Here is a 144179-nt window from a genome sequence, read left to right on the forward strand (position 1 = left end):
AAACTTGGCAGGGGACATACATATACCTATGGCTGAATCATGTCGATATTTGGCAGAAACCAACAAAATTCTGTAAAGCAATTATCCTTCAATTAAAAAAAAAAAAAAGAGGTAACAAACTTCCAGTTAGGAGTCATGAAACGTGGATAAAACGTAAAGCATGGGGAATACAGTCAAATATTGTAACATCTTTGTATAGTAACAGATGGCACTAGACTTATCGGGGTGATCATTTCGTAGTGTACAGAAATACTGAATCATCCCTGGTGGCTCAGACAGTAAAGAATCCGCCTGCAATGTGGGAGACCTGGGTTTGATCCCTGGGTAGGGAAGATCTCCTGGAGGAGGGCATGGCAACCCACTCCAGGATTCTTGCCTGGAGGAGCCTGGTGGGCTACAGTCCATGGGGTCACAATCAGTTGGACACAACTAAGCGATTAAGCACAGCACACGCTGTACATCTGAAACTAATGTATTACTGTAGGTCAATGACACTTCAATTGTTTTTTTTTAAAGAACACTGAAATACATGTCTGAAAGTACTAGTTATTTCTATTTAGAAATCTAGAATTTAAAATTGATTTTTTAAAAAGAAACAAGTATGTGGAACTAAGCTGCTTTTGAAGCAAACAATGGTCAGTCAGCCTGATAATTTGTTAACAATAATATGTAATAATATGATTAATTTGAAAAATGAAGTAAATTACATTAACCAAGAATTATCTAATGTTATTAGAGAGGCTCTGGCCATTAATACAAATTGACAGAAGTAACAATTCTAGTTTGTAAAAAGACATTAGAATATTTTGCCTAGAATGTGCTAATAGTGTTGCTGAATTTATGTCTCAGGATGATATAAAATTCTCATTCTGGGACTTCCCTGGTGGTCCAGTGGTTAAGACTCTGAGCTTCCAATGCAGAAGACATGGGTTCAAGCCCTGATCAAGGAACTAAGATCCCACAGGCCACCCAACACAGCTGAAACATTAAAAAAAATTTTTTTTTTCTATCTTGAGACTCAGATAGGTTTAAGTAATAAGACTTCTGTTTCTTCATCTCCCAAATGAGGAAACTGGACTAAACTGTGTCTAAAGTCCCTTCCAGCTCTACTATTTTATGACTGAATCCATCTGAAATTCACCCTCCCTCTACAAGTGCCCATAATTCCCAATTTCTCATTTTTGTTAAACAGAGTGGCTCCCACACAGCACAGAACTCAAGAGCTCCAGAGTGCTGTGTGTTCCACTGAGGCTGTCCTGTCTGCCATACCCTGTAACCAACTTAACCTCCCTCTCAGGCAATGATGTCCAAACTCCTTTGTCTTAGTCTAAAACGCAAGAGCAAAAGGGCTTCCCCGGTGGCTTAGTGGTAAAGAATCAGCCTGCCAATACTGGAGACACGGGTTCGATCCTTGGGTTGGGAAGATCCCCTGGAGATCCACAACCCACTCCAGTATTTTTGCCTGGGAAATCCCAAGGACAGAGGAGCCTGGCAGGGTACAGTCCATAGGGTCCCAAAGAGTGGGACACAACATAATGACTAAACAACAACAATTATACATTCTATGCACTATAAAAACTGGCATCATACACACCTCCCAGTCTTTATGCTCCTTAACTCCCTGCCCCTCCTCTGATGCAGCTAACCCACCTCAATCCCAATCCTGGGCAAACCCAATTCTCCACCCAGCTCAGGCCTCAAATAAAAAGCTGAACTGGTTAAAGAAAAGTCACAACCATTTTGACTGGTCTCTATTGTAAATCTATGGCGACACACTTTGAACAGGGACTTGGTATCACAGCGATCCCCTTAACTAACTAGTTAATTGGCTTTCCTACTCAGAAAATTTACAGCTTCTCTTAAACCTCCCAGACTCCCCTCCTCCCTACCCTAACAACTTCACTTATTTCACCAAGAAAACAGAACAAATCACTCCAAATGCCTTGTCTTTTCCACCTTCATCCTGCCTGCATACCATATACTCTGTCCATTTTCCTGTTTCAAAAGCTGCATTAAAAGTCATCCTTCCTACCACAGTGATCCAAGAACTTTGCTCCACCCCTATTCCCATCAACACATCAAATGCTGTGACATCATCAGGACCACCCACCACCCATAACCCACAATAATCAGTCTTTTTAGACTACTAGTCCAATCAAAGTGCTCTTGTGAAATTTCAACTACTCAGTCACTAGATCAATTTTTAATCCTCATCTTACTCTTTTATAGTTGACTCCAACCTCTTTTCTTCCATTAGCATTACAGATGCCACACCATCCTGGCCTTTCAGTTCCCATCACTGCTCCTCTGACTAGAGTGCTCCCTTCCCAGCCATCTGTCCTCTTCTGCATCAAAACTCTTGATGTCCTCTGGTCTGTAGTTTTAAGTACCACCTATAAAACACAACTCCAGGATTATCTCCCGAGCCTGACTTCTGCTCTGAGCAACAGCAGGAGTATCCTACTGCCTACTACGGCACATATTCTGAACTGTATAAAATTATCAAATTTAGTACACTGTGTACAGAACTCCCACTTTGTTCCTTAGAAGCCAGTGCACCCTCCCCAGTCTTCCTCATTCCAGGAGATGGTGCTACTGTTCACACAGATGTTTGGGCAAAACAAGGTGATTCTTCCAGATTTTTTGTCCTGGGGTTAGTAAGACCCATTTGGCTCCAGCTTCAAATTATACTCCGAATCAGACCGCTTCTCACTTCCAACTCTACATCTCTAGTTCAAGCTACCACAGCTCAACTGAACTACTACAAGTTGCCTTAGGAGCTGGTTTCTCCACTTTCCTCCAACTCAGTTTGCCACTCAGCAGTTAGTCATCAAAAGCATTCCCCTACACAAAATCCTCTAATGGCTTCTCATTACAAACAGAACAAAGACAATAAAGTTCCATTTCATTTACTGCTGGCTAACCATTCTGCTCTCATCTCCCATCACTCTTCCTTATGTTCCAGCCACACTGACCTTCTAAGTATTGTAATGGGTCAAGTTCATTTCTCTTAAGGTCTATGCATTTGCAGTTACTGCTCTCTCAAAAACTCTTCCTTCAGATCTTCATTATTTTGGTCTCCAGGCAAAACATTAAGTCTTCAGAGAAGTGGGTCTTCCTCGAGCACTTCTCTTTCAAAATTACACACTCCCACCCTAGTCACCCTAACTTAATCTAACTCTAAATCTAGTTATATTCTCTTTACACTGATCGCCATCTGAAACTATATTTGCTTACTTAATGTACAGTCTTCTCCCTCAAGCTCCAAGAGGGCAGGCTTCATATATAGTGCCTAACATACAGAAGATGAAGATGCTCAATAAATATTTGAGTGAATGGCAGTATACTTTTCTTAATCACCAAAGCTTGAAATCACCAAAGAGATTTTTCTGATCTTATTTAATAATGGAACAGTAAACATTTAGGACGGGTTAGCTAAAATGCATTAACACATACCAGTGAAAATACAAAGACTTTTCAGATTATTCTCTAATATTGAAAAATCTACAAAAAAAATCCAAAAAAACAATTTATAGGATACAAACACTACATTAGAACTTGATATATAGAACTGACTCTAACTTCTGACTACAAACTACTGCATAGTCATATTACAGAATTACTATAATGAAATGAAACTAGCATCTTCCATTTGAAATAAATTTACGCTAGAGTCTGAGTGAACTCTGGGATTTGGTGATGGACAGGGAGGCCTGGTGTGCTGCGATTCATGGGGTCGCAAGAGTCGGACACGACTGAGCGACTGAACTGAACTGAACTGAAACCTTGGAATGGTAGCTATTGGTTATTAGGTCGATTTCATACTTAAGGAAAAAAGGACAGTCATTTAAAAATTATGAGGCCAAAATCATCACTGGCAATAAGCACTTAATATCCACGATGACAGGGGCCATAGTTGTCTCTTTGGCATTGTATCTCCGAAATGAATGAATCAACGTGTGAACAGTGATGTTTCAACATCATGAATTATACCACAACTACAATGTAAACGAGATCGGAGATGTCTCATTTTAGTCCACTAAACAAAACAGGAAAACTACCTGGCGATCAAAAAGCAAATCTGGCAGTTTGAAAATAAGGTTTTAAAACTCTAAAGGATTTCGGTTTTTTCTATAGTGAAGGCGACGCAGAGTAGAAATGCTCGGATTAATAACTCGAACTCCATAAACTATACTAAAGAGGTCCACAGGAGAAACTTAATGGCCACCGTACTTGACACTAGACGCCTCCATCAAATGAGACTGGGCGGCAGATGCTCGACAGACCCAAACCACCAAGTCGGGCAAAGATAACCCAACAAGTTGGCCCGAAAGTAAAGTTCTCGGGGTCCCGCTACAGGAAAGAGCGAGGGCCCTCTTCTGTGACTGGGGACCGACTCCAAGGAAAGGACGAACCTGAGTGCACCCGAAGAAAGCAAAAAAGGAAAAGCGACAGGGCTGCCATGCTCCTAACTCCACCCTCCTCGCGTTCAACCCCGAAGAGGCCCAGTCTCGCCAGCCACCGCCCCTCCTTCCTCCCTTTTCCAAGCCCACCGAGCGGCGCCAGGGAACGTCCCGCCACCCTCCTCTCCCCTCCCCCAAACCAGGAGCCGAAGCGGCAGGGGAAGGTTAAGCTTCCGTTCCTTCCCCGCCCAAATGGGAAGGGGTGGGAAGTGGGATGGCGAGAGAACCCAGTACGAGCCTCCCTCGTCCCCCACGCGGGCCCAGAGCTCCGTTCCCACCCCAGCCCGAGACTCACTCGTCAGCTCCGCAGCAACCGTAGGCACCGCACCCGGTCCCCGCGCACAGCTACAGCCCCTACACCACAGCCACCCCCCCCCACCCCCAGCTGCCTGCCGCCGTGGGTTCCGGGGCAGCAAGAGGAATCACTTCCGCTGGGTCACAGATGCCTTCTACGCGCGGGAGATTAGTACCTGGTGAGGCGGAGACGCGCCGAGGCCGTTGCTTGCAGGCGTCTACGGGAAGTGCGCAGTGTCCCCTCCCTTCTTCCACGGGCCAGCCTACGAGGACGGCGGTGCCGGGAAAAATCTCAGCCAATCCTATTTTGGGTCTTTTATTCCCAGCATGCAGCGCCGACCCTAATCTGATTTCCGAAGGGACCTCATCCTTGAAGCGGTGCTGGGAGTGGAGGAGGTCGGGGGTCCGAGGCAGCATTGCATCCTGGGATTTGTAGTTTCTCTGGCGGGTACTGACGTGTTAGGCGGAGTCAGCGTTGCAACCTGGAACTTGTAGGAACTTGTAAGACTCACGCCGAGTCTGGTAATTTTGGAGGTTGTCCCTACCGCTCCTTTGCGGGTAAGCCTAGAGGTAGCAGGCGTCCGCAGAAGAAGGGGCGGAAAGTAGGGGTGCGGTTTCTGTGCTAACAAGATCGTGCTCTTTATGAAGCAGCTTCTTTTTTTTGTGAAAAGTTGCAGAGCTTATTGAAGAGCATCTCGGCAGCTCGCGAAATCGCTGTTCTCATTTCCTCTCTTCCCGGTACTTTGTAGTGTTTACTGAAAGCAACCACGCCCCCCACTCCCACTCGGAGGCCTTCACCCCATCTCCTGTCTCCCTCCCAGCCAATCATTCACGGAAACTACGGCCACCGGTACTCAATTCTGACACCATCTTTGTCACTGCACGCCCCCTCTTCCCCTCCTTCCTCTGCTCTCTCTCCCGCTGTCTCCTCGGCGCACTATCTCCCCACTCCTCCCATCTGCCTATCCTTTTTACAGATCTTACTTCCACTTAAGATGAGGTTCTATCCTGAGAACTCATGGGAAGTTGAAAATATAAGTTGAAAATGCACTGGATAGACGTAACCTGTTCAACACAATTTAGCCTAGCTTACCTTAGAGTGCTCAGCCTGCAGTTGGGCAGAGATCATCAAATACAAAACTTGTTTTACAATGGAGTGTTGATTATCTCAGGTAGTTTATTGATTACTGTACTGAAAGTGAAAAACAGAATGATTGTAAGTGTATAGGTGGTTTACCCTCCTGATTGGGTAAGTGATTAGAAGCTTCAAAGCCGAGGAGAGAGTATTATACTCCATCTTTCATACTGTATGTAGCCCAGGAAAAGATTAAGATTCCAAATTGTGTATGTTTTCTTCTGAATCTTAACAGCTTTTGCACCATCATAAAGTCAAGAAATTATAAATTGAACTATCATAAGTCAGAGCCGCCTTTATGTGCTTTCCTGTGGTGAAATTTAGGCACCCTTCCAGGAAAAGTGAAACAGCTAAATAAAGTTCACCCTCTGTTTACCGGACTGAGGCATGAAAAGAATGTAGGGCCGAGACTCTCACCATTGCAAGTTGCTCAAATAGAACTGTTGTGTAACGATGTCCACAAAAGGAAAACACAGGCGACCCAGAGTTTTTTGACCTAATTAGTGACTTTTGCCTGAAAGACACGTTTAGTTCATTTGGCAGATTAAAAAGTGTTTCAACAGCAAAACCAGACAGACTGTTGGGGGTTAATTTTTCCAAGCCTTTGCAAAAATGATTAAGGTTTTTTGGTTATACTAGCTCAGAATAGAGTTTGGTAAGGAGGAGAGGCAATGGGGTGAGAAGAGGAGGCTGCGGGCTCATTTTCAACTGATCTTTTCCTCCTTTAGTTCAGGAGTGTTGTTTTCCCCTCTTAAAACTTCCCTTTCCTCATTGCCTTATCACCTTCTAAAAGGATCACTATGTTAGTTGCCTAGAGAACGATAGAATTTTTCAGGTGAGGATGCTGAGGCTAACTAATGCCAGATTTAGGGCTAAAATCTAGTCAAGGATTGTTTTTTAAAAATGCAAAATTTACTTTGGATATTATTTATTATGTAAATAATAATTTATTATTTACATATAGTAAACATATAATACATGGTTATAAAAATGTAGAAATTGAAGATACATTTGGTGTTTTAATATACTTTTACATAGATTATACTGTATTTATATGGTTCTTTATACTATTTATTTTCCTATTTAACAAACCTCAATAACCCACACTTTTGTAACCAAAATCTCCACAACATCATTTTTAATGTCTATAGAATTACACTAAATGTACCGTGAGTCACTTAAGTATTTCCTTAAATGTTGGACATTGACCTTATTTTCATTTTTAAGTCACTTTATGTAATAGTGTATTCAGGATCTGCAGAAATCTTTGACCATGTTTCTGTTTCTTTAGAATATGAACATTTTAAAAGTTCTTGATTATCTATTGACAAATTCTTTTCCTAAAAGACTCCTGGTTTAACTTCCAATGCACTATAAAGTATTTAGGGTTCTTATCAAATACTGGCTTTACCAAAAATTTTCTTTTCTTTTTTCCATCACACAATTCTGTCTTTAAGCTTAAGTTAAAGGAGGGGAAAGGGCATGGTGCATGGGAAGGAAAGACAGCTAAAAAACAAACAAAAATTACATATAATAATGGTGGCCATACACTCTACAAGGGATACCCATTTTCAATTTTTCCATGAGCCTCCATCTTAAAACCCTCTCAGATGGTATGGGGAAATCAAGGATTATTTTGTAAACAGCCTTAGTATCATTCTAAAATCCCACTCAAGTAGTATATATTTAAAAAAACATCTCTAAACTACTAGAATTGGGAAATCTTTAAACATGAATAATAGTTTCATATAATTCTACAGCACAAAATTTTCAGAATATGATCTCATTTCAGCTATTTAGAAACTCTGAGTAGACCAAATAGTATTTCCATCTGCCCACAGTTTCTGTAGGAAGAAACTAAGCTTAACAGAAGATAAAAATTCAGGTTCTCTCAATATACTGTTGGAGTAATCATACAAAGAGGCATTAGACTGAGATGGCTCTGATGTCTTGGTAGGTTAATGAGCACCCCCAGATTAAATCCTGTGAATACCTCAAGGGTAGGAACAACCAATCAAACATCCAATGAGATTTTTCTCAAATAATGCAACAGCATAAGCTATAACAATCAAATAATTTCCTTGCTTTGCATGTGCATCTTCTCTATGAAAACCTTGCCCCTAGCTCCTGTCAGTGGAGTGCTCATGACTGTTTCAAGTTTGGTGTTGTAAGACTGGAATAAAGTTTTGCTCAAATAAACTCTCAGGAATTTTAGTGTGCCTTAGTTTATCTTTTTGAAGCTATTAAAGCTATTAAAAAACACTATGTGAACAGCAAGTTTAAATATGTATCAGTACATGAACGGCTAGTTGATGTTGTTTGTAATATGCAGTACACTAAGGTAGGAGTATTTGGGGTTTGTTTTTTTTTTTTTTTGGTCTCAGGTGATCTGGAATCTTAGTTCCTCAACTGGGGATGGAACTGGCAGTCCTTGTATTGGAAGCACAGAGTGTTAACCACTGGACCCCCAGGAGAGTCAAGGGACGTTAAAAGGTAAGCAGAAGATAAATAAAGTGAAGTTACAATAGCCACGCCATGGAAACAACCTGTCAAGAATACTGGAGTGGGTTGCCATTTCCTTCTCCAGGGGATCTTCCCAACCCTGGGATGGAAAATGCATCTCTTGCATTGCAGGCGGATTTTTTTTTTACCACTGAGCCACCTGGGAAGTCCACAAAGGAATATTACTCATTCATAAAAAAAGAACAAAATAATGCCATTTGCAGCATCATGGATACAACTAGAGAGTATCCACTTAGTGAAGTGAGTCAGAAAGAGAAAGACAAATACCATACGATATCACTTTTATGTGCAATCTAAAATATGGCACCAATGAACATATCCATGAAACATACAAAACTACTACATTTAGAATTAATAAATAACAAAGTTGTACTGTATAGCACAGGGAACTATATCCAGTCTCCTGGGATAAATCAGAATGGAAAAGAATATGAAAAAAGAATGTATATATGTGTATAACAGAGTCACTTTGCTGTACAGTAAATTAGCACAACACTAAATTGGCTATACTTCAATAAATGAAACAAAAAAGAAAGTGAAATTGTCCATAAAGAGATAGTATTATTTTATCCTTTTAGATACCCAGAAAAAGGTAGACAGGATTTGGAGTTGTGAAGGTGGCGCTGTTTTAGACTATTAGTTTGTTCCTCTCTTATGCAAATAACATTTTGAGTAAAACACATGGTTTTACTCAAAGAAATAAAGAGCGTATTGACTAGTTGGATACTAGTCAGTATTGGATACTCAATACTCAGCTGAACCTGAGCCTCTGGCTATTCTCAGGCTAAATTAATCATTCTGCTTCTTGGGATTCTGTATCATTTCATAAATTGGTATATTTCAATTATAATAAAACATTATATTTTAACTTATTTTTGGGGGTTGCCTTCACTATGTGTTAGGGGAAGCACACTGGCTGAAACCGCCCACCCTGGCCAGGCACTATAGTAACCATTTGTGTGAGCTGTTTTATGACATGAGGTCCTGGTAAGGAACGTGGAACTAACAAGACACCACCAACCAGAAGAGTTGGGGAAAAGTCAGAAGGCGACACAACGTGTCTGACCACTTCCCAGAGTCCTTCTTCCTGGCATACATCTTCCTTGAGCAATGCCTGAGCCACCAGGAAGGACCTTGAGTCAGAATGATTGGCCAAAGACAACCTGCAAAGTTATCCTATCACCATAAAACCCAAGACTGTGAGCCACATGGCAGAGCAGTTCTGGGTTTCCTTACCCTACTGCTCTCCACCCAGATGCCCCTACCCAATCATCTTTTGCTTTCTCAGTTCATGCATGTCCTTGGGCAATTCATTTGAGTGTTAGACAAGAGCCCTCTCTCTGAACTTGGAAGGGATTCCACTTCGTGCAACATAAAGCACTGTGGATTCCCAGTTTTATTCAGTATCTTTATAGCCTCAGCTTCTGAGCTAGTCCTGGCAATAGGCAAGGCACTCAATACCTCTTTAACAAATAAGGAACTATCCGGTACACGGATGAGAATGATTTCAGAAAACAATTTGACAACTATCAACAGTCAGTGAACGAATTCCACTTATTTTCTACCAACTCATTGGTTGGATCAAATTACCATTCATTTTTGTTCAAATGTGTAATGTATTATTCCTCTGTGCCAATAGATTAGAAACATTTTCCATAAAGAAAATGTTTAAGGGAGCCTAGAAAATGACACCCAGGAGAATGAAACATTTAACTCGGGCTTCCAGGATTTGTCCTTTGAGCATGGCTCTCCCCTCTATCCTTCCACACTGTTACAAAGAGGCCAAGACTATCTAGCCTGTCTGGCATTTCCGTCCACGCCTGGAGAATCCCAAGGACAGAGAAACTTGGCAGGTTACAGTCCATGGGGTCGCAAAGAGTAGGACACGACTAAGCGACCAACAGACAACACACACACTCCCATCAGTTCTTCCACACTGTTATAAAGAGCCCCACGCTCCGACAAGGGGAAGCAGCGTGCAAGCTGGGCGTCTGCTGGTCCCCGTAGCAAGGGTCTGGTCCGGTGCAGAGCTCTACGCGCAGGGAACGCGCGAGGCTGGGCACGTTGCAGGCTTGCCGTATGTTCTGCGCACGCGCCGGCGGCCAAGCCTGCCAGCGGGCCTTCTGGGGGATGCGCCTGCGTGGCTCGTTCCGGCCCGGCACTGGGGTTTAGGGTGCCGCGGTGCCGCCGGAGTGCGGTCGCATTTCCTAGTTGGGTGCGGGATGCTGCTTCTGGCGTTGGGCTGCCCGTGGGCGGCCGGACTGCGGCTCGGCTGGAAGAGGACAGCGCCGTGGGCCTCCACCGCGCTCCGAGGCCCCAGAGCGGCCGTCTCGAGGGCGGCCTCCTGCAGAGGCTCCTCAGGGCGCGTCGGGGGCACGGGGCTGTCGGCTGCCGCGCCTGTTCTGCGTCGGGTGCGAGCCCAGGTCGGCGGTTAGAGGGCTTCGGACCCGTGTGAGGGCGGGGGAGGGGGTGGAAGTAGCAACGGGCTTGGGGAGCCCGGCTTCCCCGCAGCTTCTCCCTTACTGCCCGGCGGCTCCTGTACGGAAGGAGCCCAGTGCGAGGCTGGCGGGAGTAGTATGTTTGGGCCTCGGGACCAGGCCGGAGCATCCCGGGCTTCACAGCACCCGCGGATCTAAGTGTCCCTTGGAAAGTGATTATTTTCTGGGCGGTTCCAGTCACTTTACAGATGGTTGCAAATCCAGCGAGGACTCAGTTTATTGCCTTTTCTGTCCTTGAGCCCAAGCTTGTAAGAGCTAATCTTCAAGGAAGTTAGATGCGCCACGTGGATGGAAGTGAAAAAACTCGGAGAACATCTTTGAGTTTGTTCTATTTTTTATTAGGTGGCCCTATTTTTAGGAGTGACTTTGCTCCCTTGGTGGGGGGAGAGGGGGACGGGATAATGACGTTAATCCTTCTTATATTAATCTGAATAAATTGTCTCCTAATCCTGCCCTGTAAAATACTAGGATTAGCAAACATGCTGAAACTTGGAAAGCCAGCGCGGGAATTGAAATCTAATTAAACTTCAGCCTAAAGGAATTAGGCATGCCTTTTACGTCTTTGAGACGGTGTGTAGTGAAAGTCATTTTCAGAGGTTCTGGGAACTGTTCCTGTGAAATTTGATGTAGGAGTTCAAGTGGAAATTTTTCATTATAGGGAACAAGGACTAGATACAAAGAGTTTGGGGAAAGAATATATATATATATATATATATATATATATATATATATATATATATATATATAATAGCTGTGGTATAAATCGGAGAAGGCAATGGCACCCCACTCTAGTACTCTTGCCTGGAAAATCCCATGGGCGGAGGAGCCTGGTAGGCTGCAGTCCATGGGGTCGCTGAGAGTTGGACACGACTCATTGACTTCACTTTCGCTTTTCACTTTCATGCATTGGAGAAGGAAATGGCAGCCCACTCCAGTATTCTTGCCTGGAGAATCCCAGGGACGGGGGAGCCTGATGGGCTACCGTCTATGGAGTTGCACAGAGTCGGACACAACTGAAACGACTTAGCAGCAGCAGCAGCAGCAGCAGTGGTATACATATATTAAAAGTATTAAAAAACTACCTGGGCTTTATAAACACTGAATCTACAGTGTTTTGCTTAAATAAAGTGAGTTTTTTTTTTTTTAACAAACTAATGCATTTAAATCTTTGCAGTTGAGTGATAGTGACATGCAATAGAAGAAACTACTCCACTAACTTTTTACTTGTTTAAGGTCACACTTTATCTAACAAGCTTCTAGCTGGCATCCAAACCTAGGTCTTCAAACTCCCAATTCAGTGTCTACTTGTGAGTGGGATTAAGGAAAGCCTTTCTGTACTCAGTTTGAGTTCTTTAGCTCTGTAGATTATTTGGAAGAATTTCTTAAATCACCCTATATGAGACATTCTTTTTATTATATTTTTCAAAATAAACTTTAAAAAATTTAAAACTTGGTCTAAAATGCAATTTATTATGCACTCACATCATGGTCTCTCTTTCAATAGATCCCTGTTTGTTGGGAAAGAAGTGTTCGATGTTCACATACACAGCTTGACAAATCAGAAGATGGAAGGCTGATTTATACTGGGAATTTGGCCCGAACAGTATTTGGTGGGTAATCATAAATGAGGGTACTTCCTTTTTTCCCCCTTTTGATTATAAAAAAGGTTCTTAGCATATGATACTTAACTATTTTTATTGTTGTTTAGTTGCTAAGCCCTGTCTGACTCTTAAGACCCCATGGACTTTTGCCCACCTGGCTCCCCTGTCCATGGGATTTCACAGGCAAGAATACTGGAGTGGGTTGCCAGTGGTTCAGGGGATCTTGACTCAGAGATCAAGCCCATGTCTCTTGTATCTCCTGCATTGGCAGGTGGATTCTTTACCCCTGAGCCACCACCTCATAATTGCAAGACAGAAGGAAAGATTATAAGATTTAATAAAGGATTTGGAGGTTGAGACCTTTGCATTTTTAGGAAATTTAAAAATTATTTATTTATTTGGCTGCCTCAGGATCTTTGTTGTGTCATGTGGGATCTTTTCTTGCATTTGGTCTCAGTAATTGCAGCAGGCCCCCTACAATTGCATCTACAATCCCCTTAGTTGCCCCCTCCTGCATGTGGGATTGTAGTTCCCCACTGAGGATTGAACCTGAATCTCCTACATTGCAGGGCAGATTCTTAACCACTGGACCACCAGGAAAGTCCATTTAGGAGATTTTTTAAAGGTTTTTGAAGACTCATGACTTTGTGGTCTTGTGACTGATCACTAAAGATTCATCCTTTGGTCACCTCTCAGGATGTTTAGCAACAAAACGTATATATATATATAATGTTTGAATATTCAGAGAAGCAAATATGGATGAATACTTAAGAGTAGTTATTTTGGGTGAGTAGACATTTACACTATAGAGTAATTATGATTCAAAGATACATCAAGTCTACATTTTTTAGGTCTTAGAATTTTCAGCAAATGTATTTACTTAGTGATTTTTGCACGTGGTAGGTAGGGAGTTATGGAGTAGGAAAAGACAGTGTATTAAATAACTACAAATTTAAAGTTATTTTGTCTCTTTAGGTCATAATTCAGTATGTAATATGGAATAATTTAGAAAAGAAGAATGTAGGTAGTGGTTTGTTCAAGTTTCTGAGGTTGTATTTCATTTCAATAATCCTTATATAAAAAAGTATCGTGAAGTCACTCGGTCGTGTCTGACTCTTTGTGACCTCATGGACTGTAGCTCGCCAGGCTCCTCCATCCGTGGAATTTTCTAGGCAAGAGTACTGGAGTGGGTTGCCATTTACACCTGAAATATCTGGATTACCTTATAGCCCAGCTGGCCACAAGACTTCAGTGCCCCATTGGCATGTGCGTTTTTGATCGTGTTGATGTTACTTGGTTGTCTGAAATTTAATCTGGAAATCTATAAGTTCTCAAGTGTTTGTGACATTAAAATTGAGTATATTTAAAATACAACTTCAGCTAATTTAAAACGTTTTGGGAATAAGGATTGATTATAGTCACTGTTGAGAGGAGTTCTGAAGTTCTTGGAATAATCAGTTTTGGATGGTAGTACTTTCTTCAGAAGTCACAACATGAGTAGGTCTTTGAGCCTGTGTCACGTCTCTGGATTGAGCCTCGCATACTTGGATTGATGCCCTTAAGATGTGTCAGCTGTGACCCCCCATGATACCTTTCTTTATGAACACAGACACCATTCCTTCAAATGAAGGGAAGGTTTATCCATTTATTTCATGTCCCCACTTGACTCAGTTCTGAACTGAAGAGAATATAAATAGGAATTAATTTTAGTGTGCATGCTAAGTCGATTCAGTCGTGTCCGACTCTGCGACCCTCTGGACTGTAGCCTGCCAGGCTTCTCTGTCCATGGAATTCTCCAGGCAAGAATACTAGAGGGGGCTGCCATGCCCTCCAGGGTATCTTCCCGATCCAGGGATCGAACCCACATCTCTTACGTCTCCTACATTGTCAGGCAGGATCTTTATGGTTACGATATAATATTTGTGGAACAGCAAAATTTTGCATGGTATTCAAAGTTCTAGAATTGTAGCAGAATTTGATGTTTGAGTTCCTTCAATATTATAATAGAAAGTCATTCTATATGCTTATCAGGAATTAATAATTTTTCTGTGTAAAACTGAGTGAGAGGCATTAACGCAGAGGTACCATTCCTGGAGATTCTTTAAACTACCACATTGGATCCTAGTGTAAAGACATTTGAGGAGACTTTTAGTTGGCAGTTCTTGTTAATTCAGCAACAAAAATTACTGATGTCATTGTATTCTCATTTTAGGACGAGTAGAATTTGAACATAAAGAGGTGTGAAAGAGGGACATCCCAGGCATGGAAGTCGTATGAGCAAAGGCATCAGGATGGGAAAACCCAGAATATGTTTAGAAAATAGCAGTTACTTCAACCTGAGCAACTGGTGCTTGGCTTCCCTGTTGGCTCAGTAGGTAAAGAATTTGCCTGCAATGCAGGAGACGTGGGTTTGATCAGGAAGATCCCTTGGAGAAGGAAATGCCAACCCACTCCGGTATTCTTGCCTGGAGAATCCCATAGACAGAGAAGCCTGGTGGACTACAGTCCATGAGGTCGGAAGAGTTAGACACGACTTAGCTACTAAACCACAACCACCACCAGGCATAATAAAGTATATGTATGTAGTAGTTTCCTAGGGCTTTTACAATTCATTTTCACACACTTGGTGGCTTAAAACGGCAAAAATTTGTTCTCACAGTTTTGAAGGCTAGAAGTCTGAAATCACAGTGTTGGCATGTGCATGCTCTGAAGGCGCTAGGGAAGAATTCTTCTTTGTCTCTTGCAGCTTCTGATGGCTCACAGCCATCCTTTGTGTTCCTTGGCTTACAGATGCATAACTTCAGTCTCTGCCTGCTACTTCACAAGGCCTTCTGTGTGTCTCTGCTTGTCCTGTTCTATCCTTTTAAGGACACTCTTATTGGATGTAGGGCCCACTCTAATCCAGGATGATCTCATCTCAACTTTTAATTGTCTGCAAAGACCCTGTCTCCAAATAAGGTCACATTCTGAGGTTCTGGGTGGATGTGAATTTTGAGGGGACACCATTCATACTACTATAGTGTGAAAAGAATAATGGGGAAACAAGAGGGGAGTTTTCTGCAGCAGACAGCTTGGTCCCCATTAAATCCCATGTGTACCAATGTCATGACAACTACCTGTGAGAAGGAGAAATTATTTTTAAATTACTGGTACAAACAAGAAGCCTTCAACCAGCAGTGATGTGTGAGAGTGACAGCTGTGTTACAGCCTCATCAACATGTATGGTATCAGATTTTTTGGTTTTTGCCAGTTTTGCAGAAAAATAATATCTCACTGTGGTTTTAATCACATGTTTGTTATGTTTGAAGTTTAGCATCATTTCATCTATTGTAATCTTCCCTGGTGGCTCAGATGGGAAAGAATCTGCCTTCAATGCAGGAGACCTAGGTTCTCTCCCTGGGTTGGGAAGATCCCCTGGAGAAGGGCATGGCAACCCACTCCAGTATTCTTGCCTGGAGAATTCCATGGACAGAGGACCCTGGTGGGCTACAGTCCATGGGGTCGCAAAGAGTCAGACACGACTGACCGTCAACTAAAACACACACACACACACACATATACAATCTCTTTAAAGGCCATGTGCATTCATGTGCATTTTTTGTTTCATTGAACTGTCGGCTTATATTTCTTACTCATTTGTTTATTGGGTTGTTGATCTTTTTCTTCTCATATACTGGCAACCTTTTATATCTTGGGTATGTTAATCCTTTGTGATATAAGTTTGTAGTATTTTTCTCATTCATTTCTTTATTTTGTTTATGGTATTTATGTCTATGCACATTTAAAAAATGTGATCAGACTTATCAACTTGCCCCTTGATTGCCTCTGTATTTTAACTCGTAATTAGAAAAGTTTTTCTGTTTTCAGATGATAAGGCCTTCACAGGTATATAAGGCCTTCACAGGGCTTCTTATAGCTTTCTTATTTTACGCACCTAGATCTCTGGATTATTTGGAATTTTCCAGGTATATGATATGAGGGATTGTTTTGAATTTTATCTTTTTCTTTGTGGCTATCCAGTTGCCCCAGCACCACTAGTTTTAAATTATATCTTTACACTAAATTTCCCTATGCAGTGAGGTTTCTAGATTTTCTGCTTTTGTTCCATTGATCTGTTCATGTACTGAGCCTATACAACACTGTTTTAATGTTTTAGTATCTAACTCTCCCTCTCTTTTTTGCTTCCTTTGTTTTTCCAAATTAACTTTATAATCAGACCATCTAGGATTTCGGCTTGTCCATTTTCCAAACAGATGGTGTTCAATCATGTTAAAATTATACAGTCAAACTAAGAAAATTTACATTTTAAGTTATTTATTTACTGTGGTAAAGTAGACATAATGTAAAACTTACCATTTTGACCATTTTTAAATGTATAGTTCAGAAGTCAGTGATTTAAAAAAATCTAAGTAAAAATATGTCACTATTTTAACTTGAGTGTTTTTCCTTGATAAGGAAATTTTACCTCTCCCACACGTTTCTTAACCATCAGTGGGGATTTTTTGTTTTTAAATTCGCTGTTTTAATGTTGGGCACTTAGCCTGATAAAGTTAGGCCTGTATTTGAACATTTTGTTTTAGATCTGTGGAAGTACTTGTTAACAGAGCATTTTATTTGATTATCTGCCGACTGGATTAAGTTTCATAGTATTCATAAGGATTTTTAAGTAATATTTAATCTTGTATTGGGTGGTGCATTGTAATAGCCAATAGACTCAACCCTAGAGTCAGATTGCCTGAGTTTGAATCCCAACACCACTATGTGGTGAGGCTTCCCTAGTGGCTCAGACAATAAAGAATCTGCCTGCAATGCTGGGTCAGGAAGATCCCCTGGAAAAGGGAATGGCTACCTACTCCAGTGTTTTTCCCTGGAGAATTCCATAGACAGAGGAGCCTGGTGGGCTATAGTCAGTCCATGGGGTCTCAAAGAGTTGGACATGACTGAAGTGACTTTACATTTTCACACAGCTATTTGGTACCTATGTGACATTGCGCAAGTGCCTGATATTTTCTCATTTTTTAAATGGGAGTGATGATGATGATAATTATACGTCTATCTTAGAGGACTTTTTTGTAGATTTCATGAATAAAACATGCAGAGTGCTTAAAATAAAGCCTGGAATATAATAAGCACTGTATAGGTGCTTTGGTTTTGTTGTTTTGGTGATAATATGGTAGGAAGAAAGAAGAATTAATTGGATGGTATTAATCCTCTCCTGTTTTCTTTTTTTAGGTGTGAAGTGTTTTTCTTACTCTACAAGTCTGATCAGCCTTGCATTTCTACCATACATTTTTGCACAAAATAATGTTATATTTGGAAGTCTGCCTTTGCAAATCTTATTTTATGGCACCATAGGAAGCTTTACAGTTATCACTCCAGCACTGCTTCACTTTCTTACAAAAGGCTACGTCATTCGCTTGTACCATGAGGCCAGAACAGACACTTACAAAGCCGTTACTTACAGTGTGGTACTTTCGGAAACAAGTACAGTATTTCACCAGAATGATGTGAAGATTCCAAACAGCACGCATGTGTTTACTACATTTTATGCTAAAACAAAATCATTGTTAGTTAATCCAGCACTCTTTCCAAACCCTGAAGACTATAACCATTTAATGGGTTATGACAAACCATTCACTTTTGATCTGGAAGAAGCCAGCGAAAAGAAACAGCTTAAAGAAGAGAAATGAGTCTGCTTTTTGTCATGCTACATGGCATGTGAGATTTTAGTTCTGCTACCACGGATCGAACTGATGCCCCCTGCATTGGAAGGGTGAAGTCTTAACCGCTGGACTGCTGGGAAAGTCCTGAGTTTGTTATTTTTATGTTTGTGCTTAAATGTGATTTGTGTTCCAATGTATGATAATTGCCTTTATGTTTGATTTTGTTAGTGACTGATTGTTAAATAATTTAAATTGTATCAGACAGAACTTTTAATTCAGAGACTTGTGTTCCTTTATAATAAAAAAAGTTATGTTTAAAAAACAAAACATGTAACATTCTACCATTTTGTTTAAAAGGGTGTGAAAATACATATATATGCTGATGTATGCATGGTTAATTTTATATAATAAATGATTCTCATCTGGGGATTGGATATCAGAAGCATATAGGAGAGTTATTTTTCCTTTGTGTATGAACTTTTCTAAGGATATGGATACTACCTTTTCCCACAGTAGAAACTCTAAAAATTCACACATTATAGAAAGCAAGTGTTAATCTGCTTCCTTTGGCTCTGAATACAGGTTTTTGCCTATCTTCTCTGATGTGGCTGCCCATGTTAAAGACTGTGTACAGTAGAGTGTGGTTAGCTTGAAGGCAAATGGTAACCTGAGGAGTTTGTTTCCAGTGGCTCTGCTTGTCTCTCCACGTGCACTCTCCTTTGGTATACTCTATCACACATAGGGAAAATCCTATCTACTTTGGTACGATCCTACCCATACAGATGGATAGTACCTTTTATAAAATAGCAGTCTTCATGCTAACTTATCACTTATTGGCATTTTAATATTTTTACCTCTAATTGTAGAAAGTTGGTTCTTGTGAAGGATTTTCAGCCAGGAACAAATGGCCTCATATCGTTACTTAGATTGGTAGATGCTGATTATATGCCTAGAATGCACTGGGTACTGGGCAAGTTGCCAGAAGTCACAGTTAAGAACAAAACACCCAGTCTGTATAAAGCTGTGTAATAGCCATCATGTGCCACGATGGTTAATCTGATCTTTATGGCTTGCCTGTGTATGAGAGGAAGGTGAACACCGAGTCTACAGAGTTACCCAAGGTCTCCTATCACCTGCTACAATAGTAAATCTAATTTTTATGATTTCCTTCTGTGTGAGGGAAGTGCATGGAGAAGCAATAGGAGCATCACTAGTTCTTGGAAAGATGAAGTGTCAAGTTGCTAGAAGGTTACAGGAGATAGCTTACAGTAGAAAAGTGTTCTTCCTGAGATTAGAGCTTGCCCTCTGCTAGGATCAGCCAGCCTGTGGTCGTAGTAGAGGGCAGGCTGTATTCTCAGAGATGAACAGGCTACCGCCACCTCTGTCCTCTGCTTGGACTTCTCTGCCTGCCTGCTCTTCTGTCCTCTGTCACCTAGGTATACACGTGTTGCTGTCTTAACAATGTGGTTTATATCTTTCTATAAAAAGGTATTCCATAATCAAATACTCATTATCAAACGTTAGATACATAGAAGAAAACAGCACTGTTAACATTTTAAAGTTTTCTCTTGAGGGTCACTTTTTCCATAATTTGTTTTGAGTGTATCATACCTGTTTCTTTAAATGTCCTGTATACGTGCAGTCATTTTGTCTCCTGTGTAGTGGAATGAAAAAACCTATTTTTGTTAGAATAATTACTCAGAGGACAGCGTGGTTGCTTAAAAGACTGCATGAGAAAGATGTCTTCTCAAGGGCACGATCTGGAGTGAGACCAAGATTAGAAAAGGATCAGCATGCGTAGGATGCCATGATGATTCATCAGTGAAATAAGTCTGCAGAAGCAACTCAGTCCAAGATAAGGGGAAAATACATGCACGTCCCTCCATGCCACTTCACTACTCTCCCCGGCAGAGTAATCCTGGAAAGACTGAGACCCTGATGGATCTCCCACAGTCTATGGGAAGGATATTGAGTAAGGTTTATTTGAGTCTCAGAAGACAGGGTGATTCCTTTGGACATCTAGGTTACATCAGATAGCATACCCTTGACAGTAAAATGCAATCCTTCCCCTCAGTTTATTAATAATTACATCACACTGAAAGATAATAGCAAAAGTAACAAAATGGTCATTAGGTATGGATGACTCATTTGTTAAAATTCTATTAGGATTTTTTCGGAAAAAGAATGGTTATCTAGATTCAGCAATTACCAATTTTTGGTCAGTATTGTTTCCTCTAGACCTCCTGCCCTCTGCTTTTATTTGGGAACGAGTTGCAGACATCATAGTGTTTCTTCCTTAAATATTTAATTTTGTAATTCTGTAATTGAAAGTGTTGATCACTCAGTCGTGTCTGACTCTTTGTGACCCCGTGGGCTATAGCCCACCAGGCTCCTCTGTCCATGGGATTGCCCAGGCAGAATACTGGAGTGAGTTGCCATTTAATTTTCCAGGGGATCTTCCTGACCAGGGATTGAACCCAGGTCTCCTGCATTGTAGGCAGATTCTTTACTGTCTGAGCCACCAGGGAAGCCCCTTATCTACAAGATAAGGACTTAAATAGCAATGCCATTGTACCTAAGCTGTCCCTGATCCAAAGTTATCAAATATCCAGTCTACCAATTTCCAATTGTTTCATAATTTCCCCCCTCTGGATTAAGATCTAAGTAAAGTTCTCACCTTATGTACACCTACTTTTGAAATGTCTTTTATGACTCCTAATCCGTGGGCCCTGCCTATTTCTTTCACTTTGTTTTTAAGCTGTGCCATGTGGCTTGTGGGATCTTACTTCCTCAAAAAGGAGTCAAACCTGACTGCCAGCAGCGGAAGTGAGGAATCCTGACCACTGGACCAGCAGGGAATATCCTCTTTTTTCCTTCCCCTTGCACATCATCTGTTGAAGAAACTGAGTTTTTTGTCCTATACATGTTTTCACAGTCTAGATTTTTTGATTATATTCCCAAGGTGTAGTTAATATTTCTCTGTTTACTGTAAATTGGTAGTTGGACTTGAGGCTTCATCAGACTGAGGTTTGATTAGTTTGGACAAGACTGATTCATAGCTGATGTTTGTATTAATTATCTATTGCTGTATAACAAATTGCCCCTAAAATGTAACAGTTTAAAACAAACCTTTATAACTGCACAGTGTCTGTTGGTTGGGTATCTAGGAATGACTCAGCTGAGTGGGTATGGCTCAGGTTCTCTCATGGGGTTGCAGTGAAGATATGAGCTGATGCTCCTGTCATCTGAAGGAACTGCTTCCAAGGTGGCTTACATATGTGACTGACGCATTTTTTTGTTGTTTAGTTGCTCAGTCTTGTCTGACTCTTTTCGACCCCATGAAGGGCAGCACACCAGGTTTCCCTGTCCTTCACTATCTCCTGGAGTTTGCTCAAACTCATGTCCACTGAGTCAATAATGCCATCCAACCATCTCATCCTCTGTCGCCCCTTCTCCTCCTACCCTCAGTCTTTCCTAGCATTAGGGTCTTTTCCAGTGAGTCAGCTCTTTGCATCAGGTGGGCAAAGTATTGGAGCTTCAGCTTCAGCATCAGCCCTTCCAGTGACTTTTCAGGGTTGATTTCCTTTAGGATTGACTAGTTGGATTTCCTTGTCTCCAGCACTACAATTCGAAAGCACCAATTCTTTGCTACTCAGCCTTCTTTATGGTTCAATTCTCACATCTATACATGGTGCTGGCCTTTTGGGAAGAGGTCTTTGTTTCCTATTGCATGGATCTCTCTTTAGAGCTACTGTTTGCCCCAGAGCAATTGATCCAGAAGAACAAGGTAGAGGCTTTTGTGATTTGTTTTGGAAGCTGCACTTTATCATTGTGCAATATTTTCTTAGTTACTCAGTCACCCTTATTCATTGTTGGAGGGGACTACACAAGAATTTGCATACCAAGAAGTAAGGATAATTGGGGGCTGTCTTAGAGATTGGCTACCACCCTGTTTATCCATTGAGAGGTATACGATGTCTTCTTATCTATCTTTGTGATATTAGCAACCTCTGATGCTGTGTTTCTAAGTTCACTAATTCATTAGATATTGTAAAATGGCTCTATTCTATCATTCCTTTTTCATGTACTAGCTCTAATACTTCTAAAAGAGAAAAGAGCATGAGAAGGCAAGGGAAATGCGCCTCTCTGTACTATTTGGTTACCAATAGTTCAGTCTCCATAGAAAGGTCAGGATAAATGCTTGATTCTTTCCCTTTATCAGTTTTCAAAGTACAATTAGTTTCCTAGTATCATTGGCTGATTAGACTTTAAACAAGTATTATGAGCTCATGAATTTGAATATATTTGATGTATTTCAATCCACTGAAGTTACTGTCTTATTAATGATCATACAGTCTACAGGCAGTCTGAATGTTTAAGTCTGGAAGCTATGAATGTTACATTAAATGCCAAAAGGGATTTTATAGGTGGATCTTGTGTTGGGAAGATTATCCTGTATTGTCCAAATGGTTGCAGTAAAATCACACGGTCCTTATAAGAGGGAGACAGGAGATCAGAGGAGAAGGTGATGTGATGATGGAAGCAGAGATGATGCAGTGCTGAATTTTGAAGATGGAGGAATGAAAGGATTGCAGTTCACAAGCTGAAAAAGGCAAGTTAATGAATTGTTCTCCTGGAGAGTGCAGAAGAACTAGGTATGTTGACTCCTTGCTTTTAGTCCATTGAAACTGATTTGGGAGGGTAGCATTGAAACGTGTATATTATCATATGTGAAACAGAACGCTGGTCCAGGTTTGATGCATGAGACAGGGTACTCAGGGATGGTGCACTGGGATGACCCTGGGGGATGGGATGGGGACAGAGGTGGGAGGGGGGTTCTGGATGGGGAACACATGTGTGCCCATGGCTGATTCATGTTGATGTATGGCAAAACCCACTACAATATTGTAATTAGCCTCCAATTAAAATAAATAAATTAATTAAAAACTTATTTGGACTCCAACCTTCAGAGTTGTAAGAGATTTTTTTTTTTTCTGGCTGTTCCAGGCAGCTTTAGGATCTTAGTTCTCCAACTGGGGTTCAAACCTGGGCCCTCAGCAGTGAAAGTACAGAATCCTAACCACTGAACCACCATGGAATCTCCCATTTGTATTTTTTTGGGTGGGGGTTGCACTGGGTTCCTGTTGCTGCGAGGGTTTCCTTTAGTTGCAGGGACATGAGGTTGCTCTTGTTGCAGAGCACCAGCTCTGGAGCACATGGGCTGATAGCTGCGGCTCCCCGGCTCTAGAGCACAGGCTCAGCAGTTGTGGCACACCGGCTTAGTCACTCTGTGGTATGTGGGATCTTTCCAGATCAGGGATCAAACCCATGTCTTCTGCACTAGCAGGCAGATTCTTTACCAGTAATCCACCACAAAAGCCCCCGTTTGTATTGTTTTTAAGGCATTAAATTTGTGGCTATTTGTTACAACAGCAATAGGAAACCATTCTTTGATCAATGGGACTGTCATCAGATTGGTTATCTAATACAGTAAGATGTTCTAGGTATATGATCTTCTTATACCTTTTCTGCCTCAGACCTGAAACAGTGCTTTCTCTAGGTTCTTTATTCCTTTTAGTGGAACTAAGATCATACCTGGTGTGTCCAAAAAAAAATTGGTTAAGATGGTAATTTTTATGTGCTTTTTCCATAATATAAAAATGTATTTTAAAAGTGGGGGGAAGAAAGAGGACACACCCATGCAGGCTTCTAGTCATCTCAAAACACACTAAAAGGAACAAAGACTCTAGTGTTAACTGTATTTGCCTTGTTGTGCAATAGAGCTCTAGAACTTTTCATCTTGCCAACCTGAAAGAATACCAACTGAGCAACTCCCCATTTCACTAGCCCAACCCCTACCCCATGAATTTTTGCCTTTAAAAAAACAAACGGTAAAGTAGGACCATTCTTCAGTAAAAAAAAAAACCTTTTACAAATATGATTATTTTCCTCTAAACTTGTAAATTTGAAGGCTCTGACTTTATGCTATTTTTGGCTACTAAGCCACATGCCATTGTCTTTTAAAGGATTTCAGGTAGCAAAGCATCTAAAGGGTTAGCTGTTTTTCTAGAGCAGAGTGAGAGTTTTGGAATGAAATACATTCCACACCCAAAATGATGACTATTTCAAGGTATTCCCTGTACCTGTAGTTGGCTAAAGTGAGGGCATTCTCAAGCATGGTGGGACCCATGCCCATAATGCAGGACTCTGGCTAGTGTCCTGTGTCTGAGGTCTCATCCAGCCAGTCTCTACCCTTTGGCTCAACCTGCTGCCGAGCAAAAACACTGTGCATGAACACTGTTCAGTTCAGAGCTGAAGGTCTTGCTCTCTGGGCGGTAAGAATTGATGTATAAAGATCTTGCGAGAGGGAATTCCCTGGCTGTCTAGGACTTCATGCTTCCAAGCCAAGCAGCACAGTCATAAAGAAAGAAAGAATAGGAGGGTGTGCTTAGGGTTTAAAGGAAAAAAGAAAAAGAACTTGTGGGAGAGAATAGCAATACAGAGGGATAAAGAGGGCTGGGCTTTTGAGTTTCTAAAGAAGACGGGTTTTACTATTGACCAGGAAATACCTCGTTTTGTTTTTAAAGCTCTGTGCTCTCATTTGTATCACACGGTCAAAGAGTACATTCTAAATAATTTTCCTCTCCTCTTGCAGGAAGTACTCAAATATTACACACACACACACACACACACGTGCACACACACATTCAAAAGAGGAAACAGTTGGATAGGAACTCAGAAATCATGTGACTGATGACTAAGTTACATTTTTTTCCCTTTACTAAAAATAAAGGGGAAGAGTCTGAAGATTAGTTACAGATTCTCCTTACATTTTTAAAGTTTTGGAGAGACTGAATCATGTTTCCATTTGTGCTTTTTTCCGCCCTGTTTTCTTCCATATTTACTGAACCTAGGGAGAAACGTTGGGTCTGCAACTCCTCTGACGCCACCGTTTGGTACGACTACTGTGGTAAGTACAAAGGCAAAAACAGGTCAACCATTCCAAGGGTGTTTTCACAGGAACCTTCCTCTGCTGTCACCAGGACACAGGAAACGACCGTGTGTTCCAGCTCTTGGGGAGGCTGCTGGCAGCAAAAGGGATATCTGGTTCCTGCCCTCTGTGGATTTTCTCCATCCATCATAGACCTCATGAGTCTCTGAACTGTGTTTCTCTTGACTTCCAAGCACTTCTGTCCTTTCCTGTGGTCAGCTATCTTTACCTTGAACCCAGTTTCAGATTCTTCCCTGTTCTGGCAGAACATCTGCTTCTGAGATTTTTGTCTCAGCCCAAGACTGACTGCGGGCTTCCCTGGTGGCTCAGATGGTAAAGAATCTGCCTGCTATGCAGGATACTTGGGTTCCATCCCTGGGTTGGGAAGATCCCCTGGAGAAGGGAGTGGCTACCCACTCCAGTGTTCTTGCCTGGAGAATTCCATGGACGGAGGAGTCTGGCAGGCCATAGTCCATAAAATTGCAAAGAGTCAGACACGATTGAGTGACTAACATAAGATTGACTGGTTCTTCTTGAGAAAGTAGAACGTCCTAGGTGCTTCTTCGAATTGGTTCTGTCTCCAGGCTGTGATTTTTTTTCCTCCAGCACTGTGTCGGGTGTATAACAGGTGCTCTGTTCAAGTGTTTCAGGCTGCTGTGTTAAAGGCTCTTGGTATAAGCTCCCTAACTGGGTGTAAGGCTGATTCTGTCAGTTACTATCTGTGTGATCTTCAGCAAAGTCTCAGCCTCTCTGTGCTCCACTTTTTAATCTGTAAAGTGAAAGTGATTTTCAAACCCATTTTGCAAGGATTATTTTGAGGTAGAATTTTTAGCCCAGAGCCACATAGAAACAATAATATTAATTACTTAAAAAAAGAAATCAGCCACAGTCGAATGCTATTTACTGGTTGGATCACTGTTGTTTGTTTTGTTCTATCTTGTTTTGCTTCCCCCCCTTTCTCTACAAATATCTGCTGGACTGAAAGCACAGCTTTGGAGCTTGACTACTGTTTTGGTTTGGTGCTTTGCACCAAAGCACCATGGGTTGGTTGGCCTTTTCTATCAACTAGCAATATCAGGAAGTTTTAAAGGGATGCTCCTGAAAATACTGGTTAGTTGAAATTCTCATGGGAAAAAAGGATTTATGGTCTAATCATTTGGGGGAGATTTACAAATGTACTTTGAGTTCTGAGAAGTTCTACAATAAAGAAACCTATTTAATCTCCCAAATTCAGTTTTATTTTCTCTAATTTTTTGAGTGTGCCAAATACATTCTGGCAAATATTAATATAAAGTTACTCCTGGGGAATTAGAAGTAACCCCAGATGTGGGAACAAAGCCTAAGTGTGTGACCAGTCTCAGACTGATGGTTTTTTTCCTGTTTGTGATTGTACTGAATTCCTGCTCAACTTATCCCTGAAAATTCCCCATCCTGGGAGGTCAGTTCACACTCCTGTGTCCCAGGACCTCCTCAGTGCACTCAGTCCTCTTCTCTCTGCTTTGGTGCTGAGAGAACCAAAGAGAGAACGTTCTCTCTGCTCCACACACACTCATTATACCACCTTTTCTGTGCTGTGTTTCATACAGCCTTTATTTATGTAACACTTTATATTATCTATTTAGCTTTTTTAAAAAAATATTTTTTGATGTAGACCGTTTTTTAAAGCCTTTATTGAATTTATTACAATATTGCTTCTGTTTGTTATGTTTGGGTTTTTTGGCCTCAAGGCACATGGGATCTTAGCTTCCTGACCAGGGATTTAACCCACACTCCCTGCATTGGAAGGTGAAGTCTTAACCACTGGACAGCCAGGAAAGTCCCAATTTATTTAACTTTTAATCTTCTAGTAACACCAACTCAATTTGTCTTTTAATTTGATTTTTTTGAGAAAGGATCTTCTTTTCTTAAAAAAATTATTTTATTTATTTATTTGGCTGAGGCGGGTCTTAGCTGTGGCACTCAGGGTCTTTGATCTTTGTTGCAGCACGTAGGTTCTTTTCAGTTTCAGCATGTGGAATCTAGTTTCCTGATCAGGGATCAAACCCAGGTCCCCTGCATTGGCAGCTTGGTGTCTTAGCCACTGAACCACCAGGGAAGTCCCTTGAGGAGGGATCTTACCTGCTTCTCTACAACGCTGAGAAATTTCGTGGTCTTTTTCTGCTGCCCCATGGATGTAGGGATCACAGGGAGCAGGTTGGGGTACAGAGCTACAGCAAGACTCTCCTGGCTGCCGGGCCTCTCTGACCCCCCTCCCCCGACATCAACTTTTCCTTGCGTTCGAGAATCCATCCTGGCCAAGATGGAAGCACATCATGTGTTGGGAGCATTGATCCCTCCAGTGTTATTGTCAGGGTGTTGGTGACAATAACTCAGTCCTTTCTGTGAGAGTGATTCCCATTTGGCCGAACTACTGGGCATACATGGTATACCTGTTTGCCAGGGCTGCTGTAACTAAATAGCACAGACTGTGTGGCTTAAACAGCAGAAATCTATTTCTCACAGTTCTCGAGGCGGGAAATCCAAGTTCAAGGTTTAGTTTCATTCTGAGGACTCTCTCCTTGGCTTATAAATGACTGTCTTCTTACCATGTGTTCATATGACCTTTGGTCTGTGTGCACTCATTCCTGGGGACTCCCTGTATGTCTAAATCTCCTTCTAAGGTTACTGATGATATTGGATTAGAGCCTACTCTAATGGCTTCATTTTAATTTAATCACCTCTTAAAGGCACTGTCTCCAAAGACAGCTGAAGAAGGAAATGGCACCCCACTCCAGTAATCTTGCCTGGGAAATTTCATGGACAGAGAAGCCTGGTGGGCCACAATCCATGGAGTTGCAAAAGAGTCAGATTCAACTTAGCGATTAAACAACAACCCAAAAACAGTCACATTCTGAGGTTCTAAGGATTAAAATGTCAACATATGAACTTAGGGAGAGCACAGTTCAGCCCGTAACATACAGAAATGGCAATAATTGGCTGTTTTATTCTCCAACTCTGGAAAAGGCAGAAAACATGGCTGTGCGAGTCAGTCCACACAGTCCTGGACATGCACTGTCCTGTAGCCTAGAGTTGTCAGACTCAGTTGTAACATGTTTTTGGCTGTAGGTCATCCTGAAATTTAAGGAATTCATGGATTATCTAATTTAGCCAGTACTCCCTGAGCATCTGGCATGTGCTTATTCTAGACATTGAGGATAATGTAGAAGTGAACAACAAAAGTCCCAGACCTCCTGGAGTTTTGATCAGTGAAATATTCAGCATGTCAGATGGTGGTGACTGCTATGAGAAAAGAGTAAGGTGAGGGAGGGGATAGAGAGTGCAAAGATGGGAGTAGGGGTTGCATTTTAAATTAGGATGGCCAAAGAGGGCCTCACTGAGAAGGTGACATGTAGCCAGGACAGGAATAGTAAAGGGAGCGAGCCACAACCATATCCAGGGGAAGGGGTGGGGGGGGAAGAGCAAGCCCAGTGGCCTCGAGGTGGTGAAGAAGGAATAGCAAGGAGTCCAGCGTGGCTGCCATGGAGTGAGTGCTGGGGAAGTAGTAGGAGATGATATCATAGAAGGAAATGGGAAAGGAATGACAGCTTTGTAAGTCAGGAGATGACTTTACCTTTTACTGTGAGCAAAGCTTGGTCTGTCTCACGGATTGGTAATCTGTAAAATGGCAAAGGTGGAAGCAGACAACCTGTGGAGAGACTTGCAATAGTGCAAGTGAATGAGAGATTGGTGACTCAGGCCAGAGCGGGAGCAGTGGAGGTGATGAGGTGGGGTTGGTGCTGGAAGTCCCCTACATTCGAACCTTCAAACTGCAGACTTTCAGAGATGCGAACATGTGTTCCATCCACATCAGGCATGAGTGAAATTGCAGCTTGCCCTCCATCTCCTGTTGCTGACATTCCTTCAGCTCTAGTGTCTCCCACCTCCTCTCCCTCCTCAGTAACTCTTCTTGCCTGTTCACTCAGTGCCAGCTCCTATATGCCAGCTGTTGTACTGTACTACTGTACTTTTCAAGGTACTATACTATCAGATTAAAAATGTTTCATTTTTTGTTTGCTTTTTATGTATTATTTGTGTGAAAAGTATTACAAACCTACTACAGTACAGTATTATATCACCAATCATGTTAATTGGGTACCTAGGCTAACTTTGTTGGACCTAAGAGCAAATTGGACTTATGAATGCACTCTTGGAACAGAACTTGTTCATATGTAGGGGATTACTGTGTTCTGAAGATGGAGCCACTGGACTTGCTGACTGATTGGATGTGCGGTTGCTGCATGGTCCTCCCAGCTAAGTGTGTGTATCTTGGCATCTGGTCTTCCGCGTCTTCCCCCCAGCTCCCGACTCCAAGCAGGCCGGCCTCTTGACTGACCTTTATTTATATTTCTACTATTCTCTAACCTGAAATATTCTTCTCTATCTTTCTGTTCTTTGGAAAACTTTGAGGTCCATTAAAAGTCCTACCTACCTTACAGAGACTAGTCAAGTAAGTTGAATTTAATTGTTTATTAATGTCTTTAATAGGCATTATGTTTAGTTATTTTAGTTATTATGCTGAGGAATGCTGAGAGTGCATGTTAAGTTATAGCTGGTATGGGACTTCTCTGGTGATCCGCTGACTAAGACTCAGGGGGCCTGGGTTTCTTTGCTGGTCAGGGAAATAGATCCCACATGCCACAACTAAAGATCCCATATGCTGCTACTAAGACTTGGTGCAGGCAAATAAATATTTAAAAAAAAAAAACAAAACTCCTGACTTTTGTCTTACTTACTGGTGTTAGTGTAATAGAGGGCTTCCTCTGTTGGCTCATCAGTAAAGAATCCACCTGCATTGGAGTAGTCACAGAAGATTGTGGGTTTGGTCCCTGGGTTGGGAAGATCCCCTGGAGGAGGGCATGGCAACCCACTCCAGTATTGGGGTTTTTAAAGGCATGAGCCACCTGTCTCCTTGCATAGTCCTGCAGTAAACTTTTTTCTGCCCCAGACTCCGTTTTTATATTTAGTTCAGTTCATTCCAGTTGCTCAGTCGTGTCTGCCTATTTGCAGTCCCATGGACTGCAGCATACGAGGCCTCCCTGTCCATCATCAACTCCCAGAGTTTACTCAAACTCGTGTCCATTGAGTCGGTGATGCCATCCAAACATCTCATCCTCTGTTGTCCCCTTCTCCTCCTGCCTTCAATCTTTCCCAGCATCAGGGTCTTTTCAAATGAGTCAGCTCTTTGCATCAAGTGGCCAAAGTATTGGAGTTTCAGCTTCAACATCAGTCCTTCCAATGAACACTCAGGACTGTTTTTGTATTATTTGGCCTCATTGTGCATTGGGTGCATGGACTTGCATTTCAGTAACAGTAGGAAGGTTAACTATACATATCACCAGGATTCATCTATTATTCTACAGACTCAGCATTCCACTGGGAAGTCTAATAGCCATTTGGAGCTAGGACTTCATTTATACTCCTTTCCACATTTGTTTCTTCCAAAATCTTCCTCATGACATTATCCACCTAATTCCTTAGCCCCCAAAGCAGGGGTATCCCTAATTATCTCTTTCCCTTAACTTTCACATTGGATTTATCAATGATTCCATTTTCATTTTCCCCAGAACATATTTTAAAGCCAACTACTGTTTGTTATTTTTTTTGCTGTGCTGCTTGGCTTGTGGAATCTTAGTTCCTCAACCAGGGATTGAATCCTGGGCACAGTAGTAAAAATACTGAGTTCTAACCACTGGTACATGTATGTGTTCAGCCGCTGGCCTGTCAGGGAATTCCCCAACTACCTTTTTTATAAATTTAATTTTTACTTTATATCGGAATATAATTGATTTACAATGCTTTGCTAGGTACAGCAAAGTAGTTTGGTTATACATATACAAATATTGATTCCTTTTCAATTTCTTTTCCCATATAGGTTATCACAGAATATTAAGTAGAATCCCCTGTATACAGCAGGCCCTGTTGATTATGTGTTTTATTTATAGAGTGTGTATATGTTAATCCCAAACTCCTAATTTATCCATCCTTCCTATTTCCCGTTTGGTAATCATAAATTTGTTTTTGCAGTGTGTGAGTCTGTTTCTATTTTTTAAATAAGTTCATTTGTATCGTTTTTTTAAATATTCCATATATAAGGGATATGATATGATATTTGCCTTTCTCTGTCTGACTTACTTCACTTAGTATAATAAATCTCTTAAATCCATCCATGTTGCTGCAAATGGCATCGTCTCCTTCTTTCTTATGGCTGAGTAATAGTCCATTGTATTTATGTACCACATCTTCTTCATCCATTCCTCTGTCAGTGGTCATTTAGGTTGCTTCCATGTCGTGGCCACTGTAAATGATTAAAGCCAACCGTTTTTCACTGTCCACTGCTCACCACTTATGCCATCCTCATCTCTTTTCTCTGGCCTCTGCAACATGCTCTTAAACCGGCCTCTCTCCATTTTAATTCCTTCCCCCATACAATCAGTTCTCACCATGGAGACCAGAGAGATCTTTTGAAAATATAAATAAGTTACATAAGACTATTTTGATTGCTTAAAACCCCCAGTGGCTTTTCACTACAGTTAGAATGAAATCCCAACTTTATACCAAGGCCTCTAAGACCCTTCAAGATGGCCCTGCCTACCTGTCTGATTCCTATGATTCCCACCCCCTATTATTTTCCATTTACATTGACCTATATTATTATTACGATCATTATTTGTATTACCAACATAAGCATAAAACTTACAATTAAATACATTCACATTGCTTTGCAACTATCACCAATTTTCAGAATTTTCATCATTCTAAACAGAAACTCTGTACCCATTAAAAACTAACTCCCCGTTTCTTCCTCCGCTTAGTCCCTGATAACCTCTACTCTACTTTCTGTCTCTGTGAATTTGCCTATTATATGTATCTCATGAAACATTATTTGTATATATATGCATGTATGTTTATTTTTGTGGTTTGAACATATCAAAGTCATTGCCACCTCTGAATCTGCATTCCTGATCACAGCGTCCACAGAGTTGGTTGCTTCCTGTCACTCACTTAAAGGATACTGTAGTTGAGGTATCTCTACCCACTGCCACTCCCCCAACTTCTCTGTCCCTGCTCAGTCTTTCTCTCATGGCCCTGTTAGATTTCTTTACTAGAATGTGCATTTATCAATTGTTCATTGTTTCTGTAGTGCCTAGAGCAATATTTGGTGCTAAGAAGTGAATAAGCACACATTTATTATTTACAGTGAGCTATGTGCCAGAGGCAAAATGAATAGAGCCTTCCCTCAAGGCTTGCACTATTTTTACAAAGAAGAATGATGTGTGAGCAAATAACTGTAGTAAACATTTTGAATGACCATTCAAGGATGATCAAGTACTGTGAATGACAGTGTGTTTGTGGCTGTTGGGCTGGGAAGATGTGGAGGAAGTTAAGGAAGGTTTAACAGAATTGTTGATATTTGAGTACATATTGAAGGTATGTGAAGGAGTTTACAGACTGATGAGGACAAGGGCATGCCTGTCAGAAGGAACTGCATATTTATGTAATGGAAATCCTGTTAAAGGAGTAAAATGAAGTGCTGTGATAGTTCAACTCCAACCAATGCTTTCTCTCATGATCTCCAGTAGTACTTACTGCGGACACTCAAAGTGGCACTGATTTCATTTCCTGTGCTAACTGCAGTTGCCTGGAATGTTAAGAAGGGTTCTAAGGCAGAGCTCGGGAAAAGTGCTACAATGGAATAACAATGCTGATACATTTGCAGGGGAACCTGGAGGCTCTTATTCTATGCTGGACCTGGTCATTACTTTCTATATTTATTAAACCAAATGTAGAATTCTACCATAAACCTGGTGACTTTAAGTAATGAAACTATTTTACATTAGTTCCCACACCTTTGCAATAAAATGAATCACTTATGTGATTTTTTTTTGAGTCTTACATCTAATTTTTTAAAAATGTATGGTGGTCTTGTCGTTCTAGAAAAATCTTAGGCTTCCTGATGTAAAGATTAAGCTTACACTTCTATACTCCACCCTGCCTTGTTGTGGTGCTGGCTCAATATTGAGCACCTATAGAGGTATTCTGACCATTTGTCTCATTGGATTGACTTGATGGTTTCATCATAATCAGACCAGCTTCAGACATTAGGAACCTTAACTGAAAGTGGAGAATTGCCCTTATGACAATTGGTCCTGGTGATTCACTGCTTTTAACTTGTTCCCAGCTTTACTCCAGGGTCTTGATTGGCTTGCTCTGATGGTTTTCTACAAGCTTATCACTGAGAAAGAAGAGACACATTGCACTGTGCTTGGCAATGCATGTGAAAGTGCCCATGTTTCAATACCATGTCAACCTTTTCAATGGTAAGAAAGTGAATAAGTATACTAATTATGCAAACCTTCAAAAATCTAGGTGGAAAAGAAGACAATAAGGCACATAAGTCAATCAGTTAAGAGTTAACCACTATGAACAATTTATTATTTTGGTAAATATTCTTTTAGGTGTATAATAACATGTTAAAAACAGTAAAAATGGAATCATATTGGGTATATTGTTGGGTAACCAGCAGCTTTAAAACCTGATAGTATGCCACAAACATCTATATCATTAAATATCCTAAAAATTTATTTAAATGACTTTGAAAGTGAAAAGTGAAAGTGTTAGTTACTTAGTCTTGTCCGACTCTTTGTGACCCCATGGACTGTAGTCCACCAGGCTCTTCTGTCCGTGGAATTCTCCAGTCAAGAATACTGGAGGGGGTGGCCATTTCCTTCTCCAGGGGATCTTCCCAACCCAGGGATCAAACCCAGGTCTTCTGTATTGCAGGTGGATTTTTTACCATTTGAGTCACCAGAGGTTTAATGACTTTACATTAATTCAATAAATAGATGCACGGTATTTATTCAGTTGGGTTTCTCTGGTAGCTCAACAGTAAAGAACCCGGCTGCCAAAGCAGGAGATGTGGGTTTGATCCCTGGACTGGCAAGATCCCCTGGAGAAGGAAATGGTAATCCATCCAGTATTCTTGCCTGGGAAATCCCATGGACAGAAGAGCCTGGTGGGCTACAGTCCATGGGGTCGCAAAAGAATCGGACATGACTTAGTGACTGAGAATTAATATTTATTCACTCACCTCTGAGCATTTTTTAAAAACTTGAGATATAATTGATATATAACATTATAACAGTTTCACATATACAATGTGATTTGATATCTGTATATACTGTGACATGAACACCATGATAAATTTAGTTGGCATCCATCACTTCACATAGTTGGCCTTCCCAGGTGGTGCTAGTGGTAAAGAACCCATCTGCCAATTCAGGAGACATAAGAGACACATGGGTTGGGAAGATCCCCTGGAGGAGGGCATGGCAACCCACTCCAGTATTCTTGTCTGGAGAATCCCCTGGACAGAGGAGCCAGTGGGCTACAATTCATAGGATCGCAAAGAGTTGGATATGACCGAAGTGACTTAGCACGCACACCTCACATAGGTTACCAAATCTTTTTTCTTATGCTGAAAACTTTTAAGATCTACCCTTTTTTTGAAATTCCATGGCAGTCCAGTGTTCAGGACTCAGCACTTTCATTGTGGTGACCCAGGTTCATCCCCTGGTTGAGGCACCAAGAATCTGAAAGCCACAAGCATGTTCCTCCCACAAGCCCCCAAAAGATCTATTTTCTTAGTAACCTTTAAATATGCAAAATAGTATTATTAACTATAGTCACCATGCTGTACATTATATCCCCATTACTTACTTATTTTATTACTGAAGTTTGTACCTTTTGACCCCTTCCACTCATTTCTCCCACCTTCCATCCCCTGCTTCTGGCAACCACCAGTCTGTTTTCTGAGTTTGTTTTAGTGTGTTTTCTGTGTTTGTTTTTCAGATTCCACATAAAAGTGAAGTCATATAGTGTTTGTCTTTCTTTGTCTAATTTAGCATAATGCCCTCAAATTTCATCTATGTTGTGGCAGATTTGGGGTGTTTTTCTTTGGTCATAATTGTCCCAGGAATGAGCATCTTTCATCAAGTATTTGTCAACATCCATGATTTGGTGAAATGACTGTTAATATAGCTCATTCTGTGAGAATTTTATTGCAGGGAAAGTCAATTCATTGAATGAGAGATGTTAACATTAATTTTTAAGGGTTGCATTTAGGGGCAAATTAAATAAAACTGGTTTAGTCTCTTTCTCCTCCTCGGTGCTTTTATAAGCTCTTCTTGAAATTTCTTATTTAGGAAGATTTGTTTATTAACTCATTCATTCATTCATGTATTCAATCACTTAACATTTACTAGAACTCTACTTGATGTGTATTTTCTATTTTTAACCTGTGGAACATACAAAAAGGAGAGTAGAGAAAAGAAGAGCAATGTAGAAAAGAACAGGTTAAAAAGTATGAAAATGGAACAAGTAATTTTATGAAAATATATTTTGAGGAGTTCACCCATTTCCACACAATTTAAAGTAGTTCACTACCTTCAAACTACATCTTAACAATATAAGGGCAAATATAAGGGCTTCCCAGGTGGCTCAGAGGTTAAAGCGTCGACCCTGGGTCAGGAAGATCCCCTGGAGAAGGAAATGGCAACCCACTCCAGTACTCTTGCCTGGAGAATCCCGTGGAGGGAGGAGCCTGGTAGGCTACAGTCCATGGGGTCGCAAAGAGTCGGACACGACTGAGTGATTTCACTTTCACTATAAGGGCACTAAAACACTAATCTATTTACATTATAGGGAATTTTTTTTTTTGTATTTGTACAGAATTTTAAATTTTATTTTACTGTGGTAAGAACACTTTACCTGGGATCTACCCTCTTAAATTTTTGAGTGTACATTATTGTTGACTGTGGGCATGAAGTTGTATAGCAGATCTCTAGAGCTTAGTCACTTGCTTGACTGAAACTCTATGCCTGTGATTAGTTACTCCCCATTTCTCCTTCCCCTCAGACCCTGGCAACTACTAGCCACTCTCTGATTCTATGAATTTTACTGTTTTAGATACATGGAATTATGCAGTATTTGTCCTTATGTGACTGGCTTATTTCCTTTCGCATAATGTCCTCAAGGTTCGTTCATATTGTAGCATATTGCAAAATTTCCTTTTTTTAAAAAGAGTATCCCATTGTATGTATATACCACATTTTCTTTATGCATACATCTGTCGATGGACATTTAGGTTGTTACCATACCTTGGATATTGTGAATAGTGCTACAATGAATGTAGGAATGCTAATGTCTCTTCAAGATCCTGATTTCAGTTATTTTGGATAAGTACTCATTGGAAAAGACTCTGATGCTGGGAGGAATTGGGAGCAGGAGGAGATGGGGACAACAGAGGATGAGATGGCTGGATGGCATCACCGACTCGATGGACATGAGTTCGGGTAAACTCCGGGAGTTGGTGATGGACAGGGAGGTCTGGTGTGCTGCGATTCATGGGGTCGCAAAGAGTCAGACACGACTGAGTGACTGAACAGAGCTGAACTGACTCAGAAGTAGGTTTGCTGGATCACATGGTAGTAGTATTTTTAATTTTTTCTGAGGAATCTCCATATTGTTTTTTATAGCAGTTGTATCATTTTGCATTCCTACAAGCAATGTACAGACATTCCAGTTTCTCCATATCCTTTTCAACTCTTGACATCTTTCTTTTCTTTTATTGATAGTAGCCAATCTGACTACTATCAAAACAAGAAAAGAGGTGCGAGGTGACATCTCTTTCTGGTTTCATGATTTGCATTTTCCTGATGCTTAGTGACAAGCATTTTTTCATATACCTATTGGTCATTTGCATATTTTCTTTGAAGAAATGTACATTCAAGTCCTTAGCTCATTTTAAAATCAGATGTTAGTTTCAATACAATTGAATTTTTGGAATTCCTTATATATTTTGGAGATCCACATTTTATCAGATATATGGTTTGCAAGTATTTTCTCCCACTCCATAGGGTGCCTTTTTACTCTGTTTATTGTTTCCTTTTCTGTACAGAAGATTTTTGGTTTGATATAGTCCCACTTGTTTATTTATATTTTTGCAGCCTTTGTTTTGGTGTCATATCCATTAAATCATTGTAAAATCCAATGTCATGAAGTTTTTCCCATTTTCTTCTAGGGTTTTTATAGTTTTGAATCTTATGTTTAAGTCTTTAATCTCCTTTGAACTGGCTCTTGTTTGTGGTATAAGGTAAAAGTCCAGTTTCATTCTTTTGCATGTTTTCCCAGCACCATTTGTTGAAGAGACTTTCCTTTAAATATTGTGCATTTTTGGCATCCTTGTCAAAGATTTGTTTGCAGAATACATGTGGATTTATTTCTGGGTTCTCTGATAAGTTCCACTGGTCTATATGGCCATATTTTTTACACTCTCATACTATTTTGATTACTATAGCTTTGCTATATAGTTTGAAATCAGAAAATGTGATGCTTCCAGATTTGTTCCTCAAATTTATCATCCTTATGGTGCCATACATATGAATTTTAGAGTTGTTTTTTCTATTTCTGTAAAAAAATGTCATTGAGATTTTGATAGAAATGTATTGATTCTGTAGATTGCTTTGCATAAAATGGACATTCTAATAGCATTACTTCTTCTAAACAAGGAAGTGAAGTGAAAGTTGCTCAGCCATGACTGACTCTTTGCCACCCCAGGGACTGTAGCCTGTCAGCTCCTCTGCCATGGAATTCTCAAGGTCAAAATCCTGGAGTGGGTAGTCATTCCCTTCTCCAGGGGACCTTCCCAACCCAGGGACTGAACCCAGGTCTCTGCATTGCAGGCAGATTCTTTACCAGCTGAGCCACAAGGGAAGCTCAATGAACATAAGATTTTTTAAACATTTGTTTGTGCCTTGTTTAATTTCTTTCATCAGTGTTTTGTAGTTTTCAACACACAAGTCTTTTACCTTCTTAAGTAAGTTTAATCCTAGATATTTTATAATCTTGGTGATAGTATAAATGGGATTGTTTTCCTAATTTCCTTTTTGTATAGTTCATTATTAGTGTATAGAAATGCAACTGATATTTTGTATTTTGATATTGTATCCTGTAACTTTACTGAATTTTTTTTATTAGTTCTGACAATTTTTAATGGAGTCTTTAGGGTTTTCTGTATATAAAATTTGCCATCTGTAAACAGAAAATTTTACTTTTTCCTTTCTGGTGTGGATGCCTTTTATTTTTCTTATGTAATTCATCTGGCTAGGATTTGCAGTACTGTTGAGAGTGAATATCCCTGTCTTGTTCCTGATCTTAGAGGAAAACTCTTGATTTTTCATTGTTGGGTATGATATTAGCTATGAACTTTCCATATATAGCCTTCATTATGTTGAGGCCATTTCGTCTAATTAAAGTTTGTTGGGAGTTTTTATCACGAAAAGGTGTTGAATTTTGTTGTCTATTGAGATGGTCATGTGGTTTTTATTCTTCGATCTATTAATGTGGCATATCGTTTAATTGATTTTTGTATGTTGGACTATCCTTTGCATCCCAGGTAAAAATGCCTTTTAGTCATGGTGTGTGATCCTCTTAATGTGCTATTGAATTCAACTTGCTAGTATTTTGTGAGGATTTTTGCATGTAAATTCATCAGGGATATTGGTTTATAATTTTCTTTTCTTGTGGTGTCTTTGTCTGGCTTTACAATGCTAGCCTTATAAAATGAGTTTGGAAGTGTGCCCTCTCCTTCATTTTTAGGGGGACAGTTTGAGAATTGGTGTTAATTCTGACCTAAATGTTTGGTAGAATTCTCCTGTGGAGACATCTGGCCCTGGACTTTTCTTCAGGAAATTTGCAGTTGCTGATTCAGTCTCCTTCCTAGTTCTAAGACTATTCAGACTTTCTTTATTTAGTCCTCTGGGGATCTCCTTGGAAAACTTGGGGCTCTAAATGCATAAACCATCTATTCCCTTCTGAGTGAAGTTGAGGGGTAGGGTATCTCTTCCTCATTATGCTAAGCCAGGAGCAGTGTCTCTGGTGAGAGATGTCTTGAACCTCACTACTGACTTGGTGAGTCTGGTTTTACATTCTCTGGGATGCAGGAAACTGTTGGTTGGTTTCCGATTTCTCACAAAGGGAAATTGTCTATAAATTGTTGCTGTATTGTTGTGTTTGTAGGGGGAAGGAAGACTTTATCTGCCACCTGGCTGACTTCACTCTTCTGGGGAGGAAGATATTTTTAACTACTCTCAATTTTGCTCATTATAAAATTTTAATGGAAAAGGTAGTTTTGGGGGGGGGACACTGATATTCAGAATACTTATTATAAATGACTTAAATTATTTTAATTTTATTGACATTTTCTTTATTTCATTTAGATAACTTGAAATTTCCTATTTCAATACGTTCTGAGCCCTGTATAACATTGAAGGGAAGCCGTGGAATACTCTATCTCTACTACATTCCAAGTAAGTCCAAAATTTTGTTCTTGTAGATCAATTAAAAGGGCTCCATAAATATCAGTGATAAATGATGAAGTTCTAAATGTATGTGTATTAGTTTTCTATTGCTATGTAACAAATTATCATAATCGTAATGGCTTAAAACAATACATATTCTTTATCTCACAGTCTTTGTGTGTCGGTAGTCTGGCCATGGCTTAGCTGTGTCAGCTTTAGAAGGTCTCCCCCAAGGCTGCAGTCACGATGGCCAGGGTTTCTTCTGAAGGCTCAACTAGGAAAGAACCCACTTCTAAGCTCAGGTGGTTGTTGACAGTGTTCAGTTTCTGTCTGGCTGTTGGCCAGCTTTCAGTTCCTTGCTCTCTGGGCCTTTGCAACATAGCTTCTTGTGTCCTTGAAATTAACAAGGGGGACAGTTAGCTAACAAGATAGAAGTCACAGTCTTATACAGCCCAATGATGAAACGGCCACCCTATTATCTTTGCTATTTTCTATTTTTTAGAATCAAGTCACTAGGCTTGCTCACACTCATGCGGAGGGATTATATATAATGGCATGATAAAAATGGAAACAATTTGAAACTTCTAACCATCTACTACCTATATCCTTTGTCAGTTATTAGCTATTCAGCTGATAAGTAAAGTTGGGTTTTCATGAGTCAAAGATTTGTATATGAGCAATCCAGGACTTCTTTTTTCCCTAAACGTGAACTTAAAAAAAAAAATATGGTGATGATGATGATATGAAAAGAAGCAATGCTTTTTGCTTCGTTTTGTGTTATTTCTTCTTTTTCCTCTTTATGATTTTATTTGCTATCATCTTAGTAAAAGTTAATTGGATGATGGTGATAGCATTGGGCTGGATCAAAGGCTCCATGAAAATACACAAAACTTTCTTCCTGGGACTTCTCTGGTGGTCCAGAGGTTAAGAATATGCCTGCCAATGCAGGAGACACGGGTGTGATCTCTGGTTGGTCAGGCAAGATCCCACAAGCCACCGTGAAACTAAGTCTGTGCACCACAACTACTGACTCTGTGCTCTAGAGCTTGTGAACCCGTATGCCTCTAGGGCCCATACTCTGCCACAAGAGAAGCCACTGCAATGAGAAGCCCCTGCTTGCCACAACTAGAGGAAGACCACATGCAGCAGTGAAGACACAGCATAGCCAAAAAATCCCCCCAAACCAACTTTCATCCTTTCCTACCAGGCAGTTGTGGCCTGTAAAGATCCCAGGAAACTTCAGTTGTAATCATCGTCATTGTCATTATTGTTTTTCGTCATCACCATTATCATTTACATCCTAGCTTATATTTGGAGTTTATACTTTAAAAAAGTGCTTTTATGTAAATACGCTTAAGAAACATTTATTCCTGAGTTTAGTTCTCCAGCTTATAGGAAAAAGGGTAGTTGAGAATCCAGAAATGATAGACAATAAACTTATGTTTTAATTTTCCTGCATCTGATCATTTAACCTGTATCCTGACACTTTGTTTCTGCATTATTCATTTGAAAATACTGAGTAATTGTGTAGTTTATTTCAAATATTATGGTATGTACTGTAAATTCATTGATAAATAACACATTCTCTTGACCTTCAAGAATCTCTCAGTGCAATAGGAGAGACAGAGCTGTAGATAATATATTACCATAAATGAAATGATAGCAGTAAGGCTTAGTGGTAGCACAGAGGAAAGAATAATGAACCGTTTGCTCTACTTTCTTAGCCAAGGGTGAAAGCAATAATCTAAACTTATTTTTTTACTGAAGTGTAGTTGATTTACAATATTATAGTAATTTCAGGTGTACAACATAGTGTTTCAGTACTTTTATAGATTATAATTCATTTAAAGTTATTACAAAGTAATGGCTATATTTCCCTGTGCTGTATGGTATATCCTTGTTGCTTATTTTACACATAGTAGCATGTATCCCTTAATCCCCTAACATAATCTAAATTTTTGCCCAATGAAAGCCCTACAATTTCTTTCTCTTTTTCTCAGGTTTTGTTTTCTGGCCTTTGTGGTATTTGTGTGTGTTTGCAGAAGTGATTATTTACATAATGAATGACCTCATTTTCAAGTAAGCCCATTGCCCTTAGACACAGGAAACAGACCTTCCAGATCCAAGTAATAATAATACAACACAGTTTTACTTAGGGTTCTCTGAAACTCAGATACCAAGAAAGAATTAGACATACAAGGGATTTTTTGCAGGGTGTCGGGGTTGGGGAGGGAAATTCTTATGAACAGTAAAGGAAAGAGGAAGCCAGAGCAGGCAAGGAGAAGATTCAGATTGAGGTACTGGATTGGCCTAATAGTTTTGAAATGAAAGAGAAGAAAGGAGAATTTGGTAAGATGATCATCAGATTAAAATGAATCTCTGAGACACCCTCAGCAAGGTAAGTGGGGAGCCTTCTGTGTGTCACACGTGCCCCATGACAGGCAGGAGTGGACTGGTTCTAGTGTTACCGTCGTTACAGGAGCAGACTGTGAGCATCTGGTCTCTGAATGAAAGTGCGGTAGCTGGAGGCTCTCTGCCTGCTGCCCTCCTCCTCATAGATTCTTTGGAAGGGAGTTTTGAGCAGTACACCTCCAAGGCCACCACAAATACTTTAATCATTTAGTAGATATGACATTTATGTGACATTATATTAATTCAGTAATTAAAGTATTTTTGGTCATATTTTTTATAATGCTTTCCTTTTATGACCCGGGTTTCCCTAGAATATACTAGAACATCTGTGTGAAATTGTGGGCCGTATTAATAGAAATCAACCATATTTTTGTGGCCCTATCTCTGCTTAAATTCAGTAAGATCTATAACCGTAATCTTGAACCAAAAATAGGTTAGGAATGGAAATCATTTATTTTAAGATTTCATAGCCTTGCTAATAGAATTGTGTGCCACTATTAACTAATTGACAAATACAGCTGGATCATACACCTTCCTCAAAGTTATTTCCAGAAGTTCCCAAAGTTGTCATAGGTGAGCTCAAAAACAGTCCTCTTTACCGAAGCCCCAAGAGCCACCATGTCCCAGTCTCCCACTCCAATATCCATATTGATATCCCTGACCTGCTGAGGCACGCAAGTGATACTTCACTTCAACCATTGTTCACAATGACCACAGTGAACTCTAACATGACTACAGTGATGTCTAAGGGTAAGACGCTTCTCAAGATGTAAAGTACTGAGATGTCAAAGTAACTCTTTTTTGGAACGACTGAAGCCTAGAATCAGTGTGTTCCACACAGAAATGGAAGAAGGTTCTTTGTTCTGCATCATCATTGGATGCCGTGCTACCATGTGCCTTTTTCTCAAGACATCCCCCATGAAAACAGGTCTTCAACTTCCATACACATTCCTGCTTTGAGAGAGGTTCAGGTCCAAGTCCATTGAGTGGACCATGAGGGCCACTATTTGAAACAGACTGTATGATGTTCTCCTTCTCTACATTTAACCCTGAAAGTAGAGAAATGGAGACAAATAAGGAAGTTTGCTGGTACTGTAGGCTCAGAGTAATGAGGACCTGCATTAAGATAGTGGTCCTGGGTTGGGAAGATCCCCTGGAGAAGGAAATGGCAATCCACTCCAGCGCTCTTGCCTGGAAAATCCCATTGACAGAGGAGCCTGATAGGCTACAGTCCATGGGGTCGCAAAGAGTCGGACATGACTGAGCAATAATTAATTAATTAATTAATGGGGATGAAAGGAGGCCAGTAGAATTTGCCAGGGAGGCCAGGAGAATTTACCAGGATTAAGAATTCTAGTGCTGATTTGGTAATGAAGATGAGGAAATCAATTTGAGATCTATTGGGGGTGGTAATAAGTGACATTTGAGTAGAGATACTGAATGAGGACAGAGGACAGGTGCTCAAAAGAAAAGTTGAAACCAAACACAATGATTTAGAAGTTATTACCCTTTGTGGTATTTAAAGCTGGGGAGAGTGTGCAGTGTGAAATTAAGAAGCACTGAAGTTAGAACCCTAAGAAAAATGAGTCAATGGCAGCACCAACACCAAAGGAAGAACAGTGTTTTGAGAAAGGAGGTGACAGTTCTGTTAAGCATAGTCAAGTTCAAGGTAAAGATAGAATTTTTTTTTTTTTTTTACTACGACTGCAATGAGTCATGGCGACCTTATTAGGAAAATATTTTCCACAAAGGAGTGGTTACGATACTTGTTTTCATTATAAAAGAGATTGTACATCTTGTCCAGTTGGGCCAACTGAATAACTTAGAAGAGATGAGCCAAATGCATTTCTTCCTGGAATTTTCCATGTTCATTGTTAATAAGGAGATTCTTAAGGAAATAATAAAAAGTTGATCTATTTAAGTTGTAATCAATGGGTTCAATTTTATCCTCCAAGAAATCGTTCATCAAAACTACTAAAATGTGGGCATGAATTGATTATGATTATTGTTATTTCCTCTCCCTTCCCTTTCTTTTGAATCTCCTAGTGGAACTGTGACAACAATTGGAAATTTTGTATTTTCAGTTTGATCGTTTTCTCAAAAGTATAGATTCTTCTATTGTTTGGCATAGCACAGATAATTCTCACTGTGGAACATTCTATTTGATTACAATCAACTAGTGGGCCTCTCAGAACTACAGTTTTCTCATCTACAAAACAGGATAATGATATCTATATTACAAGTAGTTATGATGATTAAGTGAAATAATGTAGGAAAAGCACAAGGCATATTTTAAGTATACAGTCAATGTTGGTTATTAAACATTTATTAAAAAATACCTTATTTGAAGGGCTAATGAATTTTTTTCTCTTTAAGGAAGAGATATAAGGAGCTTATATTTCAATATCTATCTATCTACTAAGCACATGAATTTCCCATTGCGCAAAGAAGTTGTTTGCCGAGGATATGATGATGATTTTTCCTTTTGCAGAGCTCTGAAGGGAGGTAAGCATTCAATTCACATTACTATCAGAATAGAATATAATGTCTTATGAGAGTGCTGTGAAAATTAAAAACTTTAAAAATGTGAAGTTCCTTTTCTAATAATAATTCTTCATTTCCACCCAATGTTTTTCTAAACAACATTTTACAATTATGTTATTGGATTATTATTAAGATGACACTTATTTGGGTGTGTTTGAAGAGATATTGAAATTTTTACCTTGTTTAGCTAAACATTGTATGTTAACCCTTTGTTATGGCTCTTGTTTTCTAAACATTGCATTTATTATTTTTCATAAAAACACAGTAGCTTTTTCTATGCAGTTACATTGATTCCTTCAATGTCTTTTCTCCCTCTTTTTCACCTGGAGTTATTCACAGAATCATAAAATTTCAAAGTTTAGGGCCTTAAAGATCACTTATTGCAAACCTATGAATTTTTCCATAATAATTTTTAAGGTAGTATTTTAAACAGTTAAAAAATTCTATATATTATATTTTCACATTACTAAAAATTGGAAAGCATAAACAATTAGAAAAGTCTACCCCAGGTTAGGGAACTAAGATCCCACAACACAGCAGCATGCCCCCTTCCCCAAACAAAATGTTTTTAAGTGAATCAATCTCTTGCTACACAAATAAAGCTTTAAGATAGCTTAACCATCTCTCCTCATCTCTAACTTGTCTGCCACCCCCAACCCACATACAGATTGTGAAACTGGCATTGTTATGAGTCTGGGTTCAGAGTTGTAAAGACCTGAGCCAGTGTCCCAGCTTTTCCGATGACCAGCAAAGTGGCCTTGGGTGTTATTTAACTTCTCTCAACCTCACTTTCCTCCTCTGAGAAATGGGGACAAGGAAACCAATTTTATGTGGCTTTAAGGATAAAATTAGAGAATCTGTGTTTAAAAAAATTTTTAGTAGCGTGCTCAGTGTGAGAATTCAAGAATTATGGTGATTAAGTGTGCATTTTTGTTCCTGACTTTATAGTCCTGTCATTTTTATAAGGGAGGAAACCAATGTCTGCAGTGGTTCAGCAATGTGCCCTTGGTCTTTTGGAGATCTGGTAATGGAGTAGCCTCTAAGAACTGCTCTTCCACTGGACCATACTTTCTTCCTCTTTGAAAGAAATCCCTGGGAATTCTCTGGTGGTTCTGTGGTCAGCGCTCTGCACTTCTACTTCAGGTAGTGTGCATTTGATCCCTGGTCAAGGAACCAAGTTTCCACAAGCTGCCTGACATGGCCAAAACCCACCCCCCACCCACCCCCCAAAAAACACCAAAAAAGCAACACTGACAACAAAAAAGTGAAAGATATTCTCTTGGCAGATTACTGTTTAAAAAGTGTCCTTTTCTCTCATACAACAGTTTTACAATTACTTAATCTCTGGGATTATGTTGACATTTATACGAATTTTCAAAGTCTCACTTTTTTATGATTGAAGATGTATCAGACTCAACCCAGACTGCCTGCTTCTTCCCACTTCTCCTCCCTTCCTTCCACAAACATCTGCTGAACTTAATCTGAGCAAATCATGATTTCAGTTGTGGTGATTCAAAGTCCATCCGTAGGTTCTCTTTCTTCAGGTCACCTTGTTCTGGGAAAGATAGTCATGGTAACAAATGTTACAATGAAATGTCATAAATGCTAATAGATTATATGCTCTTCATTTTAGTTGCATGGTTATCAACTTACTGAGACAGGAGAACTCATGAGGCTTCAGAGACTATTTTATTAGAGTCTTAAATCTAAGAACCCAAGAGAGTAAGGAAAAAGGACATTCCCTGAGAAGAAACAGCATACGCAAACTTGTCTAGCCAGGAAAGAATATAGTTTATTTGGAGAGTAGCTTTTTCAAAAAAGTTTTTATTTAATTATTTGGCTGCACTGGGTCTTAGTTGTGGCATGTGGGATCAACTTCCCTGACCAGGGATCAAACCCAGGGCCCCTGAATTGGAGTCTTAGCCATTGGACCACCAGGGAAGTCCCTGGAGAGTAGCTTTTTTGTAGCTCGAGCAGAATGTATTTGTGGGAAATTGGAGATGAGCCTAGAAAAGGGGCCAGGGTAGTGTAAATCATGGGTTAAATACCAGCCTGAATCTTGTTGTTAGTGGGAAGGGGTGACCCAACAAGGTTTCCATTTTTGCAGATAACTAGTGTCCCTGTGGGACTGTTACCCACGATAAGAGGCTAGGCAGGAAATTCGGCAAATCTTCACTGAGGCCCCTGCAGCCAGGGGAAGTGAAAATAAGTAACAAATTCCTTTGCTTACTCTCTGAGGAGGGGCCAGCTGGTTCCTTATATGGACTGAGAGTAGGAAGATACCCTGGAGAAAGAAATGGTTACCCACTCCAGTATTCTTGCTTGGAGAATTCCATGGACAAGAGGAGCCTGGTTGGGGGGAGGGGGGGTGCTACAGTCCATTGGGTAGCAAAGAGATGGACATGACTGAGCACCTAACACACCGGGATAGGACAGAGAAGTTACTTAGGTAGTTTGCCTACTCCTTTGGTGGTGCTGAGTGCAGGGGACAAAAGTGCAATACCCTGTTTTTGCTCCCAACATCCTGTTTTTGCTCCTGGCTCTTCAGAAATGGCAGTTGGGTTTTTTGGCCTTTTTGTATCCTATTGTGCATAATTTGCCCCAACTGCGCATGCTTGGAATTATTTTTAGTCCCTTATAGTTTCTTTCTGTTTTGTTGCTAGAGGAGACATTTGTCCAGGTGTAGATACTATAGCAATGGTTCCCGGGTCCCAACCTGTCTCAGAAGGAGGTGGGTTTTGGCTGAGATAAGAAACTTGGATGGAAGGAAATGCAGCCGGGAGGCTGTGTCAGGGACCATGAGGGAGGCCCTGGGAGTAAAGAGAAGGAGACGAAAGAGAGTATTTTGGAAGACAGGAGTGGTGGGACTGCTGACTGATTTGATGTGGCAGGTAAACATCAAATAAACCAAGAACTACCCCAGGGTGTTGATTGGATGGATAGACGCGCCATGATTGGAAATGATGTGTATAAAAGGAAGGGACAGATTTTTAAAGAGAGAGATAGTGGGTTCTGGTTTGGCATGTTGGGCTCAAGGCAATTTGGGAACATTCAGATAAAGAAACTCACTTGGCAGCTAAGTACATGGGCCTAGAGATCAGGACATTCTGATTTAAGAAGCATTGATGCTATCAGCAGACCTTTGAAATTTCGCAAATCAAATACGTAAGGAACATACTCAATGACTTGTTGTTGTTACAAAGGTCATACATTTTTAGGATGTGATACTTAAAGAATATGGGCAAGTGAATAAACTGTGGAAAATTCTTGAAGAGATGGGAATACCAGACCACCTGACCTGCCTCTTGAGAAATCTGTATGCAGGTCAGGAAGCAACAGTCAGAACTGGACATGGAATGACAGACTGGTTCCAAATAGGAAAAGAAGTACATCAAGTCTGTATATTGTCACCCTGCTTATTTAACTTATATGCAGAGTACATCAAAAAGACACTGGGCTGGAGGAAGCACAGGCTGGAATCAAGATTGCTGGGAGAAATATCAATAACCTCAGATATGCAGATGATACCACCCTTATGGCAGAAAGCGAAGAGGAGCTAAAAAGCCTCTTGATGAAAGTGAAAGAGGAGAGTGAAAAGGTTGGCTTAAAGCTCAACATTCAGAAAACTAAGATCATGGCATCTGGTCCCATCACTTCATGGCAAATAGATGGGGAAAGAGTGGAAACAGTGGCTGACTTTATTTTTCTGGGCTCCAAAATCACTGCAAACAGTGATTGCAGCCATGAAATTAAAAGACGCTTACTCCTTGGAAGGAAAGTTATGACCAGCCTAGACAGCATATTGAAAAGCAGAGACATTACTTTGCCAACAAAGGTCCGTCTAGTCAAGGCTATGATTTTTCCAGTGGTCATGTATGGATGTGAGAGCTGGACTGTGAAGAAAGTTGAGCGCCGAAGAATTGATGCTTTTGAACTGTGGTGTTGGAGAAGACTCTTGAGAGTCCCTTGGACTGAGAGGAGTTCCAGCCAGTCCATCCTAAAGGAGATCAGTCCTGGGTGTTCATTGGAAGGACTGATGTTAAAGCTGAAACTCCAACACTTTGGCCACCTGATGCAAAGAGCTGACTCATTTGAAAATACCCTGATGCTGGGAAAGATTGAGGGCAGGAGAGAAGGGGATGACAGAGGATGAGATGGTTGGATGGCATCACTGACTCAATGGACGTGGGTTCGTGTGGACTCCGCGAGCTGGTGATGGCCAGGGAGGCTTGGTGTGCTGCGGTTCATGGGGTCGCGAAGAGTCAGACACGATTGAATGACTGAACTGAACTGAACTGGAGATAAAAATTACACATAATCTTTCCACTTCTTACACATAAATACACACACACACACATCTTTATTTCTTTAAAAAACACATTTTTAAATAAATAAATGAATATTTCAAAGGCATTTTAAATTTAATGTCTATTAGCCCTGTTTTCAGGATTTCGCTAGGGTTTCTATAACAAAGTACCAAGAATTGGATGGCTTAGAACAACAGATTATGGTCTAACAGCTCTGGAAGCTAGAAGTCACAGACCAAGGTGTTGGCAGGATTGTGCTTCCCCTGAAGCCTCTTGGTTAGGAAGTATCTGCTCCCGGCCTCCCTCCTAGCTGAGGGGGCCCGAGGAGATTCTTGCCTTGTAGATGACCATCTTTCTCCTATATCTCCTTGTGTGGGCTTCCTTCTATACATGTTGGTCTGCATGTCCAAATTACCCCTTTTTATAAGGACACTGCTGCTGCTGCTGCTAAGTCACTTCAGGCGTGTCCTACTCTGTGCGACCCCAGAGACGGCAGCCCACCAGGCTCCCCCGTCCCTGGGATTCTCCAGGCAAGAACACTGGAGTGGGTTGCCATTTCCTTCTCCAATGCATGAAAGTGAAAAGTGAAAGTGAAGTCGCTCAGTCGTATCTGACTTTTTGCGACCCCATGGACTGCAGCCTACCAGGATCCTCCAGCCATGGGATTTTCCAGGCAAGAGTAATGGAGTGGGCTGCCATTGCCTTCTCCGTATAAAGACACAGTTATATTCAATTAGGACCCACCTTAATTACCTCATCTTAACTTGACCATCGGCAAAAATCCTATTTCCAAATAAGTCTGTGTTTAAGGTACTGGGGGTTTAGACTTGAATATCTGTTGGGGGGACACTTTGCAACCCATAACACCATCTGAGGCTTGGGTCCTATGTGCTGCATAGGAAACCGGGACTGGACCACCAGAGAGCTAGGTGGGTACCTTTTGGGAAGAGCAGAGAAGAATCTAAGCTGAGGTTCTGTCTTCCTTTTCGCTGACCCTGCCTTGTTTCTGTCTTGGCTTCTTCAAGAGCCTTCACATTACCTCCTTATAAGAGGAGAATGGGAGATATGTCTTTCTTGGAAAGAAAAACAGTTGAAAAAGAGGGCTGCCCCACAGAAGAGGTTAGAGCTCCTTCTTCTCACCTGACCTGGTAGACATTCAGGCAAATTTCCCAAATAGAAATTTGGCAGTTACTTTTTTTTTTGGCTGCACCATGCAGCATGCAAATTCTTAGTTCCCTGACCAGGGATCAGACCCATGCCCCCTGCAGTGGAAGCACGGGGTCTTAACCATCAGAAAAGTCCCTTGGGAGCTACTCTTGATTTCTTCCTCAAACTGTAGTCCCATCCAGCACTCTCTCTTACAAAGTTGACAGTGTTCACTTCACAACCAGGGCCGTATACTCGGGAGGTCTTCACATTTGGGCTTTACTATTCTGGGATCGCAGTCTTGAGATTCTTAGCCATTTTGTCTTTGAGTGTGTGTTTTGTATACAAAGTGTGATGGGACAGTGGTATATGTGCCCACCTACCCCGGACAGGTTCTTGGTTTCCTGCTGTTCACTGCCCTGTTAGCACCCTGGTCCCTTCCTGGCATCCCCCATCTTGTCCCATCTGGTGGCACCTGTTACCCTCTACCCCTGGTGGAGGCCTGGAGCTGGGAGGGTCAGGGTCAGGCACGGTGTCCTGCAGTGTCTGGGATGAGGTATGCAGTGACCATCCCACCTGGACTGGCCTCACCATGGCACTGTTTAGTGGGTGACTAGATGAGGACCAGACGGTCTCCCCTACAGCAGGTAACTTATGGAGGTATTTTATGGAGGTTGCAAAGCCTTTGAGGGTCATGTGTGGGTCTGCAGACCTGTGGTAGAGAAAGATGCCTGATTTGGCTTCCCTGCCCTCCTCTGGAGGAGAAGGCAATGGCATCCCACTCCAGTACTCTTGCCTGGAAAATCCCATGGACAGAGGAGCCTGGTAGGCTGCAGTCCATGGGGTCGCAAAAAGTCAGATACGACTGAGCAACCTCACTTTCACTTTTCACTTTCATGCATTGGAAAAGGAAATGGCAACCCACTCCAGTGTTCTTGCCTGGAGAATCCCAGGGACGGGGGAGCCTGGTGGGTTGCCGTCTATGGGGTCGCACAGGGTCGGCATGACTGGACTGACTTAGCAGCAGCAGCAGCAGCCCTCCTCTGGAGTATGAGGCATCTGGCAGCAGCAGTGGGATCCTGTCAACTAGTTGTCAGGCCCACAGTTTGCACAGGTTTCCCCTACTCTCACGCCATCTCCCATCATTATGGAGCAGCCCCTGGGTGCCTGCGAACTTCTACACTCACCTTGTGACTGGTGCAGGGAACATATTGCCTCAGATTCTTCTATGCCTGGAGGATCTTCTCAACCTCCTTCTGAATTTTCTGAGTTTGGCTTGTAACAGTTTCTTCTGACCAGCTTCAGGCACTTTCTGGGGATGAGCCATGAAATACAAATTGTGAAACTTCAGTGATCCTGCCTTGGAGTTAAATGCTCTGATATTTGTGTTTACAATTGACATTATACAATACAAAGAGGAATGGTAAAATTCATGCTAATAATTTAAAATTTTGTTTTATTTTGAATAGATTAAATAGCAAATTAAAACTATGGCAGTAACTGTAGTTAGCACTGATGTGTGGTTTCTTTGTAAGTTGCAAAGAGAGTAGATCCTGAAAGCTCTTATCACAAGGGAAAAAAGACTATTTTTGGTTTTATGAGGTGATGAATTACTGTGGTAATTATTTAGTGCCATGTGTAAGTTAAGTTGTTATGCTCTACACCATACTTCTGTGCTGTGTCAATTACATCTCTTTCAGTAAAACTGAAAGAAAAAAAGATTAAAAAAAACTATCATGGCAAATTTAGAGGGAGAAAGACAGACTGTGAAAGAGGGGGAAAACTTTATATTTTAGTATCTTTAATGGATGTTTCCCCAGCTTTCTAAATAAGTGCCCCCTCCCATTTTCCTTCTTTTTTAAAAATATGTTTAGTTGGTTATTTGGCTGTGCTGGGTCTGTTGTGGCCTGTAGAATCTAGTTGCCTGATCAGGGATCAAATCAAACCTGGGCCCTCTACACTGGGAGTGGAGTCTTAGCCCCTAGACCATCAGGGAAGTCCCTGGGTCCCTATTTTCAGTTTGTGCTTAGCCTTGCAAATTATGTAACTGGCCTTAGAGCCAAGTATGCAGGGACCAGGTAGTACCAAGAGCTGGAAATTCAGAAGTGACCAAAGCACAGCCCCTGTCCTCATGGAGTTTGTAGAGCAGTGGAGGAAATAAGATGGTCACTAAGTCATGAAAGAAGATAAAGATGAAAATGAAATAAGGTTCACTTTATAGTACGTGCTCTCAAGGAAAGCAGCAGGATAACTAGGTAGAGCGTGATGAGGGAGGTTACCTGGGGTGGAGGTCATGAGGGGTCTTTACCTCCTGTCTCTTCACCGTTATCACTGCCTCCTGGGCTCTGACTGGTCTCCCTGACTTTCAGTGCCCCCTTAAATCCAGCTACTGCACAGTCATGTGACTTAACTCTCTATAAACAAAATCTGACTAATTCACACCCTTGGTTGTTTCCCCATCACCACCATTCTCTTCCCGTGGAGTCTGAGTCAGTTCGTGCTAACTTCTTCAGTTCTACTTCTTCGCACTCTTGCTGCTTCTTTGCTCTAATGACACTGAGCCCCTTTCAGGCACACCTGTAAACTATCAGAATATTGATTGTCACCTTCCTGCCTTTGCTCCTCTTTTTCCAACCACCTGGAACATACCCCCTAGTTATCTTCCCATCTTTTATGTGAGTTCAATTGTCATAATAACATTAACACCAATGAGAATATTAATAACATCATTGATAATATTAATAACATCATCATTATTATTCACAAGATGGGGGTTATAGAAAGGAGTAACATTTAATATTATAATAGATAATGTTTGAATGTTAATAATATTTAATGAGACATTGTTCTGAACACTTACATGTATTAACTTCTATAGCTCTTGGTCTACAAAGAATGTCACCTGCTGTATCAGTAAACAGAGGATATTGTGGCCATTAAGCCATCAGCCACTGCAGCTGCTCCCACCCCTTCCCTCTAAAGTAGACTGTGAGGGGATTGAGGATGGAGAAAACAAGACACTGGCCCTCAGATCTAGGGCATATCTGAGGTACTTATCAAAGGAAAGATTCGATGAGCATCTTCCCATACATAGAAAAGTGCTAAATTCATGAACCTGAGATGTTCTTTAATAGGAACATCTAGATTTTCTTTGATAGGAATCTTTTGATGTTCCAACTACCTCAGCTTTTTTTTTTTTTTGCAAGAATTCCTATGTATTCTGGCTCCTCCCTTATCTCTTTGGAGCAGTCCCTCTGAGCTATCTGAGAGGCTGTGTTCTGGGCTTAAGTCCTCAGTGTGTCTACCGTATAAAATATAGTTCTCAACTATAGGCTGTGCATTTTTTTCACTCGACACCCTCATAGTAATCTTATGAAATAGACATTATTATCCATTGTCATTTCGCTGAGGCACAGACAAGTTAAGTGACTTGCCCAAGGTCATATACTGAATAAGTAGAGGAGCTGGGATTAAAATTCAAGCAGGTCAGGCCCCAGAAGTATCACTCTTAATAAAAAACTATCCTGCCTTCATCCTTACTGCATCTTTTCATTGCACAGTGAATTTGTACTGGTTTATTTGCATGTCTGTGTTCCAGGAGACTTTCACTCTTTGAGGGGAAGGATGGTATTTACAAACCTTGTCTCCCTAGTCCCTGGTGCAGAGTAGGCTTTCAATAAATATTTGTTGAACTATTAAATTTGAATTTGATTAATCTTAAATGAAAGATCCTAAGATTGTTAAGATATGGTCACTTTACTGAATTCAAGAGCCAATTTTCTCAATGTATGAGCACTCCTAATAAGAATACTCCCAGAAGCAAATAAATAAACCCTTATTTGGGAAAAAGGAGGTATAGATGCAGACATTATTCAGTCATTTGCTATTAAGGATTGTCTTTAGCCAACTCAGAGAACAGTAATCATTATAGTTTGCATTTGGCTATTTTTATTACTTTAAAAAAGATTTTTGGGGCTTTCCTGATGGCTCAGTGGTAAAGAATCTGCCTGCCAATGCAGGAGATACAGGTTCAGTTGTTGGTCCCAGAAGATACCACATGCTTCAGAGCAACTAAACCTGTGCACCACAACTATTGAGCCTATGTTCTAGAACCCATGTGCCACAGCTAGTAAGCCTGTGTGTGTGAATTACCGAAGCCTGCATGCTCTAGGGCCCATGCTCTACAATAAGAGAAACCACTGAAATGAGAAGCCCATGCACCACAGCTGGAGAGTAGCCCTCGCTTACTGCGACTTGAGAAAAGCCTGTGCAGGAATGAAGACCCAGCACAGCCAAAGATAAAAACAAATAAATAAAAAATTTAAAAAGATTTTTGGTCACTATTGCTTTTGTTAGAGATTCAAAGCATTTTTCTTTCTATCCCTGCTCTTTAAGTTCACTCCTTTGTTGTTTCTGACTGGATCAGTGGTTTTCCCCGAATTTCTGTTTCCCACAGCTTCTGTGGGGCCAGGCCCATGACTATGCATTTCAACAGTGACTGCTTTCCTGGGCTTCTCAGCAGTGGGGTTGAAAGGAGCTTTGATATCCTGGCTGTCTCCCAAAACTCTCCTCCACCTTTAGGAAGATTTTTCTTTATCATTTCCTGCTGAGAAGCAGCAACAATAAACATGCACACATGTAACGTGGGATGAAGCATATTAGCACTAACTTGTTCATCATTCATTCATTCATTATTGAGACCAGTGGGCCTTACAAGTTTGTGTCCACTAGGGAATGAGTACAGGCTGATACTGAGAGGGGCTCAGGGTGGCAGAGGAAGCCACAGGGGAATCATAGACAGGGGATAAGATTCGTTATTTCTCTACAATTTTGCTTGGATTACTTTTGCCAGTAGTAAAATTATAAAAGGTACATATCATACTGTGTGTGTGTGCTAAGTAGCTTCAGTCATGTCCGACTCTTTGCAACCTTATGGACTGCAGCCCACCAGGCTGTTCTGTCCATGGGATTCTCCAGGCGAGAATATTGGAGTGGGTTGCCATGCTCTCCTCCAGGGGATCTTCCTGACCTAAGGATTGAACCTGTGTCTCTTACATCTCCTGCATGCATGTCATACTGCAAAAAACCAAAATTACCTAATATTGGCCAATAACTTTTTGTATTTTGGTTGCAGAGACTGTGAACACAACAATACAATTCTCCTTCAGGGGAATACGATTTTCTAAGGTATTGTTCAAGTTGTTTTGTACTTCTTTAATCTTTTGTTGTAACAGATGTGTTAAGAATTTGAAAAAAGCAATCCATAACTTCTAAAAATATTGATTCAAGATTAAGATGGTCAAGATTTTTTAACTTTTTTTGATTTTGTATATTTTGCTCTTTATTCTTTCTGTAGAATATGGAAAAATAGAAAACTTACACCAAAGGAAACCCTTTTATTAAAAACTAATTTTATTTGTTTAATTTTGGCTATGCTGGGTCTTTGTTGCTGTACAGGCTTTTCTCTAGCTGCAAAGAGCGGGGGCTACTGTCTAGTCATAGTGTGTAGGCTTCTCATTTTGGTGGCTTCTCTTGTTGTGGAATATGGGCCCTAAAGCAGGTTTCAGTAGTTGACACCTGTGGGCTTGGGAGTTGTGGCACACGGGTTTAATTGTTCCATGGCATGTGGGATCTTCCTGGACCAAGGATCAAACCCATGTCTCCTGCACTGGCAGGTGGATTCTTTACCACCGTGCCACAAGGAAAGCCTAAGAAAACTCCTTTTAAATTCCGACATATGTTGCTAAAAGTAATGCAAATGCTCATTGTTAATATGATGAAAATCTTTGGGTGGAAGCATTGTTGTGACCATTGTGTGTAACTCAGTAACTGCCTCCATGAGTAATAATGATGGGCAATTTTAGATATTTGCATTAGAAGTGCAATGAAACTTTGTACATTTCACTTTTGGTTAACTATTTTAAAATAAACATTAATGATACATATTTTGTTTCAAATTATCAATATTTCTAATGTTTGAAAATTTTGTAGGCTAGTCTAGAAAACTGAGAAAGTATTAAGTAGCTTTCTGCTAGTAAGACAAAATTCTTATAAAAGTCTTACAAGATAGAAGCATCTAACATTTTATATTACTTGTATTTCATTTCAGGGACAATACAACTGTATTACAGAAGCCATCGAGGGGAACACTGAAGAAAAGCTCTTTTGCTTGAACTTTACTATCATACATTACCCTGATTTCAATTAGAATAAATCAAGTATTTGCTTTTATTTTTCAAAAGTTTTATTCTTCACTTAAAATATTTTTTACACTATGTATTTGTTTTCTAGGTCTGCCATAGCAAATACCACAGACCAGGTGGCCTAAACAAGATTTATTTTGTTCTGGAGGCTGGAAATCTGAGATCCAATTGTCAGCCGATTGGGTTCCTTTTGAGGCCTCTCTCCTTGGCTTGTAGATGGCCTTTGTCTCCCTATGTCCTCACGTCATCTTCCCTCTGGGCATGTAACCCTAATCTCTTATAAGGACACCAGCCACTGGTTTAGGGCCTATCTGAGTGACATCATTTTACCTTAATTGTCTCCAAATCTAGTCACCTTCAGAGGTACTGGGGTTAGGGCTTCAGCATGTGAATGATGAGAATTCACAATTCAGCCTGTAGCACACAGGTAATAAATGTAATCTCTCCAGTTGCTCGTCTTCTCTCAATTTTCTGCATCTGCTTTGGAACAAAGCATTGTTTGGAACAGATGCATTGTTGTTGCCAGCATTGGTTGCCTGGACTCCTCTGCTGCCTCCTGACTAACCACCCTACACCTGGTCAGGTATCTCAGGTAAGTTATCCTTCACAGAGGCACTTTCAATAATACTTTCAAAATACAGCTCATGGTGCACCTGGAAGAAAACAAAAACAAGCCCCTCCTAAGGCTTTTGATCCCATTTGGGATAAAGCTGGAATCTTTTGGAGGGTCTGCTAGTCCCTACCCACCTTTTCCCTCCCCAGCCCCTTTCCCCACCACCCTTCCCTTGCTCTCTGTGTTCCAGAATGTGCCATACTCCCTCCTACTCCAGAGCCTTCACCCACACAGTTCCCTCTGCTTCCGTTACATGCATCTACTCTACCTGACCCTTATCCCTTATCAGTAATAGAGGTGGATCTTCATTGGCTCAAATGCTGCTTTCTCAGGGAATTCTCATCAGGTAGCGTGCAGCTCACCTATTACACTTTTGATACTGGGCAGGGGCAGTCCTGAGTAAAACTGCACAGAAACTGTGTCACATGGAGCCAGGCTTTCAGTCTCCTGTGGCTGTCTTGGTCCCCCAGATCCCTTTCCTCCACCCACCTTTATCTCATCCAGGCAGGGGCCGGCTTACTTTGTGATATGCTTTTGTTGACCTAGGTTACTTCCTTCCGGTTCTTAACACTCCTTTTGTTATCACAGGCAGGGTAGTCAGCTCAGTTTTGCTTACCACTCTTGACTAGCACCTAGCATAGTACTTATGCTTGAATTTGCTCTGAATCCATGTTTGTTGAATGGTTAAACAAACATTTTCTTCTTATAAAATATTCAAATATTACATTATCTATAGAACAGTATTCACGCAGTCATTTAACAAAAAGTTATTGAGCACCTGCTATATGTCAGGCTGGATGCTGGGGGTACAGCATTTAACAACCCAGATAAGAAATATTCCAGTTCTTATTGAGTTTATATTTTTGTGGGAAGAGACTGGCAACTAAGTTACTTTAGAAGCAAACATGGTGTGCTAAGCACCATGAACAACAATAAAGCAGGGAAGAGGGTAGGGATGGACGTGGGGAGGTGATATGGTTTTACTTTCAGATAGGGTGGTCAGGAAAGGCCCCACCAAGAAGATGATATTTGAAAGAGATGAGGGAGCAGCCCATGTGGCTTTCTAGAAGTAAAGTCTTTGTAGTTGAGAGAACAGCTGATTTCAAGGGCCCAGGGTTGGAGTGTGTTCTTCCTTGAGGAGGAACCAGGGAGCTGTTCAAATGAAGGGCGTGTGGGGAGATGCCGTCAGAGAGGTGTGTGTGTTGGGGGTGGTAGGCACATGCTGTGGAGTTTGATGGGCCATTCTTAGGACTTTGTTGCTCTGAATGAGATGGAAAGTTCCTGGAGGTTTCTTTGAGAGAGAATGACATTGGTTCACATTTTGAAAAGGCAGCTGTCTACTTAGATGTGGGAAAAAACAGGAAGCTTTTTGCGACCATCTAAGTAGGGAAGGAAGGAGGAGGAAGTTGAGAGGATTTTGAGTAATCTATGTGAAAGGTGATGGAGGAAGTGATGATAAATGACACTCCAAAAATACTTCCGCTGATGAGTTGGATGGTAGAGTATGAAACAAAGAGAGGAGTCAGGGATGATTCCAAATAGGATAGAGTTGCCATTACTTGCAATGGGGAAGCCAGGGAGGAGCATGTTTTAGGGGAGAAAAATTAAGAACTTTGTTTTGGACATGTTGAGATGTCTATTAATCCAAGTGGAGACTTCGGGAAGGCAGTGGATAAATGAATTTGAAGTTCAGGAGAGAGTTGGAGATGGAGATGGACATTTGGAAGTTGCCAACATGTAGAGAGAAGGGTTGACAGAGAAAATAAGAGGTCCGAGGATCGAGCCTTGGGGTTCTCCCTCATCGGGGTTGGGGGTGAGGTGTAGCAGAAGTCAGCAGAAGAGAGGGAGTGGCCATGGAAGTAAGAGAAAACCTGGAATGCTAGCCTGTTGGAAGTCAGGTGAAGAAGCTCTTTCAATGATTTTGATCTGCTCATCTATTAAATAAGATGAAGACTGAGTGCTGACTTTTGGATTTTGCAGAGTGGGGGTCTGTGATTTGATAATGTCACCAATAGAGAGTCCCCAAACATTGATTCCAATCTTGTGCCATTTAAATCTGGGGGTCATTATCAAGCTCTTTCTCTCTCTCTCCTTCTTCTTCTTCTTTTTTTTTTTTTTGCCTTTTCATACTGTTAAAACTCAGCATTCAAAAAACTAAGATCATGGCATCTGGTCCCATCACCTCATGGCAAATAGATGGGAAAACAATGGAAACAGTGACAGACATTGTTTAGGCTCCAAAATCACTGCAGATGGTGACTGCAGCCATGAAACTAAAAGACGCTTGCTCCTTGGAAGAAAAGCTATGACCAACCTAGACAGCATATTAAAAAGCAGAGACATTACTTTGCTGACAAAGGTCCATCTAGTCAAACCTATGGTTTTTCCAGTGGTCATGTATAGCTGTGAGAGTTGGACTATGAAGAAAGCTGAGCCCTGAAGAATTGATGCTTTTGAACTGTGGTGTTGGAGAAGACTCTTGAGACTCCCTTGGACTGCAAGGAAATCCAATGAGTTCATCCTAAAGGAAATCAGTCCTGAATATTCATTGGAAGGACTGATGCTGAGCTGAAGCTGAAGCTGCAATACTTGGGCTGCCTGATGCAAAGAAGTGACTCATTGGAAAAGACCCTGATGCTGGGAAAGATTGAAGGCAGGAGGAGAAGGGGATGACAGAGGATGAGATAGTTGGATGGCATTGGTTGGTCGGACTCATATCCGACTTGTTGGACATGAGTTTGAGTAAGCTCTGGGAGTTGGTGATGGACAGGGAAGCCTGGTGTGCTGCAGTCCATGGGGTCGCAAAGAGTTGGACATGACTGAGGGACTGAACTGAACTGATTATGCTCTCTGTGGTGCCCTGTGTAATCCCCAGTCACCAAGGTTTGAGGTAGGAGGGCAGGTCTCTACCTACCTCTGTTTCATCCCTTAAGGGGAGGGGCTTGGGGATGAGGGTCACAGCACAGCTTCCTCTAAAAACACTTCCACAAATCTTCCCCTTTAAGATCCTTCCTTGCCAGAAAGATTCCTTGACCTTTTTAATACTTGAGGTAAATTCTTTGCATCCTTGATGTAAATATTTTTTATGTACTTCATGTGTGATAGCTCTTTCTGTGACTCTTCAACTCTTGAGAGGATTCCAGAGCTGCGAAATGGGTTATCAGATATTCCCCACTCCCCGATGCTGCCTGGTGTACGTTGTAGTCCTGGCTCCATGGATCCTGATTTGCTAGATCAGCTAGTGTGGGGTGATCTCCAGGGAATTATTGGTCCATTTGGCCACTTGACTAAAGTTGGCTCAGTCAGACTACAGGGAAGAACTAAAATTCCTCGTCTGTCTCAGTGGATATAAACCAGGGGGATGTTGCCTCCATTTGTGCTGACAATCATCTGATGACCATAGGGGAACCTGACTTTGGATGAAGCCAATACTTTGGACAGAAGAATAGAGAATTAGAAAGGACCTGAAACTCTGCAGACACTTGAGTCGTTGGATTAACTAAGCCAGACCCAGCCTACCTCTGAATAGTCCTGCTGTTGGTTTAGTGAGTTGGAATCAGAACTCTATTACTTGCAGCTGAAACCATTCTAGTTGATTTATAGCTACATGGTCTGACTCATCCTGAAAGTCAGCCTAATTTCAGATTTTATCCCTCCCTTTGTTCCCTTCTGGCTTTCTCCATTGTTTTATTTTTTTAATTTTATTTTTAGAATTAATTTTTAAAAACTGAGGTGGCATTGACATAACATTATATATTTCATGTGTTCAACATTACAGTCTGCTCTTAACCAAAGATTTAGTTTCCATCTGTGTGAATATGGATAACCCCCTTTACCATTTCACCCTCCCCACCTCTCCCCTTCTGGTAACCACTACTCTGTTCTCTGTATCTACAGTTTGTTTTCGTTTTTCTTATGGCTTTAATCCTTCCATTGGTGACACTGTGTGGCAACTTACCTATTATGCATAGCGGGCACAATGCCTAGGCCTTCAAAAATGTTTTAAAATTTTAATTTCCCTTAAAATAAGAATTTTAAAAATGGGTATAATAACAATGAATATATAATAATGAATCTAGTCCAGGTTATATTCATCTTTATGCCAAGGCAGTTTTAAAATATACTTTTTAATACATGTATTTTTTATGCAGAATGGGGGCCCGTGAAAACAAAAGCACTAGGATCCAAGAAAGTCACAATGTGGCTCCAGTGTGTGGTTACTACATTCTCTGCTTTGGGGACTTTTGCTAACATTAGAAGGTTGCTAGGTGAATCAACTTCTTCAGTATTTAGTTAATGCCTCCTGTTTTCCAGGCACTGTGCTTGGCTTTAAAGATACACATGGAAACAAAACAGATAAGAATGGTTCTTCTCTTCACAGTTTTGGATCTAGTAGGAAAATCTTACAACAGAACAAGTGACTATTGTAAAATATGATGCGGGGGTCATTGCTGGAGGGGAAGTATAGGGTGATAGGGCAAGAAACAAGAGGAGAACTGAATCTCGTCGAGGGGATAGCAAAAGGTCTCCTGGAGGCAGTGACTTGGAGGCTGAGAGTTGGAACTTGTTTGAAATTAAAGTGCTATGTTCCAGGCATAGGAAAGAGAAGTGACAGGGTTTAGAAGTGAGGGAGATTCAGCATATTCAAGATGTTGAGAATGTTTACTGATATGACCAGCTAACAGTTCCTGATGCTTATCATGCCAGATGGTGGCCGCTTTTATAGACATTTTGCAAGTAAAAAAGCATTAATCCTCACAGCAATCTAAGAGATAGATATTAGTATTATCCCCATTTTACAAATGGGAAAGATAGAGAAGCAGCACAGAAATTAGTGTAACGTATGCAAGGTTGTATACCTAGTAAGTGGCAGAACTGGGGTTGGGTCCTGACAGTCTGGCTCCAGGTTTAGGTTTCTCATCTTCTTTTCAGGTGCAGCTGGGAGGTAAAAGGTAAAGAAGAGAATTGTTGGAGGTGAGGCAGGAGAAAGCACTTCACTGCTGGGCTGTCATACTCCTGACCCCCATCCCTGAGCAGAAGCCCTGCTCCTTCATGACCTCCATGTTTGTCTCACCATATCCATCACATCTTCTCTCCTGGGCCATTGCCATCACCCTCTTAATTGACATCTACTATTCTACTCTTGTCTCTCATTCCCCAAACCCTCTAATGGACTATCTAGTCATCCTTCGAATGAAACCCTTCCATATGGCCCAGAAGACCTGACATCATCTTGTCTCCAAGTCCACCCTTCCAACTTCATGGCCTACTTCTTTCAGCATCTTTCATTTAATTCTGGCCACATGATTTCTTTCCTTTTCCTCCAAAATGTTTAACACATTTAAAACTCAGATCTTTTCAATCATCCTCCCTTGAGCATGGAATGTCTACCAGAGAGTCACATAATTTATTCATTTAATTTTCTGCTCAAATTTAACTTCTTCAGAGATGCTTTCCCTGATCAGTCTATATAATATGGAACTCACTTTCTGCTACCTTCTCTAGATTACACAGCATATAATATCTATTTATTCACAGTTTATCTAATTTATTTACTAGTTTATCTGATTCTGCCACTAAAATATACTCACTGAGGGCAGGAATTTTGTTTTGGTTATTGTTCTATGCTCTGGGCTTATAGAACCTAATAACGCAGGAGCAATTCTATCTTGCGTCATTCTCTCCTAGGCTAAGACAGACACAGGTGTCAGATAGGAAGCAGCATCTTTCAAGCTCTATGAAAGTCACATACTAATAACTGTGCAGTTGACAACTAGGAGCCTGAGTTTCTGATACTGTTATGGAGTTGGATGTCATAGCAGCTCTAGACTGCCCACTCCTTTCTTCTGGTTTTGAAGACCTTAGTTGGGTTCCTCTTACATGTAGCCAGGCTTCCCTGGTGGCTCAGCTGGTGAAGAATCCGCCTGCAATGCAGGAAACCTGGATTGGGAAGATCCCCTGGAGAAGGGAATGGCCACTTCACTCCAGTATTCTGGCCTGGAGAATTCCATGGCCATGGAATAGTCCATGGGATCACAAAGCAGACACAACTTTCACTTTTACTTACATGTAGCCAAACCCAAACACAGTCTTAACATATGCAGCAACTGCTTATTATAAGGGCATAAGGAGAAGAATTCAAAGACCACTGAGTTGTCAAGCTTGTGTGATGAGGGAGAATCACAGTGCCCCAAACATAAATAGGACAGTCTAAGAGAGAAGCTAATTTTAATGGACTGGTAAGGGATAATATATATAAAATCCCTTACTAGTCCATTTCATATTTATTTTAAATATATATATATATATATATATATATATATATATAAAATCATTAGCTCTCTTTCAGTTTGAGTTATTGATGCTGGGGAGTCACCTTGATTTTACAGCTCATTTACAAACCTCTCTTGCAGCATGGATGATAACTTTGGAGAGAAATGTCCAGCTAATTGGATTGTAATGTCTTGGTAAGAACACCATGTTCTGGGAGCACAATTCTTTGTTTTACAGGTGAAATAACCTTTCAATTTCTTCAGTAAATCAGACTTCATCAATATTAGTTGGGATCCAAGTTTGGCTCCTGGGGCAAAGACCCTATGTAACAGTGACTTTAGTCAGATAGAAGCTTATTTCTCTCTCATCTAGGACCGATGTAGCACCCTGATGACCCAGGAACCATCCAGCTGGCACTGGATGGTCTGAATGGTCTAAACAGCTATTCACTATATCTGTGAACCAGATAGCACCTTTCCATTAGCAATGCCATTTAAAAGACAATTTTGTAAGGTCATCAGACATCACTTTTTTTGCTATTTCATTGCTCATAAAAAGTAAATGACTTAAAAAAAAAAGTAAATGACTTGTAAGAACATTGCTTACATATTTTTTTATTCTTTCTCTTGGAGTCATTTAGGATTTTCAGTATAATTGTTCTTTGAATTTCTTCATTGTGTTTTATACTATTCTAACTGGCTTAGCTGGGCTTCCCAGGTGGCTTAGTGGTAAGGAATCCACCTGCCAATGCAGGAGAGGCAGGTTTGATCCCTGGGTTGGGAAGATCCATGTGATAATGAAATGGCAACCTACTCAAATATTCTTGCCTGGGAAATCTCATGGACAGAGGAGCCTGGTAGGCTACAGTCCACGGGGTCACAAAAGAGTCGGACACAACTTAGCTGCTAAACAACAACAAGCTGGCTTAGTTGGTTTCAGATTTCAATTTGTCCCATATGTCCCATGATTAATAAAAGTTTATGAGGCTGAACTTTTCCCTGCCCTTTATTTTCCCTACTATTTTATGAGCTCGTATTTCTCCTATTAATCTTCTCCCTTGCCCCCTTCAACTGATTGGTTTCATTTTCCAATGAATTGCTCAACTGAGTTTTATAAGAATTGTTCCTGGGGATTTCCACGTTGCCTATGAAAGAGTAAATTTCTTTTGTAAAGTTATAACGTAATCTGCAGCTATTACATTGTGCTAGCTTTCTGATGTTATTTTAAAAGATCCTCTTGGTTCTTCTTAATTTTCATCTCTTCTCCAGTGCATAAATGTAATGGTTTTTAGAAACTTCTTGATCTACAAACATAATTCAAGGAAATACTGAAAATGACAATTCTTTTATTTTGATTAATTTATGACAGCATCGTAACTTTTATGGTGTTGTCTTAAAAAATAATCACAACCTAAAATTTGAGAGATATGTTTTATTTGGTGGGAATTTTTAGGACTTTAAGTGTGGGGGACTTAAAATCCTAAAAGCATCTCAAGTAACCCTGAGTGAAATGCTCAGAGGAGGTGAGGGGAGGAGCCAGGTTATATGGAAGTTTTGCAACAAAGGGCAAGTAGTCTGAACATTGAAAGATTATTGTTAATTAAAGAAAACCATATATTCCAGGGATTCCCTGATGGCTCAGATGGTAAAGAATCTGCCTGCAATGCGGGAGATCAGGGTTCAATCCCTGGGTCGGGAAGATCCCCTGAAGAAGGAAATGGCAACCCACTCCAGTATTCTTGCCTGGAAAATCCCATGGACAGGCAAGCCTGCTAAGCCACAGTCCATGAGGTCGCAAAGAGTTGGACACGATTGAGCGACTTCGCTTTCATTTCATTTCATATATCCCAGTTTAAAAAATATAGCGCTTTTCTAAGTATGGCAAGAGGCAAGCTTCTGGGCTTACCAAAATCATTTCTCTCATACGCATTTCAGCTGTCCTGGGGCTAGTATCCTGTGCTCCCCTTGGAACTCTCTTGAGTTCTCTGTTGGGGGTGGCTGCAATCTGATGGCTGTTAGACTGCAGATATTTTTCTCCTTCCTGAGTGCTCTTAGGCTCATATTGGAGGGCTGAAATCGCTGATGACTCTGACATTCTTATTTACTGATATGGCAGGAAATATTTCATTTCTCAATGGAAAGTCTCACCGTTTGTGGAAGTAACCTTTCCCTCACTGTTGATTTCCTTTAGGATTAAGAAAAGACCATGATCATAATGGTTAATTTGTATGGCCCTGGGCACCAGAGGTTAGGAGATTTACATGGATTGCTCTGCCTCATTTCAAATAAGCCAGAAGGCCCAGGTTAACAAAAGCCAGGAGAGGCTTAGATGGTGGTTACCTTACGCAAGGTTGATCTCTTGAGGTAGGTCAGAAGATTCAGGTCAGTCTCACAAGTCCTCCTGCAGAGCTGCATTAATATAAACCTCTCCTGATATTACTTTAAGATGAGCCTAGTTAGAAGGTTTTAGATGACCTATTTGCTTTATTTAATTTAAATTGTTCTTCATAAGGAATTGTCAAATTTCAAAAAACAACAGGTGGAATGTTCTGTGAAATGATTCTATAATTGAAAGATAGTAATTCTTTTTACAGTTAGAATTTCTCTTTAGAGTAAAAAAAACAAAAAAAAGTAAGCCTCTTTATTGCAAAATATTGTGTATCATTGTAATAGTTTCACAGTTCATAAATGCAAAAAGCAAGTGAAATTTCTCTTTTCATTTCTTTCTCTTCACTGCTTCCCCAAAACTATTTTTACAGTTTAGTGGGTAACATTTTAGACTTTAGTTTTATATGTATATTACTGTATGCAAACTATTTTTATATTGTTGTTCAGTTGCTAAGTCATGTCCTACTCTTTGTGACCCTATGGACTGCAGCATGCCGGGATTCCCTGTCCTTCAGTTTTCCCATGGAGTTTGCTCAAATTCATGTCCATTGCATCAGTGATGCTATCTAACCATCTCATCCTCTGTCATCCTTGTCTCCTCCTGCCCTCAATCTTTCTCAGCATCAGGGTCTTTTCCAGTGAGTCAGCTCTTCGCATCAGGTGGCCAAAATTTTGGAGCTTCAACTTCAGCATCAGTCCTTCCAATGAATATTCAGGCTTATATACATATATATATATATGTGTGTGTGTGTGTGTGTGTGTGTACAAACATTCAGGCTTCCTTTGTGGCTCAGCTGGTAAAGAATCCGCCTGCAATGCAGGATATCTGGGTTCAATCCTTGGGTTGGGATCTCCAGATCCCCTGGAGAAGGGAAAGGCTACGCACTCCAGTATTCTGACTTATAGAATTCCATGGACTGTGTAGTCAGTCAGTCCATGGGGTCACAAAGAGTCGGACATGACTGAGCAACTTTCACTATATAAACATGCACATTTTAAAATATGAGATTACTTACATATGTTTTTCAATTTGAATCTGGAAATATTTCCAAGTCAGTATATATAGAGAGCTACCTCATTATTTTTAATGGTTGCATAAGTTTCTGTTGTTTGGATGTATCATAATCTAGTTACCCATTTCCCTAGAGAGTCAATAGTATAGGACATAGCATAGATGTACATAGCAGGAGCAGCAGAACATAGTGGTAAACCCTATACAAATTATAATCTCATTTAATTCTCATAGAATCCCAAGAGGTAGATTGTCTTCATTTTATAGGTGAGTAAACTGTGTTTAGTGAAGTTAAGTAACTTGCCTAGGGTTGCACAGTAAATGGAAGATCTAGGATTTAATCTCTGTATTGTAAATCTCCCAAATCTGTGTTGTGTTGCCTATCATTTTGGTAGGTTTATGAATATTTTAGATTTTTTTGTTTTGTATTTTTCTGCACATAGTTTTCTGTAATAAGGATGTATTGTTACCATACGTACATTTATATAGCCAGTGGAAATTTACTGTATCATGCAGGTGATGTCAGCGAGGCAGCAGTGAGTAACAGAATAAAACAAGTTCTTAATTCCCAGCTCAGAAATTGGACCTGGGCAGCCTGGATGAGAACCAGATATCCTAACCACCAGACCAGCAAGGCCTAGAGGCTAGAAGTTATTTTTCCCTGGATCTCTGCCCCCAGTGAAAAGTGCATTTATCACAGAAGTAGAAACTGTAAATGCAGGTGCAAAGTTTATTGTTAGAGATGTAGCACAACAACAAGTGGAAAAGCATACAAAGAAATGGTTTGTTTAGCTAAGATAAAAGCAAGGCAGAGATGCACACCCAGAGAGAAAGAGTGTGGGCATCTCCCCGAGTGAGGAGGAGTACAGCGAAGAAGCGGCTAAGTCACTCAGGCGAGGTCAGTTCTTCTGGGTCTTTGGCTTCCTTCAGGCCAATTATCTGGTTTCTTTTGCCACATCTGACCTACCCTGGGACCCTCCCCTGGTTGCACATGTACTTTTCAGCCAGGATGGATCTCAAAGTAAAGGCTTCTGGAAGGAGCAAGGCTCATTATGTCCTGGTGTTATCCCTTGACTTTTTGACCCACAAGGAGCCTTTCTGCGCATGTGTAGTGTCTCCCTTGTCCCAAAAGGGGAGGAGATCTCTTAATCCTTTACTCAAACAGCATTTTGCCCCTCTTTGTCCTTGCCATGACTATTACATTAAGGTGTTTACAAGAGACAAACACTGGCTATTTACCTGGTTTTTGTTGTTACTTCCATTTCAGAGGGCAAACAGGAGGCTGATTGTAAATGCCTTAACTAGAGCCCACCTATCTCTTGTCTCAAGAAACGCTAACAGCTGTAAGTATCCAGGGTGAAGCCCATTTCTTTGTGCCCCATGAAATGTAAACAGGAGGCCAGTTGTATGTATCTACTACATCACAGGGAGCTCTGTGATAATTTAGAGGGGTGGGATGGGGTGGGAGGTAGAAGAGAGGCTAAAGAAGAAGGGGACATACATACACCTATGGCCAATTCATGTTGATATATGGCAGAAACCAACACAATATTATAAAGCAATTATTCTCCAATTAAAAATAAATAAAAATTTAAAAGTATGTATTGATGTTTATATTCAGATAAAAATGACATTAAAAAGACTGTTCCATTAATAAGCACCTAAGCCCACTGACTTATTTTAAATTTAAGGAACACTTAAGCACTCCCAGTCAAAAGCAGTGAAAATTAGAAACAGTATGACAATCATTATGGATAATGCTTGCAGTAAATCATGGCACTGTTTATATATATTATACAGCATTTTAAAAGAATGAGATTGCTGTAGATATAGATGTACTAATATGGATAAATCTCCAAGAAATATTAATGAATTAAGTTAAGCTGCAAAATTTATCCTGAAATTATATGGTATATTAACAGTTCCTGAGTAGCCAAAATAATTTTGAAATAGAACAAAATTGGAGGACTCCACACTTCCTTATTTCTAAATGATTTACAAAACTACAGTAATAAAAACAGTGTGGTACTGGCATAAAGATGGATAAATCAGCCAGTAGAACAGAATAAAGAGCCCAGAAATAAATCTTTGTCTATACAGTCAAATGACCTTCAATGAGGATGCCAAAACTACTTAAAAAGGAAAGGACAGGATGTCCACATGTAAAAGAATGAAACTAGATCCATACCTTATACCATAGACAAAAATTAAAAATGGATTAAAGAACTATATGCAAAATCTAGAACTATAAACTCCCAGAAGAAAACGTAGAAGCAAAGCTTCATTACTTTGGACTTGGCAATGATTTTTTGGATAAGATGCCAAACACATAAGCAACAAAAGAAATAACAGAAAAATGGGATAATCTTAAAAACCTTTGTGCACCAAAAGACACAGTCAATAGGCTGAAAAGGTATCCTATGAATGGGAGGGACTATTTGCAAATAATATTTCTGACAAGGGGTTACTATTCAGAATATGTAAAGTACTGTTGTTGCTGTTGTTGTTTAGTCACTCAGTTGTATCTGACTCTGCAACCCCATGGACTGTAGCTCACTAGGCTCCTCAGTCCATGGAATTCTCCAGGGAAGAATACTAGAGTGGATTGCCATTTCCTTCTCCAGGGAATCTTCCCGACCCATGCACTGAAAATGCATCTCCTGCATTGCAGGTGGATTCTTTACCACTGAGCTACCTGGGAAACCCATATAAAGTACTCCCTCCTACAATTCAGCAACGAAAACTCCATCAATCTGATTTTAAAATGGGCAAAGGATTTGAATATTTCCCTAAAGATGACATACAAATAGCCACAAGCATATGAAAAGATGGTCAACATCATTACATCAGAGAATGTAAGTCAAAACCACAATGAGATAACACCTCACACCCACTAGGATGGCTACTACCAAAAAAAAAGTGTTATTTGTGAAATCATTTGTGAATGTGAAGAAACTGGAATCCTATTGCATTTTTCGTGGAATTATAAAATGGTAACACTACTATGGAAAAAAGTAAAGACGTTCCTAAAAAATTAAATATAGAACTATCATATAATCCAGCAATCCTGCTTCTGTGTATGTATCCAAAAGAAATGAAAGCAGAGTCTCAAAGAGAATATTTGCACACCTATATTCAGAGCGACATTATTCATAATAGTCAAGAGGTGAAAGCAACTCAGATGTTCAGTGGATGAATGGAGAAGCAAAATGTGGTATGTACATACAAAGAAATGTGATTCAACTTTAAAAAGGAAGGAAATCCTGCAAGGTGCTATAACATGAATGAACCTTGAGACATGCTATGTGAAATAAACCCATCACAAAAAGACAAATGCTATATGATTCCATTTATATGATGTATCTAAAGTAACTAAAATCCAGGGAATTGGTGGTTACCGGTAATTTGGCAAAGGGAAAAAGAGAATTTTTTAATGTGTATATTTTCAGTTGTGTCAGATGAAAAAGTTCTGAAGAACTGTTTCACAACAATGTGAATATACCCAACTGTACACTTAAAAGTGTTTAAGATGATAAGTTTTATGTTTTGTGTCTTATACCACAGTAAAAATTTTTAACCAAAAATTAAAAATTTTGTGGCTTATAAATATATATGCAAATGCAAAAATAGCAAAACTAGTATTTATTTAGTACACTGTAATTTAAAACATTGGAAACAGTTTTAGTATTCTACTTCTTTGTAAAAGATGTTTAAGCTGCAGACAGACATATACAGTATGATACATTAAAAAAAGTAAAAGAAAAAAACCTACCAAGTATACAGTATGCTTTTTACAGGGACATATATTTATTTGTTTAATTTTTTATTAAATTTGTTGCAATATCACTTCTGTTTTATGTTTTGGTTTTTTGGTTGCAAGACATATGGAATATTATTTCTCCAACCAGGGATTGAACCCACATCCCCTGCATTGGAAGGTGAAATCTTATTCACTGGACCACCAGGAAAGTCCCAGGGATGTATATTTATATAGACATTAGATAAACAGGAAGGATATACATCAAATTGATCACAGTAATCATTGTTGGGCAAAAGAAAATGGGTCCAGATTGTGGGTGATGGTTCAGTTCAGTTGCTCAGTTGTGTCCAACTCTTTGCGACCCCATGGACTGCAGCACACCAGACTTCCTTGTCCATCACCAACTCCTGGAGCTTGTTCAAACTCATGTCTATTGAGTTGGTGATGCCATCCAACCTTCTCATCCTCTGTCATCCCCTTCTCCTCCTGCCTTCAAAATCTTTCCCAACATCAGTGTCTTTTCCAATGAGTCAGTTCTTCACATCAGGTGGAGCTTCAGCTTTAGCATCAGTCCTTTCAATGAATATTCAGGACTGATTTCCTTTAGGATTGACTGGTTGGATCTCCTTGCAGTCCAAGGGACTCTCAAGGGTCTTCTCCAAAACCACAGTTCAAAAGCATAATTCTTTGGTGCTCAGCTTTCTTTATGGTTCAACTCTCACATCCATACATGACTACTGGAAAAACCATAGCTTTGACTAAATAGACCTTTGTTGGCAAAGTAATGTCTCTGCTTTTTAATATGTTGTCTAGGTTGGTCATAACTTTTCTTCCAAGGAACGAGTGTCTTTTACTTTCATGGCTGCAGTCACCATCTGAAGTGATTTTGGAGCCCAAGAAAAGAAAGTCTGTCACTGTTTCCCCATCTATTTGCTATGAGGTGATGGGACCAGATACCATGATCTTCGTTTTTTGAATGTTGAGTTTTAAGCCAGCTTTTTCACTCTCCTCTTTCACTTTCATCAAGAGGCTCTTTAGTTCCTCTTTGCTTTCTGGCATAAGGGTGGTGTCGTCTGCATATCTGAGGTTATTGATATTTCTCCCAGCAATCTAGATTCCAGCTTGTGCTTCATGCAGTCCAGGATTTCACATGATGTACTCTGCATATAAGTTAAATAAGCAGGGTGACAATATACAACCTTGATGTACTCTTTTCCCAATTTAGAACCAGTCCATTGTTCCATGTCCAGTCCCAACTGTTGTTTCTTGACCTGCATACAGATTTCTCAGGAGGCAGGTAAGGTGGTCTGGCATTTCCATCTCTTTAAGAATGTTTCACAGTTTGTTGTGATCCACATAAAAGGGTGCTTCAAGTTTTTTGAATCAATTCATGAATTACATATATGAAAAAGCCTATAAAGATATAAAACAATGTTCATGCTCACTTATAAGGAAAACTGAAGTTAAAACTGTTGCAGAAAGGGGGACTCCTTCCAGGGCCCGAAACTGGGCTCCTGTCCAACATTCAGAAACAAATTGTCCAAAGAGACACATGTGCTGACAAAGCAAGAGATTTTATTGGGAAAGGGCGCCAGGGCAGAGAGCAGTAGGTTAAGGGAACCCAGGAGAACTGTTGTTAGGGTAGGCACACTGATTGAAACCGCCCACCCTGTCCAGGCACTATAGTAACTATTTGCATGAGTTGTTTTAAGGCAGGAGATCCTGGTAAGGAACACAGAACTAATAAGCCACTACCAACCGGAAGAGTTCAGGAAGGGTCAAAAGGAGACAGCACATGTCCAACCACCTCCCAGAATCCTTCTTGCTGACATCCATCTTGGCTGATCAAGGTATGCACCACCAGGAAGACCTCTGAGTCTGAATGAATGGCTAAAGACAACCTGGAAACTAATTCCATCACCATAAAACCCAAGACTGCGAGCCATGTGGCAGAGCAGTTCTGGTTTCCCTTACCCTACTGCTCTCTGCCCCGGTGCCCTTTCCCAATAAAATCCCTTGCTTTGTCAGCACATGTGTCTTCTCGGACAGTTCATTTCCTAGTCTTAGACAAGAGCCCAGTTTCGGGCCTGGGAGGGGTCTCCGTTCCTACAATAAAACTGTATTGAGATACTATTTCTCCCTTTTTTAGGTTGGCAAAGATTCAAAAGCTTGATGATATATTCTGTTAGTGAGGCTAGGAGGAAACATTGCTGCTGGGAAGGCAAATGATACCAGGCTTACGAAAGGGAATTTGTCAATAACTAACAAACCCAGCAGGGGCTTCCCTCGTGGCTCAGTGGTAAAGAATCAACCTGCCGATGCAAGAGATGTAGGTTCGATCCCTGGGTCAGGAAGATCCTCTGGAGGAGGAAATGGCAACCCACTCTAGTATTCTTACCTGGGAAATCCCAAAGACAGAGGAACCTGGCAGGCTACAGTCCATGGGGTTGAAAAGAGTCAGATATGACTTAGCAACGGAGCACAGGAGAAACACACCCAGCCATCTACTTCTGGAAATTCAATATAAACATGTCTCCAATAATACAAGAATAAATGCACAAGATGATTCGTTGCAGCATTTTTTTGTAATTGGAAAATATTGGAAACAACCTCAGTAACCAAACATAGAAGACTGGTTGAATAAACGTTGGTATATACACATGACGGAATTCTATGAGAGGGATTTCTATGAACTGAAAGGAAGGGATTCACAGGATATATTAAGTGTAAAAAGCAAGTTGCAACTGAGCTCGTGTGCCACAACTACTGAGCTTGTGTGCTGCAATTGCTAAAGCCCAGGCCCCTAGGGCCAGTGCTCCACAACAAGAGAAGCTACTGCAATGGGAAGCTTGTAACGAAGAGTAGCTCCCACTCACCACAGCTAGAGGAAATCCAGGTGCAGCAAGGAAGACCCAGGGCAACCCAAAGTTTAAAAAGAAGCAAGTTCCTAAGCATATGTAGAGTATCCTTGATGCACAGGAAAACCTAAAACATGATTTACCCTCTTAAAGAACTGTATAGTTTCTAATTTTAACTTGAGTATTAAATGTTCTTATGCATAGAGAGTTTATAGAATATGGATCAAAATTAGAGATGAACCCAAACCCTCACTTTCCATTTTAAAGTAAAGTTTTATTCATAGAGAATGGCAGAATGTTAAGAATGTAAGAGAAATTTTTCAAGCTGACAATCCACTGAGTGCAAGACAGCTGAAATACAGGAGACAGAAGCCATTTCTTCTTTTTTGTTAAAAGTAAGTTAATGTGGTTAATTCATGACTGCTTAAATGGCGTAATTTGCAAAGAGGGGGAAAAAGTGGTCATCTTTGCATTTTTAAAGGGGAATTACAAGGCAATGGGGTTTCCCTGATAGCTCAGCAGTAAAGAATCTGCCTGCCAAGGCAGAGTTGCATAAGTCTATGAGTGTCTCAGCTTTGGATTGTCCCTGAACAAGCTCTTACATGCTTGTTGCCCTCTACCCAGACACACCTCTTCATCTTTCTAAGAAGAGTACTGTCTGGTGATCTTTGTTCCCTAATAACTGCTATCAGGAATAGACATGATTCTCCATTCATTCAAAATATCTGTCCTGAGTTCCATTCAGTGCCAAGTGCTGTGCATGGAGAATAAAAATAGAAAACACTTCCCTGGCTGCCATGCCTTCACAGGTCTTGTCAGTTCAGAAATTAGAGAGGATAAAAAGTGAATCAAGCAAAGATCAAATGGGAAAGAGTGGCTTGATGCACTAACACTACCTAAAAATAAAAATCCCTTGGGGAACAACAGGTGGAAATGAAAACAAATAAAAACACAAAGGCTACAAAAAATGCCGATGACAAGGATAAAGAGAATGTTCCTTTCTATTTGTAGCACAGTGACTCAAAATTAAACAGACACTTGCGTTTCTAGGTCTATTATTCAGAACGTGTTATCCAAGTGTGAATAAATTAATGAGAATCTTTAAAAGCCTTTAGCTCATATGCTAGGGTCCCAGCGAAAAACTTGACACATTTGAATTAGGGTAATTTAGTAAAGAAACAGTTTATAGAGGCCCAGGTGTGGGGAGACCATGGAGATTAGTGCAGGACTCAAGGGCTAGAAGAAGATGGGCCCTGTTACAGCTCTAGGTCAAGGGTAGGGGATCAAGGACAGGAACTGAGGGGGAGAGTTCTGTCTGATGGAAGCTGAGATTCCCCTCCATCCTTTCTGCAGCGAGACTAGCCAGAAGTATCCCCACAGGGAGAGGCTGCACCCTGCTACCTCCCTCAGATCCCAGTGGGGCTCCCTGATGGCTGAACACAGAGGAACCAAAAGGCGAGGAAGCAAGCTCCTTACAGGTCAGCTCCCAGGGCACAGAGGAGGGTGGAGAAGGGAGAGGTGAGCGGAAGATGTCCAGAACAACCCCATGATAGGAACTTGAATGTCAGCGTTGACAAAGACAGGGATCACCTTCCCAGCCAACGTCTGACAAAATCCTATTAATAGAATGGGTCATTTCATGGTTACTGAATTTGGATGACACACCTTGCCAGAACATCTACCAGAACTTCTGCCATGTATTAGGGGCACAATTCCCTAGTCAGTAAGGCAGTGTGATTTAAAGAAAAAGGATGCACAGACTCCATTTAACAGTCATGAATTAACCACATCAACTTGCATCACTTTTTTCTCCTAATTTCTGAACCAACAAGCCTGTGAAGATGTGGCAGCCAAGGAAGTGTTTTCTATTTGTATCTTCCATGAACATGTGAGAAAAGCCACTTCCATACCAACAATAGACAGGAAGCTCTCCTGAATGTATTTTTGGTACAAGACCAGGAAACCCTTACTAAGAAAGTCAGGCTGTGTCGGACTCTTTCCTGTGTTCATGGCATTCTCCAGGCAAGAATATTGGAGTGGGTAGCCATTCCCTTCTCCAGGGGATCTTCCCAGCCCAGATATGGAACCCAGGTCTCCTGCATTGCTAGCAGATTCTTTATCACCTGAACCATCAGGGAAGCCTGTTATTAAAGAAGGCTTTGCTAAATCATGAAGAGCAAGTTACGAATTTGCCTTCATAACCCTTAACTTTTTCTTTCAGCAATCCTCTGTCTCCTTTCCTACATGGCTGTTTGTTTGTTGTGTATTAGAAATTCATGGACTTTTGGGGTTGGTAAGCATGTATCCTGACCCATTCATCCTCTGGGGATTTTCTATGTGAAAATATTTTGTTCTAATTTAATGGAAGAACCAGTTTCCTCCCCCAGTTTCCATCCTTAAGGAGCCCCCTGGAATGACAGCACAGAATCAGAGGGTTCAAACAACATCATTTGGCTTCTTTTTTTGAGATAAGCACTGGATTTTTTTCAAATTTTAATGAGTATCCACTGACTATGACCATGCATTCTATTTTTATTTTTTGTGTTTTAAGTTTATTTTTTATGTTTTAAGTTTTTATATTGAAGTATAGTTGATTTACTATGTGATGCCAATTTCTTCTATATAGCAAAGTGATTCAGTTATACATATGTATATTCTTTTTCATATTCTTTTCCATTATGGTTCGTCACGGGATATTGAATATAGTTCCCTGTGCTATATAGTAAGATCTTACTGTTTATCCATCCTGTATATAATAGTTTGCTGCTGCTAATCCCAAACTGCCAATGCTTCCCTCCCATCTCCCCACCCCTCTGGCAAGTTTGTTCTCTCTATATATAAATCTATTTTTGTTTTGTAGATACGTTGATTTGTATTGTATTTTAGATTCCACCTGTAAGTGATATCATATGGTATTTGTCTTTCTCTTTCTGACTTACTTTGCTTAGTATGATAATCTCTAGGTCCATCTATGTTGATGCAAATGGCATTATTTTGTTCTTTCTATAGCTGAGTAGTATTCCATTGTATATATGTAACACAGCTTTATCCATTTACCTGCCAATAGACATTTAGGTTGTTCCCATGTCTTGGCCGTTGTGAATAGTGCTGCTCTGAACATAGAGAGGGGTACATGTATGTTTTTGAATTATAGTTTTGCCTGGATATATGCTCAGGAGTGGGACTGCTGGATCATATGGTAGCTCTGTTTTTAGTTTTCTGAGGAACCTCTATACTGATTTCCACTGTGGCTGTACCGACTTACATTCTCACCAACAGTGTAGGAGGCTTCCCTTTTCTACTCCCCTCCTCCAGCATTTGTTATTTGTAGACATTTTAATGATGGCCATTCTGACTGGTGTGAGGTGGTATCTCATTGAAGTTTTGATTTTGACCATGCATTTACAAATACTCACTATTGCTTATATATCATGACTTAAATAAGTCTAGATGTGTTAGCTGTATTTTACCATTTGACTTCTCCACACAGCCGAAGAGGCAAGTCAAACAGTCTGCCCTCACAAATGCTTCTGGCCCCATAGCTTATGCGTGAGCACAGAGCTGACCAGGCGCCTTTCTCCGCTAGAAATAGTAGAGAGACTCAGTGTTGTGACTGAAGGATGGACGATCTCAGTGGATCAAATTGCTGGCCTCGTTTTGAAAGCCGGGTAAAGCATCGTGCTGGGTAACACAATCTTTGTGCACAAGACACAAGAGGAAAGCTTTCTGCTACCTGAGTCCAGTGACAGAGAACTGGTAAATAAACTTTGGGAGTACTGGTCAGGCCTGGCTGTGCATCCTGGCTCAGCCACTAACTGTGTGACAAATGCCTCCATTTTCAACTCTGAAATACAGCTGATAATAATATTGACCAGCTTAGGTGGTGGTGACGATTAACAAAGCAGTGCACGTAAAGTGCCCTTGTTTGAGATGCAGTAATCTCCCCACAAATGATGGCTGTGAGGATGGCTCTGATAATCAAGATGATTCAGTCAACCAATATATTGATTGAGTCAGAGTCAAGTCCATTTTAAATCTCAGGCATCTTTCCCATTTGCTCCCTTTCTTCTATTCTCATGCTGCTACTTAGACCAAGCTTAAATCTCTCTCTCTGCTTAACTGGTCCTTCTGCTTCTAGACTTGACCCCTCTTACCTGCCCGTTACTCTGCAGCCTCAGGTTTTTTGTTCTTATGCCCTTCCTACTTACTGCATCTTTCAATGTAGTTCTAATTCTCCATCTGTCTTACCCACTTTTCTAGCTCTTTTTTCTTTCTCCCTGCCTTCCCTCCTTCTTGCTTATGAAATACAGCACACATGCAGGAAAATGTATAAAATTTGTACACAGTTTAAGGAATGCTCATAAATTACTCTCTACGTTAAGAAATTCAGTGCTGTTGCTCTCCAGCACCCTCCACACTTCCATGTGCCTTTCCCTGGTTACAAAACCCACCCTCTCTCCAAGAAGGAACCACTATCCTGATTTCTGTGATAATGTTTTTGCTTTTCTTTTTAGCTTTGCCACCTATGTATGAATCACTAGACCATATACCTCACACTATTGAATCCAGTATTTGAGAATATCTGAAGTGGAGATGTGCTTATAATGATGCCCTGGCAAGGTTTAATTGGCAGCACTTTTTTTTTTTCTTTCCTAGGAGAAGAAATATAAAATATAAATACAAAAGTATAAAGTAATGGTGTGTACTACCATCAGTGGCACCTTAGATTTGATGTAGACTAATTTTGCTTATTTTTGAACCATATGATTGAAATTATACAGTGTGTGTTCTTTTTCATTTTTATTATTTTTTATTGGAATAATATAGTTGCTTTACAATGTTGTGTTAGTTTCTACTGTACAACATTGTGAATCAGTCACATATACATACATATAAGCCCTCCCTCTAAAGCCTCCCTCCCACCCTCCCATTCCACCCCTCTAGGCCATCACAGAACACACCACGAGCTCCCTTGTATGTGTTCTTTTACCTCTGTTTGTTCTTGGATCAGCAGGATGTTTCTAAGACCCCTTCACTTCATTGCTGCCAGCAACTGTAACTTGTTCATGTTGGATACTACGAACAACATTGCCATGAACAGTCTTGTGTGTGTGCCCTGGGCTCACAGGGGTTGCAGCACTAGGCAAAGGCACCATAATTTCCCTCTCAACTACTGCAATTTTTTTTTTTCTCCATTTTTGGCTGTGCCAAACTACTTATAAGGATCTTAGTTCCCTAACCAGAGACTGAACTTGGGCAACGGCAGCAAAAGTACTGAGTCCTAACCATTGGACAGCCAGGGAATTCCCTCAACTGTTAACATATTACCCAAACACCAAGACTAACTTTAATCCCAACTAGAGCAATGTGCTTGAAACCCAAATCTGATCATCTTATTCTCCTGCTTAGAACATTTTAATGACTTCCAGCTGTTCTTAGGCTAAAGATCAATATCTCTGATACAGCTTTCAAGCCCTATAAAACCCAGTATCAGCTTTTGCCGTCACTCTTACCCATTTTTTTTCTCAAGGCTCTGCAGCTACAGTGGTCTTCTTTCAGTGTCTTAAACAAGCCTTGCCCAGGTCACTCTTACCACCCCACCCCAGCTGGTTAAATCCACCCATCCATCAACCTAAGCTCTCACCTCAATTCTTCAGATAAACCCATCTCCTCAGACCCTGCATAGGTCCTGGCTATGTCTCCTCAGAGAACTCTCTTTTATTTATTTTTTAGTTTCTTTTTTATCGGCCTAACTGTACTGGCACATGGGATCTTTGTTCCCCAAACAGGGATTAAACTCATGCACGCTGCAGTGGAGGCGCAGAGTCCTAACCACTGGACCACCAGGGAAGTCTCTTCTTTCTAGAACACGTATGTGTTCGGATCAAGATCTGCTGCTGAAACAGAGATTCTGAAGACTTTAACATGATAGAAGTTTATTTTTTGCTTACAATACAGCATGTGGCCCAGAACTTGCCTAGATGCTCCATGTTCTCAGGATCCCAGGGTCTTTCTAGCTCCTTGCGCCGATGTCTCTAGAATGTTAGCTACCAGCCTGCTCTAAGATGATGCACCACCATCTCACATTCTAGCCACTGGAAGGGAGGTGAAGGCCGGGAGGGTACAATCACTCTTTTTAAGCGCATGACTCAGGAGTTGCCCTTGTTACTTTTCCTTACCTCTCACTGATCAGAACTTGGTCATGTGGCCACACCTAGGTGTAAGGATGGCTGGGGAAAGTAGCCTTTATTTTGGCTGCCATATGCTTTGGTGATGACCCTGGAGATCTGTTCCTACAGATGGAGTGAATGGATATGGGGACACCTAGTGGTCCCCATGGCATAACACCCAACCCTGACTTCAATGCTACGTTACCTCCTTACCAGATCGTAATCTCTAGAAGAGCATGGACCATACATATTTTTGTTCACTACTGTTCTTCTATCCCTGTGTTTGATATATAGTAAGGTCTTAATAAATATTTGTTGAATGCCTGCATGAATGAAGAGATTGGGTTTCTGACTCCCTCTTGCTATTTCCGGTGTCACATCTGACACTCCAGCCAGACCAAACCACTTGTAATTTCCTTAATTCATTCTCTACTTAAAAAAAAAATTTTTTTTTGCTAATCCAGTAAGTAAAAGTATTCATTTCACTGTTGAAATTTCTCTGATTTTTGAGATTACATGCATTTTTATGTATTTCCATTTATACTTCCTGTTTTGAGATTTGAAATGACAAATTCTAACAATATCCTTTGAAGTGCACTAAGAGTTTAACACAGTAGATTTTAGTCAAAGTTAGGCAGCAGATTCAGGCACTCACTTGATGAGGAGTAAAATGTAAAGCTTTCGTGCAATTCTATCTGAATGCTATTTCTCAAATCTGAGCTTTCCACAAGAGTTGAGTAGCAAAGAGTTAAAGGTTACATTTCCCATTTAGAATCTGGAAAGTTGGTGTGATGTTATGATTTATAATAAGAAATCTATGAATATATTTGGTCTTCCTCTCATTTCTGGCACAGAGCTCCTAAAACCCTTGGCATTTCCAAGTGTAAAGAGCAATTAAAAGAAATAAATCACTGCAGATGGTGACTTCAGCCATGAAATTAAAAGACACTTGCTCCTTGGAAGGAAAGCTATGACAAACCTAGACAGTGCATTAAAAAATCAGAGACATCACTTTTCTGACAAAGGTCCGTCTAGTCAAAGCTATGGGTTTTTTCCCACTAGTCATGTAGGGATGTGAGAGCTGAACCATAAAGAAGGTTGAGCACTGAAGAATTGAGGCCTTTGAACTGTGGTGTTGGAAAAGACTCTTGAGAGTCCCTTGGACTGCAAGGAGATCAAACCAGTCAATCCTAAAGGAAATCAACCTTGAATATTCATTAAAAGGACTGATGCTGAAACTGAAGCTCCAAAACTTTGCTCACCTCATGCAAACAGCCAACTCACTGGGAAAGACCATAATGCTGGGAAAGATTGAAGGCAAGAGGAGAGGGTGACAGAGGATCAGATGGTTAGATAGCATCACTGACTCAATGGACTTGAATGTGAGCAAATTCTGGGAGACAGTGAAGGAGAGGGAAGCCTGGTATGCTGCAGTTCATGGGGTTGCAGTCAGACATGAACAACACAACAAGAGCAATTAAGGTGTCTTGATACTCATAAAAAGCCCCTTTCAACCACACCTGAGCTTATGTTAATGAAGTGCCTTTTGGAAAGGAGGGGAGAAGGGGGCTGGAGGTTGGCCAAGGTCCAGTGGCCAGTGACTTAATCATGTTCTAAAGGAGCTCAGTCCTGGGTGTTCATTGGAAGGACTGATGCTAAAGCTGAAACTCGAATACTTTGGCCACCTCATGCGAAGAGTTGACTCATTGGAAAAGACTCTGATGCTGGGAGGGGTTGGGGGCAGGAGGAGAAGGGGACAACAAAGGATGAGATGGCTGGATGGCATCACCAACTCGATGGACGTGAGTTTGGGTGAACTCTGGGAGTTGGTGATGGACAGGGAGGCCTGGCGTGCTGCGATTCATGGGGTAGCAAAGAGTTGGACACGACTGAGCGACTGAACTGAACTGAACTGAACTGAAGTAATGAAACCATATAAAAGTGCCAAAGGAAGGGCTCCAGAGAGCTTTTAGGTTTTTGAACCAGAACTCATCTACATTTCAGGTTCCAAACTCTGTAGGGGCAGAAGCTCCTGGATTGGTGACCTCACCCTATGTAATCTCTTCCTCTGGCTGTTCATTCATATACATTAATATCCTTTGTAAAAACCATTAATATCCTTTGTAATCTAGTAGGTAGACTGGCTTCCTGAGTTTTGTGGGGTACTCTACCAAGTTAATCCAAACTGAGGAGGAGGTTGTGGGAACTTCTGATTTACAGCCATTGATCAGAAGCACAGGTAACAAGCTAGATTTACAAGTGGCCTATGAAGTGGGTGCAGTCTGGTTGGACTTGGCTACTAACCTGTGGAATCTGATGCTGTCTCCAGGCAGATAGTGTTAGAACTGAATTAAATTTGTGGGCTACTTTGTCTGTGTCCTCTGAGAATTAAATTAGTTTCTGATGGTGTGGAAGAAACACACACATTGGGGATGGTATTTTAAATTGCTATTTGAAGGAATATCCATGTGTTTCAGCAGTCAGTAAAAATAAATGTTGTACTGATCACTGAATAAGTCTGAGACATGGTGTGAACGACAGCCAACTCACCCATAATCACCTATCCCCACACCACCCAATAATAGATACAGATGTTTTACTTTTCATCTATTAAGAAATAATAAAAGTATTAACAATATAAAATGCTATATTTAATATGGACACAGTGAATGAAGCTATATGAAAAAAATGGAAATAATCAAGAGTGGCAGGATTTAGATTTTATTACTATTATTTTAACTTTTTTTTTGGCTGGGCTGCTCAGCATGTGGGATCTTAGTTTCCTGATAAGGGTTCCAACTGGCGCTCCCTGCACTGGAAGTATGGAGTCTTCACCACTGGACCGCCAGGGAAGTCCTTATTTTAACATTTAAAAAATATTGTTGCCATTTTATTACTAATGAAATATGAATTTCATTACTAATTAATTACTAATGAAATCATAGCACCATTACCATCACCAAAACATCACCACCACCATTAATTCTATTAGCAATGTCCTTTTAAAAATACACAAGACCTGGGAAATCCCCTGAGGTCCAGTGGTTAGGACTCGGCACTTTCACTGTCAGGGCCAGAGTTCAAGCCATGGTCAGAGTTCAATCTGTGGTCGGGGAACTAAGATCCCACAAGCCATGTGGCATGGCCAAAAAAATCACACACACATACAAGACGTATAAGATATTATGGGTAACAGAAGAAGAGAGGTTGTTCTAAACATGAGTACAAATGTGGCTGATGTGCGGAAAACACATTTTCCTGTATAAGATTTAATTATAATTCTGAAGGCCAAGAGAGGAAGCAATAATTTCATGTCAGGGAAGTGACAGGCTTCTCTTTGCTTAGTGTTCAGGAGCAGGTCTGATATTGACATTACTGCTGATGAGAACAGCATGCTTTCAGACAAAAGTAGGAGCCAGGCTTCTATGTGCAGATACCTAGTACAACATCAGCATGCAGGAACTCAGCAGTTTGCTCCCGCTGTAAGTTGGGCACCACAGAGAATGACCTCTTAATAAACTGTTCAGTGGCTGCTCAGAAACGTGCCTGACTGTAGATGACCCAGTGAGCCTGTATTTCCCACTAGTCATGTAGTTTAGGAAGCTTCTCTTTCATAATGTCAAAATCTTTAGCAGGGTTCAATTTTGCTCACTTCTCCATTCAAATAACTGAGTTTTGAAGTTCAACTACTGACTGAGTAAAGTTTACTCATGTGGATGTTTAGAGAGGCTGAATATGCAGAAAAGGGAAAAGAAATAAAAATACTTGGTAATATGGTTGGGGAGAGAAGATCATTTCAGAGATGGGGAGGAAATTTTGGTAGATGGGCAATTTTGGCCAATAAGAGTATTATCACATGAACATGTGCATCTGAATGTGTGTGTGGGGTACACCAGGGCAGGGGGTAGTGGAGGTAGCAGATAAAAGGGGCTAAGAAAAGAGACTTGTGACATATCTGCCCCCATCACAACATTGCTAAAGCACTGGCTGCAGCCCCTCATAAGCAGATAGATGTACCTGGAAAGCCATAACTAGGTTCTTCCAGTTTAGCCCAGCTTGCCCTGACTAGGCTGATCCATTTCTGACCCTTCATTTCCTAGTCTGATGGAAAACTACTCCTCAGGGATTGGAAGGAAGAAGAGCTAAAAAGACAAGAAGTGGAAAATGCTGTTTCTAGGCAGTGGGACCTGGAAACCAGGCATTCTTTCTGGGACAGACTTGAAGCATTAAGTTCAACTACGGTTGGAAAGAGAGTAGTAGCAAGAGCTCCACGTGGTTCTAGGAACGCACCTAGAAAGTGAGGCACCTGGGAGTGATGGGAGCTTGATTCATGTGAGACTTCCTTCTCTGGCATCAATTGCATCAGCATGAAGCGTTGTAAATTCAGATCCTGAAGAGGGCCTGTATCATGTAAATTAACAGCTAGCGGTATGATTATTGTCGATAGAAGCACACAAGGACAATTACAATTTACTGTTGTTTTTGTTCAGTCCTAAGTCATGTCTGACTTTTTGAGACCCCTGCAGTGCACCAGGCTCCTCTGTCCTCCACTATCTCCCAGAGTTTGCGCAAATTCATGTCCATTGTGTCAGTGATGTTATCTAACCATCGAGTCCTCTGTAACTCCCTTCTCCTGCCCTCAATCTTTCCCAGCATCAGGGTCTTTTCCAGTGAGCTGGCTCTTCACATCAGGTGGCCAAAATACTGGAGCTTCAGCATCAGTCCTCAGTCCTTCCAATGAATGTTCAGGGTTGATTTCCTTTAGAATTGATTGATTTGATCTCCTTGCTGTCCAAGGGACTCTCAAGAGTCTTCTCCAGCACCACAATTTGGAAGTATCAATTCTTTGGCGCTCAGCCTTCTTTATGATCCAACTCTCACATCCATACATGACTACGGGAAAAACCATAGCTTTAGCTATACAAACCTTTGTCAGCAAAGTGATGTCATGTCTCTGCTTTTTAATATGCTATCAATTTACTGTAGGGGAGCAAAATTTGCTGCCCCCAAAAGTTGTATTGATATGTAGATTATTTCAAGCTGAGAACAATCAGACTCAATGGACTCAAGAAGAAACTTTGACCTTCCTTCTAACTGCCTAGAGAATGTGGATAGAGGACGTGTTGCAAAAAGGGGAGCCATCACTGTAGATAACTACTAATATATATATGAACTAGGTGTATCTACAGGGAGGAACCTAGCAAGGTCTGTTAAAATTCCTCTCTGAGTCCCACTATCCCTGCCTGGCCCAGCAAATATTGGTTTAACAAACATTTGTTTTTTCATCTCCTTGTCAGTTACCTTTATGTTGTAAAACATAGCTCACACCTTTATTTCTTTAGGAAACTTTGGGTAAAATCCACATTCTATGAACACGCACTTCACAAAAGAGTGCTTGCCATATTTCAATTCAGTTCAGTTCAGTTCGGTTCAGTCGCTCAGTCGTGTCTGACTCTTTGCGACCCCATGAACTGCAGCACGCCAGGCCTCCCTGTCCATCACCAACTCCCGGGGTTCACTCAGAGTCGCGTCCATCGAGTCCGTGATGCCATCCAGCCATCTCATCCTCGGTCGTCCCCTTCTCCTCCTGCCCCCAATCCCTCCCAGCATCAGAGTCTTTTCCAATGAGTCAACTCTTCGCATGAGGTGGCCAAAGTACTGGAGCTTCAGCTTTAGCATCATTCCTTCCAAAGAAATCCCAGGGTTGATCTCCTTCAGAATGGACTGGTTGGATCTCCTTGCAGTCCAAGGGACTCTCAAGAGTCTTCTCCAACACCACAGTTCAAAAACATCAGTTCTTCGGTGCTCAGCCTTCTTCACAGTCCAACTCTCACATCCATACATGACCACTGGAAAAACCATAGCCTTGACTAGACAGACCTTTGTTGGCAAAGTAATGTCTCTGCTTTTGAATATGCTATCTAGGTTGCTCATGACTTTTCTTCCAAGGAGTAAGCGTCTTTTAATTTCATGGCTGCAATCACCATCTGCAGTGATTTTGGAGCCCCCCAAAATAAAGTCTGACACTCTTTCCGTTGTTTCCCCATCTATTTCCCATGGAGTGATGGGACCGGATGCCATGATCTTCGTTTTCTGAATGTTTAGCTTTAAGCCAACTTTTTCACTCTTCTTTCACTTTCATCAAGAGGCTTTTTAGTTCCTCTTCACTTTCTGCCATAAGGGTGGCGTCATCTGCATATCTGAGGTTATTGATATTTCTCCCGGCAATCTTGATTCCAGCTTGTGTTTCTTCCAGTCCAGCATTTCTCATGATGTACTCTGCATAGAAGTTAAATAAGCAGGGTGACAATATACAGCCTTGACATACTCCTTTTCCTATTTGGAACCAGTCTGTTGTTCCATGTCCAGTTCTAACTGTTGCTTCCTGGCCTGCATACAGATTTCTCGAGAGGCAGGTCAGGTGGTCTGGTATTCCCATCTCTCTCAGAATTTTCCACAGTTTATTGTGATCCACACAGTCAAAGGCTTTGGCATAATCAATAAAGCAGAAATAGATGTTTTTCTGGAACTCTCTTGCTTTTTCCATGATCCAGAGGATGTTGGCAATTTGATCTCTGGTTCTTCTGCCTTTTCTAAAACCAGCTTGAACATCAGGAAGTTCACGGTTCACATATTGCTGAAGCCTGGCTTGGAGAATTTTAAGCATTACTTTACTAGCGTGTGAGATGAGTGCAATTGTGCGGTAGTTTGAGCATTCTTTGGCATTGCCTTTCTCTGGGATTGGAATGAAAACTGACCTTTTCCAGTCCTGTGGCCACTGCTGAGTTTTCCAAATTTGCTGGCATATTGAGTGCAGCACTTTCACAGCATCATCTTTCAGGATTTGAAATAGCTCAACTGGCATTCCATCACCTCCACTAGCTTTGTTCGTAGTGGTGCTTTCTAAGGCCCACTTGACTTCACATTCCAGGATGTCTGGCTCTAGGTGAGTGATCACACCATTGTGATTATCTGGGTTGTGAAGATCCTTTTTGTACAGTTCTTCTGTGTATTCTTGCCATCTTTTCTTAATATCTTCTTCTGTTAGGTCCATACCATTTCTGTCCTTTATCGAGCCCATCTTTGCATGAAATGTTCCCTTGGTATCTCTAATTTTCTTGAACAGATCTCTAGTCTTTCCCATTCTGTTCTTTTCCTCTATTTCTTTGCATTGATCGCTGAAGAAGGCTTTCTTATCTCTTGCTATTCTCTGGAACTCTGCATTCAGATGCTTATATGTTTCCTTTTCTCCTTTGCTTTTCACTTCTCTTCTTTTCACAGCTATTTGTAAGGCTTCCCCAGACAGCCATTTTGCTTTTTTGCATTTCTTTTCCTTGAGGATGGTCTTGATCCCTGTCTCCTGTACAATGTCACAAACCTCATTCCATAGTTCATCAGGCACTCTGTCTATCAGATCTAGTCCCTTAAATCTATTTCTCACTTCCACTGTATAATCATAAGGGATTTGATTGAGGTCATATCTGAATGGTCTAGCAGTTTTCCCTATTTTCTTCAATTTCAGTCTGAATTTGGCAATAAGAAGTTCATGATCTGAGCCACAGTCAGCTCCTGGTCTTGTTTTTGTTGACTGTATAGAGCTTCTCCATCTTTGGCTGCAAAGAATATAATCAATCTGATTTCGGTATTGACCATCTGGTAATGTCCATGTGTAGAGTCTTCTCTTGTGTTGTTGGAAGAGGGTGTTTGCTATGACCAGTGCATTTTCTTGGCAAAACTCTATTAGTCTTTGCCCTGCTTCATTCTGCATTCCAAGGCCAAATTTGCCTGTTACTCCAGGTGTTTCTTGACTTCCTACTTTGCATTCCAGTCCCCTATAATGAAAAGGACATCTTTTTTGGGTGTTAGTTCTAAAAGGTCTTGTAGGTCTTCATAGAACCATTCAACTTCAACTTCTTTGGCATTACTGGTTGGGGCATAGACTTGGATTACTGTGATATTGAATGGTTTGCCTTGGAAATGAACAGAGATCATTCTGTCATTTTTGAGATTGCATCCAAGTACTGCATTTCAGACTTTTTTGTGACCATGATGGCTACTCCATTTCTTCTGAGGGATTCCTGCCCACAGTAGTAGATATAATGGTCATCTGAGTTAAATTCACCCATTCCAGTCCATTTTAGTTCGCTGATTCCTAGAATGTTGATGTTCACTCTTGCCATCTCGTGTTTGACCACTTCCAATTTGCCTTGATCCATGGACCTAACATTCCAGGTTCCTGTGTAATATTGCTCTTTACAGCATCGGACCTTGCTTCTTTCACCAGTCACATCCACAACTGGGTATTGTTTTTGCTTTGGCTCCAACCCTTCATTCTTTCTGGAGTTATTTCTCCACTGATCTCCAGTAGCATATTGGGCACCTACTGACCTGGGGAGTACCTCTTTCAGGATCCTATCATTTTGCCTTTTCATACTGTTCATAGGGTTCTCAAGGCAAGAATACTGAAGTGGTTTGCCATTCCCTTCTCCAGTGGACCACAATCTGTCAGACCTCTCCACCATGACCCACCCATCTTGGGCTGCCCCGCGGGCATAGTTTCATTGAGTTAGACAAGGCTGTGGTCCTAGTGTGATTAGACTGACTAGTTTTCTGTGAGTATGATTTCAGTGTGTCTGCCCTCTGATGCCCTCTTGCAACACCTACCATCTTACTTGGGTTTCTCTTACCTTGGGCGTGGGATATCTCTTCATGGCTGCTCCAGCAAAGCACAGCCGCTGCTCCTTACCTTGGATGAGAGGTCTCTCCTCCCACCACCCTTCCTGACCTTCAGCGTGGGATGGCTCCTTTAGGCCCTCCTGCGCCCGCACAGCCACCACTCCTTGGACGTGGGGTTGCTCCTCCCAGCTGCCACCGGTAGCCTTGGGCATGGGGTTGCTGCTCCCGGTCGCCACCGTGGCCTCAGACGTGGGGTGGCTCCTCTCAGCCATCGCCCCCAACCTCAGATGCGGGGTTGGCTTCTCCTTGTTGCAGCCCCTGGCCTCGGACGCGGGGTATCTCCTCCCGGCTGTCGCCCCCAACCTCGGACGCGGGGTCGCTCCTCTCAGCTGCCACCCCTGACCTCGGATGCGGGGTAGACCCTTTTGGCCGTTCCTGCGCCGTCGCAGCCTGGCACTCTAGGCTGCTGCCCCTGACCTCCGACGTGGGGTAGCTCTCGGCAGCGCTTAGTGCGCTGGCCCACTGCCGCCGCCACCTGCTGCAAATTGAAACCAGAATAAGATACCATTATAGCTTCGCCAGAATGGTTAAAATGAAACTAATCGACAATTATGACTGTTGGGGAAGACATGAAGCACTTGGAATTCTCATATTACTGGTGGGAGAGTATATTGTAAGAATACCTTTAAAGCTAACCATGTACAACTTATAACTCAGCAGTTCTACTCTACTCCTGGGTATATACCCAACACAAATCAATGTTTAGCTCAGCGAAAAGACGTATATTCATTGCAGCTTTATAATAGTCCCAAACTGGAAATAATAAAATATTCTTACAATAGTCTCAAACTGGAAACAATCAAATATTCAATAACCACTGAATGGAAGAGTAATTTATGATGTATTTGTGTGTGTATGCGCTAAGGTGCTTCCATTGTGTCCAACTCTTTGTGACCCTGTGGACTGTAGCTGGCCAGGCTCCTCTGTCCATGGGATTCTCCAGGTAAGAATACTGGAGTGGGTTGCCTATGCCCTCCTTCATGGTATCTTCCCAACCCAGGGATCGAACCCAGGTCTGTTCTGTCTACCTGCTTTGTCAAGTAGGTTCTTTACCACTAGCGCCACCTGTGAAGCCCCATGTATGTGTGTGTGCATGTGTATAAATACATGTTTTTAATATAACAGAGTGCCTGCACAGCAATAAGAACCAAACTACTGCTACTTGTGACATCACAGATGAATCTCACAGACAGAAAAGTGAGTGAAAGGAGACACAGAACAGTACTGTGTTATTCCATTTATACAACGTTCAATAACAAACAGGAAATCTAATCTGTAGTGCTACAAGTCAGAATAGTGGGTTGTTTGTTTTTTGTTTCATGGGAGAGTGTTAACTGGAGTATATGAAGAAGGGTTTAGGGGTGCTAGTAATGTTCTGTATTTCAATCTGAGTAGTGGCTATAAGGAAGTAAACATGTTTTAAAATCTTTGTACAATTAAGATATGTGCCCTTTATATCTGAGTTATAGCAACAAAGCATTTAAAAAAAAATCCTGCTTTACTCATCAGTACATTCTTAATTCCATCTGTGTTTTTGATAAGGTAGTTCTGAGACTGAGCAGATGTAGCCTAATAAGACACAATTATGTGTGAGTTTTACATATGATTAATTATAATGAAATTAGCTTCACAGACTTATCTCTAGCACTCCCCAACATACACATTTCATTCCAGCCAAATTGGATTACTCATCATTCCTTGAACATTTTGCCCTTCTCACTTCTTTTCTTTGCTCATATTCTCTTTATATTAATTTTTTGTGTTAATCACATTTTAAATGAAGCTAGAGTTTATTTTTGAAGGGAATCAAATCTTGTGAGATCCTTTGCAAAATGAAGAATCTCAAATTCCCATTATACCATTTATTTTTCAGAAAAACCTAGATTTTCATATATTGAGCTTGTTCAAAATGAAAATCATGTGATACAGAAACAATCAAGAATAATAGCTAGTAAAAGTTAATAGGAATAATAAAAACACTCGTATTTTACCTTGTTTATGCTGAAGCATTTGGAAGTAAATTATAGACAAAATAACAGTTGTGGTAGGTTACCTTTCCTCTCAAACTTGAGACCCTAAGATGGGTATTATATTTTCTTTCTCAGCAATTTTATTATCCCAAACATCTGATAAGCTCTGAAAGTGTGTATGGCTCTGGATACACATTAAATAAAGATTAGGAATAGAGGAACTTGGACATGTGTAACCTCTTAGCCAAGGTAATGTTCTTGTTTTCTTTTGTATTGTGTAATGTTGAGAGTGTTCCAGTCTCTGCCCCTCCATGCTAATTTTGGCAGAAAGAGCAGGGTACATACATGAATAGTAAAACTAAATTATAATTTTCAAAAGGTTACAAGACATGGCTTTTATGCAAATGTAAAATAAATACATCAGACATTTTATTCAATGCATTAATTAATGAGAGAACCAGTAAGACGTTGTAACCAGTTCAAAGGGATTTTGAAGGACAGAAATGTAGAGGCAATCAGGACTTCTGAAGTGAATCTAGTACAGGATGCAAAACTAAAAGCCAATAAACTGAAAAAATTGGGGGTCATCCTTTCTACAGGGGGAAATCAGTTGTACCTCTATTGGCAAAATTTATTTGCATTGCTATGCACAGGAACATGTGCCTTATATCTTAACTTTTATTTCAACAGAGTTGAAAGATAGATGAATCAATAGACAGATGACCATACAGAATCAATAATCTAGGGAGGGTCTATATAGTGTTTAAAAATATGCCTATGAATTCTTTGATACTCCTTCCTTCAAGAGGTGGAGCTTAATTCCTGTCCCTTTGAGTGTGGACTGGATTTGACCAGCAACACGATGGAAGTGATTCTGAGGTCAGGACATAAAAGACATTGCAGCTGTCTTCTTCCTCTTCCTCTCCCTTTTCCTCCTCCTCTTCCTCTTCCTCTACCTCCTCTTCTTCCTCTTTTTGTCTCTTTTCCTCCTCCTCTTCCTCCTTCTCAGCATTATTTACATATAATTTTGTAATTCACACATTATACAGTTAACTTATTTAAAAATATCCAGTTCAGCGGTTTTTACTATATCAACAGAGGTGTGCAATCATTACCACAATAAATTTTGGAACATACTCATCACTCCATAAAAAAAAACTCTGTACCCATTAACAGTCACTCCCCTCCCCATTTCATTCAAACCTTCCCAGCGCCGGGCAACAACTAAGCTACTTCTTGTCTCTGTGGATATGCCTGTTCCGGGAGTCTTCTGTAGTCAGAGTCGTAATGCTTCTCTCATGGAGCTGCAGCTTCTACCTGGTTCTATCCCTCTCAGGTCACTCTCTCCTGGAAAAGTCAGCTACCGTGTTATAAAGAGGCTGAAGCAGCTCTAAAGGGAGGCTTGTAGATGAGCCATCTTAAAATGATCTGCTGCTGCTGTCAAGTCTCCAGATAACCAAAGTCCTGGCTGTCATCTTGCCTGGACCCTCATGAGAGACTCTGAGCTCTCACCACCTGGGTAATCCTCTCCTGGATTCCTTACCCACAGAAAAAAAATAGTTGTTTTAAGTTGCTAAATTCCGGGGTCACGTGTTACTCACTAAGAGATAATGAAAAGAATATGCTACACCAGAATTCCACTGAAAGGACATCCAGGAATCTTTTATGACCATATGTAAGCCTTAGACAACTTTTTTCCTTGACACTAGAAATAGATTCCTTAATTTTGGGGAAGCCTTAATATACGTGTATTTAAAAGCCAAATTTCATAATCTCTTTACAATCAGCACATATTTCTTAGGAAATTGCTCTTTTAAGATTAAGTAAGTGATTAGTTGGGGCTTGCCTGGTGGCTCAAATGGTAAAGAATCTGCCTGCAGTGTGGGAGACCCGGATTGGATCTCTGCATCAGGAAGATCCCCTGGAGGAGGAAATGGCAACCCACTCCAGTATTCTTGCCTGGAAAATTCCATGGACAGAGAGAGGCGCCTGGTGGGGTACAGTCCATGGGCTCACAAAGAGTGGGATACAACTGAAGTGACTTAGCATGCAGCAAGCACAAACGATTAATTACCTTATTTAGCTTTTTAATAAATGCCATTCTGGGCAAATTGGCTATTTGTAAATGTAAGTTTGATGTACAATAGTTTTAGTTAAACAACTACTGTATTAAGAATTTTAGGAAAAATATAATTTTGTCGAATATACCGAGAAAAGCCAGACAGGAGACTGGCTGAGCCCAGGATGATTTTAGAAATCTGAACCATCCCTGTGGTCCTCTGACATTTTGTGACAACACATGTTCATGGATGTAGACCCAAAGAGAGGATACATTTATATATCCCATATAGAGGGAATGTGGTTTCAGGTAAAGAGTACAGCCTTGGGAGTCAGGGTCCCTGGTGTTTTAGACTCACTAGTGCCACCGACAAGCTGTGTCACCTTAGGCAAGTTATTTAACCTTTTTTCCTTAGTCCCCAACTTCAAGATGGTTATGATATTCAAAGTGCCACATCGTCTGGTTGTTGTGATGATCAAATCAGTTGATGTATGTAAAACACCAAGACAGTGTGTGGCACATGTATAAACCACACCATGTATGGTTTGTGTCCACACTCTCATGCCTGGAGCGTGTGAATAAGTTATGTTACATGGCAAAAAAGACTTTGCAGTTCTAATCCAGGTTCAGTTCAGTTCAGTCGCTCAGTCGTGTCCGACTCTTTGTGACCCCATGAATCATAGCACGCCAGGCCTCCCTGTCCATCACCAACTCCCGGAGTTCACTCAGACTCACATCCATCGAGTCAGTGATGCCATCCAGCCATCTCATCCTCTGTCGTCCCCTTCTCCTCCTGCCCCCAACCCCTCCCAGCATCAGAGTCTTTTCCAATGAGTCAACTCTTCGCATGAGGTGGCCCAAGTATTCAAGTTTCAGCTTTAGCATCAGTCCTTCCAATGAACACCCAGGACTGATCTCCTTTAGGGTGGACTGGTTGGATCTCCTTGCAGTCCAAGGGACTCTCAAGAGTCTTCTCCAAAACCACAGTTCAAAAGCATCAATTCTTCGGCACTCAGCTTTCTTCACAGTCCATCTCTCACTTCCCCACATGACCACTAGAAAAACCATAGCCTTGACTAGACGGACCTTTGTTGGCAAAGCAATGTCTCTGCTTTTGAATATGCTATCTAGGTTGGTCATAACTTTCCTTTCAAGGAGTAAGCATCTTTTAATTTCATGGCTACAATCACCATCTGCAGTGATTTTGGAGCCCCCCAAAATAAAATCTGACCCTGTTTCCTCATCTATTTCTCATGAAGTGATGGTGACAGATCTTAAAATAGGAAAAATTATCCTGGTTTGTCCAGTGTGGTCCAGTCTAATCACAGAAGCCCCTAAAGCAGAGGACTTCCTCTGGCTAGAGGCAGAATAGTAGGAAGAATAGTAGCAGCACAACAGGGAATCACTGGGACCCCAAACCTGAGCAGGATTTCTGCACTATTGCTGACCCTGAGAGGTAAGGGGTCCATGCTTAAGAACTGGAGAGAGGCCCCCAGGATCTAAGAGGTGATGCTGGCTGACAGCTAGTAAGGAAGTGGGGTTCTGAATAAACCTGGTAGTGAATTTCCCCCAGAGCTTGCAGGTGAGAGCTCAGGCTGGTTGACAACTTGATTTTGGCCTTGAGAGACCCAGAGAAGGGAAGTCGCTGAGCCCACTGGTCTCCTAACTTACAGAACTGTGAGGGAATAAATGTGTGTTACTTGAGCTATGGGCTCCTTTGTGTTAAGCCACTGGAATTTTGAGTTTACTTGTAACTACCTCCTGGGCTTTCCAGGTGGTACAGTGGTAAAAATGCAGGAAATGTGGGTTTGATCCCTTGGTCAGGAAGATCCCTTGGAGGAGGAAATGGCAACCCAGTCCAGTATTCTTGTCTGGAGAATCCCATGGACAGAGGAGCCCAGCAGGCTACTGTTCATGGGGTCAGAAAAAGTTGGACATGACTGAGCACATGTACACACACACCTGTAACCACTTCCTAGCTTATCCTAGCTAATGTACTAGTTTTGTAAATATAAATATTTACAAATTGGGAGAAAATCATTTAAGCCCCTAAATGCCATCTACTTTTTTCTCCTATAAAAACATTACAATGAAAACAAAAATCAAATGAAGATGGAAGTGTGTGGGAAAGGTTCTTGGCAGAAATACATGGAAATCAGTCAGTGTGTATTCATCATTTCAGCTCATTAAACATATATTGAATATCTGCAAAAATATATTGGGCTTTGGGAGCACTGGATACAGAATTATATTATGTCATCTCTACTTTTGATGAGCTTGTGGCTGAGTGGGGAGGCATAGTGAAAAGTGAAAGTGAAAGTTGGTCAGTCGTGTCCAACTCTTTGGGAGCCCATGGACTGTAGCCTGCCAGGCTCCTCTGCCCATGGGGATTCTCCAGGCTAGAATACTGGAGTGGGTAGCTGTCCCCTTCTCTAGGGGATCTTCCCAATCCAGGGATCAGACCCAGGTCTCCCACATTTCAGGCAGATTCTTTACCATCTGAGCCACCAAGGAAGCCCAGGAATACTGGAGTGGGTAGCATACCCCTTCTCCAGTGGATTTTCCTGACCCAGGAATCGAACCAGGGTCTCCTGTGATACAGGCATATTCTTTACCAGATGAGATCTCAGGGAAGCCTGGGGGGGCACAGAGGCAAGGGTAAACTGATGTCTATACTGTTTAGAGATGAGAGAGTGGCATAAAGTCACATGATGGAGCATGAGATTTTGTGATACAGGTCACGTGCTATCAACATTTAGAGAAGAGAAACTATTCAGCGTTGGGGCTGGCTGTCAGCAGTTTCATGGATACACACAAGGAATATGCTCTTGGTTCCTCCTTGCCACCTCCACTTCTTTCTCATCTCTCTCCCTTGTTTTCATCTATTCCCAGGTTCAATGCTGTCATCATATCATCACAGAATTCTGAAATCTAAAAGGAACCTTAGAGATTATCTACTTATGGATGAGGAAACAAAATCAGAGAAAAGTGTGTCAACACAGCTAACTTCAGTAGGTGTACAGTGAAATCTATTGCTCATTTGGTGGTCATTCATATATAATACTATGTGACTAATAATATTGATTAAAACTTAATTTTTATTGGTAATTGATTATATCAGTCAGCAAACCACTGGTTTCTTAACTATTTTCCTTCCCCAAAGATAGGAGGCTTGTGTGTCAAGCATTCACAGTCTTGCTTAGCAGATTCCTATAAGATTCTTTATTATGACCATTTCAAAACTTTCCACTCCCCTCCAGCCTGACCCAAACCCCATTATGTGACTCAAAATCACTGGTGGACCCAGCAAGAAACAGATAATACTCTCAAATGAACTCTGAAGGTTTAATAAGAGGATTTTCATAAAGCTGTGTGCAAGATTTAAGAAAACCAATGGGAGAGAGTGCAGTATCTCAGAGGTAGTAAGAGCTATTGCCACCTTAATCCTGAAGATACAACCACGGAGAATGGTTCCCGGAACATTGGGAGTGTCGTTACATGGAGAGGCAGCCTGGCAACATATGTGGCCTTGAGTACAGGCACATAGCCAACACATGGTACCAGGCAGGGAGGGAGCTGGGGGAACCATAACCACCTTCAATCTACTCCATCCCTTCATCTCCTGTCAAGGTCTGTCATTGGCTGACCCCATCGCTATGTGGAGACAAGAGTGTTGCTGACTGAGTCCACACAGTTCAGCCTTCCAGGCTCAGAGCAGGTAGAGAAGATTGGAGATCAAACAAGATATCCAGTATTTCTTCTCTTGACTCAACAAAGACCTGTTTTTTTTCTGAAAAAATTAAGCCTTCTTAAGTTTAGATGTTTCTGATTCTTTCTTCAAATCTTTGGGTATTTATCCATCCTGTTTCTCTTTCACTCATAGCCCACAGAAAGTGTTCCTTTTTTTCAAGGTTAAAATCATTCTCTTCATCTAACTTCCACCCCTTCTTCCAGTGTGGGTGTTGGGAGGGTAACAGTTGCTGCAGAAATTCTCAGTGTTCTTCTAGTAACTCAGGAGAGCATGTCAGAAAGTAAAACAAATACCATAATTGGGACAAATTGGAATACATTCTAAGTTATGTTTAATAGCAAATCATCACCATACTTTAGCATTCTCCCTCTTAACAAATCATCTGTGGCCCTCATCACAAATGAACCTAAGACTGAGATTGATGGGACCTAAGCAATGATTTAAAGGAGAGTTGTAACCTATATTTTAGAGCGATCATTGGCCATGTTAGAATGGATGAAAGGGCATTGAGATTAGAGGGGGGACAATTGAGTCTTATGGTAACCTAGATGAAGGCCATAGCAGCAGGGGTGAAGTGAGGGGCAGAAGGTGAAGACTTCAAGGAGGCACCCAGACAAAAATATAAGGGAAGTGAGAGTGAAGGACAGGAATGAGAGCAGGATGACTCTCAAATTTTTAAGTTGGGTTGCTAAGAGGATCGGAGAAGGCAATGGCACCCCACTCTAGTACTCTTGCCTGGAAAATCCCATCGATGGAAGAGCCTGGTAGGCTGCAGTCCATGGGGTCACTAAGAGTCGGACACGACAGAGCAATTTCCCTTTCACTTTTCACTTTCATGCACTGGAGAAGGAAATGGCAACTCACTCCAGTGTTCTTGCCTGGAGAATCCCAGGGACCGGGGAGCCTGGCAGGCTGCTGTCTCTAGGGTTGCACAGAGTCGGACACAACTGAAGCAACTTAGCAGCAGCAGCAGCTAAGAGAATAATGCTTAGTATTTGTCAGCCAGATAGTTGCATGCTTTGAGCTGCAAGGAATAAAAGACCAGTTAATAGTGGCTTAAGACAGTATTTGCCAATCAGTGTGCCTAGGACAATAGTGCACAGCAAGTGTGTTCCAGATGCACTGAAATACTGACCCAATTAGTCCTTGGGGCAACCAGATGACAGCCTGGGGTGGCCTGGAGACCCTGGAGACAGTTACCTCTAGCCACGAGCATCCTCATCTGCTTACCCAAGTGTGTCATATGAACATCACTTTTTAATATGTACTATGAAATAGAAAAGTTTGGGACTAGCTTAAACATTAGATCGCATAAATTCTGATTGAAGTTAGATCCTAGGATTGGTTAATTCAGTAGCAAAACACAGTTGTTAGGAACCTGGAAGACTTCCATCTTTCTATTCCTCAGCACGCTAGCTTTCCTCTTCACACTTGTTTCCAGATGACCCCTGGATATATGACAGCTGTTCCCATGTCTCTTGATTTGGGCTTTTCCAATGTTCTTCATGATGAGTTTCAGGTGATGAATTGTGACAGGAACATGTGTTTGTTTTCCCCCAGTGGAAGGAAATCTTTCTCAGAAGCTCCCCTATGAGACTTTGCCTTGTGTCTCTCTGGCCAGAACTTGGTCACCCATCCACAGCCAGGCCAATCCTGACAACGGGGAAGGAGATCATTGTGACCTGCTTGCCCAAGCCAGATATGCAGCCACGTCTTCCTCTGGAGCTCAGCCTTCACAGTCATCTCTGCTTTACAGATCAGATTCTCATCCTTCTACCTTCAAGTCCTTCAGTGCTTTTCCATTCACCTAAGCCCCCAATTTTGATCTGCATCTACTTTTCTGGAATCTTTGCCACCACTACTCTTTGTTCTCAGTGTTTAGTCATGGTGAGCCTTTGAACATTCTTCTGAAGAACCATGGTCTCTCTACCTTCTGGTTCACACAAGGTATTCCTGCTGTACTATGTGAATAATTCCTATTCCTATTGTCCTGTTGTCTGAAACATTATGTTACCCCTCTTTGATTTTCAGGTGGCACTAGTGGTAAAGAACCCGCCTGCCAATGCAGGAGACATAACAGATGCCTGGGTCAGGAAGATCCCCTGGAGGAGGGCATGCCAACTTGCTCTAGTATTCTTGCCTGGAGAATTCCATGGACAGAGGAGCATGGCCACAGTCCATGGGATTGCAAAGAGTCGGACACAACTTTCACTTTCACCTGCTTCTCTTGGGAATTTTCTCAGCCTTCAGGTCTTGGCTTAAAATTTACTACCCCCGGACATCCTGACCCTCAATTCGGTTGTTATATCACAACAATACTTTTCACTCTTTTTTTTTTTTTAATTGGAGTATAATTGTTTTACAATGTTGTGTTAGTTTCTGCTGTACATGAATCAGCTATATGTATATATATATTTCCTCCCTCTTGGCACTTCCCAGGTGGCACTAGTAGTGAGGAACCCATCTGCCAATGCAGGAGACATCAGCGATGTGGGTTCAATCCCTGGGTCGGGAAAATCCCTGGGAGAAGGAAATGGCAACCAACTCCAACATTCTTGCCTGGAAAATCCCATGGACAGAGGAGCCTGGGTGGGCTACAGTCCATAGGGTCATAAAGACTCGAACCTCCCTCCCACCCCACCCCACTCATCTAGGTCATCACAGAGCACTGAGCTGAGCTCCCTGTGTTGATACTAAAATAGGAAACAACCCAATAAAAAAACCGGCAGAAGGCCTAAATAGACCTTTCTCCAAAGAAGGCATACAGGTGGCTAAGAGTCACATGAAAAGATGCTCAGCATCACTAATTATTCTACTTTTCACTCTTAAATCATCTTTTCTTGTTTAGTACCTAGAGAACAAGATCTTTGAGGGGAGGGAACAGTGTTTGATTTCCCCCACTTTTGAACCTCACTTTCTTGCATTGTGGTGTTTGATAAATAGTTGTTGCAAGACTGACCAACTGAATGAATAAAGTTGAGTCTGTCCTGGACCCCTGAGCACCTCATAGGCTCACCTCTGTTTTCAACATCCACCCCTAGGTGGAACTCATGACCAACTTTACTTCAGGTGACTCAAACAGATACTTGTCCACCAATGTTTATTACACCATTATTCATGATAGCCCAAAGGTGTAAACAACCCAAGTGTCCATCGATAGATGGGCATTGAGCTGAGCTCCCTGCGTCATACAGTAGGTTCTCACTAGAATAAACAAAATGTGGCCTGCTGGGCTTCCCTGGTGGCTCAGAGGGTAAAGCGTCTGCCTACAACTTGGGAGACCCATGTTTGATCCCCAGGTCGGGAAGATCCCCTGAAGAAGGAAATGGCAAGCCACTCCAGTACTCTTGCCTAGAAAATCACATGGAAGGAGGAGCCTGGTAAGTTACAGTCCATTGGATTGCAAAGAGTCACACACGACTGAGTAACTTCACTTCACAGATGAAATATTCAACCATAAAGAGGAATTCTGAGCTGTGCCTTTGAACACATGGGTGAACCTTAAAAATAATGTGCTAAGTGAAATAAGCTGGACACAAAAGGACAAATAATTCATGATTCCACTTATGTGAGGTACCTAGAGTAATTAAATTCATAGATACAGAGTGTAGAACAGAGGTTTCTAGAGGCTGTGGAGAGAAGCGAGGAAAAGTTATTATTTAATGGTTAATGTTGAAGAGTTTCTGTTTGGGGTGACAGATAGTTTTGGAAATAGTAGTGATGGTTGCACAACATTATGAATATAATTAGTGGCATTGAACTGTACACTTAAGAAACTGATAGAAAGGTTAATTTTGTATATGTTTCACCACAATTAAAAAAAAATTTAAATACTGGATTACTTGTAAGACAACCTCTTTTTCTACTCTCTTTCCTGCCCCTAATACAACTCATTCTTAATTTCTTTTCAGGTTTTGAGTCCTTCTGCTTTTTATTTTTTTTTAATTTTTTAATTTTTTCGCTTCCTTCTGCTTTTTAAAAAATCCCTGATTACTGTTTTATCTAGGAATTCTCCTTTTCAGAGGCCCATAACAAAGTGTTCATCATGCCAGGCATGTTTTACATGCTGTCCTGGAGGCTGCCAGCAGAATAGCCATTCCTCTCTGTTATGTTAGGCTTTTTAAGAATATAAATGGGTCCAGGTCACAGAATTTTATGGCTGGGTTGGACATTTTCCTTCTCCCCCACTTTGACATCTTGACAGGAATGAAAGTTTAAAGAAGATACAGAAAAATGGATAGTGAAAGCCTGCATCCTATCACTCAGGTAAAACCTTACTTGTAAATTTTCAGCTTTGCTAGTATTGCCAAATTGCTCTCTACTTCCACCAGCAAGATGTGAGAGTTCTTGTGTTCCATGTCTTTGCCAATATTCGCCAATATTAACAGAGCATTTCTGGGGATAAGCGTAGAGCGAGGGAGAGTATTGGCTTTGTGTGTGTATTGTGTTATTTATAAATTTAAAATTTTGAATTGAAGTATAACATGCTCACAAAAAATATGTTCACACCAGAGAAAGACATCTTGGTAAATTATCCTATGGTGAAGATGCCCAATTACCATCACTCAGGCTGAGTTTATGCTTTTTGCTAACTCTATGCAGAACAAGGAAGTCTCATGGTGATTTTACTTTGTTTTCCTAATGAGGTTGGTTATCCAATTTACATTCAGATTTACTGTTTTGTAAATTGATACCAGCAGCTAACACTTCTTGGCAATGGCCCCCCACTCCAGTACTCTTGCCTGGAGAATCCCATGGATGGAGGAACCTGGTAGGCTGCAGTCCATGGGGTCGCTAAGAGTCAGACACGACTCAGCGACTTCACTTTCACTTTCACTTTCATGCTTTGGAGAAGAAAATGGCAACCCAATCCAGTGTTCTTGCCTGGAGAATCCCAGGGACGGCAGAGCCTGGTGGGCTGCAAACTCTGGGGTCGCACAGAGTCGGACACGACTGAAGCAATGCAGCAGCAGCAACACTTCTTGAATGCTTCCTGTGTGCCAGATAGGCTGCCAGTTGCTTTATTGCTTCAACTCACTTAATCCTCACAGTGGTCCTGTGTGGCATGCTGGCATTATCTCCACTTGACAGATGAGTAAACTGAGGTAGTTAGATAGCTAGTCACTTCCCACAGTCACATAATTAGTTAGCAGTGAAGCCAGAATTTGAATCTAGACAGTTTCACTCGGTATTTGGGTTGGTAGTCACTATGCTGTTACTAAATAACTTCATGTACTAGTTATCTATTACTACACAACTCATTACTAGTAGATACTGCAGCTTATGAGAGCAAAAATACATTAACTCATAATTTCTGAGTGTCAGAATTCTGGGCGTAGCTTAGCTATGTTGTTCAGTGTCAAGATCTCTCATAAAATTGCAGTCAAGATGTCAACTGGGAGTGTGATCATCTGAAAATTTGACTGGAGCTGCAGAATCTGCTTTCAAGATGGGTCACTCATACGGCTATTGGATGGATGCCTCACTTCCTTGCCACATGGACCATTCCCTAGGGTTGCTTGAGTGTCCTCATGACATAGTGGTTCAGCTCAGTTCAGTTCAGTCACTCAGTCATGTCCGACTCTTTGCGACCCCATGAATTGCAGCACTCCAGGCCTCCTTGTCCATCACCAACACCCAGAGTTCACTCAGACTCATGTCCATTGAGTTGGTGATGCCAGCCAGCCATCTCATCCTCTGTCGTCCCTTTCTCCTCCTGCCCCCAATACCTCCCAGCATCAGAGTCTTTTCCAATGAGTCAACACTTTGCATCAGGTGGCCAAAGTACAGGCATTTCAGCTTTAGCGTCATTCCTTCCAAAGAAATCCCAGGGCTGATCTCTTTAAGAATGGACTGGTTGGATCTCCTTGCAGTCCAAGGGACTCTCAAGAATCTTCTCCAACACCACAGATCAAAAGCATTAATTCTTCAGTGCTCAGCTTTCTTCACAGTTCAACTCTCACATTCATACATGACTACTGGAAAAACCATAGCCTTGACTAGATGGACCTTTGTTGGCAAAGTAATATCTCTGCTTTTGAATATGCTGTCTAGGTTGGTCATAACTTTTCTTCCAAGGAGCAAGTGTCTTTTAATTTCATCGCTGCAGTCACCATCTACAGTGATTTTTGGAGCCCTCCCAAAATAAAGTCTGACACTGTTTACACTGTTTCCCCATCTTCTTCCCATGAAGTGATGGGACCAGATGCCATGATCTTAGTTTTCTGAATGTTGAGCTTTAGGCCAACTTTTTCACTCTCCTCTTTCACTTTCATCAAGAGGCTCTTTAGCCTTTCTGCCATAAGGGTGGTGTCATCTGCATATCTGAGGTTATTGATATTTCTCCCGGCATTCTTGATTCCAGCTTGTGCTTCTTCCAGTCCAGCGTTTCTCATGATGTGCTCTGCACAGAAGTTAAATAAGCAGGGTGACAATATACAGCCTTGATGTACTCCTTTTCCTATTTGGAACCAGTCTGTTGTTCCATGTCCAGTTCTAACTGTTGCTTCCTGATCTGCATATAGGTGTCTCAAGAGGCAGGTCAGGTGGTCTAGAATTCCCATCTCTTTCAGAATTTTCCACAGTTGATTGTGATCCACACAGTCAAAGGCTTTGGCATAGTCAATAAAGCAGACATAGATGTTTTTCTGGAACTCTCTTGCTTTTTTGATGATCCAGCAGATGTTGGCAATTTGATCTCTGGTTCCTCTGCCTTTTCTAAAACCAGCTTGAACATCAGGGAGTTCATGGTTCACATACTGCTGAAGCCTGACTTGCAGAATTTTGAGCATTACTTTACTAGCATGTGAGATGACTGCAATTGTGCGGTAGTCTGAGCATTCTTTGGCATTGCCTTTCTTTGGGATTGGAATGAAAACTGACCTTTTCCAGTCCTGTGGCCACTGCTGAGTTTTCCAAATTTGCTGGCATATTGAGTGCAGCACTTTGACAGCATCATCTTTCAGAATTTGAAATAACTCAGCTGGAATTCCATCACCTCTGAGTATGTGCATTATTATATTGGAAGTCCTAGCTAGCAGAGGGAAACAAGAGAAAGAAAAGCCACAGGGAACAGAGAGGAAGGAACTAAAATGCCACTATTTACAGTCAATCTAGCTGACTATAGAGAAAATAGAAAATTTAATAAGAGAGTTCAACAAAAATGGCTAGCTCGGTCATATCCTGCCCTTTGCCACCCCATGGACTGTATAGTCCATGAAATTCTCCAGGAAAGAATACTGGAGTGGGTAGCCAGTCCCTTCTCCAGGGGATCTACCCAACCCAGGGATTGAACCCAAGTCTCCTACATTGCAGACAGATTCTTTACCCACTGAGCCACCAGGGAAGCCCAAGCATACTGGAGTGTGTAGCCTATCCCTTCTCCAGGGAATCTTCCCGACTTAGGAATCGAACCAGGGTCTCCTGTATTGCAGGTGGATTCTTTACTGGCTGAGCTACCAGGGAAGCCCAAAATTTAATAAAAGAGTTCAACAAAAATCACTAGATATTAGCTCAATGTTTTAAAATCTATTGTATTATTATACTATAGCCAAAAATAATTAGAAATATAAATTTTAAGAATAAGTAGGAATAAATTTTACAAAAGATGGATAGGGCCTTTAGTGAAGAAAATCGTAAAAATTACATGATGCATTGTATAGCTAAATAAACAATCAACGCTTCCCTGGTTGTTCAGTGTTAAAGAACTCATCTGCCAATGTAGGAGATGAGGGTCCAATCCTTGAGTTGGAAGATCCTCTGGAGAAGGAAATGGCAACCCACTCCAGTATTCTTGCCTGGGAAATCCCAGGGACAGAGGGGCCTGGAGGGCTATAGTCCATGGGATTGCAAAGAGTTGGACACCACTTAGCTACTGAGCATGAGCATGAAATAGATACACAATATTCATGAATAGAAAGACTCAATATTATAACATTACTTTCCTTCAAAGTAATCTGTAAATTCATTGTAATTCCAGTCATGCTTGCCACAGATCTGGGAGAAAATTCGTGCAGTGCATTTATTCAACAAAGAACGGTATATCTGAAGTATATAAAGAATCACACAAAATAGACATAGTGTTGTAGGTAAATTATACTTCAAAATTAAACAAAGTCATATAAAAACTGATAAGATTTGTGGTTACCAGAGGGAAAGGGGAGATGCATGAAGGCAGTCAAAAGGTACAAACATCCAGGTATAATGCAAACAGGTACTAGGGATGTAATGTACAACATGACATAGAATTAACACTGCTGTAGGTTATCTAAGAAAGCTGCTAAGAGAGTAGATTTTAAGAGTTCTCATCACAAGGGGAAAAAAAATTGCACGTATGTGAGATAATGGATGTTTACTTAACTTATTGTAACAATCATTTCATGATGTCAGATCATTATGCTGTATACCTTAAAAAGCACTGTATGTCAATCATATCTCAATAAAACTAGGAAATTTTCTAATTAAGAAAAAGAATCACACAAGACAAAGTAAATAGACAAAATCTTAGGAATATAGACAGTATAAATGGTGGTTTAAAATCTGCCCCCAGATTCTGTCCATATTTCCTTCAAAAAGTAGAGCTAATTTCCTTGAGCGTGAGTTGAGTTTGATAATGCATTTCAAACAAAAAAAAATAAGATGGGAATGAAGGGAGGCTTGGGTGTTATTTCTATGACTAGGTCATAAAAGGCATCATGATTTCTCTGTTACATCTTGGGTTACCTGATTTGGAAGATGCTAACCACCATGTTAGCAACACATGGTCAACACCAAAATCAGATTGATTATATTCTTTGCAGCCAAAGATGGAGAAGACCAGGAGCTAACTGTGGCTCAGATCATGAACTCCTTATTGCCAAATTCAGACTTAAACTGAAGAAAGTAGGGAAAACCATTAGACTATTCAGGTATGACCTAAATAAAATCCCTTATAATTATACAGTGGAAATGAGAAATAGATTTAAGGGACTAGATCTGATAGATAGAGTGCCTGATGAACTATGGACTGAGGTTCGTGACATTGTACAGGAGACAGAGATCAAGACCATCCCCATGGAAAAGAAATACAAAAAAGCAAAATGGCTGTCTGAGGAGGCTTCACAAATAGCTGTGAAAAGAAGAAAAGAGAAAAGCAAAGAAGAAAAGGAAAGACATAAGCATCTGAATGCAGAGTTCCAGAGAATAGCAAGAGGAGATAAGAAAGCCTTCCTCAGTGGTCAATGCAAAGAAATAGGGGAAAACAATGGGAAAGAATGGGAAAGACTAGAGATCTCTTCAAGAAAATTAGAGATACCAAGAGAACATTTCATGCAAAGATCAGCTTGATAAAGAACAGAAATGGTATGGGCCTAACATAAGCAGAAGATATTAAGAAGAGATGGCAAGAATACACAGAACTGTACAAAAAAGATCTTTATGACCCAGATAATCACGATGGTGTGATCACTCACCTAGAGCCAGACATCCTAGAATGTGAAGTCAAGTGGGCCTTAGAAAGCATCACTACGAACAAAGCTAGTGGAGGTGATGGAATGCCAGTTGAGCTATTTCAAATCCTGAAAGATGATGCTGTCAAAGTGCTGCACTCAATATGCCAGCAAATTTGGAAAACTCAGCAGTGGCCACAGGACTGGAAAAGGTCAGTTTTCATTCCAATCCCAAAGAAAGGCAATGCCAAAGAATGCTCAAACTACCGCACAATTGCAGTCATCTCACATGCTAGTAAAGTAATGCTCAAAATTCTGCAAGTCAGGCTTCAGCAGTATGTGAACCAAGAACTCCCTGATGTTCAAGCTGGTTTTAGAAAAGGCAGAGGAACCGGAGATCAAATTGCCAACATCTGCTGGATCATCAAAAAAGCAAGAGAGTTCTAGAAAAACATCTATGTCTGCTTTATTGACTATGTCAAAGCCTTTGACTGTATGGATCACAATAAACTGTGGAAAATTCTGAAAGAGATGGGAATACCAGACCACCTGACCTGCCTCTTGAGACACCTATATGCAGATCAGGAAACAACCGTTAGAACTGGACATGGAACAACAGACTGGTTCCAAATAGGAAAAGGAGTACATCAAGGCTGTATATTGTCACCCTGCTTATTTAACTTCTGTGCAGAGCACATCATGAGAAACGCTGGACTGGAAGAAGCACAAGCTGGAATCAAGATTGCCGGGAGAAATATCAATAACCTCAGATATGCAGATGACACCACCCTTATGGCAGAAAGGCTAAAGAGCCTCTTGATGAAAGTGAAAGAGGAGAGTGAAAAAGTTGGCCTAAAGCTCAACATTCAGAAAACTAAGATCATGGCATCTGGTCCCATCACTTCATGGGAAGAAGATGGGGAAACCGTGTAAACAGTGTCAGACTTTATTTTGGGAGGGCTCCAAAAATCACTGTAGATGGTGACTGCAGCGATGAAATTAAAAGACACTTGCTCCTTGAAAGGAAAGTTATGACCAACCTAGATAGCATATTCAAAAGCAGAGACATTACTTTGCCAACAAATTCTGTCTAGTCAAGGCTATGGTTTTTCCAGTGGTCATGTATGGAAATGAGAGTTGGACTGTGAAGCAAGCTGAGTGCCGAAGAATTGATGCTTTTGAACTATAGTGTTGGAGAAGACTCTTGAGAGTCCCTTGGACTGCAAGGAGATCCAACCAGTCCCTCTAAAGGAGTTCAGTCCTGGGTGTTCATTGGAGGGACTGATGCTGAAGCTGAAACTCCAATATTTTGGCCACCTGATGCAAAGAGTTGACTCATTGGAAAAGACCCTGATGCTGGGAGGGACTGGTGGCAGGAAGAGAAGGGGACACAGAGGATGAGATGGCTGGATAGCATCACCAACCCTATGAACATGAGTTTGAATGAACTCCGGGAGTTGGTGATGGTCAGGGAGGCCTGGCGTGCTGTGATTCATGGGGTCGCAAAGAGTCGGACATGACTGAGTGACTGAACTGAACTTAACTCACTCTTTAGAGAAATTCCTTTATTTAGTACTCACTAAAGAGAAATTCTTGCCTGAGCAGCTATGTGCAAGAAGGTTATAATAGCTTTTGTTGCTAGTCAATAAAAACCAAAGCAATCAGAATAAACCAAACAACCATACAAACAAAATAAAATAAAAGCCAAAGCAAGAAAAAAACAACAACAACCCAGAATTGGCAACAATATCCATTAACAAGAGAATGAATAAGGTGTGATGTAAGTCATTTAATGAAAAATTATGCAGCAGTGAAAATTAATGAATAAGACTATGTATGTCAACACAGCTAAGTCCCAAAAATACAATAGGAGAGAAAAATGCAAATTGCTGATGAATACATACCACATGACCATATGTTAAAAATACAAAATAATATTACATTTTGTAAACAACATATACACAAATTGTGAGGACCAGGACCAACTAAACATGATATTTACTAGAGGAAGGGAATGCAGTTGGGGAGTTTCAGCTTTATTTAAGTGTTGTGTTTCTTGTATACAGTGGTACCTCAGTCTTGGTCATATTATATCTTTTCCTAAGATATCACACAAGGACAAGAAAAAAGAGAATTGCAAAGTACTATACCAACAGATGGAGAGGGAAATGGCAACCCATTCCAGCATTCTTGCCTGGGAAATCCCATGGACAGAGGAACCTGGTGGGCTACAGTCCATGGAGTTGGAAGAGCTGGACACAACTGAATGACTAAATCACCGCCATACAGACATAAACCACCTCCACCATGCAGACAGAAGTAGCTGTCAAAGTAGAAAGATTAATCACATGGAATCTGCTGTGAGACTATTTGGGTTTAAATTCTGGTGGTCCTCACTTACTATACAACCTTGGCCAAGTTCTGTAACTTGTCTATGCCTTAGCTTCCTTGTCTATAAAATGAATTTAAGTAACATTATTTATCTTTTTTCTCTATTTTTTTTATTGAAGTATAGTGGATTTACAATGTTGTGCTAATTTCTGTTCAGCAAAGTGACTCAGTTATACACATATATACATTCTTTTCTCATATTCTTTTCTATTGTGGTCTATCCCAGGAGATTGGATATAGTTTCCTATGCTATACAGTAGGACCTTGCTGTTTATCCATCTAAATGTAACAGTTTGCCTCTACCAACCCCAAACTCTCATTCCATCCTTCTTCCTCACTCTCTCCCCTTTGGCAACCACAAATCTGTTCTCTATGTCTGTGAGTCTGCTTCTGCGTTGTAGGTAAGTTCATTCGTGCGACACTTTAGATTCCACATATAAGCAATATCACATGGCATGTCTTTCTCTTTCTGACTTACTTCACTTAGTATGATAATCTCTAGTTGTATCCATGTTGCTGCAAATGGCATTATTTCATTCTTTTTTTATCGCTGAGTAGAATTCCATTATATATATGTACCACATCTTTTTTATCCATTTATCTGCCGATGGATATTTAGGTCATTTCCATGTCTTGGCTATTGTGAGTAGAGCTGCTGTGAATATAGGGGTGCATGTATCTTTTTACATTATAGTTTTGTCCAGGTTTATGCTTGGGAATGGGATTGCTGGCTTTTACAGTAATTCTGTTTTCTGTAGAACTTCCATTCTGTTTTCCATAGTGGCTGCACCAACTTACTTTCCCACCAATGGTGTAGGAGGATTCCCTTTTCTTCACACACTCTCTAGTATTTGTTATTTGTAGACTTTTTAATGATGGCCATTCTGACTGGTATGAGGTAGATAATATTACCTATCTTATAGGAAAATTGAGATGATAAACAAGGCGACAGGAACCACTGATAAAACACTGAATAACAGTAGCTACTAAAATAATCTTCACAGCTGAGTGTATACTTATGCATTTCTGTGACGTGCGTTTCTGTGATATTGAAAGCAAGAGGCCACATTCCATGTTCTGATGATAGAGGGATTCTCTTGCCATTGAATGCCAGCCCTGAATTTTATTGGTGAGTACAAAGGTGAAATTGTTAACATGGTTTATGTGAAATACTTAGACATATAGGACAATTCAAATCTATCTGGGTAGCCCAGGTTTTTATTTGCTAAATCTAGCGACCCTGGATGTTAGGGAAGTGTGCTTGAGGCATGAAGGAGAAAGCTGACTCTGGGGCGTATCACAGAGTTCAGTGTGGCCTGGCCTACTGGGGTGGCAGCGGCAGATGCGCATTTGTATTTCATGTGGGGGTGATGAGTGGAGGACAAAAGCATGAAGCGAAGCTGAAAAAGAGGGGGAATCCAGGTTTTTTAAGCCTCGTATTTTTTACTATGGAATTTGTACTTTAACCTGTTGTCATTAGAGAAGCATTGAGAGATTCAAGCAAAGCAGTGAAGTAACAAGAAGAGATGATTGCATTATGAGACTGATGTGCTGCCCATTGCGCCAAGAAGGTACTCAGATTATTGTGTTAAAAGGTCTCTCTGGAGGCAGAAGGGGTTGAAGCCAAGAAGCTGGGGGCAGGCTGACCAGCAGCTGCAGTCTAGGCAAGCAGTCTGGGTAAGAGGATGGAGGCTTAATAGAAACAGTGAGGGACTTCCCTGGTGGTCCAGGGGTTAAGAATCTGCTTTGCATTGCAGGGGATGTGGGTTCGATCCCTGGTCAGGGAACTAACATCCCACAGGCTGTGGTGCAACCAAGGCCAATGCTGCAACTACTGAGCCCAAACAATTTGGAGCCTGTGTTGTGTGCCACAAAAGATACTGTGTGCCACAACCAAGACCTGGTACAGCCAAAGAAGTAAGTAAATAAAAAGAAACAGTGGAAGAAGAGGAGCACCCAGACTTAGTTGGCGCTCAGGAGCCCACCTGGCAGAACTTGAGAGCCCTTGGATCTGGTGGTGGTAAGGGAGATAGAAATGTCGCCGTGGATTCTGAGCCCAAGCCTTGGCACTCGGGTGAGCTGCCATGTTAACCATGGGAGGTACAGGCGAAAGAAGGTGTTTGGTGAGAGAGAGTGCTTTCTGTTTTGGGCGTACTGAGGTGGCATTTCCTAGAACAGAAGCATGAGAAAGTTGGGGATTAGGGGTGGGAACCATCATTGTCCCATGTCACTGAAGCCACAGGGTCCCTGAGATTCCCTCCAGGAGAGAAGAACCTGAGCTGAATATTTGAAGAACCAGGGGGAGACCTGGGAAGGTATCTCTAAGTGAGGAAAGGGGTAACAAAAGGGGAGCCAGCTATGAACTCAGCCAGAGGTTAGGCTGAAAAGAGACCACTGGCTAGCTAGGGTGCTGCTGGTGAGCTTGTGTGTGTCTGTTAGGTGCTCAGTCGTGTCTGACTCTTTGCGACCCCATGGACTGTAGCTCTCCAGGCTCTGTCCAGGGGATTCTCCAGGCAAGAATACTGGAGTGGGTAGCTATTCCCTTCTCCAGCGCGTCTTCCCAACCCAGGGATTGAACTCGGGTCTTCTGCATTGCAGGCAGGTTCTTTACAGTCTGAGCCACCAGGGAAGCCCCCACTGGTGATCTTACAGAGAGCAATTTCAGCCTAGTGTTGCAGAGCAGAAGCCAGAAGGAAAGATAAATGCAAAATGCTTGGGGCCCAGAGATATTCTTTTTTAAACAGAGACTCAAAGGAGAGAGACGCTGAGTGATTAACAACGTGATTGTTCACAACTGACCGCAGCTGACAATTTCCTTAAACTCATTTTAGGTCATGTTCTGGAATGAGAGGCCGGCGCATGTTTAGCCAGTCTCTCCCCATTTTGTGACAAAATCAACTGATTCTGTTTCCCTCTTCTCAATATTCTTCTGAGAAAACAATTATGCATCTCTATAAATAATAAATTTTATATCCTAAATCAGAAATTTTGCTGTGAAAAGTCTCTGCTTTTAATGAATTACTGAATTTTTCATGAGACGACTGTGCATTGTGGAAAACCTATTTAATAATACAAAGCTTGAGTGATAAACACAAAATGTAGAGAATAAAATATAATTAAGGCGACAATTTTACCTCTCCTGTATGACAAACTGAATCCCTGAAGCATGACATGATTTCATTAAGTAAAACCTCCTAACTCTGGTTCATTGTTGTAGCTCAGATTCATTCTACTGCCTTGCACAAAATAAATATTGGTCATCACCATTTGATATTAATCACACGTTGCTTTGCATTGAAAATGAATAAGTTTTGTGTGGATGTGTTGATTCATTTTTGTGCATGTTTCTCTGGGAGGATCAAATAAAATTTCTGGATGTATTTTAAAAAAGAATATGTTTAATAAGTCTCCGGGATGTAATGTATAGCATAGTCAGTAATGTGATAACTTTTGTGGTGACATGGTAATGAGACTTCTCATGCTGTCATTTTGTTGTGTAAAAACTATCAAATCACTATGTTGAACAATTGAATATATATAATATATTGTATGTAACATTGTAAGTCAATTACACTTTAATTTAAAAATATAAATCAAGTGAATATGTTTAAATCTCACTCCAAATGAGGATGTTTCTTAAATGACTGCTTAAGACTCCATCACCAGATTTCTTTCTATCCCTGAAGTCAGGATCTACAAATTATTTTTCCTTGCATTCTGGATCTGGAATTTGGTAGGTCCAACAATGCTTATTGAATTATAGAGTAAATTACATTAACTATAAAATGGTAGCCCCCACATGTATCAGTTCAGTTCAGTTCAGTCGCTCAGTCGTGTCCGACTCTTTGCGACCCCATGAATTGCACCATGCCAGGCCTCCCTGTCCATCACCAACTCCCGGAGTTCACTCAGACTCATGTCCATCGAGTCAGTGATGCCATCCAGCCATCTCATCCTCTGTCGTCCCCTTCTCCTCCTGCCCCCAATCCCTCCCAGCATCAGAGTCTTTTCCAATGAATCAACTCTTCACATAAGGTGGCCAAAATACTGGAGCTTCAACTTTAGCATCATTCCTTCCAAAGAAATCCCAGGGCTGATCTTCAGAATGGACTGGTTGGATCTCCTTGCAGTCCAAGGGACCCTCAAGAATCTTCTCCGACACCACAGTTCAAAAGCATCAATTCTTCTGCGCTCAGTCTTCTTCACAGTCCAACTCCCACATCCATACATGACCACAGGGAAAACCATAGCCTTGACTAGACGGACCTTAGTCGGCAAAGTAATGTCTATGCTTTTGAATATACTATCTAGGTTGGTCATAACTTTTCTTCCAAGGAGTAAGCGTCTTTTAATTTCATGGCTGCAGTCACCATCTGCAGTGATTTTGGAGCCCCCCAAAATAAAGTCTTATGGCATTTTGTGGATCTGCTTTATCAGGATAAAGATGCTCCCTTTTGGTCCTAGATCACCAAACTTAAAAAAGATTAAGAATGATTGTTTGGAATTCCCTGGTGTCCAGTGGTCAGGACTTGGCACTCTCACCACCAGGACCTGATTTTGATCCCTGATTGGGACCCAAGATCCTGCAAGTCATGCGGTATGGCCAAAAAAATCTGTGAATGATTGTTGAATTTTATTGTGATCTCTCTCTCTAGATAATCATACATTTTCTCCTTTGTTAATATGGTAAATGACATTAATTGTTCAACTAACATAAAGCTAATTTTTACTCACATACCACAACTAACTTGGTCTTGAGAATCTTTTTGTTTTGAATGATTTTTTTTTGTTGGCAATAGTGAATTCAGTTTGTTAGCATTTTTAAACCAACTTTATTGAGAAATAATTTATGTAAAATACATCCATTTCAAGTATATAGTTTGAGGAGCTTTGATTAAATATATGCATTTGTGTGACCAATACTATAACCAAGATATAAAATATTTCCATTACCCACCCTCCTCACAAAGTCCCTTGTTTCCTTCTTAGTCAGTGTCCTTCAGTAGTCTGGCAATCCAGTGGTCTGTTTTCTGTCATTATAAATGAGATTTTCCTTTTCCACGTCTCATATGAATGGAATCATATTGACTGTGCTGTTTTACTCAGTATAACGTTTTTGAGTCTTCCATGATGAGTGTAACAGGAGTTCATTTCTCTTTTTTTTTGATGAATAGTATTCCATCATAAAGATATATAGGCATACATTGTTTTATTACACTTCATTTTATTTATTTGTTTTTGCCTATGCTGGGTCTTCTTTCCTGCACATGGGCTTTCTTTAGTTGCAGCAAGCTGGAGCTATTCCTTGCTTGAGCGCACAGGCTTCTCATTGCAGTGGCTTCTTTTGTCATAGAACGTGGGTTCTAGGCATGTGGGCTTCAGTAGTTGCAGCTTGTGGACTCTGTAGGGTACAGGCTCAGTAGTTGTGGTGCATGGGCTTAGTTGCCACGTGGCATGTAGGATCTCCTGGACCAGGGACTGAACCCATGTCCTCTACACTGGCAGGCAGACTCTTAACCACTGGACCATCAAGGACATCCTTGGACTTCATTTTATTGAACTTTGCAGATATTGCATTTTTTAAAAAAAATGAATTGAAGGTTTATAGCAACCCTGCTTTGGGCACCTCTCTTGGTGCCGTTTTCCAATTGACTTTGTTCACTTTGTGTCTCTGTGTCACATTTTGGAAATTTTTACAGTATTTCTAACTTTTTCATTGTGATTTATATTTGTTATGGTGATCTGTGATCAGTGGTCTTTGATATTACTATTGGAATTGTTTTAGGGTACCATGAAGTATGCAATATAAGACAGCACACTTAACTGATAAGTGTTGTGTGTGTGTTGACTGTTCCACTGACCAGCTGTTCCTCATCTCTCTCCCTCTCCTCAGGCCTCCCTGTTCTCTGTGACACAACAACACTGAAATTAAGTCAATTAATAACCCTACCCTGCCAGGGTTTCCCTGGCAGCTTGGTGGTAAAGAATCTGTCTGCCAATGCAAGAGACACGCATTAGATCCCTGGTCCCAGAAGATCCCACATGCCCCAGAGCAACTAAGCCTGTGCACCACAGCTATTGAACCTGTGCTCTGGAGCTGAGAGCCACACTACTGAAGCCCGAGTGCCTGAAAGCTCGTGTGCTGCAACAAGAGAAGTCACGCCAATGAGAAGCCTGCGCATGGCAACTAGAGAGCGACTCTGATCACTGCAACTAGAGAAAAGCCCAGGTAGCAACAAAGATCCAGCACAGCCAAAATAAATAAATAAACAAACCTATAAATAACCCTACAATGCCCTCTAAGTGTTCAAGTGAAAGGAATCATTGCACGTCTCTCACTTTAAATCACAAGCTAGAAATGATTAAGTTTAGTGAGGAAGGCATATTGAAAGCCAAGACAGGCCAAAAGCTGTGCTTCTTGTACCAGTCAAGCTGTGAATACAAAGGAAAAGTTCTTGAAGGAAATTAAAAGTGCTACTCCAGTGAACACACGAATGTTGCTAAGCTAAGTCGCTTCAGTCATGTCCGAATCTGTGTGACCCCATAGATGGCAGCCCACCAGGCTCCCCCATCCCTGGGATTCTCCAGGCAAGAACACTGGAGTGGGTTGCCATTTCCTTCTCCAATGCATGAAAGTGAAATGTGAAAGTGAAGTCGCTCAGTCATGTCTGACTCTTAGCGACCCCATGGACTGCAGCCTACCAGGCTCCTCCGTCCAGGGGATTTTCCAGGCAAGAGTACTGGAGTGGGTTGTCATTGCCTTCTCTGACACACGAATGTTAAGAACGTGAAATAGCCTTATTACTGACATGGAGAAAAGTCTGAGCTGTCCGGATAGAGGGTCAAGTCAGCTACAACATTCTCCCAAGCCAAAGCCTAATCCAGAGCAAAAGCCTAACTCTCTTCATTTTTGTGAAGTGTGAATGAGGTAAGGAGGCTGCAGAAGAAGTTTGAAAATAGCAGAAGTTGATTCATGAATTTTAAGGAAAGAAGTCATCTCTATGACATCAAAGTGCAAAGTGAAGCAGCAAGTGCTGATGTAGAAGCTGTAGCGAGTTAACCAAAAGATCTAACTAGGATAACTCACGAAAGTGGCCACACTAAACAACAGATTTTCAACGTAGATTGAAAAAAAAAAAAAAGCATTAAACTGGAAGAAGAGGTCGGGTAGGACTTTCATGGCTACAGAGGAAAAGTCAGTGCCTGCCTTCAAAGCTTCAAATGACAGGCTGACTCTCCTGTTAGGGGCTAATGCAACTGGTGACTTTAAGATGAAACAAATGCTGATGTACCATTATGAAAATCCATAATCCTTAAGAACTATGTTCAATCACTCTGCCTGTACTCTATATAAATGGAACAACAAAGCCTGGATGAGAGCACATCTGTATACAACATGGGTTTACTTGAATATTTTAAGCCCACTGTTGAGAACTAATGTTCAGAAAAAAAGATTGCTTTCCAAATATTCCTGCATATTGGCAATGCACCTGGTCACTGTAAGGCCGGACCCCGGTGGCCATGATGGGCCGCCCCTCCTCTCCCTCCCGCCGGCTGGGGAGGTCCTTAACGGAAGGAGCCTCCCAGATCCCGGGGACCAATGACAGCACACTTCGCCAGCTAAAGCCGCCCCACCCCAGCCACATAGAAGGACCTGTCAGCCCGCGATGCCTCTGCCTGGCGACCTATCCGAACCCCCGTCCATCTAGCCTGACCATCCCTCACAACGAACGTATAAAAACCACCCCCAACACGGTCCGGGCGCGGACTTCCTCGGCCTGCCTCATTCAGGTCCGGGAACCCCGCCCGGGAGCGCTTCCCCATTAAAGCCTGTTAGACACTCTTTTTGGTGTCCTGGTATTTTACCTAACATTTGGCGCCCAACATGGGGCTCGAGGCGAGGGCCCATCCCACAAGGAGTGGGATTTGTGGCCCCCTCGGGTCTGGCCCGCGCCGGACCAGGTCACCTCATCACCCCTCCGGGACCATTCAACTGTCTGGCAGGATATGGGGTAAATACCATCGGCCGGGCTCTGTGGGGCGTTGCTCCCATGGCGAATATTCCTAGGGTATCTCAGTCCCTTTAAATCGCGGCCGCGTCCGTGTCCTGAGGCTCCTCCGCAGGCCAGGCCTGCTATTCCTCGGTGCCAGTCAACTCGGAGACATCCGTCTTGGCTGAGTGGCCCTCTCCTCGCTGGGTTGACGGCCTGGTCAGGGACACCTGACCGGACCACTCCCAGCCCCACTAACGATTGGTCCAGGACCTTCTTTTCATATTTGCCATGGGGGTGGCTGCCTCCAGGGCCGACCAACCCTGATCTACACTGCTAAAATGTTTACTCGCCAACCTCAGAACTCTACATATCTCTGGAAAAATTCGCTCCAAACACTTAACCTTCCTTTGTTCTGAGGCACGGCCCCAATATTCTTTAGATAATGGCTCACAATGGCTGCCAACCGGAACTTTCGATTTTAACATCCTCCGTGACTTAGATAATTACTGCCGGAAGATGGGAAAATGGTCTGAGGTACCCTACGTACAGGCTTTCTGGCTGTTGCGCTCCCGTCCCACCCTATGTACCCGCTGTTCCCCTTCTGAAATTCTCCTAACCATGGCCCTTCCTACCCCAACACCAACTCCCCCTCTATCGTCCTCACCAACTCCCTCCATATCCACTCCTCCCCCATCGTCCTCACAGCCCAGCCCTCCTGTGACTAGGCCTCGATATCCACCCCTTCCTCCATGCCCACCCCTTTCTGACTCACCAGTCAGCTCACACACAAGGTCCCAGACCGCTCCCAATCTACCGCCAGCTCCCCTGCTTCCTCTCCGCCAGGTGGCCGGCCTGAAGGGTCTCGCCCATGTCCACGTGCCTTTTTTCACTCCAACATCTTGCCCATATTTAACAATGGCTAGGCTCCTATTTGGCCAACCCCTCTAACCACATCAAAAACTTCACCCAGCTGCCTCAGTCTTACGCCCTTACCTGGGAGGACATATTTGTCATTCTGGGGTCCACCACTACCCCATAGGAGAGAAAGGCCATTTGGGCCGTGACAAAAGTGGTGGCTGACCAAAAACATCTAGCCAACCCAGCAGACCCTGCCCGGCCACCTGGAGCAGCTGCTATTCCAGACGTAGACCCAGACTGGGACTATCAGGAGGGACAGAGAGGAAGAGCCAACATTTATGTGCTAAAATGCCTGTTGGAGGGAATGGAGACCACCTCCCTCAAGGTGGTAAACCTACTTAAACTAGATGAAGTAACCCAGGGCCCCGATGAAAACCCAGCAGCCTTTCTTAACAGGCTGACAGAGGCTCTCACCACCTATACCCAGATTGCCCCAGACTCTCCGGCAGGGGTTACCACCCTAGCCAAACATTTTATATCCCAATCAGCTTCAGACATCAGAAAAAAACTCTCCAAGGCTGAGGATGGGCCTCAGACCCCTCTCCGAGACCTGGTAAAAATGGCCTTTAAGGTTTATAATGCCTGAGAGGAAGCCACCGAAGCCAGCCACAGGCAAAGCTTAAACAAAAAGCCGAACTCCAGACTAACCTCCTTGAGAGACACACCCAGGCACTGGTAGCAGCCCTGCGGCCGGCCACGGGACAGAAGGTGGGTCCCCAGAAGCCACCGCTGGAAGCCTGCTTCAAATGCGGTCATGAGGGCCATTGGGCCCGCCAATGCCCAAACCCCCGGCTCCCGACAAAGCCGTGCCCTTGTTGCAAACAGCCAGGACATTGGGTGAGTGATTGTCCCCGGGAGACTCAGGCCCCGGCCTTACCAGGCCGAGGTCTGGGCTCCCAAAAGGACATTTCCTCCCCACACCCCGCCTTGGAACTTCTCTCCTTTGATGAGGATTGACGATGCCCAGACTCGGGGACCCCCACAACCCAAGCCGAGCCCAGGGTAATGCTTCAAGTGGCGAATGAGTCTATCAATTTCTTGATGGATACAGGGCTACTTAATCGGTTCTTCCCTCCTTTGGGGACACCTTGCATCCTTCCCAGGTCTTGGTGGTGGGTATAGATGGCACATCTTCACGACCCTTGCAGACTGGGCTACAGCCCTGTCAGCTTGACCACTTCTCGTTCACACACTGTTTTCTGGTAATCCCTTCGTGCCCCACTCCCCTGCTGGGGCGGGACATTTTAGCTAAGCTTAGGGCCACCATTCACCTACCTCTCTCATTTTCCCAATCTCTCACCTTGCCGCTACTCCTCTTTTGCTCCCCTGAGGCTCCAGTTGTTGACCCTAGCATCTGGGACACTAAAATCCCTCTGGTAGCAACCCATCACACTCCCATCCTGATTAAGCTACGTGATCCTTCCCGCTTCCCAAACCGCCCTCAGTTTCCCATCTCTCAGACTCACCTATGCGGTCTTAAACCAATCATAGACCGTCTCTTGGGCCAGAGCCTCCCAGTCCCCACGACCTCACCCTGCAATACCCCTATTCTCCCGGTGCAAAAAGCTTCTAGTAGTTACTGATTGGTCCAGGACCTTCGACTGATAAAAACGAGGCCATAATCCCTGCCCATCTGATTGTCCCCAATCCCTATACCTTGCTTTCTGACATTCCTAACAGTAAGACTCACTTTACTGTCATAGACCTCAAAGATGCCTTTTTCACTGTTCCCTTACTCTCAGACTGCCAATTTCTCTTTGCTTTCATGTGGACCGACCCAGAAACCCAACAGTCCTCCCAGCTAACACGGACAGTCCTCCCCCAAGGGTTTAGAGACAGCCCCCATTTTTTTGGCCAGGCTCTGGCCTGGGATCTGGCTACATGCCCTTTAGCCTCTAAAGTCCTCTTACAGTATGTGGATGACCTTCTGCTCTGCAGCCCCTCAGAAGCTCTCTCTCAGACACATACCACTATTCTTCTTAACTTCCTTAGCTCTAAAGGATACCAAACATCTCAACAAAAGGCCCAACTCACCCAGACCTCTGTGACTTACCTAGGACTAAAGATTACCCCAACAACCAAGGCTCTAACCACCTCTGCCCCCCTTCCACTGGAAAACAAATCTTGTCCTTTTTGGGGTTGACAGGATTCTTCCAGCACTGGGTCCCCAACTATGCTTCCCTGGCTAAACCCCTCTACGCAGCCGCAACACACACCCCTACTGGACCATTCTCTTCAGAAACAGAGGTCCAGGAGGCTTTCTATAACCTCTGCTCAGCTTTGCTGTCTTCTTCCCCACTGTTCCTGCCCAATCCCAACCTCCCCTATCACCTATACACTGATAAAAAAGGGGACATAATTTTTGGAGCCCTCATACAGCCTGTGGGCCCTGAAATGCTGCCAATGGCATTTAACTCCAAACAGTTAGACCCACCACCCGGGGATGGTTCCCCTGCCTACGTGCCCTGGCAGCAGCAGCTTCTCTATATGCAGATGCAAAAAAGAGAGAGGGGATTCCTCACCACCAAGGGATCACCCATCTCTAATGTCCCCCTAATCGCCAAGCTCCTGGAAGCCATCTCACAGCCCACCCAGGTAGCCATCCTACACTGCAAAAGACATCAGACGACTCGTGACACGGTTTCCCTAGACAACAATAAGGCTGACCAGATGGCCAGACAGATAGCCTTACAACAGGGGCCTCTGCCTATACTATTTCTCAGGACCTCCCTTACACCTAACTACTCAGAGGCCAAAATGGAGGCCCACTTCTCACAGGAGGGCACTTCCAAACACCCCTTGGGATAGATCACGCTCCACAACAAACTAGTCCTACCCAAAAAACAGACAATGTCCATTATACCCAGATCCATGACTCTTTACACATTGGGCCCCACACAATTTTGACCTCCCTTAGCCCTCTCTTTTCCCTGTTACACCTCCAACCTACCATTCAGGCAGTCCATCATTGCTGCCTAATCTGTGCCAAGACCTCTCCTCAAGGAGGACTCAGGCTGCCACAAAAAAAAAAAAACAAAAACAAAAACAACAACTCACCAGCTGAGGGGACACCTGCCGGGACAGGATTGGCAGATAGACTTTGCTCACATGCCTAGACATTGGACCTTCTGGTATATGCTGGCCTCAGTCATCAGGCAAGGTAAAACGGGCTAATGGCATCCTCAAGGCTCATCTGACCAGGTTAACAGCAGAACTTCATCTCTCCTGGGTTGATCTCCTGCCAGCAGCCCTGACCCACATACGGACAACTCATCATGTCAAGATGGTTTGACACCTTTTGAACTGCGGTACGGTAGGCCATATCTGCTGACTAACCTTCCGGATCCCCCAACCCCCCTTCTGGAGACTTACTTGTCCTATTTCACTCTCCTGAGGTCCCTACTTAGAGAACACGCTGACCGTGTCCTCTCTCTACCTGTCAGAGACTACGCCCAGGCGATCCCGTCCCCTGCTTTGGCACCAGGAGATCAGGTTCTCCTAAAAACGCTGATGCCTCAACCCCTTCAGCCCCGGTGGACTGGGCCTTTCACGGTGGTCCTCACCACCCCTACAGCAGCCAAACTGTGGGGACACGAGCCGTGGTACCACATCTCACGGCTCAAGCGGGCTCCACTACATGGCCTGCCTCCTCCCAAACCCCTAAACTCTTACACCTCTAAAATCTCGGGACCTACCAAGATCACCATTACTAAGACACCCCTGCCTCCTGCTGGTGAGTGACACGCCCCATCCAGTGCTTGTCTGGTGTCATCTGCTGTGGCTGTTGCCAATCACAACTCTGGCTATACTCTTCGCCATTAGACTGGCTGTCACGGCGCCCCAGGACTGGCCGCTCACACTTCGACTTTTACTGGCCCTTGCTTACCTTATTATCTGTTCACTACTCCTGGGGTGCTATTCCTTTGGGGTGGCCTCACCTGGCCATATGTCTCTCACCCTAGCCTTCCTTGAAGACTTTATCTTGACCCTACTACAGGACCTTTGGCTGGCTACCCCGATTATTGACTGTGACTCCTTCATTCAGACAATTTCTGATCTGCACTTACAGGGGACCTTCCTCCTTTTTACAAAATCTCAAATTGACTTCTCTTTTATCACTCTCCTCCTAATATCATAGCTAAACATGCTCTTACCACTATTCCTGCTGGCCATGATAACACAGGCGGGACAACCTACGCCCTTTCCCCGGGGGTGCACCGAACGAGACCACTGGAGAACTGGGTTCACAGCCTACACTTATGTCCACCGAGACTGTTATGCCTCACCTGCCCAGCTGTGCTCCCATGGGGGTAAATGGTATTGGATGGCCAAGAGCCTTGAAACTGCCAAAAGCAAGTTCAGCCTCTAACTGCTATAAAGCTAGGGACAAAGATCTCTGTTTTACCAGGCAAACTCACTAAGGAATGACAGACGGGAAGGGGGCCCAAGATCAGAGGCAAGAACAAATCCAACATAAGTTCCAACAGGACCTCATAAAGCTGGCAACTGAAGCCTCTGATCCACACCATGAGCCCAACAAACTCCTAGACCAGGTTCATTAGGTGCTCAAACCTCTAGATTTTTCATCCCAAATTTTCACCAGCCTCAATGACACCTATCAGACCCTGACTGAAACCTCACCAAACCTCTCATGTTGGCTCTGTCTCCCCTTGAGACCTCCACCATTCCTAGCCCAACCGATCCCCAGGAAATGCATAGAGGCCCCAAATCTCACTCAATGCCACAGAAGTAACCTTGCCAATGGGGCCCTTGACCACTGAGATACTGTACCTTTGAGCCAATGCCTCTTGTGTTCTGGCCAATGACACCTCATTAACCACAGTGGCCTGTGATGGCTCAAGACAAGACTCTCTATCCCCAAACCACCTTATTACAATGTTTCCCACCCAACTGGACTCAGCCTTATACCCCAGTCTTCCTTACTCCCTACCTGACCATACTGACCCCACAGGCAATAAAAGACCAGATCTAGCCAAACCCGCCGCCACCAGAAGGCATTGGCTGCAACTCCCCTGCTCCTCGGGGGAGCTTTATTCACGGCCTTAGGACTGGGGGCGGGAAGACTGGGATCAGCCACGCACTTCTACTATAAGCTGTCCACAGACCTCAGTCGAGACCTGGACAAGGTGGCAGATTCCCTAATGACATTACAAACCCAGGTAACCTCTCCGGCAGCAGTGACTCTCCAAAACTGAAGGGCCCTAGACCTGCTGACAGCTGAAAAAGGGGGGAGCCTGTCAATTCCTAAGGGAAGACTGTTGTTTTTTCGTTAATGCCTCGGGGATGGTCCAGAACAAGGTCAGAGAGTTGAGAGAGAGCATTAGACTTGGACAGGCCGAGTCAGATGGTTTCGATTTCTCAGGATGGTGAAAGTCGTCTTGGGCAAAATGGCTCCTCCCACTTCTCAGACCCCTTGCAGCCTTGTTCCTCATCCTGTTGATAGGACCTTGTGTTTTTCAGATCATCCTCCGGAGGGTCAGGGAGCTGACCCAGACGGCTATTGGACAGATGGTTGATGGTAGCTGCATACTCCAAGCTCCCGTCCAGAGACCCTGAGGCCCCCTAAAGGTCACCAGGATCCGGCCACGACCCTCAGCCCCAGCGAGGCCCCAGTTCAGCAGGAAGTAGCCAGAAACGATAACGGCACCCCTTATCCTATCAAAAGGGTCAGAATGTAAGGCCGGACCCCGGGGGCCATGATGGGCCGCCCCTCCTCTCCCTCCCGCTGGCGGGGGAGGTCTCTAACGGAAGGAGCCTCCCAGATCCCGGGGACCAATGACAGCACACTTCGCCAGCTAAAGCTGCCCCACCCCAGCCACATAGAAGGACCTGTCAGCCTGCAACACCTCGGCCTGGTGACCTATCCGAAACCCCGTCCATCTAGTCTGACCATCCCTCGCAACGAACTTATAAAAACCACCCCCAACACAGTCCGGGCGCGGACTTCCTCGACCTGCCTCATTCGGGTCTGGGAACCCCGCCCAGGAGCGCTTCCCCATTAAAGCCTGTTAGACACTCTTTTTGGTGTCCTGGTATTTTACCTAACAGTCACCCAAGAGCTCTAATAGAATGTACAATGAAGTTAATGTTTTCAGGCCATGTTATCATAACAAAACATCCATTCTTCAGCCCATGGATGGAGTAGTACTTTTGACTTTTAACTCCTATTTAAGAACTCTGTTTTTTTAAAAAGCTATAATTGTTAATAGGTAGTGGGTGGATCTGGGCAAAGTAAATTGAAATCCTCCTGGAAAGGATTCACCATTCTAGATACCATTAAGAATATTCATGAATATTCATGGGAAGAGGATATCAACATTAACAGGAGTTTGGAAGAAACTGGCTTCCACCCTCATGGGTGACTTTGAGAGGTTCAAGACTTCAGGGGAGGAAGTAACTGAAGATGTGGTAGAAATGACAACAGAATGAGAATTAGAAATGGAGATGTAACTGAACTGCTACAATCTCCTGATAAAAATTTAACAGATGAGAAGTTCCTTCTTGTGAATGAGCAAAGAAAATGGTTCTTCAGATGGAAGCTATTCTTGGTATGAAGTGAACATTTTGTGGCTTGCTTATGTCAGAAGAATTGTTGTGAGCTTTGTATCCACATCATCAGAGACATGGATGTTGGAGGGACAGCAGGCTGATCTCTTGAGTGCACAGTGACATTCCTTAACCAAGAAGAGTCTATGTGATGTTCCTTTCTTTCTTTCTTTCTGTTCACACTGCACAGCTTGAGGGATCTTAGTTCCCCCACCAGGGATTGAACCTGGGCCTTCTGTAGTGAAAGCAAGGAGTCCTAACCACAGGATCTCCAGGGAATTCTCTAAGGGATATTCCTTTAGCACTATATAACTGTTTAGTTCCTTATTAACCTTTTTCCTAATGCTTTTAACTTCCATTAGTCAGCAGTTAATTCATTCATTTGTTGAAAAAATCAAAAATTTTATTGAGGCTGTGAAATGAAGATTTTAAATTAGTACTCTTATTCCTTCTGTATTTATTAGCTGGCTTTTTTTTTTTTTTCTGTAAAATAGAGCCATTTGGCTCTCCTGAAATATATTTTATACTAGAAAACCAGGGTAAATGTTTAATTCTTCCCCTTTACCAATTTTCACAGTAAGAATTTGGTTTAATAACTTCTTTAGATGGTGATAAATGAGTTCCTTCTCCTTCCAGCTATATCTTTTTTTAATACACTGGAAACTTTGGTTTTAATATAGTCAATGTGTGCCATTAAACTATAATAATTACTCTTTTTGATTCCTATATTATCACCATTAGGCCCTTAAGATCCCCTTCAACTTACTTCTGTGTCTTTTTGTTATGATTCCATTAATCTTTGAAAGTTTTCCTGGTTTCAAGTGCTACAAAAATGTGACAGGCTTACTTTGTATCCTTCCTGTTTCCTTCCTTCCCTTTATATCCTTCCTGGTTCCCCTGGAACCAGGTGTTTCTCCAAGGAATCCTGATCTCTTTTCATGGGAAAGTGTTCTAGAGACCAAAACCAGGATATAAGTTGTTTTATTTTCTTGTTGGTTTAAGGGTGCATTTAAAAAATTAAAATATTTTATACAGCACATTTTAAAATTTCTTTTTATCAGGAGTGTTGTTCTGGGTACTAGTGTGCCATATTGCCAGAAATGAGAATTTCCTTACTGAATATCAGTTGTCAAGCATTTTATTACACAAATATTTAATTCTCACATCGGTGAAATATGGTCAGTTCAGTTCAGCTGCTCAGTCGTGTCCGACTCTTTGCGACCCCATGAATCACAGCACGCCAGGCCTCCCTGTCCATCACCAACTCCCTGAGTTCACTCAGACTCACGACCATCGAGTCAGTGATGCCATCCAGCCATCTCATCCTCTGTCTTCCCTTTCTCCTCTTGCCGACTCTTATTATCATGCTCATTTTAAAGATGACAAAATGAGATGCAAGTAAGTGACGTACCTCAGGTACATGGCAGGATGGCCTTTGGGACTAGGCAGTTGGACTTGGGAACATGGGCTTGTTAACCACCAAGCTAGGATGCTATTCAGCTGCTCAGAAGTATTACTCACAGGGGACTTGGCAGGAAGTATCTTACATGGCATTAATTACTTGGCAAGAATTTTTTTTTTTTTTTTGAGAAGCAAAACTTACAAAATAAGCAGAAACAGGTTAGAGGAAACAGATAAAGATGTTTCTGTAGAATTGGAAATTCATCCAAAATAGCCTTCTTCTCTCAGTATTGCCAACAGAGTTAACTCTTCGGTTATGACATGTCAAACAATCCTCCTCTGGCTGCTCTCAAAAATGAACCCATTTGACTCCAGAATGTCTTGTAATAAGAAAAAATGATATATTCAAAAGATTACATCTAAGTTTGATGTTAGTTCTCAAGCATAACAATATTATGAATACTGTGTATCCTCCACCCAATTCAAGAACTAGGGTATTAACAAAAAGTTGTATCTACTTTCCCCTACCTGAATCTCCTACCTCTCATCCCCAGGCCAACCATTTTAAATGGAATATGGCTTTAGTTCTAATGTATATCTGTTTGGGTTTCCCAGGTGGCACTAGTGGTAAGAGCCATCCGCCAATGCAGGAGACATAAGACGTGGGTTGGATCCCTGGGTTGGCAAGAACCCCTGGAGAAGGTCATGACAACCCACTCCAGTATTCTTGCCTGGAGAATTCCATGCAGAGAGAAGCCTAAGAGCTACAGTCCATGGGGTCACAAAGAGTCAGACACGACTGAGGCGACTTAGCACGCACATGCACCTGTATCTGTTTAAAAGCCCTGTTGTCTGTCTTTGCTTGTTTTGTGCACTGTGTGAATGGCACATAGCCTTCTGTCACTTACCTCTCCCTTCTCAACATAATGTTTCTTATTATTTATCCACAATATGTATAGCAGTGGTTCATTTCCTCTGCCACTATCACGTTGCATTGTGTGGATATGCACAAGTTATTATTTTCCTGTTGGTGGCCACTTGGGTTGTTGCTAGTTTTTCGTTGTTGTTATTGCAGATGCTGCTCTGATCTTATATATGCCTCTGGTATACAAGTGCCACGTGAAAACATTTCTCTGGGATGCAGAGTCAGAAATGCGTTTACTGGGTTGGAAGGTATGTGAGAGTTCAACGTGTCAAGAAGGTGCACTGAGATGACTCAGAGAGATGGTATGGGGAGGGAGGTGGGAGGGGGGTTCAGGATTGGGAATACGTGTACACCCGTGGCGGATTCATGTTGATGTATGGCAAAACCAATACAGTATTGTAAAGTAAAATAATAAAAACAAGAAGATGCCAAACAATTTTCCAAAGTGGTTGTGCTATTTTACACCTTACCAGCTATTGATCCACAGCTTGATCTCGTTAAACGTCTGAATTTTGCTAAACTCATAGGTATAGAATCACATCTTGTTGAAATCTTGGTTTGCTTTTTTGTCATTCTTAATGAAATGAGCTTATAGGCCACGAATGTTTCTTTTTCTGTGAAAAGCCTGCTTCTTGTGATTTAGTTTTCTATGACTTTTTTTTCCCTCGCTGAATGGCTTGCAGGATCTTAGTTCCCTGGTCAGGGATTGAACCTGGGCCCTCGGCAGTGAAAGTGTGCAGTCCTAACCACTGGACCACCAGAGAATTCCCTATGACTATTAATGGATGCATAATAATTCACCATATGGTTAAAACAGAATTTTAATATTTCTTTTAATATTTCCTCAATAGTTCATCATGATGAATTAAACTGACATGATAATCCTTTCTATACATCCAAGGTATATCTTTCAAATAAGTTCTAAAAGTGGAGCAGGCTGAAGTGGCAGATATCCTCATTTTGAAAAGGATTTGGTACATGCTGACATTACGTTGTGAAATGGTGGCCATTTACATGGAGAGATTTTTCTTTTAAACCTATGAAAAACCCTTTCAAGCTTTATGGCTCTTGACAAAGTTGTTTTAAAACTAGAAAAACTTAAAGGTACAGGGAAGTCCTGGGAGGTGCTGGAAAGGGGTGAAGCTGTGCTGAGGAAGGTGGGGAGCAAGCATGAGTCTGGAGGTGAGAGTGTGGCCCCATCAGACCCGGTTCGGCCAGAGGAGCAGAACCACTAGCAGAGGCAGACAGAGACTCGGCCCTGTCCAATCAGGGACCACTCGTGTGGTCTCTGCAAGGCTGTTGCCGTTGGTCTGTCTGATTTGGGAGCTTGCAGGCTAGGAGACAGGCGGTCAGAAATTGAAGAGAGATGGAAAGATGAGGAGAGTGCGGGAGGGCTGAATCCCACAAGCATAAGTGAGAACTGAACCCATGTGTGTTCTTGTTGCTTCTCACCTGAGCCTTCCTTGTATGTTTGTCAAGGACCTAAACACGACATACACACCTGGCTCAAAGATCAGAGACCCTGAAAGTGGGAGGAGGAGGGTGGAGTATTCACAGGTCCAGCTGCTGCTTCCCAACAAAAAGTGAATCAGGAGATTTGCAACGTGTGTGTGTGTGTGTGTGTGCTGGTTCCCAACTACAAGGTGAATCAGGAGATTTGCAACATGTGTGTATGTGTGTTGTGTGTGTATAGGCAAGGGTTTGTAGCTGCTGGCATGTAACAGTGTAAAAAGGTGCTTTCTTGTACATTATCCCTGTCTAATTCACAGATGAATCATATGAGATTCTGGAGACAAAGAGGCTATCTCATTTTTCCAGGGGGACAGGGAGTTGAGACTGCTTTGGGTCAGCCAGTTTTCATGGATATGACCAAGTGCTCTAGGAGGGCTTTTAGTTTCTCTAGGAATTATAATAACTCCAGTTTCCCTACAGCCTGTGGTTGCTCAAGTTGGTCCTTGCTCTATTAGGGGTAAGAAAGATTGATGAACATATTATAATTTATACTAAAATAGTTCTAATAAACATCTAGACCTTTTTGGAGAAGGCAATGGCACCCCACCCCAGCACTCTTGCCTGGAAAATCCCATGGATGGAGGAGCCTGGTAGGCTGCAGTCCATGGGGTCATGAAGAGTCAGACACGACTGAGCGACTTCAATTTCACTTTTCACTTTCATGCCCTGGAGAAGGAAATGGCAACCCACTCCAGTGTTCTTGCCTGGAGAATCCCAGGGATGGTGGAGCTTGGTGGGCTGCCGTCTTTGGGGTCGCACAGAGTTGGACACGACTGAAGCAACTTAGCAGCAGCAGCAGCAGACCTTTTTACTTTGTGACTTATTTTGGTAACGGCAGCAATTTAGTAGAAATGTAGATGAAATAGTTTAGCTTTTTTAAGAAAATGGAATAGAAGGGTTAATGTACACTGTATTCATCTCTGATTTCTTTTGATTTTAGTTGACTGGAAGTTTCTTTTACTGAAAATGAGAACCTTTGGCTTATCATTTCCATTCTGGAAAAAATCAAATGTGTGGATGCTGAAAAGAGTTACTTTCTTATTTATAATATTGACATATAACATTATATTAGTTTCAGGTGTACAACATACTGATTCAATATTTGCACATATTGCAAAATGACCACCACAGTAAGTCTAGTAAACAGTATTTTAAAACATAAAGTCAGTCCTAGTTTCTTCCACTAGTTGATGGTATGGAAAGGGAAGCTATGCACATTGCATTCTCTAGGAGGAGATACTGCCACACAGTCTGGGTGCAAGGTGATTAAAAAGGATCAACACCTGTAAAAGAAAGGGGCTGGGAAGCAGGGGGTAGCAAGAAAGAGCCCACGTGACACAGGCCTGGCAGAGTCTTGGACAATGCCTGGGACTCTCTGGAGCAAACATTGGCCACTGGAGTTGTCTGTCCTGTGTCAGGCCAAGAAGCTGGGCTTTCTACCTACCCTCGAATGTGGGCTGCTTGGGGAAGGGTGTAACCTTGGGTGAAGGGGCTTTGGTATCAATGTCAAGCTTTGCAGCTGAGGGGATCTGAGTGGTGCTCCTCCATGGCTGGCACAGACCTGTTACAGATCTAAAAAGACTTAAGGAATATTAACCACATGCAGGGGATTCCTGAATCCAAGAAACAACCATAAGAAGATATCTTTGAGACAAGAGGGGAATATAGACTGTATCAAATGATAGTTAGGATTTGTTATTAATTTTATTGGGTTTGATAATGGTATTATGGTTATGATAGAAAATGTCCTTATCTGTTAGTGGCATACCTTGAAGCATTTATGGTGGTATAATAAGACATCTAGAAAAACAATAACAGCAGTGGAAGGACTGCTGGTGAAACAAAAATACTCAATTGTTGATAACCATTAAAGTTCCAGTGGCTTCCCAGGTGGCTCAGTGGTAAAGAATCCTCCTGCCAATGCAGGAAATGCTGGAGATGATGTAGGAAATGCTGGAGATGTAGATTCAATCCCTGGGTCAGGAAGATTCCTTGGAGGAGGAAATGACCACCCACTTCAGTATTCTTGCCTGGGAAATCCCATGGACAGAGGAGCGTGGTGGGCTACAGTCCATAGGGATTGCAAAGAGTCAGACATAACTGAGCAACTGAGGGAACACACACATTAGAGTTAGATATGGGCTCATGGAGGTATTTTATAGCATTCTATGATGGACAGGGAGGCCTGGCGTGCTGCAATTCATGGGGTCGCAGAGTCAGACACGACATAGCGACTGAACTGAACTGAACTGATGCTTGTATTTGAAATTTTAAGCATAACAAAAAATGTAACCCCCCCCCCCAAGATCATTTACGAAGAAGCAATTTTCTCTTGGTAAAAGAATTATCATATAGAGTTGGCATATGTTATTGGGTGTCTCATGTTCTAGAGCTAGACAAATGAATCCAGAAAGAAGTCAAATTTGAGTATCATGTTGATCTGCCCTGTTCAGAAACCAAATATCCTGCAATGTCAGCTGAAAACTTTCAGTGGTGTTTGAGGATTTCCTTGTAGAGTGAGGCCAAATGCATAACTGGGAAAGGGGAGACTGAAATAATGGGATGGCAGGAAGGAAAGGGAGACAGAAAATGATTTAATTCTGAGCGTGCCCAGCCAGTTCTAGGTGCTTTCCACACTTCCTCTCCTTGAATTCTCACAGTAACCACCCTATGCTATTGTTCAAGATTTTCCAGGGTATGAGTCTTATTTTGCAAATTAGAGTATTAAGACTCAGAAATGTGGGAGCTCACCCAAGTGCTGGAGTAAGGATTCCAAGTCAGGCGGTGTCTGGTTTCTAGGCCCTTGCACTGGGCCACTGGGGTTCAGAGCTGGTCGCTTCTCAGATTCCTGACATCTGGCAGTGCTGCAGGAGAAGAGGGAGAAAGAGAATGGTCATGTCCTGGGTCTTGGGCAAGTTTCTGGGATAGGCCACCATGTGATGGTCCTTGGTTTTGTGCAGGAAAAATTCAAGAGTAAATTGGAAGCAAATTTATTTAGAGAGATATACATCCCACAGGCAGAATGCAGTCTCAGAAGGTGAGAGTGGACTCAGGGTATGGGGCTGTTTTTTCTTTTTTTGGTGGTGTAGGGGGGGTGGGGTGCTGTTAGTTTTTATGGACTGGGTAATTTCATAGGCTGGGTTTCCCAGGTGGCTCAGTGATAAAGAATCCACCTGTCAAATCAGGAGATGCAAGAGACATGAGTTCTATTCCTGGGTTGGGAAGATCCTCTGGAGGAGGAAATCCCCTGGAGCAGCAGACTCTCCCTTCTAGAAAATGCAAGAAGTACACAACCTCCCTTGTCTACTAGGCTCCTGCCCAGACCTTCCACTGTCTGGCATCATCCTCTCTGCTCATGACACTCCATATTTCCCAAATCTAGAAAAATTAGATGAGAAGAGAAAGACTGTATTCTGAATGCTAATCAGAAAAAGTTGTGAGGTTTCCTCTTCTCTGGAAGCATTTTCTGTTTCTTGTTGCTTTTGTTTTTTTGCTTTTGCTCCTGACAGTGTTTTTTCCTCCAGGCTCTTCAAAAGTTTCAGTTGGGTTTTTTTTTTTGGGGGGGGGGGGTGGGTCTCTTTGTATCTTTTGGGTCCAGAGTTTGCCCCAACTACACATGCACACAGTTGTTTTTAGTCTCATATAATTTTTTTGTATTTTGTTGCTGGAGCAGAGATGTGTGCAGGTGCAGGCATTGCAGCAAAGGACCCCAGGTGTACCTTACCTTGAGGTGTGGGCTACGAGGTGAGGACAACTGGGGACAAGTGGAAAGAAAAAAATCAAGGAGGGCAGGTTTCTTCAAACTCTTGCCCATCACTATTTACATATAATGAGAAGGGAGAAGGGATGGAGGGTGTGCACCTGAAGTGAAGGGAAAGTCCATTTCTGCAGATGATGTCAGAAGTATTGCTCAAGCCCACTTAGTCTGTATGAAAGCAGGCCCTTCTTGCATCAGAGCAGGGGTCAGGGTGGGGGGTGAGGGCTCTGGATCTGCCTGGGACGGGGCTCAGGGTTTCAAGGCAAGCTGCAAGGTCTGTGCCTAAGTGGCTCTGCATTTAACTTGATCAACACTTGTTTATTCCCAGGAGCCTCAGTGTCTCATAAGACTTTTTGTTCTTGTTGCTGTTGATGGCCTGGGTTGGAGACAGCATTAAGGAATCCAGGGAGGAGACCTTCAATAATAAACTGACAAAGTGCTTTCAGGTGATGTCTCTGAGCAGTTGTGGGGCTAGGAATTAATCTTAAAATGCAGGTACATGGATTTGAGCATGTGTCGAGAGGGAACCTGCAGAACACTTTGGCATGAGGTTTAGCTAAGTGTAAGTTTTCAGGATGTTTATATGAAAAACTTTCCACTCGGGATACTCTACTGTATCCGCCATCACTTCATCACAGCAGAGCTTATCCCTCCCACACTGCTACTGATTTACTGCTTCCCAACAGTCTTCCAAAAAGCTACTTAGGCACTTTTTGTTTTCCTGTGAGAGGCAAACCCTGAAGCCAAGGTTGGAAGCTCCCAGCAGGAAGTGCTGAGGCCCCACCTTACTGATCTGGCTTTCGCATCTCTTAGAATGTTAGCTCTTTGCTGCCTCCTGTGGGTGTAGGTTTCGTTTCCATCACAGTCCTTTACTGCCCAGACTCACCTGGGGATGAGATGAGCTCAGTCATGTCCGCGACTTCACCTCTGCTCATCCCCAGGTGAGTCTGGGCAGTAGACTCACCTGGGGATGAGCAGAAGCGAGATGAAACCCGTTTAAGTCACAGACCACCTCCTTTGGTTATGGACCTTCGTACATTTTTGGTTTGTGGTTTTCTTCAAGTAGATTGAGGGGAGTCGTATCCTTTTGATGCTCTGTGGCAAGTCTAAACTGACTGGTCTTAGCTTCCCTCTCCCAGTTTTAGATATCAGAATCCCTTCCTTACTCTGTATCTCTGCGTTTTGCCTTCCTCCTCAATTAGTGATGCTGCACTTGCCAGGTGTGGTAATTGGACCGAGGAAGGGGTGGATGAATAAAACGTGATTCCCTGGATTCAGCAGCTCACAGTGATCTGGGGGAAACAGAAATGTGAGCAGCTTACGGTGGGTGACTCTTTCTTTACCTTCTTTCTGGTCCTCAGGGGGTCCTCCTCCCCTTCTCCCAGGGTGATTGCATCAGTTTTTTGGCCTAGCATGTTCTTAGACTGGTTTTAGTCAAATGTATAGATTATTAAGAAATGTTAGTCATCGTCATTATTGTTATCATGCCCTGCGTCAAAAGCTTTAATGCCTCTAACTCCCAGAGCCCTTGGTTACCAGTAAAATGTGTGTAGAGAACAGGAACCTTAAGGAAAATGATAAAGTTGCAGCAGAAGCAGATACTTCTGATGTTAGTTTTTATTTTAATTATTAGTAAAAAAACCAGCCCCCCCCCCACCGGATTAATTTGAAGCTAATCTTAGATATTCTAAAATGTATTTCACACAAAATGTTTATAAATATATATATATATATATAGATATATAAATCATGATATATATCTGAAAGATGAGGACTCTTTAAAAAGTAACCTTAATACCATTATCACACCTAAAAATGAACACTAATTTCTTAACATTATCAAATATCCAGTCAAATTTCTCTGATTTTATCATCAGCTTTTAATTTTACAGTTGGTGTCTCTGAATCAGGATCTTTTGATGAGCCCTTATGTTGAGGTACCTCTTAAATCTATTTTTTAATATGTATGTTTCCGCTTATGTTCTTTATTTTTCCTCACAATTTGTTGAAGAAACTGGGTTCCTCTCCCAAGAGGGATTTTGATAGCCTGGATTTTGCTTCCCCTTGATTTTTAACATATTCCTCTATTCTCTATAGTTCCTTAAAACTATATAGATTGAGCTAAATGTTTTAGGCAAAGTTTAGGGCAGAAATGCCTCCTAAGTGGTGGCATGGACACTTCTATCAGGAGGCACAAAATACTTTTCTCTGTTTGTGATGTGAGCAGCTCTTCATGGTCATTACCTCGACCCATTAGCTTGTTGTTGTTTAGTTGCTAAGTTGTATCCGACTCTGTGACCACATGGACTATAGCCCACCAGGCTTCTCTGTCCGTGGGATTTCCCAGGCAAGAATACTTGAGTGGGTAGCCATTTCCTTCTCTGGGAGATCTTCCCAACCCAGGGATCGAACCTGCATCTCCTGCATTGGCAAGCAGATTCTTTACTGCTGAGCCACCTGGGAAGAGGTTGCTGAATGGTAATATTTTAGTTCTATCATCTCTTCTTATGGCTTAACTAGAATACTTTTTATTGAAAAGAGAAACTTCTCTCATCAACATTTGGTTACTCTGAAATGTACTTGTATGGGAAAATAAAGGCTTGATTCTTTTATTAATAATTTTTAACGAATTTAAACACTGAAAGTCCCCTCAGAGGTTATGGCCCTCCTTACTCATCTAATTTTTTCATCCTTCCTTTGGTTCCTCTGAGATCTAGAATTTCTCTCCGTCATAATTCCTCTTTTTCATCCAACTTTGAAGGGATTTGGGAAAGAACTGCAGGCTTATTCACACTAAAGTACAAATAACCAATAACTTGGTGTGACTATTTCAGAGAGATTATTTTATTGAACTTGTATCAATATCTTAAAGAAATGAAATGACGCTTCTTGGATAAGAATAGCATTTGTATGCATTCAATATTGTGTCTGCTGCTTTGGCAAATACTTACATATGTTGTAAGGTGTTCATGTCCCCTCCCCCATTTTACAGATGTAAATAACAAGGTTCAGGTTGTTTAGCCTCAGCTGAAAAGTGGCAGAGATGAAAATAAAACCTGGGTTGTGTGGCTGCAAAGCCAGAGTATTGAACCTACCTTTTCAATACCATTTCAGGCATGAAATTGAACAGGAGGAGAGAGGGGTTAAGGGAGATGAGGGCTTCTTAAGATCAAAATCAGCAGTATGAAGGACCCAAGTTACTCACTGTGTTAAGGCAGAGCCTGGCAGTCACCCACAAAGCCAAAGGTTTCTCCCCTCAGGAATGTTAATGTGGGATTGTTTCTCTGCAGTTGCAGAAGTAGTAATGATGCCTGCCCCACTTCCTATTTACTTTTTCAGCTTCTCCTCCGTCCTGTTCACTTGGTCCAGCCCCAACAGGAAAAGTGACCCTTTTCCTGTTCCTCAAACATGCCAAGCTCCTTTCGGTCTCTGGGATTTGCTTGTTATGGACCAGGGCTCTTGGCCTCCTTAATCAATAGAAATTGATTAGAGGCATGACAAGAAATTCAGGCAAGGCTTTGCTGGGACGCCTGCTTCAGCAGGTGGGAGTGAGAACAAACAACAGATGGCCTTGTTTGTATGCTCTCTCTCCAAGGGGGAACAAGCTTTTTCCTTATATGGGGTGAGGGTCAGATTGTGTCCAGGGATCGTGCTGGAGGGGTGGCTTGGGTATTTTGCCCACCCCTTAGGTGCTGTTGTGTGCAGGGGGCATGCTCAGTACCCTGCTTTTGCTTCCAGCACCTTTTTTTTTTTTGCTACAGACTCTTCAAAAGTGGCAGTTGGGTTTTTTGGTCCCTTTGTATCTTTTGGGTTCAGAATTTGCCCCAACTGCTAGTTAGTTTTAGTCCCATATAGTTTCTCTGTAATTTCTTGCTGGAGAAGAGATGTGTCCAGGTGCAAGCACTGCAGCAAAGGGTGCCAGGTCCCAGCCTGTCTCACATCCGTTTTTCCCTGGATCTTTCTTCTTCACGTTTAGTCTTAGCTTGAATGCCAGTCTTGCAGAGACTGACATCCTCTCTAAAGAAGAGACCATCCTCTAAAGAAGCCAGTCCCTAGCCCTCCAGTCACTCTCTCTTTCCCAGTTCTCAGGGTCTTTTCTAGCTCTTATTACCACTGAAAATACCTTCCCTCTTTGGCTTCCAGAATGTAGGGAGAACATGGCCAGTTTTGTCCATTAATGGGACTCTGGAGCCCACCATGTGGTAGGCACTCAGAAAGCCTTTGTTGAACAAATGAATCAGTTCAGGCATCCTTTGCTCATTGCCTCCTACATGGAGGCCTCCCTAGCCCAAATCCATCACCACTGGGTCCAATTAATCACCAGAACTGCCACAGCTGTTATAATCTACTCTTCCATCTAGAAAGTCAAAGGTTTCTGCCTTTTGTATTAAAGCCATAGCTTAAAACAAACAGCCAGATTTATTTAGTCATGAATTAGGCTGGGGTCCAAGATGATTCATATTTTAAGTGAAACCTGTTTGCTTGAGCTAGTCTGTCTCCTCTGGCATAGATTGTTCTGGGAAAAGGACAGAGGTAGGGGAGCATGTTTTAGGCCACATTGCATAGCACAGCCATCTCTTCAGTTTTGAAATGTGGCATCTCTCTTAGTCAGCTGGGGCTGCTATAACAAAATACCTCGACCAGTGGCTTAAATAATAGACATTTGTTTCTCATAGTTCTGGAGGCTAAAAATCCAAGATCAAGGTTCCAGCAGATTCAGTTCTGGTGCGAGTTGTCCTCTTGTGGTGTCCTCATAAAGCAGAGACAAAGAGCTCTGGAGTCTTATTATAAGATAGGAAACCCCATCATGGGGGTCCCACACTCATGACCTCAACTAAAGCTTTTTACCTCTCAGAGGATCTCACCTCCAGATACTGTCATATTGGGTGTTAGGACTTCAGTGTATAAACGTTGCAGGGACATAAACATTCAGTTCATAATAGCATCTCTCAGATTCTTTTTGATGGAAACCTTGAGTGCCTCTCGGTGAGAGAAAAGTATGACAGATGGAAGCACCTCAGACATTCTCCCAAAGTTGGTTGGTGAAAGCTCTTGATGGTCTACAAAACTAAATTGGAAATGGATGAGTTTGCTCAGAGTTAACCAGTGGCTTGGGAGACAGTTCACAGGGCAGTACCAAGTATAGTCCTAGCTTCATCTGTATCAATCACCTGGTGGGATGGGGCGGGAGAAGGTGTTTAAATGCTGCTAACTAAACCACAATCAGAGCTGCTGATTCAATATGTTGGGGGGTGGGGCCTGCAGGCTACATTTTGACAAGTACTCAGGTGTAGCCTACTTGCCATTAAGTTCAAGAACCGCTGTCATTTAAGAAAGGACTTCCCAGGTGGCGCTAGTGGTAAAGAACCTGCCTGCCAACGCAGGAGATGTAAGAGACTCCGGTTCCATCCCTGGGTCAGGAAGATCCCCTGGAAGAGGGCGTGGCAACCCACTCCAGTATTCTTGCCTGGAGAATCCTACGGACAGAAGAGCCCAGCGGGCTACAGTCGTGGAGTCACATAGAGCTGGACATGACTGAAGCTCACGCATGTCGTTAAGAAGTGAGATTGGACTTTACCCACAGCCCGCTTACCTTGAGGCACCTGAGGTGAGTTGCCTCAATCACATTGCCATTTCACGCTGTGCTTTTTGTTTCTGGCCTGCTTGCTTTCTACAGTTAGTCCTGTGTGTATGAACCTTCAAGTTGCCAACTTTAAAGGTTAGTTCATGTGTTGGGAGCTTCCCTGGTGGCTCAGATGATAAAGCATCTGCCTACAATGCGGGAGACCTGGGTTCAATCCCTGGGTCGGGAAGATCTCCTGGAGAAGAAAATGGCAACCCATTCCAGTATTCTTGCCTGGAGGATCCCACGGCTGGAGGAGCCTGGTGGGCTACAGTCCGTGGCGCTGCGAAGAGTCGGACATGGCTGAGCGACTTCGCTTCACCTTCCTGTGTCTGGCTTCCATTGTCACGATGTGACTCCTCTACTGAGTGGTGGCGCTTCTGTATACTTTATACTGTGCGGGGCACAGCACAGCGCTCATAGCCAGCTGTGTTAGGTAGGGACCTAGTCTAACCTTGTTGGACTTCAGAGCAAATTGAGCTGACCAACGTGCTCTCGGAATGGAACTCGTTCTTGTGTAGGGGGATTACTATAATGCACAGGGGTATGAAAAATGAGACTTCCTGATCAACCAAAGATATATCTTCAAACATTACTAGAGGCTTCCCCTGGTCAAGAACCTCCTTTGCTTTTTTAGATGCTGCCTCTCTATTTTTACCGGAGAAAAGGCATAGTTTATCTTGAACCTTGATGTAAACATTGTTTAATATTCAAAATAATAGTTGGCCTCAAACAGCTCCCTCCTGTGTTCATTCTTCTATGGGTCTTTCTCTGAAAGACTTTCCCCCTAACACTAATTTCTCTTTTTTTTCCCCCTGGTCGTCTGAATCCTCATTTTTCAGGAACAAATTCAAGTTTATTTTCATCCACTTAAGTCCCCTCTACCACAGGCCTTTTTCCTCCTTGAATTCCCAAAATAGATGTACGGCAGTCTTCAGTACTTAATTGTACTCTCCTGTGGAATCAATTTGAAGACAAAGAGCCTGAAGCTACTTTTGAATGCTTGGTAAACACTTGAGGGCAGGTTGATTGGGTCCTTAGATGAAAATTGCAGAACATTGCATTGGATGCAGGTGGGTTCAGTATAATCGCCCCAGCTCGAAGGAGCAAAGTTCAAGAGGAAACATTACAAAGTTTCTGGTTTATATTGATAAATATTTAGAGAATGGATTTTTGGCAGATGTAGACTTATTAGTCTACCTAATATGTTTAAAAAGCAAGTCTTACCTAGGAGCATAAATCTTTATGCCTTTATTTCCTCAAGTTTAGTAGTGAGGCAGTACCAAATTTGCGTTTATGAAATAGTGCTTTTTAGATGTAAATGAAGCAGGGCTTTTCAGAAAACTTTAGAAAGAAATTGAAAATGAGTTTCTGTGTCATAGATAAGGTAATATAAATTTTCCTGTTCCATCCTAAAAACGTTTAAACGGTTTTCTGCAAAAAATCTGTCCAGATAACGTTTCTTTGGCTCTAATGAAAATGAGATCTAAGTTTCACCCTGTGTTTAATGTTGCTGGGCTGACTAGCGAGAGAATTTACTCATAACTACATTTTTTTAAAATTTAATTTTGATTGGAGTATAGTTGACTTACAATGTTGTGTTGCTTGTAACTACGTTGAATGCAAAATGTGCCTTTTTATGTGGCAATTTCTTCTGACTGCCTTCATTCAGGGAAGGAGGAGAGAAGAAAACTGAGAAACAAAGGTAGCATCCTAAAAGTTTGATGCTTTTCAGTTCCACATTGCAAACTGTAGCTCTCTAGTCTCTACTTGAGGGTCTCAAAGAGATGATAATACATTCTAGCCCCTCTCTAAAGCATGAGCTGCTCTGTTCTTCTGTGTCTATATGGATCACCATGTCATTACTCTGGTAAGAGAAATAGGCTGGAAAGTGTTCCTTACCCTTATCTTAGCACCCCCCTGCACCCCCCCCCCCCCACCTCAACCTGACACACACACACCCCCAGGAATCTGGCATCCATCATTCTGGAAAATCTCTAGGAGGCCTTGCCAGCCCTATGCGCATGGACATTTCCTTCAAGAGCCAGCAGGGGTCAGCCGGAACACTGGCTGCTCTGGACACTTCTCTTGCCAAGACCAGGAAGGCACAAGGAGGCACTTGTTGGTTCCCTGAGCTGAGACAAAGCCCTTGCTAAGTCTTTGGAGATGTTTTACGTGCCTTCTACCTTTTGGCACTGCCCTCCACTTTGTACCACGTATCCCTAAGCGTTCACCCTTTCCTGGGTTCACTGCCCTTTCCCATCAGCATCTAAGCCAACACCATAAACCATCTCTCTGCCCCGCTGGAATGGAGCTGTTCTATTTTAAATTTGAAGTTCTACAGTCACTAATTTTACAGTTTTATCCGAGTGAGTGTGCTATGCTTCTCTCTTGCCATTCACTGACATTGACGTTAGTGGTGGGGAATTCCAGCTTGTGGCCTGGAGGGAGAGAGACCTGGGGGTGAGAAAGGTGCAGAGGAGAGAACTGCTGGAACAATCCCATGACCTGCCAAAGGGCTTCACTGTCCTAGTCTGAAGAGAGTGAAGATCCCATGTGCCTCAGGGACGAAGCTCCTGTCCTTGCATTAGTAGTGATGGGGTAGCTGGTGACCACAGCCTGCCCCAAGGGTTGTGCATTCTGAGAATTGTCCGTCTTTCAGGACCAGTTACATAATTTGTGGAGTCCAGTGCAAGATAAAAATGTAGGTCCCCTTGTTCAAAGACTATTAAGAACTTCAAATCAGTGATCACAGAGCATTCAATGAAGCACAAGGCCGCTCTGAGCATGGAGCCCTCTGTGACTAGCCTGCAGGTCACATACCCATGATGTCGTCTCTGCCCCAAACATAAGGAAAGGCTCTTCCTTGTCCTGACCCAGGGGATCTGTGTGAGGGCATCCCACATCTGACTTCTCTCCTGTCCCCAGGAACCAGGGTCCTGGAGAGTGAGAGAGATACATGGGGGAAAGTGTGTGCGATCTTACTCCACAAATACTGGACATACACTGTTTTAGGCTCTGGAGATCCTGCAGTAAACAAGTCCTCGTCCTCATGGGGCTTGAAATCTAACTGGGGAGGACAGCAGTCAACAAACAGGCAAACACTTGCTCTTAGTGTGTTGGATAGTGACAAGCACCTTGGAGAGAAGTCAAGCAGGGCAAGGGGGGAGGATGGGTATCAACGTGAAGGGATGGTGTCTGAGAGGGGCTATTTGAGTAAAGGCCTGGAGGGAGGGAGTCATGCAGGTACTTGAGAAGGGGAGCATTCAGGCAGAGTGTCTGGCAAGTGCAGAGGCCCTGAGGCCTGTCAGATTTGAGGAAGAACAAGAGGGCGGCTTGGCCGGTGTGGCTGATGGGGATTTGGAGGCTGTGCAGTTGGAAACGGGAGTTGCACTGAAGACTCTGGATTTTACTCTGGATCAGATGGAAGCTTTGGGTGTTTAGAGCAAAGCTGGGTCATCATCTGACTTAGGTTAAATCGGGGGTCCCCGGCCTCCGGGGTCTAATGCCTGATGATCTGAGGTGGAGCTGATGTAATAATAATAGAAATAGAGCACATAATAAATCTCCTCCCTGCCCCTTGCAGCACTGGTTTCTTTTATGAAAATCAGTCCCTTGTGCTGAAAAGGCTGGAGGCTGCTGGGTTAAAGGGCTCCTTCTGTACTCCGTTCAGAAGAGGTTGTGGGGACAGAAGAGTGAGAGTGACCAGTGTGCAGGTTCTTGCAGTAATAACCCACGTGGCTCTGACCAAGCTGCTCCGGGTGGAGGTGATGAAAAATGGCCAGATTCTAGAAATATTGTAATCTTAAAAGCATAAGGGGCCAGGTTGGACTTGTTTATCACTTTAATCCTATTGCCAGACAGATGGTCTGGCCCTTGTAGGTGCCCAACAAATGTGTGTTTAATGAGTTAATACAATTTAACAGAATTTTTTATAATAGAGATGTAAGATATATTTAAAGAATGAAAAGAGGCAGGAAGCCTTGCTAGTGTTTTGGAATTTTTTTATCCCCACTGTGCTTCAATGAAGTCTTCAAAAATGTTAGTTCAGTTCAGATGAAATAAATTACATGTCTCAATGTGATAGCCTGTCTGCCCGAACATGCTGTTAAAATCAACAGTAAGACTATTTTTAGTGTGTGGTCCGTAGGTGACACTTTCTTGTTAGGGCTTCCTCTCCACCAGGTCATGTGTGCAAGGCCACTAAGGTAGAATGTTTTGTTTTCATAAGAGCTCTTTTTTATTCTCTGTTCTTTCTTTAAAAACTTTTATTTTATATTGGAGCATACTTGATTAACAATGTTGTATTAGTTTCGGGTGAAGGGACTCATCCATACATATTCATGTATTCATTCTCCCTCAAATTCCCTCCTCATCCAGACTGCCACATAACATTAAGCGGAATTCCCTGTGCTCTACAGTAGGACCTTGTTAGTTATTCATTTTAAATATAGCAGTGTGTACATGTGGATTCCAAACTCCCTAAGTCACTCTCTCTTCACCCTTCCTCTCTGGTAATAGGGTTGAGTGTTAAATGCAATTTTAACTGAACTTTATACTTGGTCTGTAGATAATTAGATTAGCTTCGCCAACAATTTGGTAAGACTCTCTTGAAATTATATGTACAAGACAAACATTTGAAAATGTCATTCTTCCTTAATGGAATACTTAGATATTATATAAAGGATCAAAAATTCGTCTCAATTTGGAAATACAGCAGTGCTCACATGCTACAGAGACCTTCACTGCTTGATGGCAATTTAAGTCTTTTCCCATGTGACTCTGGTATATGTATGTATTTCATATATATGGGCATGCTAAGTCACCTCAGTCATGTCTGACTCTTTGTGACCCTATGGACAGTAGCCTGCCGGGCTCCTCTGTCCATGGGATTCTCCAAGCAAGAATCCTGGAGTGGGTTGCCATGCCCTCCTCTAGGGGATTTTTCCAACCCAGAGATGGAATCTTTCATCTCTTACGTCTCCTTCATTGGCAGGTGGGTTCTTTACCACTGGTGCCGCCTGGGAAGCCCCATATATATATATTTTGAGGGGGCTGTTATTTGTTAAGACCACGTAAAGTATCATTAGATTTATTTTCCATTTTGAATTTGTGCAGGGAGGTGGAAGTACAGAAACGGATGGTGTAGGGAAGGCATATTCAGGGGAAGATGAGGCTGCAGTAAAACTTAAGAAACTGTGGGGTATCATGGGAAATTCTATGAGCGCTTTTCAGATGGCAAGTTTCCTTCAGCTGTGGGCCTTCTAAGCTGCTGGGCCATATTTCTCCACCCAGAAAGCTTGCTGAGGCCATACCACCTTGCAAGACTTCTTCCCCTGGAGCTGTGAAGCTGATTGGCTCTTCTTATCCAGTGCCCACCTTCCTTCCATGGGAGTTGGTCATTCCAGATGAAACCTGGCTAAAGTCAGACATTCTGAGATTCCTGTCTTGTTAGACTTGAAGAGTCGGATGATGAAAGATTCCAGGGGACCCATGGCTTTTCTCAGAGTTGGGCATTGCCCTCCAAGATGGCTGGTGTCCCCTGGAGAGTCCCTAGGTGTTAGTGGAGCTGTGGATCTCCAAAGATGGAACCATGTTCTTCACAGCCTACCATGTGCCAGGCATATGCCTTGATGTGTCCCTCCTCTAGACTCACTTGTAGTCTGATTTTCCTCTTCTAGTACTCTTTGTGTTCGTTTCTTGCATAAGAGTTTCCCACAATCCAGGGCTAGACAGCATCCTATCTTTTCATCCCCCCACCCCATCATTAACATACTTTTTGCCATCTTATGGATGACAAACTGGCTCTAAGAACTTTTAGGCCTCATGTCCTCATTTAAGGCAAACGGGGGGCTGCTCCAGCTATGTCTGTTTCTTTCATCAGAGAAGTGGGCTTTACCATCAGCTCCCAGTGGACTTCCCCTATCACTGTCTCACCACTTCAAGCTAAAAGCAATACTGGGAAAATGAGAGTCTGGCTTTGGGAAGAAGAGGTTTGAGAATGGCTCCTGACTTAAGTAAAAGTCATTCAGTCATGTCTGACTCTTTGTGACCCCCTCGACTGTATCCTCTCAGGCTCCTCTGTCCATGGGATTCTCCAGGCAAGGATACTGGAGTGGGTTGTCATTCCCTTCTCCAGGGGATCTTCCTGACCCAGGGATCAAATCCAGGTCTCCTGCACTGCAGGCAGATTCTTTACCATCTGAGCCACTGGGAAACCCATATACCTACATATGATAAAGTTTAATTTATGAATTAGGCATATTCCAGAGATTAGTAACAGTAATGGATAATAAAATGGAGTGGTTATAACAATATACTGTAATAAAACTTGTGATATGATCTCTCTCTTTCTCTGTGTCTCAAAATGTCTTATTGTACTATATTCACCCTTCTTGTGATGTGAGATGAATAAATGTCTATATATAAGTAAGATGAAATAAGGTGAATGATGTATTGTGTTCTATGTGCGTGCTAAGTCGCTTCAGTTGTGTCTGACTCTTTGTGACCCTGTGGACTGTATCCCGCCAGACTCCTCTGTGCATGGGATTCTCCAGGCAAGAATACTGGAGTGGGTTGCCATGCCTTTCTCCAGGGGATCTTCCTGATCCAGGAATGGAACCTGGGTCTTCTGCATTGGGGACAGATTGTTTACCCTCTGAGCCACTAGGGCTTCTGACTTAGCCAACTGCAAACGTCTGCCCCAGGGGCCACTCTCTCCAGCTGGATCATGTTTTTCCACACAAGCTGCCATAACATGTGAAAATTCATGTCATTTCATTGCATCCACTCGCTCTAGGGCCACCATCTCCCTCCTGTCTCTGTCGCTGCCTTTAACTGCAGCATCAGCGACTCCTGGCCTTAGCGTTAGTTGCTTGACCTCGATCACCTACCTGTTCACCCCGGCTCCTCCCTCACCCACTGCCCTCAGGTGACCCACAGGAGAGCCAGTGCTGGGCAGACATCTTCACTCAAGCTTGCCCTCTTCCTCCTCCTGCACGCCTGCGTGTGAGTCTTAGAAGTCTGTCTCATCTGTCACTGTCATTGGAATCACTGGATTCATCCTGTGCTCCTGTGTCTCTTTAACCTCTGTCATGCAAAGGTCCCCGAGTTCTGTTCATCTTCTTTTGGGAATAACTCTCACCTCACCTTCTCGTTTCCCTTTACATAAACCTGGTTCCCCTTCAGGGCTTCCCTGGTGGCTCAGCAGTAAAGAATCTGCCAGCCAGTGCAGGAGACACAGGAGACTTGGGTTCGATTCCTGGGTTTTGAACGTTCCCTGGGGTAGGAAATGTCAACCCACTCCAGTATTCTTGCCTGGGAAATCCCAAGGACAGAGGAGCCTGGCAGGCTACAGTTCTTAGTGTCAGAGTCGGACATGACTGAGCATGAACACAAGCATGAGTTCCCCTTCAATTCCTGATTTCCTCACTCCGCTTCAGTCCATCCTCCAAACTGCCACAGTTATCTTTATGTAACTTGATTGTTCTCCCTTGACTAAAAGGCATCCATGGTTCCTTATTGTTTGAGTATAACACAGAAGCGTGGCATTTGAATTGCATTCTGCCCAACCTGTCACTTTAATCACGTTTGCTCAGTGTTCTTGCCCTCATGATTCAAGGTCTCCCGTTTCCCAGAGAGATCTCAGGGCTTTGCTGTACTGGGAATGCTTGTCCTGCCTTTCTCCCTCAGTGACCTCCTTCTTGTCCTATGGACCCAGGTCAACAATAACCTCTCCAGGGCAGCTTCTCTCAAACCGTCTCATGCAGCTGCCTTTCCCCCACGTATACTGTTGGTATCACATTTGCAACATTGTTTTTCACCTTCACATCCATCTCCTCTAAGAGAGAACCAGCCTGTGATGTAGCTTCACATCTTTAATAGCTGTTGCAGGGCTTGGC

The 144179-nt window shown here is 42.1% G+C and overlaps 3 protein-coding genes across 6 annotated transcripts in view; 2 read left to right on the top strand and 1 right to left on the bottom strand.

Moving 5' to 3' along the window:
- ELOC (elongin C) overlaps positions 1 to 5149 on the bottom strand; it is a 20981-nt gene extending 15832 nt beyond the window's left edge. The window contains exon 1 of one of the 2 annotated variants that reach the window (XM_068983605.1): positions 4934 to 5149. The gene's annotated coding sequence lies outside the window, so the exon portion shown is untranslated. Of the gene's footprint in view, positions 1 to 4758; positions 4872 to 4933 lie in introns of those variants that run through there. The other variant, XM_068983603.1, reaches the window with a different exon arrangement.
- Positions 5150 to 10543: 5394 nt separating this feature from the next.
- TMEM70 (transmembrane protein 70) lies at positions 10544 to 18521 on the top strand. 2 transcript variants are annotated; one of them, XM_068983912.1, is made up of 3 exons: positions 10544 to 10838; positions 12418 to 12523; positions 17747 to 18521. In XM_068983912.1, the coding sequence occupies exons 1-3, from the start codon at positions 10638 to 10640 to the stop codon at positions 18202 to 18204; spliced, it is 765 nt and encodes a 254-aa protein (XP_068840013.1). In that variant the 5' UTR covers positions 10544 to 10637; the 3' UTR covers positions 18205 to 18521. The 2 variants fall into 2 exon arrangements, with proteins under 2 accessions (XP_068840013.1, XP_068840014.1); XM_068983913.1 differs by having other exon boundaries at positions 10544 to 10826.
- Positions 18522 to 24979: 6458 nt separating this feature from the next.
- On the top strand, positions 24980 to 56506 carry LY96 (lymphocyte antigen 96). 2 transcript variants are annotated; one of them, XM_068983964.1, is made up of 5 exons: positions 24980 to 25147; positions 39484 to 39573; positions 44353 to 44481; positions 55108 to 55160; positions 56083 to 56506. In XM_068983964.1, the coding sequence occupies exons 1-5, from the start codon at positions 25036 to 25038 to the stop codon at positions 56179 to 56181; spliced, it is 483 nt and encodes a 160-aa protein (XP_068840065.1). In that variant the 5' UTR covers positions 24980 to 25035; the 3' UTR covers positions 56182 to 56506. The 2 variants fall into 2 exon arrangements, with proteins under 2 accessions (XP_068840065.1, XP_068840066.1); XM_068983965.1 differs by lacking the exon at positions 39484 to 39573.
- The last annotated feature ends 87673 nt before the right edge of the window (positions 56507 to 144179 follow it).

This window comes from Capricornis sumatraensis, chromosome 11, assembly GCF_032405125.1.
Source record: "Capricornis sumatraensis isolate serow.1 chromosome 11, serow.2, whole genome shotgun sequence".
Classification (NCBI taxonomy): domain Eukaryota; kingdom Metazoa; phylum Chordata; class Mammalia; order Artiodactyla; family Bovidae; genus Capricornis; species Capricornis sumatraensis.

Bases quoted from the DNA above. Each gene is read 5' to 3' on its own strand.
- TMEM70 (XM_068983912.1), top strand. From the start codon at position 10,638: ATGCTGCTTCTGGCGTTGGGCTGCCCGTGGGCGGCCGGACTGCGGCTC. The intron at 10,839-12,417 runs GTCGGCGGTTAG...CTCTTTCAATAG, and splicing joins TGCGTCGGGTGCGAGCCCAG to ATCCCTGTTTGTTGGGAAAG. The intron at 12,524-17,746 runs GTGGGTAATCAT...TTCTTTTTTTAG, and splicing joins TTTGGCCCGAACAGTATTTG to GTGTGAAGTGTTTTTCTTAC.
- LY96 (XM_068983964.1), top strand. From the start codon at position 25,036: ATGTTTCCATTTGTGCTTTTTTCCGCCCTGTTTTCTTCCATATTTACT. The intron at 25,148-39,483 runs GTAAGTACAAAG...TATTTCATTTAG, and splicing joins CGTTTGGTACGACTACTGTG to ATAACTTGAAATTTCCTATT. The intron at 55,161-56,082 runs GTATTGTTCAAG...ATTTCATTTCAG, and splicing joins GGGGAATACGATTTTCTAAG to GGACAATACAACTGTATTAC.